The sequence below is a fragment of the Myripristis murdjan genome, chromosome 7 (assembly GCF_902150065.1).
Source record: "Myripristis murdjan chromosome 7, fMyrMur1.1, whole genome shotgun sequence".
NCBI lineage: Eukaryota > Metazoa > Chordata > Actinopteri > Holocentriformes > Holocentridae > Myripristis > Myripristis murdjan.
In genome coordinates, this window is record NC_043986.1 from 34,084,960 (window position 1) to 34,220,283 (window position 135,324).

At 40.3% G+C, this 135,324-nt stretch overlaps 1 protein-coding gene across 3 annotated transcripts; it reads right to left on the reverse strand.

Annotated features, from left to right (window-relative positions):
* Positions 1-1,679: 1,679 nt before the first annotated feature.
* On the reverse strand, positions 1,680-72,309 carry plch2a (phospholipase C, eta 2a). 3 transcript variants are annotated; one of them, XM_030055328.1, is made up of 23 exons: positions 71,965-72,309; positions 58,994-59,140; positions 53,013-53,256; positions 50,988-51,117; positions 41,732-41,902; positions 34,878-34,971; positions 33,225-33,428; positions 32,397-32,517; positions 27,881-28,052; positions 26,239-26,346; positions 23,017-23,172; positions 21,310-21,408; positions 20,084-20,184; positions 17,875-17,963; positions 17,125-17,307; positions 16,669-16,776; positions 16,119-16,243; positions 15,648-15,732; positions 14,474-14,620; positions 13,390-13,469; positions 8,642-9,023; positions 5,311-5,334; positions 4,317-4,449 (listed from the first exon to the last, which is right to left on the reverse strand). In XM_030055328.1, the coding sequence occupies exons 1-22, from the start codon at positions 72,164-72,166 to the stop codon at positions 5,321-5,323; spliced, it is 3,162 nt and encodes a 1,053-aa protein (XP_029911188.1). In that variant the 5' UTR covers positions 72,167-72,309; the 3' UTR covers positions 4,317-4,449; positions 5,311-5,320. The 3 variants fall into 3 exon arrangements, with proteins under 3 accessions (XP_029911187.1, XP_029911188.1, XP_029911189.1); XM_030055329.1 differs by having other exon boundaries at positions 4,354-4,449; positions 5,311-5,339; XM_030055327.1 differs by lacking the exon at positions 5,311-5,334 and having other exon boundaries at positions 1,680-4,449.
* Between the last annotated feature and the right edge of the window lie 63,015 nt (positions 72,310-135,324).

The window sequence follows — 135,324 nt, forward strand, 5'->3', positions numbered from 1 at the left end:
ACTATTAATTATATCACCTTATGAGCTACAAGCTCAAGGGATTTTACTTCAGAAACGTGTTTTTCAACAAAGCCTTCAAAAACAAGCAGTTTTGAAGGGAGGCACCGTATTCATTCTTAGTGACAAAAACATTCTCTTAGCTCCAAAGTGCTCAACAGGGCTCAAGGTTTTGGTTGAGGAGCCATGCCGTGCCAAATTGTCTAGATAAATACGGCTTTAAGAGGGAGTCGGCGGTGTTCCTGGAATCCTAATGAAGCCGTCTTTTGTGTCTGTGTGCTGGCAGGGGCCGAGTCTGTGGCAATAAAATGAGCATGTCGTGCTCCAGAAAGGCTCACAGAGCTGAGGAAGAGGCCTGGCAGCATCTGAAAGCTCACCAGAGGTGGCCATCAGCTGGGAAACCAGTCCTGACAATGCCCAGGGCCTTGATTGACAAGTCACTGAGCAGAAAAACAGAATAGTTGCACGTTTTTATGACAAGGGTTACACCGATATATGGAGCCAATACTGCCATCTTTAATAAAGAATAGAAATGGTCCAATCATTGTTGTCCAGCTTTGGTATCATTTTTGTATGATTAATCAGGACTACACCGAGTGCCTATGAAGAGCCCTTAAAGGGATAGTTAATCCATTTTTTCACCAAAATTTGGTATCATTTCCACCTCCCCCCTAGCTGCTGGATACTGGCTGGATGCTCCAAATGCCAACTGTTAGACTTTCCCCGGTTAACATTGCTAAAAGACAAGTACAGTGGTCCCTCGTTAATCGTGGGAGAAATCCGCGAAGTAGTCAGCTTTATTTTTTACAATTATTCTAGATGTTGCTGTAAATGATGATGCTGTAAAACCCTTCACTACACACTTTATACACTTTTCTCAGACAGGCATTATCATTTTCTCACTTTTCTCTCTTGTTTAAACACTCTCAAAGTTCAAACCTTCGTAGAAAAATAAGTCCAGTAAAAAAAAAAAAAAAAAAAAAAAAAAAGCATGCAAAATTGCACTAAAAAAAATCTGTGAAACTGCGAGGCCGCGAAAGGTGAACCACGTTATAGCGAGGGACAACTGTATAATGTTCTGGACTAACTTTCAGTTACAATTTTTAAAATTTTTTTTGGAAGACTGGCATGAAATATTTGAAAATAAAGCACAAGTATCAGTAGCTTAAATGCAAACTATCAGCATTGGCTTTCAAAAACCAACGTTGCTCAGACCATTACTATGAGTGGCTTCTATTCCGTACACAACAATTTGGGAGGTTTGCACAGCTTAGCCCACGGAGTCTAAGCAAATACTTGTGTAGCCTAAAAAAGTATGATCCTCAAACTAATGGTGGCAAAAGTGTTAGTGAAAAGATGTGTTTCTATACAACAACTGCCTGAGCTTGTCATCTATTGTGCAGACTTAAGTCTTTGTTCTGGAACATTCTCCCTTCCTGCAGGGGGTCTGGAGGTTTTGCCAGAGAGGTTGAGTGAGGTGATGGCTGGAAAACACAGCCCCAAGCAGAGTCCATAATTAGAGCAGCAAGCAGGCCTTGCCAAGACAAAGGCCAAGGGCTTTAACATGCCAATTTGTGTAAGGCTCCCTTTAAGTGGATGGCCAGTGTGTTTATAACTTGTCTTCATTTCAGTACTGAGACATTTATCAATTGATTAAGAGTAAATGAGACATGAAGCTTGCATTAATATTCATTTGAGATTTATTGAGGTCATAATTATACATGGTTTGAATTAAATAAGTCCCTAAATGCTGCACGAACTGGCATGGCAGTGCAAACAATACAGCAGAGTTACAAATAAACGTGCTTTGATACATATCATTACCATCTCGTTTGCCATGGATAATGAGAACTTGGGTTCAGACATGATGCTCTTGTGACCCCTGACCAAAGGCCAACCTAAAAAAAAGTTTGAAATATTAACAAATCTTCATATAAAAATCTTTGCAAAACAAATCCCTTTGGATAAATATTACAGAGCATAACAGACATGCAGTCAACTTAAAAAAAGGTTGGCAAGGTCTAATCTAATCTAAAACTACTCTGAAGTTCCTGATTGCGTAACATGCCACAGACACGGAAGGTAAGCACAAAGAATACTAAAAATTAAGACTTTTTGTCCTGCTTGTAGGAGTCCCTCCTGTCCCCCTCCTATTTTTTGCAGCATAGACATGAAATAAGCCTCTGTAGCATCCAACTGTAACATCAAAATGATATCATTTTCAAAATATTGCTAATGCTTGGCTGGGCTTCAGATGATAATTAAGTATTAAAGCCAGATATCATTTTTTCCCAATGCAGTTAAAACAAAATTATTACACTTCAAGTAAATAAAAAAATGAGATAATTTGAAAATCGGTCCTCTACTTGTGATCTATTGCTACCAGTTCCAAAAAATACTCAAACATAAGATCACAATCAAGATAAACAGCCATATGAAAACCCCTTGGGGAGTTTTTATCTTTTTTCTTTTCTTTTTTTACTAAATACATTCTGGCATTTGTACAACATTTGGTGCAAACAGATGACAGAGATGTAACAGATGCTTTTATAAGAATTCCTCTCCACTACTTTATTATGGTATTGGTTAGAATTTCTGAATTATATGTAACTAACACAGTGGAACACAGTTTTCTGGAAGATCTAGAAATATTCTGTGTTGTGAACCAGATTCTTCAAGTTTGAAGATATTCAACTTCCGTTAAAAAAAAAAAAAAAAAAGAAAAAAAAATCCCATTTGAGAAAAGCTGGATCATATTTAAACCAAGTTTCTAGCTGTGTCTCTCATGCTCAGTTCCAAGTCAGTCTGTCAGTTCTCAGAGCTTGAGCATGAAAAAGACTTCGTTGTTGTCAGGGTCCGGCGAGGACTGGGACTGTCTAGGGGAGGGGGACCCCAGAGAGGAGAGCTGACTCAGCAGGTCCAGGCTAGTGCAGGGACTCCGAGCAACACAACACGCCCCCTCAGGGTTCCCCCGCTCCTCAATGGGGCTACTGCCACTGCTAATGCTACCACTAAGGCTAATGCTTGCATTCCTGCTCTGGACCATGCTCTGTAGCCTCTGCCTTTCTTGGGCCTGCTTGGCCCTGTTTGCCACGTAGCGCACCCTGCTTTGGCTCCTGGAGGAGGTCCTTCGCATCAGGGGCTCTTCCAAAGCCTCCTCCTGGCACTCTCTGGGTCTGTTTTCAGGAGCAAAGTCACTGGCAGTCAAGGGCTCCACATCAGTCAGCCGCCGCAGCTGCTCTGTCAGATCACTGCGTGGCCGAGATTTCTGTGGGCTTCCCTTGTGCAGCAGGTCTCTGGTTGGCCTAACGATGAAGCTGCGGCTGATGCTGCGGTACTTACTCTCAAAGTTACAGGAAATGTCATCAGAGGTCAGATCCCCCAGGCTTTTGGACATGGAGGCCACAACGGAGGATTCTTTAGCTGCTGAGGAGGGTCTGTTAGCTGATGACTTCTTCAGCCCTTCCATGTAGAGGCGGCTCCAAGTGTGTCTCCTCTGGGTCAATCTGTTGGGTGAGTCATCGGCGTCTCCCTGGGGGGTCTGAAGGGGACGAGGCTGCAGCTCATCTTTTGGACACTCACCCTGCCGTAGATTGGGGTTGGACTTGCTTTTGCTGACCTGCACGGTGTCACAGGAGACTAAGGCAGAGCGACGGCAGTTGACCCAAGGAGGGTCAGAGGTGCTGCTGGTGAGGCTCTTCCTGACCAAGTTAGGCAGGGATAGATCGATGACAGTGTCACTGGAAGAGATGCTGGAGGAGGAGGACATACTGTCTCGGTGGCTGCCTGGCTCCAGCTTGCTCCACAGGCGGTCATTTGTGGTAGCGTCTGTGCAGACCTCTGGCACTGCTGATTGGCCTTTGCCAACTGATGCTAAAGCCACCCGAACATGTCCTTCGCTTTTTGTCCTCCTTACTGGTGTGTGACTGCTAAAAAGTGCTCTCCTAACATGAGCTGTCTGAGCTATCGGGACTACAGGAGGTTCAGTGCCAAGGACAACAGCAGGAGGCTCCACTTTATGATCACTTTTAGGCTCTGCAACATCATTTTTCCTATCTGTTGGAGTTTCCAGGGTGCGCTCCATGGGTGATCCAATGCTTTTGCGGTCCCAGGGGTCTTGACTGCGCTGTGATGAGATGGTTTTGGAGTCTGGCTCCTGAGGCGAAAGGGGGGTCAGAGATACTGAAGTGGTCCTGGGAAGAGAATGGGGTTTCTTAGGGTCTCCCCTCACTTTGACAGGAGTGCCTATCACCTCATTTGAAGGACAAGATGACAGGGGAGCTGTGATTATTGCTGTGGATGGTGAGTGCAGTGATGGAGTTGGGGAGTGATCTGAAGATGGGCCGTCTTCTGGAGTGAAGATGGAACGAATGAGGCGTCTGTTCCTGCTTTCTTCAGAAGTTGGTGCAAGCAATGGAAGAGGGGGAGCTGGCTTCTGTGCTGTGTAACAGTCTGTATAAAAGACAAAGAAAACAAGGCCACAGTAAACACACAGTATGTTGCGGTACTCCTCTCATGCAAAACAGTGAAATAAAAATAAAATACAAAAACAGAATAGAGCACCAAGACACATCAGTCCCTCATGCTGGTACTGTGCTCTCACCATAAAAATAAAAATAAAAATAAAAATAAAAATAAATCTCTCTTTGATCACAAATAAGGGAATGGTAACAGGCTCACTAGAACATCTGCAAACTTAGCTGTATTGCTGGTCAATGACCAAGAAGCCACTCTCATTACATAGGACCCCTCTAATTATTTCAGTTACTCCCATCAGGCCTGTATAAAGAAAAATGCCTAAAATATCAATAAGTGTCTTAAATAAAGATAGCTTAAATATTCTTTTAAACTTTCTCCATATTCAATTGTTGTTGTTTTCAACTGCTGTTTTGGTCATTATTTCCTATATTGTCTGACGAATGAGCCAGGTCAAGGAAGAAATATTTTTTGTCAATCAGCTGTGAATTATAAATTGACTTACAGTAAAAGACAAATCAAAACTCAAGTGAAACACAATGCAATAGTATATCAGTGATGTCATTCCCACTGCCCATAAGTCTTCCACACAGTGACCATCTTTGGCTGCTCATGTGAACAGAGAGAATAAACCACAGGTGCCAAGTTCTTATTCCTTTCACTGACGTCATTTCAAAGTAGTGCAGTTTCAGAATAAGAAAAAAGGGAACAGAATATAGAGTAGTTAAAACCTGGCTTCAGCAGAAAACAGAATTGTGACATATGGGTCATAACAGAAGCAGGCAGATGGAGAACAAGATGGGTAAAGGTAAGTATACAGCATGCATTTGACTCTACCTGGGTCTGGTCATCCCCTCAATTCTGCACTAGGAACAGAGAGAGCGTGCAAAAGGGACAGAGAGGAAAAGGAGTTTAGCACACTTGGAAAAGAGAGGGAGGAAGGCAGAAAGGAAAGCACTCACAAGACAAAGCATATTCAAAGTAGAACAGAGTTCCCACTAAAGAAATCATTTTCCAGGATCAGTCAAGGACATATTCAATTGACTTATGTACATGTTAGCTATTGCTCAGAGAAACTTCTCTTGGATGACTGGAGAGGGACATAGTGACCACATTCTTGAAATACACGATAAAACATTTGTGCGTTCCACAACATTTTTGTGTGTGAAAGTAAAAGTTTACACATCAACAACGTGCAAATGTGCTGACAACTTGCAAACAACTTGTTTACACACAAAAGCTGCGTCGATGAAAGCCTGGGTTTTGTGTGTTTTTGACCTGACTGGCCTTACATTCCCATGTGACGCTGCAGCACGCCAAAACATGACAGCTGGTTGTGCACGGGTGTTGAAACAGGACATCAGTGGCTACAACTGTGCAGCATGAGCTTCTGAATATGTGATGTGATCTAATTTTCCAGGATCCCACTAATCTTTCCAGGAAATTTATTCACTTTTCAAATTTTCACAGTAATTTCCATGCAAACTAGTCTATAGGGGTTTTCCTGGATGGGAACCCTGTGAGAAATATCAGATTTCTTTTCAGACTCATAAAGAAAAAGAAAAAACAAAACAAACAAACAAAAAAAAAACATTGCATTTACTTTACACTGAAAAGAGAGACATCTGAGACATCTGTTGTAACATGCATATATTTTAAATTAATCTCTTGAAATATACTTGAATTATATTTTCCCCAGAAAGCTGAACATGTGGTTGCTTGATGGCAAACAGATGATAAAATTAGAAAGACAAGGGGAGAGGGGATAGGTTATTATATATGGATAGGGGGGGCGATGCTTTTTCATGAAACCAACAGATGTGTCCTTGGTCATCATTCAAGAATTTCAAGTTATACTGCTTCTTTGGTGCAAGAGTGTTACTGATGGAGACTGTACCCAAGTATATAAAACCAAGCAAGATTCAAGATTTGAATTTAAGTTAGCACAACTCTGTGTAATCTACTATGCATAAGGCTATAGATGTACTTTCACATATTAAACAAGAAAAGATAACACAACAAATCCACTTTAATGACTCCATGAGACAAGAAACTGAAGCTCACTTCATCGTTCATGATCCTGATAAAAAGAACATATGGGCCTGAGTTATGTGACATCTACACATGAAGTGCTTCACAATGAGCTGGTGACAGTACTCATCAAAAACTCAATGGCTGTAGCTGAACAGCCAATTCTCCCTCTATTGGGGGAACCATAACAAAACAAAACAAAACACAAACACAAACAGTAGTGAGGCTGTATGCTTCTCAAAAAGACTTCAATCACCATACTTACTGCAATCATTCTGGTTTCTTTTAAAAATTCTACATTAATCTGTGCTAAATCTCTCAAAGAGTTTTCAAAGGGTCAGGTCTTACACTGGCCGCACACTCAGAGTAAACAGCTCTTTGTTGTCAAGTGTTGACAAGACGACTGCAGAAAAATGAACTACAGGCTATTGAGAAATGCATCTGCAATAAACCTGTTGGCTTGATTCTTTGAAAAATGTGTGTTGTCTCATAAGTTATTCAAAAGGTACTTAAAGTTGGGTACATTGCTTGAAAACTTGTAAGACTTTTCACTTCTGCTCTCACAACAAAATAGGACAAATCTTTTTCCAGACTGAATTTGTGTCACTTAAAAGCAATCACACCATAAAATACTAACAGTGCATAGTGGGGTGTGTAGGAGCAACTAGTGTTGGTTGATGAAATGGACTTGACAAGCGGAAAAATGTCATTTTAAGTGGGATACGACTGGGTCCTTATTTGAGGCTTACAGTTCTAAATGCTGCTTTGGTTTTATATGATATTAGTGCATCATGTATCTTCTATCAAGCAATCTAACAGGACAATATTGCTGTTAACTTGGGGTTATAAACTTACCAGTTTTCTCATCTGTCAAGCATGTGAGTGGGTTCAGGTATTTTTAAGGCAAAGGAATGCAAGCAAAACAACATAATTGAGATGTGAACTTTTCTTTATATCTTAAAAGCTTTAATATCTAGATCTAGTAATCTAGAAAAAACAAGCTTGAAATTGAGACTGAATTGAATTTGAACTACAAAAGATTAATGGGCAGAGAAATTATGGTTCTGGGTTTCATCTTAAATGATTGGGACTACATGGGATCACAAAGTGTGTGTTATCTGAAGAAACACAGGGACACATTCTACTACAGCGGTCTTATCTATATGAAGGCTAACTGGATGCAGCTATGGGTTGAATAAAGGCACCACTGTAGCCACTACAGCAAATACTGGGTGACTACTAGGCTGCATTTGATACATCTTACCAGAGAAGAACATGGGGGATTTGGAGCGCAGCTCCTCCATTTTCTGGGCAAAGAGGGCATTCATCTCCCGCTGAAGGGTGCCTACAGCCCTCTTTCGGCTGTCAAGGACAGAACGTGGAGGCAACATAGGTGGTGACTCAAGGCAGCTCAGGCTGCCAAAGCTGTCACAGCTGCTAGCATCACTGAGTGACAGACCACCATCATCATTACCATTTGTGAATGGGGCAAAGTCCATTGCACAAGTGGGTCCATAGTTGAGAGGTGCTGAGTGCTGCCAGCGCAGGTTGGTCCTGTAGTCTGGTGTGAGAGCTGCTGCTGGTGTTACAGTGTTGGACAAGTGTCTGCAAGGAATGCTGTAAGAGCGGGCATTCCTCTCTGATGGGTCAGGGAGCAGTTGGGTGTGGTGGGCACCCAAAGTTTGCCTTGTGTTGGATCTCAGAAAGGGGATGGGCTGGAAGAGTGGCTGGGGCAGATGTTTTAACTGGGCTTCTGGTTGAGACTTGAGGTGGGGTAAAGACTGCTGAGACTCTGGCTGGGCAGCTAGGAACATGGGTTTGTTTTTGGGCTGTGGCTGAGCCTGCCTGCTGGTTGTGGAGGAGAGGCTGGCTCTTTCCTGTTTCGCCCTGTTTTGTGTTTTGGACCCACCTCTTTGCCTTTCATCGAACCAACCCTTCCTTTCAGTCTCTGGACTCTCTTTGGAGCCAATCACACATGTGATACAGTTAGTGGACATCCCCACCCTGCCTGAGCTGTTGAGTGCTACACGGGCAAACACTGCCTGTTTCATGTCTTGGGAGTCCTGGAAATGGAACCGACTGGCCCGTTTCAGGGGCTCAGTCATAGGACAACGAGGAAGAAAGCGTGGGCTCTTACCTTTGCCTTTATCAGAGTGAAATGCCCCATTGGAATCAGGACAGTCCCAGGGGCCCATGGCTTGGTGGGGAGCCAGTGTATCCCCGTTGTGATGTTGTGGTGTTGTGGGCTGGTGGGAGGCAGCAGCACCGGGCTTGTCCTTGTCCTCGGACTCTCGATCCTCGCTAGCGCCCTCTGAGCTGTAGTCTTTGGTGTCGATAGCAATCTCTGGAACGCCCTTTGTGACTCTGGGCTGACCCTTGGTGGGTGCGCTGGCCGTGCGGCGCAGAAGGTGGGCGCCGAATGGGTGCTTACGGCTGTGCTGTGCAGCAGCATGGCTGTCCAGGGAAGCCTGCTTTGGGTTTCTGTGAAACAGCCCTTTTATGCCGCTGGCTGCCCTGGCCTGACAAAACACAAAACCCATAATGAAATGGTCAAAAGAACGAATGTTAAGAGAGCAACAGACTCTACATGCTCTATAAATCTCTTATTAAAGTCATACAACAAAATATAAAGAATTCCATTGATAATGTTTGCCATAATGCAGGTTATTACTGCATTACTGGAATAATAAATGGGCAGTTATTTTACGATGAACATGCTTTGAAAAACAATATTCAAATCTCTAACAACATCAATACTCATATATTTATTCAGTACATTATCTGCAGTTTCCGACATATAAACATAGCCTATCAATATACCAGAATGTCCCAACACAGTTACAGTAGTACTCAGGTGTAATCCACGCAGACTGACTTTGAACTCCATCTGGATTCAAGACGTTAGCCACTGTCAAATTATTAGACAGGTTGAGGGTCTAGGCATGCTGTATATTCTGTGATCCCATTAGTCAGTTATGAGTTAGCATGATGAAATTCTTTAAACACACAGGACTACTCGTAGCAGTTAATTAAGGATAGGTGGGTGTTTTAGACTGTGCAATATACAGTGAAGCCAACTATGGACAATGTAATATGTCATCTGTACTCATATACTGTAACTGAGAGGTGATTGGAAGTTCAAAATGTTCTCTATGCTTAAGAGACATTTTATATTTGGCATTGAAAAAGCATGAAAATATTAGCTTCACTGGTGTGACTACAGCATGTAGACTTTACAAATGCAAAAATGTGTGGACATGCCCTGTGCCGTTATACAATGCATGGTAAAGGGTAAAAAGTCACAATGGTTGGAACAATAATGAACATGATGAGAACTTTCAGTGACACTGATGACCATGAAACTCTCACTTTGATAACAAATGACTCCGGGCAAACATCAAAGGGAGATAATTCACCCATTTTGACAAAATTTGTGATTTCACTTCCCCCCTGGCTGTTATGTAGGCTCGTAGTGGTGCTTTCTTCCTCTCATTGATGCTGAGTGCTGGATGCTGAATACTGGATACCATTAGCCTCCTGCCACTGAGGTGGACTTAAACTGGGTATTTTTAAGAATGTCAACAGGAGTTAACATTCACAGTTAACAAAAAAAAAAAAAGGATGAATATCACTTTATAAGAGTTGCTTTCCAAAGCTAAAATGTATGACTACAAAGTGCACATGATTGGTAGTTTTCCTGAAATTACTTTTGCAACTGTTTCTCCTGTTACTAACATCTGGAAAGATCCAGTCAAGGAGCACCAGCCACCACAGAGACGGAGGTAGATTGCTTGAGGATTTTGAAGTACCTATGTTGTGGCTGGCTTCTTCTTTCTCTCCTCTCCCCTCTATCACATGTTTCACATACCTTTCAGGAACCAGCAGAGCTTATACCGCAGAAGGAAATATACCATTAAGGTGGACTTCCTTCTGGCTTACATTCTTAAAATTACCCCCCTTTACTTCACTCAAATTGTTGGATAACCAAAGTTTGATCATGTATAATAGAATTTGTACAGCCCAAAATAGCAAAAAAAAAAAAAAAAAAAAAAAAAAAAAAAAAAAAGATGTCTGTTTGATAAATACAAAAGTAAATGAATAAAAAATAATCAAAGTTGGAACTATTTTCTTGTGAGCTCTTTGTGTTGGTTGTCAGTTACAACAGTGGTTGGCAGGTACCTGAAAGTTATGTGACATGTGTGATAGAGAAAAGCAAAGGAAAACAAGCATGCCACAACATTATTTGCCAACTATCTTTTAATACTCTGGAGAAAGTTAAGTCATTTTTGTCCTCCAACATGCCTACATGTGTTCAACAAAGAAAGCAAACGATAGCAAACTCAAGCAAACCACTTCTGTCTCTGTGGTGGCTACCTGGATGAGAAACTACAAACAAGTCCAGCTGACCTCAATTCAACTCTACGTGGAAAACTGTGACCTGGATGACTGAGAACCTCCGCAGACATATGGAGCATCCAGCCAGTATCCAGCACTCAGTAACAATGAGAGGAAGAGAGCACCACTACTGTCCTACAGAACAGCTGGGGGAAAGTGAAACAACATCACAGTTTTCAAAATGTGTAAATTATTCCTTTAACAACAGAGAAATGGAAAGTGTTCTCATTCAACCGGTGAGAGAAGGAACTGGAACATACTATTCGATATCAAAAAGCTAGCAAGTCAGCATGTGAGTAACCTGATGTCATTTCAGAAAAAAATGTGAAGAAGTAGATCCAAATAGTCCCTCAGATGACAACTGTAGTGTAATGGTTTACGACATGTCTATGTATAAAATCAACAAGGCAGTGACAGTACACACAAAAAGACAAGACAACAAGAAAGACAAAGCAAGAAGAAAAAAATCTTAGTTTAGTGAAAAAAAAGAAGAAAAATGGGTCAAATGCTACAGAAAATGTCAGACAGGGAGCTGAACATACACTCATCAGCAAACTACCAGAATATAGGACTCAAAGCTGAGGCTGCCTTTGGCCTGTGAAACTAGACAGCTTAAAATGATCAAAATATTGCCTAATAACACTCAACTTCTGTTTGCAATAACAGGTCAACTGCTACGTTTTCCCAACAAAAAAGATTCTATTGTATTGTAAAACCCTAATCATTAAAAGTGCAAAAAAGTCAATAAATTAATAATAAATAATGGTGTTCCTGTGAAGTGGAATCAGCCTCTTCTGGGATTTTCCCCTGAGCAGCTGACATTCTCCACTGACCACTCTCCCACGGAAGGAAAAAAAATGCAATATGATAAAAAAAAAAAAAGGGGCAGAGATGAAAAGAGAGATAGATGTCCTCAAAGGCACTGGAACTGTATACCCCTGCAGTGCAGTATGTGCTGGGGAAAAACTCCTGAGATAAGGGAGAAAAAATGCACTCTGCGAAAAAACAAAAACAAAAAAAAACAAAAAAAAACAACAACAACAAAAAACCCCACCAGTGCATTTCACCAGCTCTCTCTTCTCCCTCCTCTGTCCAGCCCTTGAATGGTGCAGCTTAGCGACATTGGATCTACTTTGGGGGTCACAATGAAGATGCAGACAGGATCAAGCTTTCTTCACAACCATTTTTGCAACTCATGTGAGGCATGAGTTGGCTATTTATATCTGGGATGTTTGTAACTGGCTGACGAGAGGGTGTGTGTGGGGGAGGATCACTTAGGTGACAGAGAGGGTGGGGCGTGCGGCTCATGCAAGATGCCGATTGGGTCGCACTACACCTGAGTTCTGAGTGGCAGCTTCAGGGCTCCTAACAATTTTCTGCCTCTAAACGCAGCGTTTGGAAAAAGAAGGATCCACTGAAATCACAAACAGACAGAGGAAAAGACCAATAATCAGAGCGAAGGAGAATGACAGAGTAGAAGTTGGGGGTGGGTTGAGAAATAAGAGGAGGAGGCACACACACAATAACAGTTGAGTAAAGAGGGAGTAAAGAGCAAAGACAATGAGAACAACAGCAACATGGCTGGAAACACTTGAGTGCATTGAAATAAAATTTCTCAAAAGGTAGACACTCTTCTTTACAGAACATTAAAAGCATGTGTTGGCAGAGGAGATTTTGTTACTCATGACCTGTTTCTTTAAACAGATAAATAACTGCAGTAATACACACATGCTCATATACTCTTGATTGAAATCCACTGTGACCTCATTTTCATTTGGATGAAGTGGAATGAAAACAAAGTTGAACTGAACAGACCTGGGACGTTTTTTAGGTTAAAAAAATCCAGTGTGTTTTATACACGTTGTGCTAAAATGACTAAAAAGCATCTGAACCTAAAGGTTCACGACACTCTGAATTAACATAGCAGCAATTTCTGACTTCATTTCTTGTTTCAACATTTGTTCTTGACAGCTGGAAAACACAATTTTTCCAAGTCATGTCTTTTCCAGGTTTCACGTACTTGAGGTACCTGCATGATGCTGATGATTTTGTGATTCAGAACTTGTTTACATAGGTTCTCATTTTAGCTTCACAATGGCTGGCACAAATTAGTAGACCTGACAATACTGCGCACATGGAAATGTTTACAACTGCTGAGAGCAGCTGTTCTGATTTTTAAAGTAAATTGTTAAAGAAACCACGCATTAATCAGTACAACACACAATAAAAGAAATCACCTGGAGAGCTCGCACTGTTGAACATCATTTAAAAAGCAACATAGCCTTCAGGAACAGGCAGAGGTGGAGTGAAATGTCTATGCGGGTGTGGGCCTCTTAATTGAAGCAAATAATTCTTTCGGGTGGGTGGTGTGTGTGTGCATGCGGATTGAGATAACGTCAGAGCTGATCCACGCATCACTACTGTCTGTCCAAGCAGATCTTGATCAGACCATACTGACGTCAGGCAGCCAGTTCTCTCAGTAGCACGTACCTTACCAGTGATGTCATTCACAGCAACATGAACAAAGATCGAGGCCTCCTCCATACCTTCCAAGTACACGTGGCGATACCCTGCACACAAACACCACCAAAACAGCAGCATTATCAATGAGGAAAACAACACAGCGGACAGACAGATGGCTGTTCAACAGACTGCCACACTGTTTCAGACTACTGTAGCAATCAGCAGTGAAAGTGATGCTTGGTATTAATAGGTGCTAAAAGGGGTAGTTCACCCATTTTGAAAAATGTGAAATGATTTCACTTTCCCCCTTATTTCATTTCACCTCCAGCTGTCATGTACGGCAGTAGTGGTGTTATCTTCCTCTCATTGTTACTGAGTGCTGGATACTGGCTGGAGGCTCCAAATGTTAACTGTTAGCCTCCTGCCATGAAGCTGGACTTCCACCCAGCTAACATTATGAAAAATGAAATCAAATGAAATCCAAAGTTCCACATACCTTTCAGGCACCTGCCAGCTACCGTGGTCTGAGGACCAGCACATAGAGCTTAAAAAGCTTGACCGATTATAAGTTTGTGTTTTTTGGAAAAAAGCTGATTTATTTATTTATTTATTTTTAACCATTTCAGGCTATAAAAATGCTGCTACACATCATCAAACTTGCTTTACAAAAAATGTGTGTGGATGAAGGCAGTTATTTTTATGAATGTTAACCTGGGGAAAATGCCAGGAGGCTAACAGTTAGCATTTAGAGCATCCAGCCAGGGGGAGAGGATAGTACCACTGCTGTCCTACATAACAGCTACGGGGCAAGTGAAATGATATTACATTCTTCAAAATGGGTGAACTATCCCTCTTTAAACCTGCGTGAAACAGACATGGACAGATAAACATGGGACACTACATCTCAATTCAGGACAGTGGCCAAAGATGCATTTGATCAGATCTTACTCAGTGACACTTGAGTAGAGTGCTAAAAGGCTTGTAAAAAGAGCTTTCAGCAGTCAGCCCTGAGACATGATCCAGGGAGGTCATATTTGTGGTGGGTGCAGGGAGGAGGCGAATAAATAAGCACCATCTAAAAGCCTGCTACTGGTGCTTTACAGTGCCTTACCTGGCATCATGCTGTTGAAGGCGATAGTACGCTGGCCAATGAAGTCCTGGCCGATGGGGTCATGGTCCCACACTAAGAAACGCACCAGGGTCAGCTCCGGCATGTGGACGGTGAACACCAGAGTCTCCTCCCACATCGGGTTGAACCCTGTGGTGCGGATGGGATGGAGGGAGAAGAAGAGGGGCCAGAGGGTAAGGGAAGAGAGGGAAGAGAGAGGAAATGGAAAGAGACAGCAGGCAAGTGTGTGACAGAAATGAACAGAGAGAAGAGAGAATGAGGACAAGTTAGGTAAGGGGAGAGGGAGGAAGAATGATCGAGGTGGACAGAGTGTGGACAGTTCAGGGAAGAGCTGGAGTGTGAGCTCAGCAGTCATGAATAATTCAGGATGTGAGTGTGTGCAGCCGGAGAGGTGCTGCCTGTGCATGTTTCCCATGCTGAGCTCATCCATTATACATTAAAACGCATACAGACGGATAGCGTGTGTATACACACACACACACACACACACACACACAGTCCTATTCAACACATACATCACTGCAACGTCCACATACATACATTAATCACATGTCAGTCTAACAACACAACACAGTGCACTCTGCCACATGCACCATGAAGTCCTGGGTTGTTCAAAACACACAGCAAGGCACCAAGGAGTGGGAGGTTCAATTCCCATAGCAGTCATCTACCTATGTTTATTTGCTCAGTGTAGAGTAGGGCGCGCGTGCACGCGGGGGTGGGGGGGGGGGTGTTCTGTAATGTTATTGCAATTTGGGGGGATAATTTTCTTGTCATTTAAATTCAAATATGTACTTTTTCTTAAACTAATTTCCTGGTCATTTTCTTTGATGTTTTATTGATTTCATATGAATTTGCTCAGATTTCAAAGAGGTAAAGGTGCTAAGTGCAGTATTATCCCATAAATAAACCATTACTATATTAACACTGAGCAAGTAATATAACAATTGCAAATAGATGAGACCATCAGTGATAAGACTGGCAGCCTCCACTGTCTACCATTGCCATCGTGTGGCAGTGGTAGTGAGTGGAAGGAGACAAAGGGTGAGGGTGGGGGGAAACAAAACTTCCAACATGTTTATCCCCTTCATGCATAATAGCAGTGGCAGTGGTTTGATGGCATGCAGACAGCGGCTGAACTTCTCATTCAACTCACCGTTGTCGTCCACCACCCTGGTCTGCTCCTTGCAGCAGTCCACTGGCAGGCCGATGATCTCCACTTCCACAAAAGGATCAATAATCTGACAGACAGCATAACATTGTGCTAAGTCATCACTTAACGCTCTCCAGTTGCTCTGATGGGAAATTCAATTACAAAATCCTGGGCTGTAAACCACCATTCAGTGCAATGACTGTGTTAAATAAGTCAGAAAAAAGGTTTTCTGCTATATTTGTGGTAAGTGACCCGTTTGTAAAATTCAAATCAAACAAATTCCCTAACTTGTGTTTAGGCTAAAATCAGAAATACAATGAAGTGACAGGGTTAGTTTAGGAGTTAAAATATGTGAATAAATGAAGCCTCCAAAAGGTCCTCACAGGCAAAGAAATACAAAGATGTGTGTGTGTGTGTGTGTGTGTGTGTGTGTGTGTGTGTGTGTGTGTGTGTGTGTGTGTGTGTGTGTCCTACCTCTCCCCTGTCCCCTAACATTGAGTCTTTGGGTTTGGGCAGCTGCTGTCCACTAATGATCTTCAAGACCAATTGCTTCTTCATCTGCCCTGGCAGAGGGTCCTCCAGGTTGGGGTTAAACACACCTATGGTGAACAGAAAAGGACAAAAACATTCCATGGTTTGTTTACTCTCCTTTTCACACAACCTTGTATGGTTCACTGTCAAAATTAAGACCATCAGCAATGTGTCTGGAATGAAGCTGACAATAGATGTTATTTTGTGAAAAAATATGTCATCGTAGTGTATACCATGTAGACCATGACAAAAAAGAAACATTCAGACATCAAAATACTCAGTGCTTCCCTCAGAATTGTATTCTTACATGGTTAGGAAAGCCAGAGAAGAGTATTGTGGCAATTAAATACACTCAAATTCATGCCTTAGTTAACAGTGCTTGAGCTACAAAAATAGAGATGATCATCTTATCTCAGTGTTAAAATTGAAACTGAAGTCCACTCTCTCTGTTCAAATGACATGAATACATGCATGAGTTGTGGTATGAGCTGACCGTCACACATGCAGGCAGGTTTGAGAACGTAGCCACAGTTGCCGTTGCTGTAGAACTTGGCCCTGTTCAGCTGGAGGACGCGGCCTTCTGATTGGTAGTTCAATGCAACTGTGATGAAAAAAAAAAAAAAAGATCAAAAAGCTGAACTACTCCCTTTAAGTGGATTGTAGTGGGAACTGTGAGAAGAGGCTAAATGGTCAGAAATACAGCATGTTGAATGAGAAGAACATGTATCGCACCAAGTACTAAGTTCATGTAAGTGATTTTAAAGTGACCGGTAACAGCTTAAAAATACTAAATCATCATGTCTAAACCAAACTAAGCCAAATTAGTACTGTGATTTGGTGTGCTTATACCAGTTCCAATCTTAAACATGCCACCATTTTGAGCAAGCTGGGGAAGTGAAAGTGCCCTAATAAGAGTTAGAGCACGGTCGGCGTGTGGTGCACCATGTACCGAGCTGGCATCCTGTAGTCCAGAAGGGCTGCGGATTAAAGTTGGAAGAGTCCACGCGATAAGAGGAGGGGTAGATCCGAGAGAGCTGTCGCTGGTTGAAGTGGATGAAGGCGGCGGTTTTCTGCTGCATGATCTGGTGGGCCTTGGTCTCACTCAGTGACGACACCTGCCAGCTGCAATTTGCTGCAAGACGCAAAACAAAACCACTTTCACATCTGGACTTCTAGGTGGTTCTTTTTCTTCACTAACTACCAACATTAGGGCAGCAAGTTTCAGGATTTGCTATTCAATTAAACAGACAAACTGACTTATATGTGTATGTTAGATTTGACTACTTTCCTGCCAAAAAGTTTCAGGCTTAAAGTAGGGCTGTCAAGTGGCTCAAAGTTCAACATTGCATTCATTTTTTAATAATGATCCGAAAAATAATGACACGGGTTAACTTTGACGGCCACCGTTTTCCCCAAAATTTTAATCCTGGCTGGGTGGAAACATTTCTGAAAACAGTATTTAGACCATGGGCACATGGGCTGGCAGGCTGAGCAGGGCCTTAGTGTCTCAGGTTCTGATCAACTCCCAAAACTATATCTTCTCTGAAGAGGACAGCGCTTATTTCTAAAAAGACAATATTCACACACAGTGAAACTTGACTGTGAAGATAGTACCTGGTCACCAGTACACAACTGTTTGAATGAGGAAAGGTGACGGTGCTACAGACAGAACTCTATCCCAGTGAGAAGAGTGGCTCACCTTGTGCCTCGATATCATGGAGTCCCACAGAGCAGGTATATTTGACCAGGTCAGACAGAGCCCTGGACAGCTTCATAGTTTTCTTCTTCCTACAAGGTCAGCAAAAAGTCAAAACATCTACAAAAAGATTCAATTCAATTCAACCTTTATTTATTCTCGAATGGACATTGAGGTTACCCTCATTTTCATTGCCGTCGAGTTTACAAGTGCATTAAAACAAAATTACACATACATATAATAAGAAAATCATTTAAAACAAATACAATCAGAAACACAGTGTTCTGAGATTAAAGTCTTAAACTCTGCAAGAGAGGGGAGTGCTTGCATCTTCAGAGTGTGCTGGAGGGTGTTCCGCGAGTTTGGGGCATTATGGGAGAATGCAGTTTTACCAAGTTCAGTACAAGCTCGGGGAACTTTTAGGAGTAACAAGTCAGATGAACAGGTCATGTTAGTGCCAGAATTCCATTCTAAAAGGTTTGTGATGTATGATGGTAGTCTACCGAGCGGGGCTTTAAAGATGAATAAAAGCCAATGTCCTTTGCGCCTCTCTTCAAGGGAGGGCCAACCAACTTTCTTGTAGAGCAAGCAATGATGAGTGTCATATCTATCGCCAGTTATAAATCTAAAGGCAGAGTGATAAACAGTGTCCAGGGGCTTCAGAGTTGAAGCAGCAGCACGTTTGTAAATTACATCCCCATAATCCATGACAGACAAAAATATAGCTTCAACAATTGTTTTTCTTGAGAGTACTGGAAAACTAGATTTATTTCTGTACAGAAAGCCAATCTTTTGTTGCAACTTGGAGGCTAGTTCATTCACATGGAACCTGAATGAGAACTCCTCATCAAGCCAGATGCCTAGATATTTGTATTCTGTGACTGATATTTGTATTCTGTGATGTTTTGGGCTCTGGAAAACAACATGAATTTTGTCTTAGTTGCATTAAGAAGTAGTTTTTGCTGAAGAAACCCTTGGACGCCCAGATCTTGGTTTGTCTTCCAAGCTGTTGGTTCGTCTGTATTTCTGCAGAGTGTATCCAACTGCTGAAGGACTGCATCTGCACTTCCTGGCTATCTGGCGGCAGCAGTACCCTTCCTGGCTGAGAATCTTTATCTTCAGGCGTGTTTCCTGCGTTAGGTTCCTTGTTTTAGCCATTTTTGTGTCTGAAGAACTTTCAAATGTGCTGGTTTTATATGGACACGAAGCTTGGCAACAAAAATTGTGTCTTTTAATAAGAAGAACGACCTTCATCACTGGTACCAAAATACGATACGAGACGATACGATACGATATGATACGATGCTCGGACCTCGTCCACCTTGTTGTTGAGGGAGCGTAGGTTACTGAGGATGATGGCGGGGAGCGGTGGTTTTGTGTACCGGCGCCGCAGGCGGTTGCGAATCCCCCCTCTCTTTCCTCGCTTCCTACGTTTTGCTGGCCGTCTCAGCTCGGGTGGGATGTTGTCCAGAATCACCGGTGATAGACGGTGCTGGTTCGATAGCTCCAGGAGGAACTCCCGGCTGTAGTAAAGGCTCATTCCTGTTCCCAAGTCGGTTGTTGTTGTCGGTTGTTGCGTAGTTGTTGTGTGTGTGTCAGCTGGAGAAAGTGTCCTCCACAGGGCGCTGATCCCCACCAAAGTCAATATAATCCTTGGGTCGTTCATTTTTGCTCACATACAGTCATCATGCGATGACAAAGAAAGTCCAACACACAATAAAACAAACATAACAAAACAAGTGTAAATGGGTCTGCCAGGACGTGGTTCGCAGCTGGGCCGCGCACCGGAAGTAATGACCCCATACTCAAAATTTCTCATGTATATTTATGGAACCAATCAATTTGAAGTTTTTAATAGCTTTTTTAGGATTAGGATCTTACCTAAGAGTGATTCTTAATGCAATATTTCACAAATGCATGGGGTGTCCGAAAACTTTTTTCCACCACTGTATAATCTAGCAACAGAGGACAAGCAAAATCTCGGGCTCAGGTCATGTTCAGACACAAAAAAGGAATGCCTGTCGGGTTAGGGTCGGGTTCGGCTACTATGCTCTCAGGTTTGGGTCGGGTCCAGACAAAAACATGCACGATCTGCACTCTGCTATGGGAAGACTGCACAAGCACATGTCTCTGTTAGCCCTTTTTAGCTACTTGGGATTACCCAGAACTCTTTAAGACACTGGAAGAGTGTGTGTGTGTGTAAAATGCATACTTGCTGTGGTGTAAGGGGGCACGGGAGGCACTACTGGTGCTCTCTTGGTCTGTATCCGTGTCTTCAAAGCTGGATGTCTTCTTCAGCTTGGTTGTCTTTTTCTACAGCCAGTAACAGTTACTCAGTTAGTTCTCCAGAGACAGAAGAGCATGACAAGTGAGACACCTAGGACTGGTATCTGTGTGGGAGATCTTTTCATGTGTCACAGGCTTCGAGGGAAGGCCTGAGACCTTTGTTTTTGATGAGAAAATTGACAAAGTGAAAATGAAAAAGTATACATGTCCTTGTGGCTGCTGAGAAGCTATGTAATCTTCCTAAAATTACAGACCAAGAACTGAAACATGTTTTCAAAAAATGTTTTTTTTTTTTTTTTTTTTTTTTTTTTTTTTTTTTTTATAAGGCTGTTTCTTCAGTCATTTTCTCCGTCTATATGTTCCCAGTGGAATTTGGCTCGATTAATCTCTACTGCATAAACCATGCTGATGATGATAATAAGCTGCATGCTACCAGTTTAGCATACACTGTGAGTGATGGTAGGCAACATATTAGGAACAAATTAAGAAAACTGGTCTTTACAGGTGCACTACTATAGTTTTGATAGATATTTATTTACATCGTCAGAGCCTCCTACTATACACGAAACTCTAACACAAACATAAATAAGTAAGTAAGTAAGTAAATAAATAAATAAATAAATAAATGAATCCTCTGCACCTTTAAATAATAAATAGGTCTTTGTATTTTTTATTACATGGCCATGTGGTCATATATTATAAAAGAGCAATATCATTAATTTGTTGCAGTTGTATATATATTTGTATGTATAATTGTATTATTACTACAAACTCTCTCATCACCAACCACCCTCACTTTCTGTGGAGACAAAACAATTCTGTTGTTGATTCTGATCAAATTAACTCGTGACACCTTGTGCCAAAAAGTTAGCATTGTTTGGTTAGGGCAAACAGTCTGACTGGGCTAGTTTTCAAATAATTTAATTTAATTAAACTGTTAGCTCAGAGTGCCACAACCAATAATTGATAATGATTTTGCTGTCTATGATGTGATCACTTAACAGGACAATATCTCACACACACATTTGGTGTAAATTTTTAAAAACAAAAAATAAGAGGAGCTTCAAATGAAGGAAGAGAGCCAAACACTACTTCATATGACTGAGCAAGCTTAGAGAGCAAAGCTACGGGAACAGGAATGAACAGGCCAACCTTGCGCTTGGAGAAGCTACCCATGAAGGAACGGCTTGAGCGTTTGTTGCTGCTGGGGTTTGCCTCATCTGCTGTGTCCGTCCCATCATCACCTTTGCACTGGAAGCAGAAAAAAAACACTTGAAATCCTTTTTTTTTTTTTTTTTTAAGTAAAATTTGAGTGTTACTCATTCACATTCCCCTGATAACTTTTTCCAAGCCAATTCAGGGACTCACAAGGGATTTCACAAGGCTGTTTCTCTAAGCTAGGCTCACATCTAGGCTATTATCATCCTCTGAACATGACTGCAAAGGAATTAGAGGAAGAGGAGGAGACACATGAAAAGGAAGAGTAACCAATAGCAAGAACAGCTATACTACAGTGCTAATGTGTCAGGTTTGTTAAATGAGAACATACAAAACCACACAGACAAAGTAAAAAAAAAAAAAACTTTCTCTTAGGAGAGGCAGTCAAAGTCATGCAAGAAGAACTGACGCCATTTTTTTTGGCACAAAGCACTGACAATCTGAACTGCTCAAGCAGAAACATCTACAGAAACCTGAAATACTACATTTCATCGTCACTGTGCATTTCCATACAGATAATGACAGTTCACATCCAATGAGAAAAATCCGTACAGTGGAGAGCATCCAGAATGAGAATGCATGGAGTCAACCATAGATGGCAGTGCTGGTTCAGACATGAGCAGTGGCGCTCTGCTGGCTAGGCCTTGAATTCAGATCAGTGGTGAAGGAAGTGTTTATGAAGTGTACCTAATTTATACTCTTGGTTTAGTCATGCCGAAACCTTATGACAGAAATCCTCCTCGTTCCCCACATTTGTTCATTTCTGTGGTGTTTTTGCCAAATATTACAGTCAAAAAATGATATGTCCAGTACTGTTACATCTTTTCTCTTTGTTTTTCTGTGGTTGAAATTTGAGTTTCTGGAGGTGGCACTCTTCTCTTTATCTGTTCAGCCATAGTGGCTATGACTGTTCATGCTAACTACCCGCTTATTCTGTTTATGTCAAACAAACCGGGAAGGTACAATTCATCCACACCACATCATTTTTCCTGGGAAGGACTTTTCTGACACCAGGTGTTTAGAACAGCAAATGTAAAGTTTTTTGGTGAACCAGCCTTAGTCTTGATCACTATTATGATGACAATGGAAAACAGGCTGGAAGATATCATGGATTACTTAGTGCAAAACTGAACTTTGGAAGTGTTGGGTTGCATATTTCCCTGGATGTGAAATGAGTCAACATAGTGGTGAATTATCCGATATGGATGTTTGCTGCAGATGCTACCTGCAGGAGACACAGCATCTACATCCAAACAGGAAAATAACACTAAAAGAACCATTTAATTTCCTCAAAAACTGGATACTTAGTTTTTATATTGTCAAAATCCACTTTGTTCATGTTTGCTTACTGTATGTGCCAAAAGTGTTATTCTGAGACCTGCTGCACCGTACTATGGAAATGAATGAGGAGACACAAATACATTATTCTAGATTAGCAGCCCAGGGGAGCACAACTAATGAGGATATTTGGACTCATAATGCCCAGGTAACTATGCAACCTCAAAGTTTAATTTTACTTTAAATAAAAGGGACATGTGACCATGTGCTTGCAATGCAACATGAAAAGAGATGTGTTGTCTCCCCAGAGAGACAACAGAAAACTCAAATTATTGATTGAACAAGAAAAACATCCGTTCCTACTTTCAGGCCAGCCTTGTCTGAGGGCTTCCCAGCAGGGGGCAGGGCAGCAATAGTAAAGCTGTCTGGGTCCTCTCTGTCTCGGATCTTGGACTCCTTCATCAGGTTATCCAGCTTTTTCTTGGCCATACTTTCCACCTGCTTTCTGTTGGCTGAGGTCTGAACAAGGTAGGCAGTAAGAGTTACACAGAAAGAAAGGGAACGGGAAAAGGGAAAAAAGAGGGATGAAGATATGCATGTGGTCTAAGAAATGAGAGGAACTTTAGGACATTCAGTAGAACCTCAGCCATTCATTCATCTTCTCCATAAACAACTGAGTGATCCTGCCAAGGGAAACCATACAATTTTATGTATGGTATCAGAGTAATGTAATGTTGCAAAAAAGCAATTCAAGTTTTCAGTAAGATTCAAACATTTGTCAAATTGTCATATTTTACATGGGCCAAGTAACAGTTCTAGTCAATTTTGTTGCTTTAAGGACTACCATGAAAATTTGGGCTTCTGAGGTCCTACTGTGAAGACATATTTGGACAAACCTCTTTTTTAACCTGGTTAGACCAGGAGGGGAAAAAAACATAATGCAAGATCTTAAAAGAATGTAAGATCAGGTTGAGAGTAATGTGAGCTCAAGTTCCATGGAAAACAAAGATGAAGCATTACATTGTGTTTCACATAATAAATAACCTCTCAGACCATTTGATGGATGACATGATGGAGAATGACAGTGGGAAGTTATGTAAGAGAAGTGAAATGAAGATTTTCTGGATGAGATAGAGCCCAAAAGCACAAGCCACTAGGTGGCATTGTATATCCATATCTTAGATTGTGCACAGAATGAACAGCCAGCAAAATAATGGATAAAGACTGGATAAAGGGAGTATTCTCTGTAGGTAGGTGTATCAGAGCTAGGGTTAGCCCATGTATATTGACTATTTAATAAATATTGGCAATTTATTAAAAATGGATATGGTCTAGTCATGGCGTAGGGTGCAGATTGTTTTCTTATTTTTGCTGACCTGAACAATAGCACACTTGTCCTATAGTGTCTACAGGAGGTCATTAACCTGAATGGATTCAGTGCCACCTTTCAAGCACATTGCATGAAAATGTTTTCTGATATAGTTTCAAAGGTTTTCTCAAGCCTGTCGGGGGAACCCTATTGTTTTTCGTAGGATTCACCATCATCTTCATCTTCCATTTCTTCTTTTCTGCTCTAAAATTTTTGTACTTCAGAGACAACAGGCAAATTTGCTGGATAGGTATCTGATCTCCCCTACAAGTTGGGAGGGAAAAATTATCGGCCAGATGGTCACATAATTTTACATTTTAACTAATACATCCTGAATCATATGGTCCGAAGAAAATCTCTCCTCAGATTTTGCAACTCAAGATGAATTCATTGTACAAACAGTTTTTCCCTAGAATTTTTTATTTTATTTTATATAAAGCCTGTTTGCTATTTCTCTTGCAGCTTTGATCCTATTTCAAAAAACTGTGGACACAGATGATGCAATTTCTACATCATAACTATTACCCAGAGGTTTGAAAATCCAAACTTTTTAGCCATATTTAACAAATGAAATTGATGGCAAAGACAAGCAAACAGGCAGGGAGGCATTCTTTCCTTAACACTTGGTGCTTGAGCAACCAAACCTCAGACACAAATGTGGGATGAATCCCAATGTGTCACAGGCAATATTTGGTGACACAGCCATAGCACAGTAAAGCTGCATCTAAAATTGCTGAGGGTTGATATTACGTGAGGACTCTTAAACAAAAGTTTAAGACCAAAAAACATGACAAAAGCACATCAATTGATGGCTGACTCTACGCGGTTGTCATGATCAGCCAAAGTTGAACTCCATCTCCACCAAATTCTACACAGTATGACAGAGCTGCCTACACCATGCTTGTTTCACAGATTTTTTGATATTCATTTGACCTTGATGAAATAACAGTTGATGACAACAGTGTATAACATGAAAGGAATAATTTGCAAATGCTAAAATGCTAAATGAGAGTGACATGGTAAGGCTATAATATGCAACTAACTCAGACCAAATAAATCATTTATTGTAACACCTTGATTAATTATTTTTGTCTCAGATTCTATTCTCACTGTTCTCTCTATACTGCTTACAAGGGCCCCAAAAATGCATTAGGCCAAATTCAATCAGATGTAAAAGTACCAAAAGGAAGACAATTTAAAATTTTTCAAATGGCAATATGTCAGGTAACATTTCATCTGCAGAAGCAGGACTGTCAACCCATGTTCTGTTGTTGAAATGTAGAACTTTTCCATAATGATCAGTCAAACTTATATTCACACTGTGAAGTTATGTTTTCCCTGGGGTGGAATCCCACAGATGGCCGCTTGCAAGTATATTTATTCTTATTATCATTATGCTGGGTTTCAAGGAAGGGTCTAAGTAATTCCATGGTCTGAAGGCTGTTTTAGATGTCAAATTTGAAGATATTGAATGATGGCACAAAATATTGGCTTAATAAAAAAAAAAAAAAAAAAAAAAAAAAAAAAAAAAATCCATATTGGTTGAAACATAATTCTAACAACATGGGATCAGATCAAAAATGTTCACACCACAGACCTCTGATCTAACATCTTACAGAACATTTTTGAGTTTGAGTTTTTAGTTTGAGTTTTTATTCAGTCACACAAACAATAAATAACACATTTGTAACAGTGTCATCCAAAAAAGAAAACGTGACTGAAAAGGCACAGGCAGAAGCATAAGCTTATGTTAAGCCTGTCCTATGTTGGATTTAGCACTTTGAACAGAGTTTCACAAGCAGTATGACAGAGTACTGAACATGAATTGGATGAGAAATTCTAGCGAGGCTGACAATGAGCATGTTATACAGTACCTTCCACTTTTAAAGAGGTAAGCAACATTGAAAGGAGTAAGCGAGGGGACAGAAAGAGAGAACAGAGAGACAGCAAGAGAAAGATATACCAATACAGGAGATAAACAGAAGGAACAGAGCATTACAAAGACAAGATAGGAGAACAGGACCCCACTGATACTGACTTTCAAATGAAACATGACCAAGAGCAGAGAAATACATGCACACACGGAGATTAGCAAATTCACATTTTATCTGCAGGACGCCAGTTACAAAGAGACTAACTGCACCTTTGATAGGTAAGAGTAGGTAAACACCATGAACTGGAGGACACAACATCAAAAGAAAAGGAAGATTACGTACATCTCCATTCATCAGCTTGCAGTCATCCTCCATTTCATCTGCGCTGTCCTCATCTGACACATCTCCCTCCTCTGCGTTCTCGTCAATGTTGGGAGGCAGTTTCTTACCCTTGTGGAGAAAGTAAGAACATAAGAAAGAAAGAAATCAGTGTTCAGCAGAAAATAGGAACTTGTTCGCTTGGTTTTCCCACAAGCAGTTCAAGTGTGAAGGCAAGGTGTTCAAAGTGAACTTAATATTTAACTCCCTTTCCTTCCTTTTTGGCTTGTGACTGGCTTTGGCCAGCACTCCCTGTTTAACCCATAGAACTAGTAGGAGTTGAGAAGAATCCCATAGGAGCAGGCACCTCCAAGGCCCACTGACATAATAGTCATGGGTAATCCATCCTCAAACTTAGTGTTATTGGTCATATTAAGCAGGGACGCTGGTAATGTAGAAGCAAACTCGCTCAGTGGCAGATCTCAAGGGGGAGGAGTGGGGGACACAATGAAGAGACGTTACAAAGGATAGATGGGCTCAAAGTGACGGCAGTCGATACTGCAGCAATCACACTCAGACTGAAGTCATGGATTTTTCACTGAAGCTTAACAAGTGGGGCTGTTTGTCCAGTGGTTAGAAATCATTTTTAATCACTGTGTCAAGGGGGTGCCAACCTGCAGCAATGCTGTTTGGGTGACAATAGTCTGACACTGGCACCTGCACAGAGACTGCATCTGGATACCACAGATTGTCTAACTGCAGTGAGCAAGCCAATTGCTGGAGTGCAGACCATGGATATGACTGTGGTGCCTCACAGTGCTATAATGTTAGTGCCATTACAAACACACTGGAAATTGTACATAAACCTAGGAGTGCTCAAGTGGCGGCTAGCAATGGAGTCCTTGCTGTGCCAGGTATTGGCACCATGCCCTCTCATGAGTGAAAGCATCTGTTGTCAATAAACAGTCATTAACCTCAATACTTCACTGATGCTCAGTTCCTGCCAACAGAGGGGTGGTGCTGCTCATCAACTTGGTCTTGTGCTGCAGTTTGTTGAAGGCATGTGTAAGTTCCCTTTCATGTTGTACATTACAGTTTCTGCCACTAACCAAACAGAATATAGTAGCCATACGCTTTAATAGTAGCCATAGAAAATGTAAGGGCATATTCAGTGGAAAATAGATGGGGAAATGATGCTGCAGTCTCTGTAAAAAGCAGCATTGCCTGATTTGGTTAAGCAAGCAATACTCCTGTGTTTACAAATGTCTCAGAAGACTGATAATTAGCTGAGTCGGTTCACAGACTGTCAGCAGTGTTTGTACTGTACATGGTGCGCACTACAACTGGAACTGCTCCTGACCTGCAGCTATTAACATATTTGGACCAATTATCTGTGGTGAACTGGACTGAGAATAATGTGTTTTAGTGACAAAATGTCACTGTGCCAAATAACAGCCCTCAGTCAGCTATCGCTACACAGACACCCCATAAAGAGCCCGAACTTGTAGTTTGTTGAGAGATGTTAAACAATTTCTAATCTCACACTTAACATGAGACCAACATCTTTCTTTTTCTCTCACCAAGGAACTCAGGATCTATGAATTGTTAAACACAACTCGCACTCAAGCTCTACATGACTCACAGCATAACGCTGCCCTGGCATTACCTTGACGAGGATCCTGCCCTTAAGAGTTTGTGGTGACGGCAGGCGGTCAGACTCATGGGCCTTTATATTGGACAGGTCCAACTTGTCCCCCAGGATCTCTACCAGGTATTGGGCCATCTTCTTTTGCTGAGGAACACTGCAGTGGTTCTCTATGGACAGGATGACTGGGAAGCTGTAAGATGGTAGATAACGACACACAAGAGACTGAGTTTTAAGGCTGAAAAGTCGGGGTTCTTCCTGTTAGGCATCTGGCATCACTAAGCAGCCCCCAAGACAACCTTATGATCATGCTCCCTGGTAGGCTACAGCTGCCTAACACATTACCTATGTGGAAGAGCAGGGTGATACATTCATTTTGTGATATCAGCACAGATACCAGCTCGCATTTTGGATATTGCAATACAGCCTTATCCCGTGGCAAAAGTGATGCCTTTTTGTGGTTTTAAAGGCTGCAGGACAGGAAAGGGATGCAATGTTCTGAATTTATTCGACTATTTTGGCTATTCTATTATGTACTATCACTCTGTAACCTGTCACAGAATGCATAGTGTGTGTTCTCTCACACATGCACTAAAATCCCAAACCAAGATTTGTTGCTGAAACCATGTTAAGTTACAACCTTTTAGAATTTGCAAGTTTAGAGAAGTTTATTATAACAAAAAATAATAAATAATTACCAGCAAATTAGATAACAATAACAATGATAAAAAAAACTTTCAAAAAAAATCCTTCCTTCAATGAATTGAAAACAAATAAATCCAGTGAAACAGAAATGAAAATTGTAACCGCTCTGTCCTTAAGGCAATTAAAGGCAACACGCTACAACTTAGTGTTGTTGTCTTTCTGTAAAAATAAATTAACTAATTAAAATTAATTAAGTCTGATGAAAAGTGAAGTGAAAATTAAAACCATATTGTTGGAAATGTTGCCCTTACTTTGGTCCCATATTCATTCCAAAAATCAAACCCAAGGACAGAAAGAAAATCACAGAAAAATACAATGTTTCCTTTCATATCACCAATAGGCATCACGACATTTAATTTGGCATTATTGTGATTTTGAGAAGTGAAGACATTTCGACACTGAGCGAACTTTCTCCAGTGCAACCGGAACTGAAATTTCTTTCACAATGTACAGTGTATCTGATCTACATAATTATTCTTACAACTGATTTTCACGAAATCTCAAATATACATCGTAAATGTACTGTGCAACAACAAAACATGTAAAACTTATATATGTATAGAAAAGAAAGCAATGATATTATTTCAGCTCTTTTCTTTTAAATCTGTTTTGCCTTTTCACATCTTTAAGCCTAATATCAATCTAAATACACTTAAATACATTCATAGGAACAAGGCGAAAGACAAAATATTGTGTAGTGGAGCACCTTTCCTCTCTTAGGGGTGCAAAAGCTAGCCAGAGAACTTGACCAAGGACAGAAATGTGAAGCACTCTCTGGCAAGTAAAGAAGGCCTCTGAAGGGCCCACAAGTAAGCACAAGCTCCCCAGTGAAAAAATACGGAGCATAACGTTTTGGAGAGAGAATCTTTTTATCCCAGTCACATCCCTTTCAGCCCCGTGGAAGGCTGAAAGGGATGGAAGGATGTCCTGGAAAATAATATCATTCTTTGATGTTGAGTGCAGCCTTTCACCTTCTCTTTTCAGCCAATTATCTGTGGAATTAGGTGGCTGCAATTTTGCTTTAAGAAACACGCTGGCGTGCACATCCACACACAGCGAGTCTCCCCTCCTTTTGATTCTACTTGTGAGACAGGCTCTATAAATAGTGCTTTTCACAGCAACCCCCAGATTGTGTGCATATCGAAGGGATTATCACCTTCAGATGCAGCTTCTATGATGAGGTGGGTGTTTGTGTGTGTGATTTTGTCTGGATAGGTGTGTGTATGTTTTTATGTCTGTGTATCTGAATAGGTGTGTGTGTGTTGTGTGTCAAATTGATTAGTGAGGCCAGAGACACATGACAGAAAATTACACTGCTTCAAACAGGCTTGTAAAGGGAGGTACTACTCCTGTTTATTCACAGAAAGTCTCCTTGGTAATTTTCCATTTTCAGAACTCAGTATAGGTTTCAGATTTTAGGAACAGAAGAATTTTTAGAGCGTTTAACAGGTCATCACCTCAGTCAACCTGGCAAACCGGCACACTCCTCCTTACCTGCCTCTATGGAGCTGGCTGGAATCCAGCTGTAATGCTAGCATTGAGTTCATCCATTGGATTATTACCTAGCACAATGTCTGCAAGTCTTCTTATACTACACTGTTTTAGCTTCAGGAACTGTATCCATGCTCCATAATGCTACAGTCAACTTTCAATTTAGCCTTACACTGAAGATGTAATGTATGAGTGCCGAGCAGATGTGCCCTCAAATGTATTATAGTGGCTACATAGTGTGCAGCACATGTACAGTGCAGAGTTATGTGATAAGTCATAGACAAAATAATATGGCGAGCACTCATTTTGGGATTGGGTGGGGTCGTGTCTTCAGTTTTTGGACCCAGCACAGCTCTGAAACTTTTTCACCATGTTTGTGTAATATGGTTAAGTTAACATCTGCAGATTACAGTAGGCTGTGTAAGGCACTTGCACTGTTTCTAAACATCAAATGGTGTAACCCGAGGCATGTGACAGTTGGGGAGATGAGAGCATTATCTATTGCCAGACGAAGCCATGACAATGGGAAAGGAGTCCACACACAATAAGGATCAAATCACAAAAGCTATGTGGGCCTATAGCTATAATGTCAGTGCTATGGCTGTGTGATCATATTAAAATGACTTTGTATCCGCCCATTCCCACTCTTATGGAACCCCAGAGTTTTAAAACTAACAGCTGTCGGCTGCATATCCCAAAATCTCCATCTTAGAGGCTGGAATACACCAGAGCAGTGTGGACACTCAGCTCTTGCTTACAAACAAACTCTGGAGCAGTTTGCGATATGAATCTCAGATTCGATCCAACTGCAGGAAGCAGCATGTGTTTTGGGCTGAAGCAGCTCCTGTAGCTCACGTGCCCATTATGGACTCATAATTAAGACAGTTTTTGCACCTGTAGTCCATCTTACTGTAGTTGGAATCAGTGAAATAGTGGAGATTTTGTTGCACTATTCATTTGATTCAGTTTGATTTCACAGAGCAAAAAATTAAACAAACCAAAATGTATGAACAGAAGCCATGTGGGGCGTTCTGCCTGCTGATCAGTCAGGGGCAGAAAGGACATGTTTTTTTTTCCTCTGTCATTTTATTGTACAAACACAAACACATTTGGACAATCCACTATCCAATATGGGTATGGAGCGCCAGCAGCAGCTTGGGGATTTCTTTATTATTGCAGTGCTTGTTTGGTCTAAATACCATTACATTTCCTTGTTGCTCCACGTCAACCGTCGCTTCAACTGCTGGCTGCAAACACGACCAAGTTCCTTCTTTCTGTTATTAATTACAACTCTATGATGGACACCTGAGCTACAGCAGCTGCTTCAGCCCAAAAATCATGTTGCTTCTTGTAGCTGGGTTGAATCTTAGTCAGTTCACATTCACATTTGATTCGACTAGACTACAGATCTCTAATCAGCAAGAGTACAAGCTCAAATAGCTGAGCTCATATGACATTCAATCACCCTAAAGTGACTACCAATAATTATAAGAACACCTCTTCAGCCTGATTCACTGTATTATCAGAATATGGATTCAAATGAAAACAAATCAAACAAACAAATAAATTCAAATCTGTAATGCCTGAAACCAACAGATGGCTGAAGTTGTATTCCAACGCCTCATTTAACCCATTTTTCTCTGTAGGTGTAGAATCAGTGAGCATGTGCTATCTTGCTAACGTTTGGTGTCAGCACACAGTATATGCCCATACACTGCTGTGCCTGAATTTCCACATCGATTTTCCAAATTGATGAAAGATGGGTCGGTGAGCAAGCCCACTGAGTGTATAAATGAAGTGAGTGAACAAGTGAGAAAATAATAACACTAGCCATGTTGCTGTAAAACATACAAATTACTTGCAAATCAATAATTAAATGTTGCAAAATTAGAAAGAAAAAAGGAAGAAACACTGGATTAAGTTAGAGTTAACATCTGTTTTGGCCAATGAGGCATGGCGTCCTGTGTGTGAGAAAGATGATGTGACGTGTTTAGGAGCAACCAGTACCTGCACCTGATGATGTCATCTGCCATGACAGGCACTTTGTCTGAGTTCAAAGGTCAAACAACAACTGGTCATGTGATTAAAACCTATGTCCTGTTTTTATTTGGCAAATGCATTTCCATTGCAAATGATCACATTTGTTTTTTCTGAATAAAAAAAAAAACTTTGTTTTTGTGCTCACTTTGAGATTTTAATGAGGCTTTTTGAGATTTTACTGAGGCTTTGCCTTTTCCATCAAGCATTTTTATTCAGTAAGACAAAATGTGCATAATAAAATGGGTTGATGGGAACATTTACTGCCAGTGAAATCTATAACTCTGTGTCTGATCAAACTTACTCATTTTTGACGAAGGCATACTTGTTGATGGTCTCAATGACATCTTTGAAGAGGATCTTGGAGGTGAGGGTGTAGCCATGATGGACAATGGGCTCACCGTCCTGCCCGTCCCAGCAGTCCACTATGGACATGGAAAAGGGGGAAACATACCAGCATGAACAAAATTCTGAACAAAATTCAGTTAATTTCTCTTCATTTGTAATTTTGGCAGGTGATTTCTTTTGTCATTTTCTTGTCATTTTTATTTATACTTGTGCTTTTTTGTAATTTATGGTAAATATCTTGTACTTTGAATATCTAAATATAGTAGTCATGAATATAGTCTTTTTTTCCAAAAATCATCAAGTCACAAATGTATGAGAAAAAAATACATTAAAAATAGTTTCACTTCTACTGTGGGATTTAGTAAGAAGGTGACCTTAGCCCAGAGTCACAATATTCTCATCAGCATCTGGACTTTGAAGAGACATTGCCGTGACAATATTGTGATTCTGGGCTAAAATTGTTACTTAATCCCACTGCAAAGTAGAATTAGATGAGGTCATCAACTGCAGGCCTGATACACGGCGAGCAGCAGCATCTGTAGTGTGACGCTGATCAAACCGTGCAAAGTCAAGCCATATACTTCTTTTAAATAAGAGTATAAGAAAGATAAGTATAAGAAAAGGTAGGAGTTTTTCTCTCATAAATTCATGACTTTATAATCATAGAATTATCAAGTTTTTTCTCATAAATTGCGAGTCTCTTCTAGTAAATTCATGACTTTAATCTCGGCAATTCTATAACACTTATATACGAGTATGCTCAAGTCTGCATGTTTGTGCTAACCTTCCACACAACGGCAGCCAGCCTGCAGCACCCAGGCGTACATGTCCACCCTGGACTGTGACATGAGCTGGTCGCCCATCAGATAAGTGTTATGGGAGGAAGCAATGAAGTAGTTGCACAGTGGCTGGCTCATGTCCTGATGGACTTCGTAGTGCTCTGGGTTGAAAATGTCCCCTGCTGGGCTGCGCATGTAGTTGGTAAAACCTGGAACAAGAGGCGACACATTTCTATTTCCACTGGGATGGTGTCTAGTTTAATTTAATATATTCCCGTAGCTGGAGAGGAATTGCTTAAGAAAAGTGTGATCCTTATTTTCTTACTGATTGTTGAGTGCTCATGCATGTCTGCAGGTGTGTGTCACAGCAAATGTGTATTAACAGCTGAAATCTGTGTCAACTAGCCCAATAAGCCAAGGGACTATTGTAGCCTCAGTACAGGCACATTTTAACGTGACAACTGATCATAATGAAAGCCTTAGTGGGACAGACTTGAAGACCAGCCCTTGTTTTCAGAACTCTCAAAAGCTACTCGTATGGCCTTGGAGCTGGAAACTGGACACTGGATGGGCAGTATAGACATATTGGCAATAAGACCTACGATGTTTTGCAGAATAATATATTTTAATAATGAAGCAGAAGCAGGATTCACCCTGGTGTTTGTAGATACATTTGGTTGAACAAAATACTGTGCCTTTTATATCTAAATGAGCTCCTGCAAACCATGAATCAACAGCAACAAGGGACCTGGATTGCTAGCACTGCACACATCAATATATTACAATCAGTTAATAAGGACAAAGACAAAGACTGTTAAGTAAGAAACTATGGATTCTAAAAGGCAAAAATGAGAATCTAGATAATGGCAATTGACAATTTCAACAGGCATGTATGGGCCCGTCCAACAAAAATCAATTGCTAAAACAGCTAGAGAGGGACAGTTCACCCATTTAAAAAAATGTGGTATTATCTCACTTCCCCGCTAGCTTCCCTGCTGTCATGTGGTTGGCTTTAGGCCTGGTGGTTTGGGCTTTGGGCTTCTCCTTAACCAAGTGGTTTAATAAAACCACTTGGTTAAGGTTAGGGAAAGGCTAGGTTTAGGTGACAAAACCACTTGGTTAAGGTTAGAGAAAGGTTACATTCATGCACAAAACCTGGGTCAAAGTCCTGTGACTTACACAGCTGCAATCCACCCCGACCTGGTCGTTTCACAGACTCTCTCACTCTTCATTTTATTGTAGCATCCTCTGCATCCAGTAAAGCCAAAGGGTGCCTTTGGCTTCTAAAGGGTGCCTTTTGCATGCAATGCCGAATGGTGCATTTTGGCATTGGTATCGTGCAGAACGCTGTTACCAAGCTGCAGTATTTGATGCCCTGGGAGTGAGAATGGGTTGAAATAACAGCTACTGGGGAAGTGAGATATCAACTATCTGTCTCTTTAAAATTGAAAGGCAATTCCTTTAACAAGGAGTACATTATGTGGTTAGCACACGATGTACAAATTTTACAAAATTACATTAAAAATGCCATCTTAATCCTAAAATGGTAAAATAATCCAAATGTAAGGTGGTTCATTTTCAAGTGTCCAAGCATATAAATGTAGATCATGTGTGGTAAATGGGGCTGAGGCAATAAGGGTCCTTGAAAGAGCACTTACCATCAATACCCAGAACCCCATGCTTCTGGTTCTCAGAGCATGGCTCGAATTTGTTGATAATCTCCAGACAATGGTCCTTGGTCACCTTGGTCATCTACATACAACGATATAAAGTTATATAGTTCATCAAATATTGACAAACAAAACAATGTATGTTCCCTGAAGGAAGATTAAGCTTGTAGCCTCAAGATGGAAATCCTCATGGCATAATTCTACATCAGTGAGCGTTGGTGGGGATAAGTGAATGATAATCCCATTAGGAGGGCCTCCTGCATGCCACTTCATTTCCCATATCGGCTGTGAAACCCGACTGTCTGCTCGACAACTGGCCTTTTAAGCTGCCTGATTGGTCAATCAGATTCCCATTTGTGTCAGCCATTGCTAGGCTGAATGGGGGTGGGGCAGAAACAGGTCTCTCTCCTCAGCATGGGTCATTCCCTCACACTGTGTCAATGCATGTGTGCATGGGCTTAAATCATGTGAGAGAACAAGGCTATGGAGGCTGTACACTGGTAGAACCCGTTCACAGAAATTGTATTTTGATCAAAATCAGTGGCATCAATACTAACTCTATCTCGTTATGATACAGTCCAATTTTCAAGTCCTTATACGCCATTAATCCAGAATTATTCTGTGTGTTGTAATTTACTTTTTTGTTGTAGCCAATTTCCCTCAAACTACTGTGTCTATATCAATACATAAATACACCAACAAATAAGAAATAAGCATCACCACACAAGACAATGTTCTGAAATGCCAGGTGTAGCCACATTGCTTGTTTTTAACAGTTGTTTTAGGCTGTGTGTTTTTTTTCCTCAGAAGCCATCATCTTTTTTGACATGTAACCCTGAGGAAAGCGTACATTAAGAGCTCTAACCTGTCAAAAGCACCATTTTTTAGGGTCACTTGAGCACTTTTATATGTGTAGGTAAGAAGTGTTGCTTCCAGATGCTGCCACCTTCAGACAAAATTTACAGATTGACTCATCAGTGTTACCAGGTTCCCCTTTAGCATTGGGTTTAACTCTACGCCCAAAACACACCCATGATTAATTAAGAGACCAAGTACAACCCTTTTGAACTATGTGCCTGGTGCGGCAATGCTTTCTTCTACCGTTAAAATAACAAAAGTGGACTTGGACAAACCCTAGATGTACTTATGCCATGCACTTCAGACCATGCACTTAGATTGTTAAAATAGAGACAGTTAAAATGCAAGATTTTTTTCTTTTTAAATAACCTTTAATGAAAAATCATTGCACAAATATAGGGACAATGAACAACCCCACACCCTGTCACAACCAACACTACAATAAGGGTGGTTGTCACAATGTGTCTTTAACTGCCTTTCCACTGTTGTGATATTGCCAGCTAGGGCTGTCTTCGATGATGTTACACCAACGGCCTAAAGCCACAAGAACAAAAACCATTTGGTGTTTCTACTATCATGCCGATGGTCTTGCAATATGGCCTTAAAACCCACCTTTAGCATGCTGCCTCGCTGCAAATGTCACAACAACACAACACAACTCCAGTTAACATAACCAGACTTGTCAGACTCAGGCTGTAACTTAAAATAGCCATACTGGAACTACAGTTAACACCATCTAACAAACTAGAACACAAGTAGGCTAAGATGTGTTCTCATTAATCACTTTCGTTGTTATATAATAATATCCACCTCCCAGATTGTGAGCACAGCCCTCGTGCTCATTCGACCAATATTGTCGGCTTGTCATCCATAGTTCACTTATCCGTTGTTCTTCTGACATCTGTGCAGCTGCTACTTATCAATGCACCTGTCTCCCTGCCAAAAGCCAGGTAAGCCCAGCTTCTGACGCTTGGTCCATAGGTATTCCATGGGCTATTAGCACCTTGGAAACTGCTGCAGCATAGCCCCACTGAGGCGCAATTACAGACCAGAAGTGACAATGGACCCTTTGTGTTCACTGTTTATGATGTTATGGCACTAAGAAAGAAACACACAACTGTAAAATGTGTGACAACCACGCCCAGTCTGCCCTGCTCTTGGTAGCTCTTGTCCCTCAGAAAAAGATGGCGACACTTGAGAAAGAAAGAAAAAAAAAAGCTGTGTGTGAGCTTGGCGTTGGGGTGGATTTTCCCTTTAAATCCAGGAACAACTTCAAACTGCTATATAACGGAATATATATTTAGTACATACATGTTATGTGTTTTAGGTTGCAAAAAGGATTATTCTGGTCATGTCACTTAATTTGCTCTGCCTGCAACACTGTTTAATCTGGAGTGGTCTCTGTTCTCAGTTATAAAAGAGATACAATAAGTCATAAAGACTTCAAGTTTTGAGTTCTTACTTTATTTGAGGCATAAAGAAGCAGATACCAAGAAGGGCAGTAGTTAATGATGCCAGCAGAGACTACTCCGCTGCAACTTGGCATCTTTTAAACAAATCGCTTCATAAAATTGCCCCGCTGCTCTCCAGCAGCAAGAGGAAAAAGACTATCTAATTCAGACTGCTGGAACTAAACGTTGAATATAATTAGAGAAAAATACACCCCATCTGAACTGGGCTGACATCTAGCCATCTAAACACAGCCTTCTTTTTTTTTTTCTTAAATGTCTTTTCCTGCAGATGAAATACTCTGCTAGAGTTCAAATTAGCTGAAAAGGCCTGCATTTGGTGTGAAGAAAAGTGAGTCGTTTTGCTCATTAGCTAATTTTTCTCTTTCAGGCAGTGGTATCATTAGAGGGGAGATGTGCTTTGTCTAAAAGCGCTTACAACTCCATTTTAAGTGTTGTTGATGGTAGTAATGCTAATAGCCTCCTAGAGCCCTCACTGTCCACACTGCGCCACAGCTATTAAGCATCACTTCAGGGCCCCAGTGGTGAATCCATTAAGCATCTGGCATCCTTATCTTATTGGAAGTTGCACCTTATGGGTAATTCACTCTCATTTCATCAACAAGGCTATGAGATGGTGGTAAAAGCTGAAACTTCTTTCTAACTTCCATCCTTCCTCCTACCTGGACCCTAGGACCATAGTAAACACTATGCACTGCAGATCACTGGTGCCGCCCTCCTGGACATCCACAGCACCCTCATTTCACTTGGAAGTTGGACTAAATGTAGGTTAAGATGTTAAGATGTACAGATCTAAAGTATAGATATTCCCCCTCTAAACATAGACCATAAACTGGCCAACCTTATTCCTACATATAAGGCCATTTTTCAGTCACCAGATAGCAACAGGATGACAAAATGATGGAAGTAGGAGGTTCTCAGAGATGTCTTAGAAGTAAGAGTATTAGTAAGAGAGTGGGATTTTCTATATGATGCTATATGATTTGCTATATGATGTGCAAGGGGAGGATATTGTTGGAATTACACATGACAGACCTACATTATTTTTTTTTATAATTTAATAAATTTTTGTAATAAAACTGTATTATGATTCCTGCAGACCAACAACTCCTGGAATTAAATAACTAAAAAATTAAATAACTAAAAAAATCTTTTTTCTCTTTTTTTTTTTTTTTTTTTTTTTTTTTTTTTTTGAAGCCTTTGCAGACAATGTTGAGTGGGTTGAGGAAAATGATGGAGTACAATCAATGACCTGCAGCATGCACCCCATTCATCTCCAGTAAAATGGCTAGATGTGCTGCAGCTGTCCTTCCCATACCCAGCCCACAGACAGTGTTTTCTCAGAACGCCAGGCCATAAAAATCCTTTTTTAATAGCCAGGGATCAAATATCTATCTGCTTGAGGTTTCTGGTTAATATCTATCTATCTATCTATATCTATATCTATATCTATATCTATCTATCTATCTATCTATCTATATATATATCTATATCTATCTATATCTATATCTATATATCTATATCTATATCTATATATAGATAGATAGATATAGATATAGATATAGATATATACAGTACAGGCCAAAAGTTTGGACACACCTTCTCATTCAATGCGTTTTCTTTATTTTCATGACTATTTACATTGTAGATTCTCACTGAAGGAATCAAAACTATGAATGAACACATGTGGAGTTCTGTACTTAACAAAAAAAGGTGAAATAACTGAAAACATGTTTTATATTCTAGTTTCTTCAAAATAGCCACCCTTTGCTCTGATTACTGCTTTGCACACTCTTGGCATTCTCTCGATGAGCTTCAAGAGGTAGTCACCTGAAATGGTTTTCACTTCACAGGTGTGCCTTATCAGGGTTAATTAGTGGAATTTCTTGCTTTATCAATGGGGTTGGGACCATCAGTTGTGTTGTGAAGAAGTCAGGTTACTACACAGCCGGCAGCCCTATTGGACAACTGTTAAAATTCATATTATGGCAAGAACCAATCAGCTAACTAAAGAAAAACGAGTGGCCATCATTACTTTAAGAAATGAAGGTCAGTCAGTCCGGAAAATTGCAAAAACTTTAAATGTGTCCCCAAGTGGAGTCGCAAAAACCATCAAGCGCTACAACAAAACTGGCACACATGAGGACCGACCCAGGAAAGGAAGACCAAGAGTCACCTCTGCTTCTGAGGACAAGTTCATCCGAGTCACCAGCCTCAGAAATCGCAAGTTAACAGCAGCTCAGACCAGAGACCAGATAAATGCCACACAGAGTTCTAGCAGCAGACCCATCTCTAGAACAACTGTTAAGAGGAGACTGCGCCAATCAGGCCTTCATGGTCAAATAGCTGCTAGGAAACCACTGCTAAGGAGAGGCAACAAGCAGAAGAGATTTGCTTGGGCCAAGAAACACAAAGAATGGACATTAGACCAGTGGAAATCTGTGCTTTGGTCTGATGAGTCCAAATTTGAGATCTTTGGTTCCAACTGCCGTGTCTTTGTGAGACGCAGAAAAGGTGAACGGATGGATTCCACATGCCTGGTTCCCACTGTGAAGCATGGAGGAGGAGGTGTGATGGTGTGGGGGTGTTTTGCTGGTGACACTGTTGGGGATTTATTCAAAATTGAAGGCACACTGAACCATCATGGCTACCACAGCATCCTGCAGCGACATGCCATCCCATCCGGTTTGCGTTTAGTTGGACCATCATTTATTTTTCAACAGGACAATGCCCCCAAACACACCTCCAGGCTGTGTAAGGGCTATTTGACCAAGAAAGAGAGTGATGGAGTGCTGCGGCAGATGACCTGGCCTCCACAGTCACCGGACCTGAACCCAATGGAGATGGTTTGGGGTGAGCTGGACTGCAGAGTGAAGGCAAAGGGGCCAACAAGTGCTAAACACCTCTGGGAACTCCTTCAAGACTGTTGGAAAACCATTTCAGGTGACTACCTCTTGAAGCTCATCGAGAGAATGCCAAGAGTGTGCAAAGCAGTAATCAGAGCAAAGGGTGGCTATTTTGAAGAAACTAGAATATAAAACATGTTTTCAGTTATTTCACCTTTTTTTGTTAAGTACAGAACTCCACATGTGTTCATTCATAGTTTTGATTCCTTCAGTTAGAATCTACAATGTAAATAGTCATGAAAATAAAGAAAATGCATTGAATGAGAAGGTGTGTCCAAACTTTTGGCCTGTACTGTAGATATATATATACACTACTCACAAAAAGTTAGGGATATTCGGCTTTCGGGTGAAATTTCAGGATGAACCTAAAATGCATTATAACCTTTACAGGTGAACTTAATGTGACCTTCTGTAAACTTTTGAATGCACATGTCCAACTGTTCAATGTTTCAGTACTTTTTGCACAAGTTGCTCTTCTCTAACAAGGAGTTTAATGGCAAAATTCACATCAGGTGTTTGATGCTCCAGCTCATCGAGGTCGTATCATTAGGGAATGGCTGCTGGAGACTGGGGTACCTCAGATGGAGTGGCCTGCACTTTCTCCAGACCTGAATCCCATAGAAAACCTATGGGATCAGCTGAGTCGCCGTGTAGAGGCTCGGAGCTCTGTACCCCAGAACCTCAATGTCCTGAGGGCCGCCCTTCAAGAAGAGTGGGATGCCATGCCTCAGCAGACAATAAGTCGACTTGTGAACAGCATGAGACGTCGTTGTCAAGCTGTAATTGATGTTCAAGGGCACATGACAAGTTATTGACACTGACATTTTTTGTTGTGGTATATCCACCACTGTTGTTGGCTTTTGTTTCAAGAAACTGTTTGAGATGAGGAAATCACCAGTGCATGCTTCTACTTAAATGCCCTACTTTCATGATATAATATCACTGTAGCGTGAACTTTTTACATTTTCCATAAATTTCACCCAAAAGCCAAGTATCCCTAACTTTTTGTGAGTAGTGTATATATATCTATATATAGATATATATAGATATATATATAGATATATAGATATAGATATATAAAATCAAGGAGCAAAAATATGATTCACTTTCAACAACTGGCTAGCCTAATATGTTGATTGATTCTAGGCTACCTACTGTTGACAAGTAGAAATAACACTGGGTCTAAACTTCAGTAGGGTTGCATCTCATTTTTTTTTTTATGAATGTATGTCCTCCTATATATGTATGTAATATATAAGTAATTTTTCAGTGAAATGTAACAGTCATAAATGACAAACATGGAAAGAGCTATTATTAAGCATATTTAATAGACTAATAGAGTGCTGCTATCATAAGTCAGTATTTTTACTAATGATTTGACAATTTGTTGGGAGGCAGCTCTGTTTAAGGGGCAAAAGGTGGAGGGATGGAGAGGGTTTCATTATCACTGAGAAAACATCTGAAAATGAAAACATTAAGATACAGATCATCAGTTTCAGAGTTCGGGCCAGTAACTTTAACAAACCACAGTCCCAGACGGCTAGTGGAAAAACTGATCAGTACATCACCCACTGCAGAGCAACAGAGAAAATGAAAAGACAGTGTGTACCTTCTGCTCTGTCTCCAGGAAGCGGGCCAGGTCGTCCGTATCCAGGTGGTCTTTGTGGTTGCTATAGGTCAGCATGAGTAGGTACAGGTCCCTGCGGGTCGACATCATCTTGTAGAAGGAGCAGAACTCCTCGAAGCCCAAAGTCCCCTGATTCTCATCTGTGTCCGCCTCCTGCACACATCCACAAGTAACAGCTTTATCACAGAGATCCCCATCGTAGGCCCAATATAAAATCCCTCAATTTTTTTACGTGACCTAAAAATCAATTCAAGTCAAAAGTCTTATTTTCATTACAATTGGGCCAAGAGAAAACAATATGTAAAACAAGTTGCACAATCCATTTTTCTCCAGTCCTGTGAGTTTAACTTCAGTACAGTTCAGTACTTCATTCCCTTGTCAACACATCAGATAGGAAATTGTCTCAGTGCAGCTCACAACAGACCAACAAAAAAAAAAACATAGGAACAGTAATAGTAATTTAAAAACACATACATACACTAATGCGTTTGTCCCTCAGAAATTAAAGTGCTTAATTAAAATTAAAAATAAAAATAAAAATAAAAAAAGTGCTTAATAATGAAAGTGCTTGCTGTCTAATGCCTGCAACAGCCTTGAAAAGAGCAAGTGTGTCAGAGTTAAAAGGCTGAACAGCCTAAGGTTATGTGCAGGGCCTGAGACGGCTGCTTCTGCAGGTCACACTGTGGCATCTCCTTCCAGAGGGAAGGGGATGGGAAGATGAATTGCCAAGGTGAGAGGGGTCAGCAATCATTTTCCATGCTCTGTTCTCCACCCTCTCCACTGTCTGGCTGTTGATGACAGTTGGTGGAGAAGCCTCCTTAGCCCGCTGGAACTCCACTATGAGTTCTGCCTCACCATTCCAGCCCTTTCTTAGATCCTTTTTAGTGAGGTGGATAGGGAATCTTCAGAGGAAAATAAGAAGTCAACAGTAGAAGTCACACAGAAGTTGTTATGTGTCACAAGTCGTTGCTGCAATTTTTGGGTTGATACCATTTGTTACACTGATTTGGTGCAAAATTTAACCATTTTTTGTCCACCAAAAAATTTTAAAAAATGGTTAAAATCCCTCCAGAGTACCACATTAGGACACCGAGACCTTGAGGAACACCACACAAAAGATTCCTGCTGTGATTTGGTGTCGAAAAGTTGACATTTGAGAGTTCTGTAAGAATTTCATTTTCTGGCAATTGGATGGTGAGCATTCACTTCTGAAAATTGCTCAGAAACTCCCCATTATTGTCAAAATACCTGGAGAACCAGCCATCCTCTGAATGCCCTCTGTCTCCAGTTTGCGGCTGTAAAGTTTGATGAGGCTGTGATTATCCTAGAGGTCACTATAGGTCATTTTATACAGCAACGTCCAGTTTGAAAAAAATGGTCTCAATGAAATGACTACTACGGGGGCTAACATCAGACATGAATAAAACTGAATCCACAAGAGTCTCAGTTTTCCAGTTAAAGCCAATTGATGCAACTCCAAGTCTGTTTAGACTGTTTAATGTACCTTTTCAGAAAAGGCAAAAATAACACATTTGTACTGCATGCAAAAACCTGCATGGTTTATGGTCCAAGCTGCATCGGATTAGCATAAGGTGGGCATGCCTGCAAAGGGGAAAGCATGGTACCAATTTTCATTCAAATGTCTTTAGGTCAGATAGCCATGCTAGCTTTCCCTTACCAAAATTTAGCCGAACTTTGCAGCAATATTTAGGCCGCTAGATAACAACCTAGCATGACGTACTTAATGTCAGTCAAGCAATGTCATGTTTTTGTTTAAATCATTAGCCGTGTTTATTAGCGAGAGGTCTTCAGGGATTTGCTTCGATTAGGCGAGAGTTGTTCTTTCATGTCAGCTGGTACTGACCATGTTTCATGATGAAGACAGAAGATTTCAACAGTGGAGACAACTGATCAGTCATGTGAGTCAAATGTTCACTTTTGTGAAACTGAGGAAGTTTTTTCCAATTTGCCATTTCCATCAACCTTCTCTAATGCGATACTTTAAACACCTCAATGGCAGGAGGCTAACAGTTAACATTTGGCACTCAGTAACAATGAGAGGAAGATAGCACCACTAGTAGGAATCACCACTACCGGAAATGAAATAATATCAAAAAATTTTTAATATCCCTTTAAAAACCTTTATCATGCCTGGTAAGTCAACCAGCCGAGTTCAGTGGTGTGCATTCATAGACCATCCCGCAGTGTAACACTGTGCATCACAGAACAGACATGATGCTATACTGAAGTGACAGGTCTCTAATAATTCTAATTCTAGGTGCTTGGGGGGGCTTTAAAAATCAACCCAAACGGCTACATCTTGTCACTGTGTGCTGGGACAAGATTAACAAGTGCACTGCAGAGGATCACACCACGGTCCGTGTAATCCTTAGCTCAGTTTAGTGAAGCAGCCTTATTTATGGCCCGCTCCATATGCCATGCAGCACTCCAGGTGACTAGATGCTGTGACGTGTGGGATGACGTCTGTGCTGGTTGAGGCTGGCATCAGAGCAGCACAGCACATTCACACAAGTTGAAGCAAGATGTTCAAAACAGGTTATCATGCAGTAACTGTCATTCAGTTTTGATCTGATGGAACATTTGGATCACAGCAAGAGAATATGCTTTTTTTTTTCTGTATCTTCATAATTGTTATTAGTGATGGGCGATATGGACTAAAAATTTTATCACGATAATTTCTGGCATTTATTGCGATAACGATAAAAGTGACGATAAAAAATATAAAACAATTCAACTCCATCTTTTTGACTACAAATCTATCACCGCATTCAGTCTTGAGAACCCCACAAATACTGCTCAAAAATAATACTTACTGTAGTCAAATACGCTACTAAACTATACCAATTAAGTTTAAGTAGTACACCTGTACTGCATCCTTTGTAATCACCGCTTTTTTGCAAACTTTGCATATGACAGATGTTTGCTCCACGTCAGACTTACTGTAGCCAAACCAGTTCCAGATAATCGAGCTGGAGCCTCGTTTAGCAACGAGCTCTTCGCTATCAGCCCCGCCTTCCGCCATGCTTGTTATTGTGCTACATGCAGTGTTGCCAACTCCTCAGTAAGGAAAGTAGCTATTGGCTGTCCTAAAAGTCGCTAGAAGTCACCAAATGACGTCATCGCCTAATTTGCATAATTGGCAATTTGCACGTGATTGTAATGGACGCTGTAGGAGAGGAATAACGTCGTGGGAGAGACAAAAAGTAAGTAAAAAACATCCTAAATATGTTTTAGAACTACAAATTTTACGGGAAGGGCTGGATCAACACGAACGGCTTTGCGCATGCGCGATTCATCTGCTGCCTGGCCGCAGAGTGGTGGGTCTCCTCTCTGCTCCTCTCCTGACTGCAGCTGCCTGCGACTGCCGCGCGCAGCTCGAGGCTGTGACCACCTGTGAGGATTTTGGGGCGGGGGAGGGGCTCGCGGCAGCACCCGCTGCTCGCTGAGAACAGGAACTGCAGAGGAACGATACATGCTTTCATGTCAGTTTCCAAAATACAAGAAGTCTCCAGTAACACCAGGAAAAGTCGCTAGATTTGTTGCTAGTCGCTTTTGACAAAAAAAGTTGCCATGGGGAGTTGGAAAGTCGCCAGATTTAGCGAGAAAGTCGCCAAGTTGGCAACACTGGCTACACGTGTGAGCTGCCGGCTGCCAGCGGCGAGTGCGTTGCGCACGTAATTACGTCATCAACAGGAGTTTATCGTTATTATCGCGAGATGACATATTCTTACCGTGGGGAATTTTTTTGACGATATATCGCAAACGATAACATATCGCCCATCCCTAATTGTTATGTTAGATGGCTTGTCACACTAACAATCCCAGGGCCTGCATTGTAATTACAGTTTTTTCATATTTTTCATATTTTTGTAATTGCAATTTAATTGTTGTTTTTGAGAATAAATTCCTTACTTATCACACAGCTTCCTACACCACTGAATTGCTGGGGTGTGCTGCTCTGATCTAACCCTCTGTGTGAAGCTTTCAGGGTATTGAAAAGCTTTATTTAACTCTGAACAAAATGAACTTCATTATCATTATTATTACTAGTAGTTGTAGTATTTTTTTTTTTTTTTTTTTTTTTACATTTTTTTTTTTTTTAAATGAATTTTTAACAGCATTTTTACAGGCCAAAGTAGTGATTAATTAAAAATATATATATTTTTAAAATAAGTAATGGGATTTTTTCAGAAGATTAAATAAAACACTTTAAAAAGATCTATGAACTTTCCAACAGCAAGTTATCCCAAAATGTCACTGTTGTGTGATAAAATAGAAAATGTATGGAATGCCTGCCACATGTACATGCTGTAGGGCTTTGTACTTTTCAAAGACTGAGATGGCCAAGCCACTACATCTTTTTTTTTTATTTTTTCCCCACACATGAGCATGAAAACGTTCCAAACACTGAACTGTGGCGCACAATGTCTGCATTTTCATTTCAAAAACATACTGTTCTTCAAAATCCCTTGTTCAAATTTTCATGCACTAACACCCCCAGCCTTCCATCTCGCACCATCAAGATGTCTGCTGGACATTGGCGGTTTGTAGGAACATTTATGACTCAGAGTCATAAGACAAACACCTCATTTCACAAGGAAGGGCCACTAGCTTTGAGTACATGTCACTTGCTTCCCACTATGCTGAGACTGTGACACACAAGTGACAGGCACAGAGGCATGCAGATATGATTCAGATGACAGTTTCAGTAAATACACTAAGAGTTCATGGATGCACAACTGCTCTGACCAGACATCACTGTGTGTTGTGGCAGGTCATTAACTGATTCACACACAAAAAGTAACCATTCTTAAATAGTTCTTCAATGTTTCTTTTGTTCCACTAACAACCAAGCACTACTAAAGAACCACTTCATTTTGTGAATGTTTCTTCATTTTTTTTTTTTTTTTTTTTCTGGTGAGGATCCTCAAAGAACTTTTCTAATGGGTCTTTGAAGCACTTCTGGGGAATAACAGTGCCCCCCCCACCCCCCCAGTATCTAAATTTTGCTCCCCTAAAAACTGCAACTGTGACTGCAAAGGACTGTGAACTGCAACTGCAAATGAGACAAAAAAGGGCAAAGACAACCAAAAAGGACAGCTGGTCTCGAGTTCAAAAGTTCAAAGTTTTTTTTAGTGTCTGCCTTGAAAATCTGCTCTGAATGAAAATCGATGTGTCTGCATTTAAGAAATGAGAATTAATTGCTATTTCCATGCAACTTTTCAAAGTAAAGCACTCTGAACCATTTTCATTGAATTAGGGGTCCACAAAACCTTTTTTTTTTTCCTTCTTTTTTTTCAAAGCTTCTTTAGCAAACATTTTTGATTCAAGTTCTCAAGGAATCTATTTCTGGTTCCAAAAAGAACTTTTGTGGCTTATTTTTATGGCTCTATAAGGCACTTTTCAGCTGTTTAAAAATGGTTCTTTAATGGTCTGAAAGGTTCTTTATGGGAACAGAAATGGTCTTCCTATGATGTCACTCTGAAGAATCATTTTCATCTCCAGTTGGCATCTTTATTTTGTTCCATGAGTATAAAGACCAAATACTATACCGTCCTTACCCTCCTATGATTTTGACCTTTGACGAAAAGCAACGATCATGACCAACAGTGATGAGGTAAAATACTACCAAGACACCCCAAAGTTAGCCAGTTAAAGTGGATCTTTTTTTTTTTTTTTTTTTTTTTTTTTACTGTGAACTGAAGGAATTCTGTTCAGAAGCAAGAGAATCCTCTTATTCAGGACACATCTTAGCCCTAGGAGGTTAACATTAAGTAGAAGAAGCTCAGCTCTAGAAAGAAGTCTTTTTATTGGACAGAAAATATCAATATTGCCTTACTCATGCCCATTCATTATGCACAAGCCGTGGCACTTAAGCTGTAAGCATGCTAGTGCTTGGCACTTTAGCTCTGCAGCTAATGTAGATTAATTCATCAGTTAGAACTGCCATTCTCCCCTTTGTACCAAGCTTTCTCTCTATCTCTTGAAGTCTCAGCTGTGATAAATCATTGAGGCTCATGCTTGACTAGTTTCTTCCTTTGCTTTCATTTAGAGCTGCAGAAATACCTCCAGCTATCGCATTCAACCATCCAGAAAAAGACTGTGTCTGCTATGCACCATCAACATGCTGCATCGCTGCTCAGTACATCCAAGTGCAAGGAAATATCTTAGGGCCACATCTTGGAATTAATGCTCTGTACGTGGCTAGGCAGCCCTTGGAGGTCCTGCTATATGGGATGCTGAGTAATAAACTGGTGGAAAGTGGAAACACACTTCCCCTTTTTACTACTTAATGGGTAGGGTGTGGTAGGGGTTGGGGCTTCAAATGGCTGCATATGGATGTTTCCAAGAGCAGCAGCCAGGGACCCACAAGGGTCCCTGATCTGGGGGGCCCCAGTAAAACTTGGAATAGTAATAATTTAGTTTTATTATTCTTCAAAACACATTACTGACAGAATGTTTAAGAAAATGGGCAGTGGCAGTGTTAAAATTCAACGCAACAACAGAAACACCTCATATGAGACAGTGGGACTAAATCTTGTCCAGGGAGAGCCTGTGGGCTTATGTTTGCTAATTTGGTTTTCTATAAGATGAAAATGTTGAGAATCCCTGCAGTTGGGTTGGTCCCTGGCTGCCTGAGGGCTCATTGGGAAGCCAAAGGAAGGCAATCAGTAAGAATTTAAATCAAGATGAGATGATTTGCATGTGGGCTGAGATGGCCTGAGGAAGCATAATTGGATGGATAAAATTGAGAATTCTGGGCTTGCTTATATAATTGAGCCTTCCATTGAACTCAGAACTAGGATAAATCACTCTTCCTATACAGAAAGGTTCAAAAGAACACTAGTTAAGTTGCAAGTCCAAGTTGGGATTATGGAGAAGATCTGAAAGCTCAATTTGCCAAAATGCCCATATGACTGTCAAAGCAAAATTACAGACAACACAGTCAAAGATAAACAAACTAACTTTTTCCTGACTGGATTTTTACTTGGAAACAAATCAAACTTCCAGCTAGTGTCCTCTACAGTCTTTATGTTAAGGCAGTATCAATTTATGGCTGTATATTCTTTTTATTTGATGAACAAACCTTGAATTAGCAGCGAAGATGACTAGCTGTTCTTGAGTTATTGTGTTCACCATAAGAATCTGTATATCAGATATCAGTATAATCCCTGTCGGTGACAGTAGAATATTGAAGTTTGGGAGCAACAGTCAGTGTGCTCCCACTGGGCAAAGGGTCAGATCCAAAGATTCCTTTGGTATAAGCAGGTTAAGCCAAGAAAACAGCCTGCAGATTGTCAACACACAAGTCAGTCCTCATGCATGGCCGTATACACAAGCACACACACACACACACGGCTTGACTGGTTCCTGGTGTGTTTACCCTACATTACACCAGGGGCCATCTGTGTCCCAGCAGCACCATATGGGTGACCGTCAACAGGCCACTTGGCTTAGTATTAGCAAGCTGGCCAGCTCCTCCACAGGGCTGAAGCTAAGACAACACACCTAACATAGATACATGCTAATCTCTCTGTGCAAGGGAGTTTGCAGCTGAGCTACATAGAGAAAACCTGTAGCACTTGCAATCAGTCAAGATGTTTTTACTGGTCATTCCCAACTTGCCTTTGAGTGGATCCTGCAGTCTCAGACATTCTGAGCCCATTTAAGGCTGTCACACTCAGACATCTCACCCACAGTGAGGGATATCCACTTTTTTGCTGTAATGGTAATGTCTGCTGTTGCAAGCTGCTCCTCCAAATGCTGCCAACACAGGCTGAGCTCGACTCTGTCATTTTCACACTACTTTTTTGTGCCATGGGGAAATCACCTGTGCCCCAGGGGTGAAAATCTGAAACCCTTATTCCGAACAAGGCCAGATTCACCCCATGGTGAAAGTCTCCACCCCAGGCTGAGCATGAATGTGAAACTGCCTGTGTGCGTACCCTGGGGTTGCCCCAGGAGTCAAAATGCTTTTAGTGCGCATTAATGAGCTGTGAAGCACTATGTACAGATTATGAAGGCCGCTAATAAAATCTGGCCTGTTCTTACATTAGATTATTTTATATGGATTGCAGACCATGCTATCTCAAAGGGGAGGGCACCCCCACCCCATTATGATGCTGTAAAGAATGATGAATGTCACTCAGTACTCAAAAGAATAAAACTTTAACCCCATCATAATTAAGGACACACAGATACTGATAATGGTATTGGTATCAGGTTCATAATCCACAGATGGGACGTAGGACTGGTGTTAACAATCCATGTATACGTGATACGTGATAGATGAGTAGCTGATGGATGTAGTTTGTCTATAGTATTTCTGTGGGTAATCCACCACTATTGCCTCCACAACAGACTGTTAGCCTGGCTGTAGTTAGTGAACAAAGAGGTTTTCTTCTTGTTTGGCAGTGCCTTTCCAGATGCACTGTGCTGATTACAGTACTGTGCCACAGTGTTGTGTGCTGGTACTGCAGTCAAAAGAAGTTTTGTGTAATTTAACATAGCCTCATGTAACCAAGAACATAATATCAACAACAATAATAATGATGATGCTACTACTACTACTACTACTACTACTACTAATAATAATAATGATAATCAAGAAAAAAAGAGATCTGGTATTGGATCAGTATTGTTTATCAGCCTGTACTTAAAGCCCATGCATTGGAATTGGATCAGAAGCATTCTGTTCAACTGTTTATGTTTTTGTGAACATTGGACATCAAAACATTCAATTCAAGACAGGTATTTAAAAGTCTGTCATTAATTCTATGGTTTATTAGCCTTGGCATGAACCTGAGGGGTTGAATCCTTCCTCAGCTTCATCCTTAACATTAGCAAACACAGTGGTGTGCTTCCCATTTCAAACTACATCACCTGCCTTTTAAAGTTTGCATGCCTTCATAGAACACTTAAAACTAAACATGTTTTTGTTTAATTTTCAGGGGACATGTCTTGATTGAGGGAGAAATATTCTGAATTCACAGTTGCCATCCATTATGCGTAAAAAAAAAAAAAAATCCATAGCACCAAAACTATTCAACAACCAAAATACCTGAACAGTCATGACTTTCTTAGCCATCTCCCCCCATGTACTGCCCACTGAACATCCATCAGTTCTGTAGAATTCAAGTCCCTTCAGCATTAAAACAAGCTCTGATTTTGGCACTGCACATTGACTTAGTCAACAGTGATTGTTAAGTTTTGTTACCTTAAACATCTGTTTGACCTTCTGCCGGGGCAGGTTGACGTTGAGCTTGTGCAGGAGTTGCAGGACCTCGTTGATGCTCAGGCTGCCGTCGCCGTTCTTATCAGCTTCCGTGAATGTCTGTTTGAGCCACATAACGGCAGTGTGTTAAGGAAGAGTGACCATGAAGACGGAGGGCCCTTGATCTTCAGCATCGCTCCTGCTACTTGTTGAAGAGCTTACTTTTGGAGTGTCAATTCAATACATATTCTGACAGAAAACCACTGACTGCTTTCAACTGCCCTCCTTTCATAAGCCTATCACCAGAGTTAGATGCCTGCCTGGGGACTGAGAGGCTAGTCATGGCTTGTAACAAGATCACATAGTTGGTTAAATATACATTGTGGGGCTAGGCGATACAGACAAAATCAAATATCACAATATCAGTACTGTGACAATACTGTGGGGATGGCTACTGGCACATTCTTACGATATTTATACCAGGGATCGACCAATTATTGATCCTGGACAGTTATTGGGGCTGATATCTAGAATTTTTCAATAATCAGTAGCGCACTTTGGATTTACATGACAGCCAATATGAAAACCACTCAGACACTGCCTCTCTGTCTGAAAGACAGCTGAACAAAAGCAGGTCAATTAGGCAACATTTCTCATAACATGGTTGTAATTTTTCATTTTCACTGGATCTACATTTTAACTGGTTTTACAGAAAGTCAAAAGTTGTAGCACATTGCCCTTGCTTGCAGAAGGGTTACAATTTTTGTTTCATTTTTACTGGATTTGCTCAGTTTTTTTGATTGTGTGATTGAACACAAGAAATCTGACTTCGATCCAGCATCGGTGATATAATATGTAATTATAAGAATTTTAAATATAGTTTTTTGTTGTTTATTTTCAGGTATGTTTTTGCCAATTTTCTTTATTTTTTTTATATTTTATAATACTTTCTTTTGATTTTTTTTCAAAATATTACAATGTTAATTCAACATTTGTTAGTTTATGTTGGCATTTATAACACTGAAAATGCTGGCACTGCAATTTGCAAATTCATCACAAATGAATATTGTCCCTAAACATCAGTTATTGGTGTCCTTGATTACTAATAATCATATTAGCAATGAAAAATCAATATCGGTCGATCTCTAGTGTACATTTAAAACTTTTGCCAAACAATCATTATTAATGTAGATATGATAACGAACCAAGTTATCATATATCAATATGTGATAACATGTACATGTCATGTGTAAAAAGAAATTCAAGGGTATTTTGTGACAATATCCCAGTGGCACTACTGAGCAGAATCTGACTAAGGAATACTTTACTATCGTATCTACAACAGCATTACTGACTGACTACATCAAATAACATGCTTTGAGACAGTTGAACAGCCAGACTGGCTTGTTGGCTATGCATTAATTATTAATATGTACTTATGGGACCAATTTCTAATCCATGCATATGGCAGCAGCAGTGACAACTAAACACAGATCCTCATGCTGTTGGGGATAAACAAAGCATTTACTGCAATATCGTGCATCGTCAATGAGCTACATGATGAGTGATAGGTAAAGGAAAATTTCAGTGTGATCAATTTTGTTTTTTGTTTTACATTTTCTATTGCTGTGAAGTTCATTTTGGACACTGGGACACTTCTAACTGAGTAGTTAGTGTTTTTTTGTTTTTTGTTTTTCTACCATGTGACCCCAGGTTGGGGAGGGTTCCATAAGGAGCTGCCAAGCCACCTGAAAGAATTTTGTTTGTATGGGTTTCAATGCAGAGATGACGCATCCCATGATGGTCTACATTCTGTTTCAGCCCAAAAATGTCAGTAACAATGTAAGTCTTCAAATAGCTACACTGCTCAGTCTATATTTCTAGGATTAATGGAGTGTGTCTGTGTGTGTTTGTCGAAAAGGAGCGACACATAATACCTAAACTTCCTCCCTGCCTTTGCTCTCTCACCATCCACAGCCCAATTTAACCACTCCTGCCTTATTTCCTCATGTGATAGATCAAGGATATTGATCACGGGTGCGCTGTCTCTTGGCCAGGCTGTCCTCATCGCTGATGCCGGCCATCAGGTACTTGAGGCCGGTGATCCAGGTTCTCGCCTCCTCGCCGGTCCCTGACACCAGATCCAGGGACTCCATGTGCTCACCATAGTAGATGCTGAAGCAGCAGTTGGGGTCAAAGCTGCCCTCAGAATAACGCTGAAAAATCTCAGACTGCTTGCCCTCACACACCTCCCGGATGGAATCGATGGAGACTGGTGGAAGAAAAAGGCATGAAAGCAAATGCCATTTGATTGGCATTTTTCTACACAATCACAAAGTGTTTCACATCTTAAAACAAAAATAAAACTTCAATACATGATACAAAGGCATGACACAGTCATAGATTCAAGGGCATTGCTGAGAAGCAGCTACTGGCCTGTCTTTACACTTTAGATTGTGTACTACAAAGTTGAATTTGGCAGGAAACCTGAAGAACTGTTTTACAGCACAAAACAAGTTAGCTAGCACTACCTTGCTGAAAAGTGAAACAGTCAGGACAGCTTAATGGCTATCCTGAAGTGAGGAGAGTATCTTTTTAACACTTTAGAGAAGTTGTGTAATTTACTTCTCCAGCTTCCCTTAAGTTAGGATAGCAACATTTACTTAGGAAATGTTCATCTGTGACGACTATTTTCCTGAATGAGTGCCTACATCTATGCACACTGTATACATCTATGCACACGTTTTTTTGCACATTGTGTACTTAGATCTCTAGTGTCATATTTTATTCTTTATTTTTTTTATTTATTTAATCTCGTAATCTGTGGATACTGCTGAAAACTGTGAATTTCCTTTGGGATGAGTAAAGTATCTATCTATCTATCTATCTAACTATCTAACCATTACTACAATGGTTAGCGTGTATTTAAGATAGGATTTGCAAGTTAGCAGGTTTCTGTATATGTACCCAGCAGAAGAGGAAGAAGAGGATAGATGATGGGACTGTGAGTTGCAGGGTCAGAGAGGAGAGGGAACAGAAAACTGTATGGGTTTTAGGAGAAGATGAGAAGAAGAGCAGATGGGATGTTCATCAGGGCAAAAGAAATAAAAGAAATAAAAATTGAGACTAAAGGCCCGAGGCAAAAGATGGCTCTAGAAGCCTGAAGCGTTAAAAGCTAATCGGAAATGGGTATTAAAAAATATCTCAACAGACAAAAACTGCATTTATGACACCCCACCTATCATCATGCAGTCCTTTGCATTCTGCTTGTTTTTAGTTTTTCTCACCACTGGCACCACACAGAACTAGATGGCATTCAAGAGTGTGTGTCTCTGCCAACACTATGCGACTGTCAAGGCATGCCAGGTTCACGTATGAGGTTTTCAACAAAGTTAATTTCTTTCAGGCCCATTACCAATTAGCTGGATCAGAAGAAGCACACATTTTTGACTGTAAGTAAGATGGGACATGAGATATGCCTAATCCAATTCAAGCACCTTGCTGAAAAGTTGGCGAAGGCTGGGTTTGTTAGAAACCAGCCTATGCTGGTTCATCTGTTCTAATCTAGGACCAAATTAGATAACAGAGCAAAAGTTTGCAAGTAAATAATGTAATCTGCCATCTTGTAACTAACTGCTTCTTCTTCTTCCTTGTTAGTAGCTACTGTTTCACTTCCCATTTACTTCTACTGTGCAACGCCCACCATCAATGACACAATACTCCAAACTGGTGCAAATGCAGGCCAAAATCGCCATTTAGCACCTAGGTTCCAAGAATCCCAAACAGAACAGTTTGATAAGAACAGTTTGCTCAAGCATTATCTGTTGGAGGAGGCAAATCAGTGGTTCTGGGCATAGGGATAGTTTAACTGGAGAAGTCTTAAGACGAGGTTAAAAAAATACTTACAAAATGAGTAGTACCCATACTTACAAAATGAGTAGTACCCAGAGAGCTCGGTTTATTAAGACAAAATATTTATGTGATGGTGATGAAATTTTACAGGAAGTATTTTTTCTCAAGACAGTACATTATTCTGTTTCTTCTTCAACCCTGGAAGCTAAGTTAGACATTCCAATGACTCATTCATTCCCCAGGACATAGCGTCCACATACCACAAACATATTACAGCTGCAAAATAATTTTTTTGAGTAGTTATGGTTATCAACTTATGGTTATCAACTATTTTCAACATTTGGATCTTTCTTTTATTTTAAAATACACTTTTTATTCCTCTTCACAGGTATACCTACACACACACGCACGCACGCACGCACGCACGCACACACACAAACACACTAGAGTTTCTGTTTTACAGTCAGATAATCCATGCAAGGACAAACCATTATTTGCATACACACACTCATACATAATGCAGTGATGCAGTGATGCAGTCATTCATACTCCCTTATGACTGCATGCCAGCAAAATCCAAGCATACACACACACCGTTAACGGTTCGTAGCTTATGGTTTGGTGATTGGCTATACATATATTGTACTACTGGAAGTGTCAAAGGTGTGATATACAAGCTACTCAACATTCTGCTGCTGTGTTGTATATCATCTCATGTGACTGGCAGTATTCTCTACACATACTGCATAGATATAGGTGTATATGCCTTTTCCTGGCTTGGCCCCTTTATAAATCATGCAGGAGTACACACCTGGTATCTCGGAGCTCAAGATGATTGCAGAATCCATCATAAGAAGTTTCTTCAACTTACGAGGCATTTCCTAAAACTGTACTAAATAAAGATGCTCTTGAAAACTCCTGACAACTCGTATGTGGCTACTTGCATCTTATGAAATGTTGTTTGTTTAATTGCTGTTTAGTATTTTATGAACTGATAATATGTGCTGCAATTAGCAGATACTCATTGTCATCAAGATCGATTCATGGACCTTTCAGAACCATGGACAGTGACCTGATGAAGTAAAGCAGGTTATTATAAAATGCTATTTGCTGGATTTCATTTTTGCATTTTGTTTGTTGAGCCTCATCCTTGCAATCCTTTGTTGATGTTGAGCATGTAATTTTAGTTTACTGTCTTAACGTAACATGAACAGGAAAAACAAACTTGTGAAGGCGTCTCATACATACCATCATCACTGGTTTGCTCTCAGCAACTACACAGTGTAAAAGAAATTGTACAGGCTACATTTTGCTGAAACTGACACTGACATCCTGTGGTGTGGAGGTTGGTGACAAGAAAATAACTGTCATATCTGACACCCCCTTGAATCCTTATGAATCTTAATAAACACCATTATCTTGAGCTGCACCTTACCTACTCTACTAATGTCTAATTTACATGATGTGCTCCCCAGTAAAATTGCAACATCAAGAGCAAATGACTACATGACAACATGTCTACATGACTCTCATAATTTCAAGATGACAGGTTTGTGTTTTGGTTGCTGGCTTAGCCTGCATCCAGCCCTCATGAATCACCACGACCACAGGTTTGAATTACATGATGATTCCTGAGGTCTGGAACTGTTATCATTCCCGCAGGTAGATTTGACCGGAATTTGTGGGAGATGCCTGATTGACTGGTCAACAGATTGTCTGAAGATGCCTTCACTTCAGAGAAATAAAGAAACTTAGCAGCAGCTGTGAAGAGCTGTAATGTTACCAGCAGCAAGCAGCAAGCGAGATTTGGTCATTTCTTCTGTTTGAGAAATGTTGAGGTATCAACTAAACAATTAAAAGAGCAATTAAAACAAACAATTAGCCAGTCTATATGTTGCTGTTTTTGCAGCATGGCTACAGATGCTATCAGTTAACCTACTATGATTGGTTTAATACTGACCAATGGTCTTGGCCCGTAGAACAAGCGCTGACTTTGGTAAATCATCTCTGATAGACATTATAGAGTGGTTCTTGCTGTCTGGAAACTAGGCTATAACTGGCAGGCTTTCCAGGTCAGATTGTGGGTTTCTGCTTTGGCTGTTGGCTGGTTACAGTTCACTGATTCAGAGCAGCTTGTCTTCTGCTGGAACACAAAGTCTACCCAAACAGTCCATCACCACCTAATCAAAACGTCTTGAGTAAAGGCTGTCCCAGTAAGTGCTGTGTGATGAGCCTCTGGACTGAGCCTACTAACAGTTTGCCACACCAAGTGTGATAAAACATAACTAAGAGACTAACAGCCCTTTTATGTAGTGGCCAAAGACCAAAGTGGTTGCATGGTCCATCTGCACAAATGAGTTGAGTTAGTGGTATTGCCATGTTTGAATGCCCGTGTTGTTGGTAACTGGGCAAAATACTACATTTGTAGAGGTGGGAAGATGGTCATATCTGAGTCAGTTCTGTGTGCTTCAGACACTCTGTCCACGACCATACTTTTCTTTTCACTTTGATCATGACGGTGCAATTTGGCAGAAACAGGCTACATTTAATATGATTGAAACTGAATTGATAAAATTGATTTTTTCTTAGAGGAAACACTTGTCATCTTCCTTTGACACGAAAATCAATTATTATCCATATTTATTGAAATGGTTTAGGGAGTAGCAGCTCTTTATGGCAAGGGGACCAATTGCATGTACACAATGGTTAAAAAAATTCTGGGATCTGTCCCCGTTTTTACACAGATTGTTTTAATATACCTGTGGTTTATGAGAAACTCAACTGTTGTCCTGATACATCGTCAAACCAATCATGACCTTGTTTTAGTGTCTTAGTTTCCTGAGAGATATGAATTTTGGCCCCTGTAAAAGTTATTCTTCCATTCTACCACTGGAGTGCGCGAGTCTTTTTCAGGTTGTTGCTCGTGTGTGCAAAGACACTGGTTGGGCAGATTGACGTTTATGAATAATTGAGGCTACTTAAGAAGCTTATTAAGTCCAGGGCTACAGAGGAGGGAGAGCAACAGGAAACTGAACTCCTAAGCCCCCCTGAGACACCCAGCCTACTGGCTCAGCAGATATCCATTTGCCCTGCTAGACAATAAAACACTACCAGGAACTACTTGAGTTACTTCTTGCAGATGCTGGTATTTGCAGATGCTGGTTGTTTTGTTTGTCTGTTGGCATAATCATGCTAAAATCTGTTAAAACTGTGATTTTGGGAGCTGTTATTTATGAAGTCATCTCTAAATTTTATTAAAAACTGTTAAATTAATTAAGTCTAATTCATCCCACATGCAAATCACACAAACATTCCCACAGAGCATCCCTCAACCTGTAAAAATAAAACTATTTTGGGTTTTTCATTTAATCAGAAATTGAGTACACAGCACATAAAAACCTCTTGCGTTTTCATAAATGGTACTGTACACCAACACTGTCAATTGACAATGTCCAATCTTCGTGAGCAAAAGTATGTAAAAATTTGCTGTCTAGCAATTTTGCTGTCTTCATAAATGAAACTTGCAAAAGTTCAGACTACTACCTTGAAAACTGACTTTAAGAAATAAAATGTAATTGTTTTAGTTACTTATGCTACTTGTTTTACTTTCTGTGCTTACTTAGGCTAAGGACTTTTCTTACCGCACTGATTTGACATTGTTCATGACTGACTAATTATCTGATTCCTTCAGTTACGCTTCCTCCCTTTTTGCGAGGACTACAATGCAAACAAGGCAACTAAAAAAAATAAAACTAAAAATCCTCCCTCTCATACGCCATTTGCCAAATTTATCTTCTAAAAAGGGATTACTTTCAACATAAAATGTTATTATGAAAGTGTCTCTTGGTAATTCAGCCTAAAACAAGATGTTGAGAGGGAATATAACGCAGGAAGGATGGTTCAAAAGTGGATTCTACCCTGATTTCTATGGTGGACTACAGTGCAAACCCCAATCACCCTAACAGCAGCGGACAAAACCCTCAGAAGGCAGCAAAGAGGTGGGAAGATTTTGTCCCTGGTGTTGTGGATATTTTCACGCGTGCACAGATAAAACTACCAACCATGAGGCCTAAAACCCCTGGATATGCATCAAATTACAGAAACAAGACATTATGAAACTGATGCTTCCTGATGATTTCATGAGGGCAGCTACTCACTCTTGGCCTTTTCATTTTTACGCGAGGGCCTCCAGCGGATGCAGGACTTGTGCTCGTCCAGGAAGAAGTAGCGTACCAGGCCCTTGGAGCCACCGCGGAGCTTCACCATCTGGGTGCCTGTCTGCATGGAGCTCATACATTTCTCCACTGGAGGCAAGAAAACAGATCAGACAGAAGAAAGAAAAAAAGGTTGAAAAGTCATCAAAAACAACTGCTGTGAGCACGCTTAGATGGAAGAAGTGTGTGACAAACAGAAATGTGCATACATGTTTTCATTCAAGACATCAAGAGTGAGTGAGTGTTTGTGTTTCGTTCATCAGTCTGGGTTCCCGACCGGAGCTCATACAAAACACTTATTTTACCATTGATACAAACACATGCACACATAGTGATGCAAACTAAATGCATTGGATATGGCTGCCACTGTCGACATGGCTTTGCTTGTTTTGGGAGAGGAGGAGAAGGCAGGGGACAGCAAGAGGCAATTTCTACACACAAATCCTCTTAACAAGATCTCTATTTCACATGGTGAAGAAATAGGACAGAACAACAACAAGAAAAGTAATCAACACAAGATGGAGCTGGTTTTAGATGAGTAGACCCACTTTGTAGCCAAAGCTGAATACAGTGGCACTGCTCTGGAAAATGGAAACAAAAAAACAGCCAGAGAATAATACTCACCACCCACCAAATGTGGGTAAATCTTAGCATCGGATAGATTTTTGTCCCCACCAGACCAGACCGAGAGGCGGGTGCAATGAAATGCTTTTCAAGTACAAGTAATTACCATCTTTCTCTTGCCCCCTTTTGTTATCCCATTAGTTACACAGATTGCAAGCACATAACATTAAGAATGCTATGAACCCAATCCAAAGAGGTTGAATAAAACTTTCAAACTTTCAAATACATGGATATGCATATCCTGAAATTAAATGTTACCAACAATTAACACCTGTAGTCAAGTGCAGGAAATGATTTGAATCATTTCAAATGAAATTTGCAAAATGACCACGGCAGGACAAAACTGCTGGAATTCAAATTTGTGCTTGATATAAGAATGTTCAATTGGTTATAATCAAAGTTAGGGCTAGGTTCAGATGGCAAATGTGTCACTTACTAAATTCATGTGTGTTAAGTTTGAAAGAGCCGATCAGAAATGGTCTAAGTCTCCAGAAATCTTCAATCCTAGCACCTGGCTTCACATGGCTGTTCAGTTGTTCAGATACCACCCCACCCTCCCCCGCCCTCCATTTCACATGAATGGAACATACATCCAATATGTCTGGTCTGTGAGTAACAGAGACACACAGTGATTGCTCTTCCTAACCATTGATTTGGCGAGGCTGGAGTCTCAGTCTCACTCTCCGAGGTATCATTAATGTACTTCAGTCTCATGCTCCTGACCTCTCCTATTGGATTCCTGCTCTGGACTGTATCAGCAGGGTGCACAACTCCCTCGCACTGTCCTAGTTCACACAAAAAGGATTTTATTACATCGTGCCCTCCTGCATGTCCCTATGTAGTTTCCTCCAAATTCCAACAGTCTTTGCTACTACCAGTGGGCCAGGTCACACATCAGATCTTCCTGATAATCTCTTTGAGGGGCAAAAAGGAAAAAGGGTTAGTAGATGTCTGCTTCAGTGTTTCACCACTTACAACCGCTGTACAGGATTTTGGCTTCAGCACATTAAAGGTTTCAAACAGCCACAACACATCGCCAAGTGAGATGATCTCTGAACACTCAACTATTTAAAACAGGGTGATGGATACATGGCTTATGAACACATCTGAACAAAACTGCAGCTTGATTAAAGATTATGTAGATAACTTTGCAGAATGGGAGGAATTTCATCAATTTTTTTTAAAAACTCAAACCAGAGATACAGAATCAGCCCCTCGTCTAAGTCCCTCCCACTTTCATGCACCGATCGGATACACTGGTGGAATAGGAATTCGCGAGCTGGCTGCCTTCTCTGCTACTCTATAGCTACAGTGAGCCAAGCTAAGATTGATTAAGGAGGGGAAGCGAGTGGGCACAGAAGCAGTGCACGGTGCACGTGCATAAGATATAACTGGCAATGAGATAGCAATGCCTCCTGGAGGTGATTTTAACCCATGATAATACAGCCCCCGGGGCTAACCTGACACAGGTAGAAGATGTTGCGGGTTCATATTTCTTTTGACTCGCAAAACCATCCGGCCATTCTCAGCCAGTGTTTGACCAAACCAGGCATGGTTTAGGTGAGAAGCGGAATTGGAAAACAGAAATAATAGGACAGCATAGATCGTGTGTTGTGCACCAACACGCTAACAATCTAGCGATATGGTTACCAAGACACTTAATCATTTTTGCCATTTGTTTAGATCAGGTGCTGTGCTGTACGACATTTGTTTGATTAGACAGTTGGCTAATGATTGACAGATGGTTGATCTAATCACCTGCTTTTGTGAATGTTTGTTGCAGTTACTCCTTTTCCAAACAGTTTGAACCGAACGGCACTCAGACAAAATCAGAGGATGGCTGTCCTGGGCTTGATATGAGCAGCCTGAGAGACTGGATTTTTTTTCCTCGGTACTTTAAGTTTGACCTGGACCCTCAGTTTATAATGGAGATTTGTCAAAATTGTGAAGTAAAAACTTACCTACACGAGCTTTAAACATGAAAATGAGCTGACTTTTGACTTTAGTCACATGCAATGCTGTGAAGTAGCTGGTACAGCAACTGAACTGAGTGCAGCAGTACTGGCACTGAGCCAACAACAGACTGACTGACACAGAGAGGGCAACCATCCCTCAGCAGGATCAATACTAGAGCCGCCACAGTGCTTACGGGCAAACTCTTCACCAGAACATGGCAACTGATTACACGTGCAAATCAACACCATCACGGACCCACAAACAACAGCAACACATACTTGGTGGTGATAAAAAGAAAAAATACTTTCTCTCATGTGTAACTGCCATTAGTTTTATGATATTTAAATGAGCTAATCCACCAGAAATTAAGTGCTACCAGCAATATTTCTGATCATTTCAGTGCACTGTAGGAAAATGAATGCATGCATCATCCATGGAGAACTGAGCCTTGGAGCCTAGACTCTTCAACAAGACACACAACAAAAGCAACACACACAGCTGTAGCACAGCTTTACCTGGATTTCAAGGGAACATTCCATATTCTGAGGATGCAATGTTGTGCTGAAGGAATTTATATTTATACTGATTCATTTTTTAAGTTACTATCTTTTTTTTTTTTTTTTTTTTTTTTGGCTTAGAGTGACAGACAGGCAATTTATTGTATTTAAGATTATTTTTCAGGCATTTCTGCTTTGTTTGACAGTTACAGTAGAGAGTGACAGGAAAGGCAGGGCAGAGAGAGAGGTTGGCATGCAGCAAATGGTCTGGACCACATCTGAACCCAGGCTGCTGCAGCGCTCTGCACGGTGAGCCACCAGAGTGCCCCCTCTCAATTTACTGTTGATCCCATTCACACGCTTCACTCAATCCTCCTTACAAGCAGGTGAATTGTAATTATTTGGCACATGCTGGTGGCCGTGGAGCCTGAACCACTCTGTACTGCCAAAATGTAGAAAAATAAAACAGTAATACTCTGCGAGTGCAACCTTTTTGGACCATGGCTGACACTCAGCTTATAATGTTCTGCTTCTGTGGCTAACAAAATTCTCAGCATTCCTAAACCATAGAACTGATAATTGGCTGTGTAAAGCAAAACATTTCCCTGGGGACTATTTTCAGGCAGAGGGACAGTTTCACTCCACCCAGTTTCAAGTCATCAAAACACAACAGTGCTGCTGCTTTTAGGAAAACTAACGTGGGCAACTTCATTACAGTGATGGAATACTGGTATGAAGACAGTTTGCAGTCTCTGCAAAAATTCCAAATTCATTTTCATATCGTTGTGGAATGGAAACCAGTGGCTCTATAAAATGTAGGAAAAATGAGATCGAATTTCTAAAATATGACTGCTTGCTGGATTAGCATAAACATAAAGAATATACATTTTGTAGATATGACACTAAACATGCAAAATCACTGGTATGGCTCTTTTAGGAATCTGACAAATTAAAGGATAACGCAGCGAATACATCCAAGTATTTTGAAATAAGTAAGAACACCCTAGCGGATTGGTGATTGCGATGCCTAATGCCCAACTGATGTAATGGTGCTTGGTGTTACATACCCCAACCAGACACTAGTAAGTAATCCGTGAAATGAGTGGCTGGCCAGTTTGGCAGAAATAAAAACCTGCAGACTCTTGGCTGAATACCACTGCCCAACACCCAGCTATGTTCACTCCTCCTCCTCCTGTCCACATGAGCTCCAGAGTCTAAAACAACCATGTCAGTCCCCAGGCCAACATTAACATCTGCTGCTATCGCTGCCCGCACTGCTCTTCATGGAGGCAGACAAGCGCAGACCTAAAACAGCCTCTGACCCCGCTCGGCACCACAGGCTGCCGTCTGCAACCACTGTGTGTGCTCACTCTGCTCATAGTAAGGGACATTCCCATGACGGCCAACTCACTAGACTGAAATGAGAGCAGCAGACAGAGAGTGAAGTAAACAAAAGAGCAGTAAAACAAGCCCCTCTCCACCACGCGTCACGTTGCACACACACGTTTGAACCCACTAGTGCAGCGAGAGGCAAAGTCTGATCCAACTGCAACCATAGAGGCTTGTTGCAAAGTAGGCCACACTCTGGTTGTGGCTGCTTTGGACATAATGAGCTTGCGGAGGATGACTGCACTGAGATGAGGGTAAGGGGCATGTTATACCCACATTCCCATGCCAAGAGAAACCAGGTACAATATGCTTCCTCATATGATATGACCCCGGCCATAGAAGGAGATCTCCTCCTAATCAGCCCCACTGGAACATACGGTAGATCTCAATTTTAATTTTGGCGTGAATTTGTAGTCATTTTTTGTAATTTAATTTTAAAAAACATAGCAATAATAACTATAAATACTTGTCATGTAATTGGTTTTTACTGATTAATTTACTAATTATTTTTAAAACTTTTCCATTTTATTTATTTGTTTTTTTGCTAATTTGCTCATCATCTTTTTTGCCCCATTTTTTGAAAGAAATCAAGGGACTTAGCTCAGGTTTCAAAAGGTTAAACGCTTGTGAAAAGCACAAGAAATCATCCATCCACCACCACTGATCTGATGTTTACATATAGTTTTCTTGTATTTTTGATTCTTTTTTCTTTTTGTTTTTGTTTTTTTGTGTGTGTTTGTGTTGTAAATTTTCAACTTTTTCCCCCCTTTTTTTCCTCAAATTTTCTGGCTTTGTTTTTTTTTCTGTAGCAGACAGCAGTAGCCATCTGTCCCCTGAAAACAGGGACATGTGGTCCCCTAGCTTTAGTCTACTGCCACATGGTTTGTGGCAGTAGACTAAAATCAATTGTGGGGAAAGCATCAGAATGTACCTGCACAAGAATGATCAATTTCAATAAATCACTACAACCATGTGAAGCATTTGGACCACATAAACAAAAAAAAAAAAAAACAGAATTTAAATTTGATATCATGAAAGGATCAGTGGGAAATACATGACACAGACTAAACATCTCCACACACTCAGCAATACTTGTTGCAAAAAAAATGCAACTGGCTCTCTTCAGCATACTACAAAGATTAAAAATAGCCTATGGAAATCTGATGGAGCCTGAATAATGAAGGCTCTTATCATCAGTTAGCCAACAGTCCAGAGGGTGGACAGCTAGCATCAAGACTCAAAGAGGCTATACACTGCTACAGTGCTACAGCCCATGTTAGTCTTCCTATCAAATGTGCTTTATTATATCATGATGATGAAAATTGTGTTTAGATGACATTATTAAAAAGCAGAAAAGGGCCAAGTAGAGAACCTAAGGATGCTTTCACAGCAAGCAGTCTGCTTCCTCAGCCCGACTCAGGCGTACGGTTGTTACTTTGTTACAAACTTGTGTAAAGTAGATCAACATTTGTTAACAAATGACAGGCGATCAGGCAGCTTCTCTATTTACAGGATAGATATTTCACCTGGGTAACTCCGGTCCGGAAACAACAGCCGAGCAATAGTAAAACAATAAATGAACAATGCACTGGGATGGCAATCCTGGTATTCAAATGTTTTGATGTCCTTACCAAAAATGAAAAAATAAAAAATAGAAAATTGTCAAAAGTTTTTAAATGTACAGTTTTACAAATCCAGTAAAACTGAAATAAAACCCATCTGTCCTGCGCCAGGGATTTCAGACGGAGAGGCAGCGTCTGAGTGGTTTTCAGATTGGCCATCATGTAAATCAAAACTACAATGCTGATTATTGAAATTCTGAATATCGGCCCCAATAATTTGGTTGATCTCTCCTTGTTGCAACTTAGGTCTGACTGAATTATCACTTGGAACCAGCCCAGGTCCCAACTTTTCAAACATGTGTTTTCACCTCTTCAAATGAACCAAAATAAAACCAAATGAAATGGACAGAAAGCCCCTAAAGGAATGGAAAGAGTACAGAGGGAACAAGACGACAGAGGACGGAAACACGGTGGGAGCTGATGAGAAGGGAACGGAGAGGACAAAACGCAAGCATGGAAGAAAGGGAGGAAGGAAAAAGGGCAAAGGAAATGGGTGAGAGAAGGATAAAGAAAATAAAGAAGGGACATAACATAGTCCAGGGACACGCAACAGCGAATAAAACAGAAGAACAAAAAAGATTTGCTATGCATTATGGGTCCTGGTGGCAAAGCTGGGTTTATTTATTTAGTATCTATTTTCCAAAGAGATGATACGGAAAAACTTGCCGGGGACATAAAAAGAGAGAGTGAGAGACAAAAGGAGTCTGGGCCCGTTGCCATGGTAACAACATCAGGGTTAAAGAGAGTGCTGATGTGGAGAACAAGCCCATTGTGAAGGAACAGTGCATTAACCCTCTGAAACCCAGCAACCTGTGGGCGGGCATTTTTTGGGAGAGCACTGGCAGTCATTTTCATATACGCAGGCTACACACACACACACACACACACACACACACATACATACATACACACAAATACACACATACACATGCGTGCATAGACACATACATGTATATACAACAAAATTACCTGAAAATTTGTAAAGAAAGAGTAAAATAAAAAAGTACATTCTCATAAAATGCCACCCCAACATTATAAAACTGTTATGTTACCTTGTTGTTGCTATGGTATCAAACAAACAAACAGAGAATGAACAAAATATTTCCTTATTTTTATTTTTTTTTTTAAAGGAATAGAAACAAAGTGAATTCAGTTCAGAGAGTTAAATAAAACCTTTCCAAGTCAAGGCCCACCCGCAGGCTCCCATGTGTTTCAAAGGGTATCAATAGTAAAAGGGAAACAGTAGCTCAGATTGAAACTGCAGGCCTGATTATTGGAAGGCTACATTTGCCAAAAATAGAGACCTTCACAAGCAATAAGAAAGCCTGCTGTGGGCATGAATTTTCCAATTTTCCCCATCCAGAATAATCATATTAGAAAACTTTTGAGAACACACAAAATCAAACCTGTCAGCAAAAACATTCAGACGGGCCAAATGAAATAACACTCAGTAGATTCAATTTCTTTCTCTCTTTTTTCCATATTTGTCTGCAGAGGCTCCAGATAAGGGGAGATGGGAGGGAATTTTAATTTGCACTGAGTACTGATGTAGCACATTGCTAACCCCGACAGGAAAACTAATCAAATTACAGCGGCAGAAAAAAACACTCCTCAGTTACTGGTGGCCTCTCCACCTCCTGACCTAGTTACTGAATGGACTTTGAACCGACCGCCATGTGATGGAACGACCTCTATGGCTGGTCCAATACTGAACCAGCATTAGCTGTCCTGCTGGAGGCGGCAGCTGCTGTGGCCCGTTAACACGGCTCAAGCACAAAGCAGGCAACAGGTGACATGTCAGCTTTCCACCAGGGTTAATGCTGACCAAAAACTAGGACGAAAAATAATCAGCAATACACTTTTTCCATAATGAAAACAAAATGAAAACTACACAAAAATGAACCTTCTTCCGTACTCAAGTTAGTGTGTGTCTGACTGCAGCAGCTGTGTTTTCTTCCCTTAATTTATATGAGTATGAAAATGTTTTTTTTTTCTTTCTCACTCTTTTCTGCTATTATTTATAAAGAAACTGTATATTGTTGGTTTTGTAAATTAGTTCACAGAGTGAATTTGTGTCACATGACAAACCGAATGTTATTTTATTACGTAGAGTTGACCAGTTAGGACTTATCCACATGATGAAATTAATACTAAAAAAGAGCTAATGTTAAAGCAAGGGCATAGGGGTGGCCTGGTGGCTCACCCGGTAAGAGTGACAGCAGCGTCCTGGGTTCAAATCCAACCTCATCTGCTGCATGTCATCCCCTCTCTCTCCCCTGCCTTTCCTGTCTCTCTACTGTGAGTGTCAAATAAAGATGAAATGCCAAAAAAAAAAACTTTGCAGAATGTGCAGACCTACATCAAAAAGTCCATCCCACTAACTTTTTAGCTTTTTTCAAAATGATCATAATTATGGGTGGAGTTAGGCTAAGACCTGAGGGTGAGGTTCCATTTTAAGTAAATAAAAGCTAGATACAAACTACAGAAGCTACAAAGGAATAGTAGGGCCACTGTAGGGAGAAAAAATGATTCTTTACAAGAAAAAAAATCAGAAAAATACTTTGTATTTTACGTATCCTTCTTACACTCACACTATATGTTTATACTTTATAAACTTAAATAAAGCATAAATAAATAAACAAATATTATTTTCATCTGACCAGACCCAAGTCACAGCAATGTCTCTTCAGAGTCCACATGCTGATGAGAAGACTGTGATTCTGGGCTGAAATCACCAGGATTTCCCTCTTCCTAAATCCCACAGTAAAAGAAAACTAGTTTTCACAGTTTTTTCCCTCATAAATTTGTGAGTTTTTTTTTTCCCATCAGTTTTAGACTTTAATCTCAGAATTTGAGAATTTTTTTCTCAAAAACTGGTGACTTTATAATCTCACAGAGTACCCTCTTGAATCCCTGCAGTGGCCCTAGTACACCATCGTAAGGAGGTAAAATGAGGAATAAAGACCAATTTATATATCAAGGTCACTAACAAATAACTTAATGAAGAACTGACAGAGAAAAAATGATTCATAACAATTAAATTAAAACCTATTAGAGTTCACTAAAACAACTGATGTTTTTGCCAACACACTGGACTAAAACTAACAAAACTCAAGGCTAAAATGAGGCTGAAACTACGGTCATGGTGCATGAGGGTCACCTTAGTTTTAAGGCGGGGCGTCCTGCCAGGAGAGCAGTCTGAGCAAGAGCCCAGGAGGCGGAGTTACCTACACTCTCTGTGTGAGGGCACCAGGTTAAGCTCAAAGGGATTTCCTGGGCACCATATGTTACACACACACAAAAAAAAAAAAAAAAAAAAACACACACACACACACACACACACACACACACACACACACACACACACACACACACACACACACACACACACACACTCACTCACTCACAGGTGGCTCTATGGTACATATGGTCCATATCACTCACAATGAAGCAGCAAACCAATAATGAGGGCGACAGGACGGTAGTCTACAGATTAAAGAAGAAGGACCACCTGGGAAGTTGTGGATTCAATGGCTCAATGTAGGGCCCTGTCAACAACAATAATAATGATAATAATAAACTGCCATCCTCTGGTAGCTATTCCTAAGAATGGGGGCACTAATATTGAAAACACATCGTCATTTTTTAGTTTTTGAAGGTTCAACAACAATAATACAAAACAATAGCAAAATGCTTCACTTAAGTCAAAGTACTAGAAAATGAATGTGCACAAGTTAAGTTCAAGAGGGAGAGAGAGAGAGAGAAAGAGAGAGAGCACTATGAATAAAAGTGCATTTTGCAAAATAGATCACAATATTCAAGTACTTAAAAATGCTAAATGCCTGCTTTGCTTCTGAACTCTGAACTACAAACACCGCTGCAAGTACAGCTTACTTTGCATTTGCTTGCCTACTTAACCTCTCAACTGTGTTTCGGATTTGACACAAAATTAATGAAATAAATATGAAATTACCCCCAAAATTTGTAAATTCACTTGATTTCTTTAAAATAATAATAATGAAAAAAAAAAAACAATTGCTAATATTGTAGGGCTTTTCTTGTTCTCTAAATTTAAATTTTTGAAAGAAAGCAAGTGAATTTGCTCAGGTTTCAAAGGGTTACATGCTTGTGAAAGGCACTCCTTTCACACTTATTTCAACAGACAATAAAAAAAATCAAACGATACAATAGGGATGAGGGGCCATTGACAAGTGAGAGTGGGCAAATGGATGGATTCTAACAATTTATAGGTGGAATGAAGTACAAGGCACAGATGAGACAGGTTCAGGAAATGAGGAGGACATGCCCCCCCATCATCTGCGTCTGCTACACCTCTGCAAAAAAAAGTCTAGCCCTACTTGACAAATCTAACCAAGCTTACCCATGAAGCCAAGCCTCCACTTGGAGAAAGCCACAAGGCTGCTGCCTATCCAGAAGAACTCCTCCACCAGGTGAGACAGGGAGGCCTGCTGCGGGCCACTGCACTGGGCCAGCTCCATCTGGCTGTCCTTGTGGCTTCCTGACAAGAAAGCCCCTTTAGCCGGAGGTGCAGGCTTGTCTCCAGTAGTGGCGGTGGCGCCTGAACACATCAAGGCTGAGGACACAGGACTGAAGGGAAAAAAGGTGCTCATCACGAACGTGTTCGTTTAGAAGAACTGAGGGCGAAGATGTTTCCTTGAAGTCAAGAGGATGTAGTGAAATTTGATTTGAGGATGGATTCTGACTTCAGGCTAGTCGGTTATCCAAAATAGACACAAAAATAATTTGCTAATGCCCTTTTGGGCAACATGTTCTTTTTCTTGACGGCTTTGCCTCTGGTATTCCAGCTCTTTGAAAAATCTCACAGTGTAATAGTGTCACTCGCTGATGGCTGCCTTCCCACGCTCTCAAGAAGGCTCCAAAGACAAAATGCTCGTGTGCCTGCACAGATGATCCCTCTATTTCCAAATAATGTCAACAGTTGGTCAATAATCTTGTGCTCTCTTCTTGCTACAACAAAAACTACTCACTGTGTTTCCATCCACTCTTCAATATTTCTCAATCTCAAAGACCAAGAGATGCACCAGCATCTTTTCAAAGCTAGGATTTGTCTTCAGGCAGTGCAGTGACTTGTGTTTTTTTCCTGTCCCCTCACCAAGGTTCTTCAGTAGCATTGGCTTCTCACAAAAGAAGGGGAGAAAATGCGGGTGCATCGATGGAGAGCAGAAAAGAGATGTAAGCAGAGCACAGAAACGCAAGCCGTTAACCGCAACATGTGTTGGGCGGGCAGAAATCCTAAATCCCTAGGAAGCAGTAATCCTGGTCTAAGAGATTTGCTAAATGTGTGGAGGGAAAGAGAATGAGACAGACAAAATGAGAAAGGGGAAGGGAGGAAATAGTATGAGATATCCCTAATAAAGACATAACATTTTTTTTATTATGTGAGACCAATTAAAAAGTCTGTTTCATCTCAAAGTGTTTCCTCTGACAGCTATGGGCAAATATCAAAGGTGTGACATTCCCCCAACTGTCAGTCAGTCTTCATACAACCCCAGCTGAGCAGCACATGAAACACTCCTTTTATCATTTGCACATCCCTTGCTCAGCCTCTCTGGCTTCCCCGCTGAGGCAATGCAACATCATCATTATAATTGGACGCAGTACTCCAGTCTTTAAGAGAATTCACCTCCACAGACAGATAAGTGATCCTTTCCCATGAAAGTATTCAATTTATTGCATTCTGGTGCTTGACAATTTGCCTGTTGTCACTATGGCTTGACTGAGGTCCAAATAGCAAGACTCCAGGCACATGCACCTGCTACTCATGCTTAACTGGTATGTTGCCACAAGAGCATACCCTGTCTTCTTCGGAGTGCACTGTCCCAAAAAAAAAAAAAAAAATCTCAAATCATTCTCAATTTAAATTGCCCTCTAGTGAATTGTGAGTCAAATGGAATCACTGAAAAGAAAAGATTCACAAAAAGATTCACATCATTAGGTCAGACTCTCTCAGACTCTCACCAGCCCAAACCCAGCTGACTGGAGACAAGGTAACCTCCAAGAACATGACTTGAATCCAATGTTGCATTCACACTGTAACCCACGGTGATCACAATAAAACACACTCATCCAAACTTGTGTGGATGTCAATCACATCCCACTACATTCAAATTAGGGTTTGGACGGCCCATAGACAATCAGGCAAACTCAAATATCTCAGGAGGTGGACAACACTGACAAGGTGATACCAAATGCTTAATAACCCTCTGAAAAAAAAAAAAAAATTAAAAAATAAATAAATACAAGACACACACACACACACACACACACACACGTATTTATCTATCTATTTAGATAGATAGATAGATAGATAGATAGATAGATAGATAGATAGATAGATAGATAGATGGATGTGTTTTTGTAGGTTTTTTTTTTTTTTTTCCATAAAGAAATTAAGGGAATTTTGTTCAGAGGGGTGACTACGATGAGACCAAGTGTTTGACCTAAAATCAAGTATCTTGGTTCAAACCAGAGAACTCCAGGCCCTGACTGCCAATTTGGGTGTAAAACGAAGAGCCAGCTTTGTTCACGTAAATTTGTATACCAACAGGAACTCCCACATCTCACAATGTGAATGTGACCAGAAGGTCCAGCAGAGCTTCATAAAATGACATGAGTAGTCTTCTGTCACGGATGTAGCTACGTTGCCGGACATCAAAGAAAATAAACGAATCCTCCCGTAACGTATCATGGACACATGCATATCGGCACATTGGCCTGGCATGACAACAGTGGGAAAACAAAAGTTACGAGGGTCAAAACCGAAGAGGAACTGCTGCAAACTCACCATGCCCTCGAGGCTTTAGGAGTTTCTTCCCTCCTTTGTCGAAGAAACATTTCAGCACGCTGTTGTCAACCAGCAGGTGGAGGTTGACTTTGCTGTGGCGTTTACGCAACTTGGACCAAGTGGCGTAAATATGAACTTTGGAAGACTTTTCATTGAGATGCCACGGATGAGCAGGGACCTGGAAACTCCAATCGTGTGGCATAACACCTCCAGTTGGAAAAGAAGTCACAGTGAACTAGGCCTACTGCCGAGCATGCGAATTATCATCTGTACGTGACGAGAACACCGTCAACAGCACTGGCCTACAAAAAAAACTGCGTTCCACTGGACACACGAATTAACATGTTCGTCCCCAGTGTAAACATCTTCCGGTCATATGGCCGAACGTCTTCATCATCCAGGTTGGTGACGCACCTGCTCACACCTGTGCTGCGTTCAGGTGGAGCGAAGGAAACGCCCACCTCGGTGTTCACGTGCTGAATGTTGCAAACGTGTGTTTGCCTTTGCAAGCTAATGTCAGGCTTGAAAGGCATTCAAGTCTTATTGATCATCCTTTGAAACCTGAGCAAATAGCAGTTAGAATAAAGAAGGAACAAAAATGAGCAAAAATGCACCAGAAAATAATAATACTGCTACTACTACTACTACTACTGCTGCTGCTGCTGCTGCTGCTGCTAACAACAACAACAACAACAACAATAATAATAATAATAATAATAATAATAATAATAATAATAATAATAATAAATAGTACATAATTACAAGAAAACTGTATTTATAAATATCATTTTTGATAATGATCATAAAAGCATTTAAAAATTGCTAAAAACATTTGTAAAAGAAAAACTACAAGAAAATTACAAGGAACAAAAAAATAATTGATTTTGACCACAAGATGCCACTGTGGCCCAGAATGCGGATCCTGTAAGGTTGTAATTAGCAGCACTTGTGAGATCCTGTCACTGAACCAGATCTGTGACAGAGAGACACCACTATATACCATGCTAGCTCAAGGTAACGTCATAAGGGGAAACTTTGCACATTTACCTATAGTTATGCAGTCATTTAATCCTAATCAAGAGCACTATTGTTATAAGTCCTGTGACATTAGCCATGCATTTCGGCCCTCCATGGCACATTGTTGCTTACCCCTGCATCAGGCCAACATAAAACTTTTGTGTGGATGCGGGACATCAGTGAATGCTACAATGCTTGCCTTGGCTAATAGAAATACTCTGACTTGCTGTGAATCAAAGGCACTTGCTGATTCCCATTTCTATTTTGATGGTTTTAACACAATGACCTCACAAGACCTCAAATGCATCACTCAGCCAGTAAATGTGTGTTGGGTGTGAAAAGGCAGATAAAAGTTATAACAAATAGCAGCCAACATCTAGCCCATAGAAAACTTTTTGAGGTGGTATTCAATCAAGACTCACATTAAATTCAAATGGACGCCCATTAGGCCTAAAGGAAGTCACTAGAAAGTAGGCCAAAGCCCAGATGGATGATTTTACTGAATGAAATGTGTACTCACATTCAGTTGGCCAGCTCTATTTGTGCTAGTAATAACCTCCAGCCTCCAGAGTCATGCAATCAGTGAGGGGACAGAGGCATTTGACCATTAAAATGGACACATCAGTGACCTTCAAGCCCAATTACTGCATCCAGCTACAAGAATACTCCCCAAGCGATACTGGGATCTCAGCATTTCAGCCATGTAATTATTATTTCCCTTACAAGAAGGCCAAGACAAAAGAAGACATGTTTTCTGTTCATGTAGTGCCTATGTTAGGCTTACCAGGCTACAGTGATAGCCACGCCGCAACTAAGCATCAAAAACCCTAACCTATTGCCTTAACCTATTTGTAACTAGCTAGTTTCAGCATGTCTAAGGATTATTTTGGCACCCAATGTCCACTATAGAAAGCAAGAGGTATTTATAAAATAAGGTAACCAGATTTCGGAGAGCAAATACAGGGACAATTGTGATTTCAAATATTAAACACAATAGACATATTCCAGAATCTGACAGAAATTACATGCCCTCTTAAATGCTTGTGAAAGGCTTTCACAAGTATTCTGATGATGTCTCTGAAAATATCTAAATGTCATGTGCACAGTGGTGCAGAAGACATTAGATATCTAGATATTTTCTATCTGGTGAGATGCTGCAGCTATAAAAAAAAAAAAAAAAAAAAAATGGTATCATGGCTTTGAGCATTTCACTCAATAGAAGTGTGATGTAGCTTGAATAAAGTGTTGCAAGCAGCATATACATAATATGGATGTGACACTTTCCTACAATATGGAAAATAATACTAACTCTGAAGCCACCTGAGGGTGAAGTTAAGGAAAAATCAGAGTTCAAAGGGTTAATTGAAATGTTGTGGCCTGTTAATATTCTCCAGAGTTATAGCTGGCATGCCACCAAAGGGAGAGAAAAACTCTGATAACACCATCTACCACTGATAACATTAATTAGCTAATGACTTGGGACAACTTTGTCAGGTGTTACAAGCTAATGTTAGAAAATGTGTAAGAAAGCTGAGCCTAACTTGCAAATGGAGTCAACCACATTCCACTCCATTACTACTACTACTCCACCACCACCGTCTGGACAATAAAATTGCAAGGACCCACCGAGACACAATATAAAGTCAATGGAGAGCTATTGCTATGGAGTCTTTCAGCACCATGGACAGAGCAACCCCCATCTGTACTGAGTTAGTCTGGATGGATCCCATTGCCCTTACAATGCCTTCACTACCTCCTCCTTTCGTTTGTGACTTGGAAACTGATTTTGACGTCACTGTCAGCTTATACCCGCATCCGTTAAAAAGTCAACTGATTGCCAGCTGTTTTATATTAACATTCAACAAAGGAGAAATTTAGACATTACATTAATGGGATGTAGACCATCTTGTTTTCTCTTCCAAGCTTTTTCTACAAATCTTGCAAAATATTTTAAATTCATTATGGATCTGACTGTTCCATAACGAATCTTACATCAATGTGTCCCTAATATAAATGCATATTGAATTGTGTTTAGTGTACAGTATGACATAATTTTTATTATAGGACAATGATATAATTTGCACTTTGAATATACCAGGCATTGTAGAGCTTCATAATTGGCTATTGGATAGACGTTTTTTATAGATTGTGTAATGATGACAATATAAGGAAACAACTGTCCCCATTCTGTTTACTTCTGCTTCTTTCTCTCACTCCTCTCTTCCTTTCCTCCCTTCCTTTCCTCCTGTCCCTCAAGTTACTTCCTGGTGGGAGAGAAGTAGTAGTGAGTGAGGAAGGGAAATGAGCAGTAGGAAAGACAAACGGAATGCAGGCAACATGTCTTGCTGCTTGTCTCTTTCTACTTCTGTCACAATGTTAAGAAGCAACCGAGCCTTCCAGATTTGGATTTGACTGTTAATTTTATTGCCAGGGCTGAGTTAAGTATTCAGTTTTGAGCTTGGTACTTGGTTTTGTCCATGTATGCATTGTGTATTTGGATTAGGATTATCCACACTAGCTTTTATCTTTGTGAGCATGTCTCACCATCTCTAGCAACCACAAATACAAACAACATGATCAAAATGGGTGGGCCACATAGATGTTCAGCTATTTTCAGTTTACATTAGTGGTGACACACAATATACACTCAGTGGCCACTTTATTAGGTCCACCTGTACAATCTAATGCAGTTCAGGTCAACAGCTCTGCCATAAATTCTACCTTTTAACAAAGTTTTTCTTGTTCAGTTTTTGTTGACATTGTGGAGAAATTGTGGAGAAATGTAAATTTCATTCTATGTTTATTACCGAGTTTGCAGAGGTCTTGTACTGAACTACATTATATTTAATTTAATCTTATTTAATTTTTGTCCTCCCTATTTATAAACATGAGAAGCACACAATATCAGAAACATCTCTCAATAAAATGCAGTCCAGTACAACAGCAGCAGTAACTATGAGCTCAATGCCAAACATAGAAGTGAATGAACACCTCTTTTACTGACAAAAAGAAAACCTGAGCGTTATGGGCATCATAAAAGTAAACGTAATGGCAGAATAGTTGGATTTGATTGTATTAGATTGTAAAGTGCACACTGAGTGTATATGATAGCAATATAGTTTCTCAACATTTGGTTTGTCCACCATTTGCCTTAAACACAACTTGCACTTTGCAGATTCCGAGAACCCACTTTATTTGTTTGGGCCAAAATGCTATGTTCCCACATTTCTGTATCTGTAGTTTCTGTGTCTCACATCAAATACAACTGCATCCTCATGCAATTTTACTGGCCCAGGGTAAAGAAATCTGGTGGACTCCTACTGAGTGTCGGAATTTCATGCTCGTGATCCTAATCCCCACCTAGCAGTGCAAATTTGTAGCTAAGAGGCAGAGCCATTAAAAATATTGGAATGAATTTGTGGTTTCAGTGATAAGTAAAGGAAGCCTGTGCAATGAAAGATAACCCAAATATACCATACTGAAGGGGCAGAGAGTCCCTGTACCAGAAGTCCAGCACTCATTTTCTTCTAATCCCTTGTCTAATCCAATGTCTGGAAAGTCCAATCTACTTTCCAGACATTGGACCCCATGAACCCCCAGTTCACTCAGCATCAGAATTTAGCAGACCTTGTGGGCCGAGACTGTCTTCTCTGATCTGCTTTGGCCAGTCAACCAACATGAGATTACCACTGAGCCAGGATAAAGGCTGTGGCTCCACCCATGTTGCATACCTGAAGCCAAATTAGAAGCAATCAAAAGCAAAGTAAAAAAGAGGTAAGGTATTTGTCCCTGCACGTGTCATCACTTGTTTTGTCATTTAGTGTTCACTTCCTGCAACATAACATCCAATTCAAGCCTTTATTATTATTTAATATTGGTGAATGAGGCCCTATATTTATATTGATTAAACACTGTGTGTTTAAACATCAGATCACTGATGCTGGATTGGTGTCAGATTTTGTGTTTAAATGCTTGGTAAAGGTACATTTATCCCTTTTAAACCTGAGAAAATTCACTTCTTTCAAAAATATGGGAGAAAAGGTGATGAGCAAACTGACAAGAACTGACCTGAAAATTAGAAAGAAAAAAAGTAAAAAGTTACAAGAAAATGACCCCAAAAAGGCAATGAAAGTTTTAAGAAATTACCATAAAACTACCAGAAATTTAGCAAAAATTAATCAGAAAATTAGCAAAAAAACTTAAAAAATAAAACTTTTCAAAATAAACGCTCACCCAAGTGTCAAGAAAGTATTACCCATTCCAGCATGAATATGAAATTGTCATGCATATTATGCCTGCACTATATTCATGAAGAGAATGTCTGGAAATATTTCCAGTTAAAGATGATTGGATGTGTCCTTAAAAACAGTCGCTCCGTGTAATTGTTTGACACAGATTTGGTCTGATTTAGGGATCCATTACCGATCAAATCCCTTCTGATGGACTTGTAAGCTACACATCAAATCAGTAGAGAAAAGACACCATGAAATGTTATGACAGAATGTAATTTTCAGGGCAGCCTTCAAGGTGATGCTCTGTTACCCCTGCAAATCATCTCAAATTTGATGCCACTGATATACAGAAAAATCAAAGTGACATTCTTTTGACAGTTACCATGAGAGATTACTCCAAAAAGCAGCCAGCACTGTCCTAGATATAATTAGGATGAAACCAGGCAAAACTTCACTTCATAAACAATTCCAGACTAGGATGAAATCATGCCCAGAGAAAGACATGCTAATGGTCAGATGGGATTTATGTTGGAAAAATAAATACTCCGTCTCAAAAGTCCCTGAGGGGAAAAGGGAGGAGAGAGCAATACATGGAGAGAGAAAGATAAACTGTGTTTTCTTTATCAGACAGTGGAGGAGAGAGGGAGAAAAATAGAGAAAGGGAGATCATCTTCCTTAGTAAAAGGGTAACCAGTAATCCACCAATTATTTGTTGGAGCAGTGGACATTTTTATGTGTATCATTGCTATCGCAAATAACTGTGCAAGCGTGCAGGGCTAGGTTCCATATAAAGTGACTTGCAGCAAGTGTCTGACTCGCTGAGGTGAGAGGTTTTGCAGTGCAGTCTGGAGCATGGACAGGCGTCTTGTGCTGCTGGAGGACAATTGAGGATTGTTGGACCAGTTTTTGGCCAACTATTAACCGCTTTTATTACCACTTTTAGCAAGCAGCCACAGCACAACATAGCAGTTCTCAAGCTAGTGTGACACACTTTACAACCCCACATAGTGTCATCACCATAGCAACTAACCACAATCACCATTTTATGCTGTACCAGCCAAATGACGAGGGCAAACTGTTCAGTGACCGTTTTACTCCATTCAAGTTCTGCTCTACCACTCTACAGTTTTTTTACATAACAGCTAATAAGAATTTTCAAAATGGGTGAACTATCCCACTGACAACCAGTACAGTATTGATCAATTCAACAATAAATATGTAATCAATAATATTGCATAATATCTGTCATTTCAGAGGCAGACAACAGTGACTGGCTGATATCTGATTTTTGATAAAAAGCCAATAATGGCTACACGTACTGATCTAATCCTATCCCAAATAGCACCTCCCTGTTCATTATTGACATGTTGCTGTATGCCACAACCATTAGTGAGTAGTAGTGAAAGGGGGTTTTGTGCCGTGGGAGGGTCAGCCTTTCCCTTTAGCTTATGAATAAATGCTGTCAATAAGTCACATATTTGAGCGTGAATACAGTGTGGAGGAACTCAGCGTAGGGAGGTGGACGAAGGAGAAGCACCACCAGTTGGTGAAGCCTTCTGGCAGAGCAGCCTCGCTCTACAGCCCCCTGGTGACTGATGTTGTGCTCAAACAGGCAGATGCCTGACTTTTATAAGGTTGTTCATGTCAAAGACAGCTGGAATTAAGTGTGAAAATTGTTTACCAATGGAGACAAAGGAGTAATCAATGTGCTGCTACATTCCACTGTGTACTTTTTTATAATTTACCAACGAAGGCAATCACTTATGATGGCTCAAAATGAGATTACTGTAAAACATTTTCACTTGACCGATTATGTGGCACAATCTTAGTGGGAGAAAGAGGCACAGGTGCAGAAATGTGTAGTTTTCACACAATGCACAGTATTCCAGCGGTGACCTTATTCTTTAAACTGACTTACAGATTTCTGTCAACTCAAAAGGGTGGTAAGCCCGTGGTCAACTGAGCTTGAATGAGTTTGCCCAAAACTATTACATTTGTGAGTAAGGGCTAATACTGTCCGATCACAGATATTGTTCGTTTTTTTCAATAATTCCATTTCCATTAAAAGTCAAAATATCCTGTTTTCCTCCTCTATCAAGCCCTATGGTATGGGAATCTTTAAGCAGTTAAACTTCGAAGACAGATGGCAAATTCAGAGCAGAGTGGAGAAGCTGCTTGGTAAAAACAGCACTTGGAAACCTCCAACCTCATGTATCCCCTCCTCTGTCTTGTTTAAGATTTGATCTGGGAGCAGGACAAACAGCAGGCCAAGCACAAAAGATCCGTGCTGCACGATGTTTGGCTTGATCTTGTGAACACCTATGGTTCACATACACACATATACTCATTACACTTCCCCTAGCCAAAATTGAATTGTATAAAAACAACAAATGAAACTTCTTCTGTGGCCTACACTGCAAAACTATGAGAGAGAGAGAGAGAGAGAGAGAGAGAGAGAGAGAGAGAGAGAGACGGTAACACACATTTTAATAGCAGAACTGTTTAAAGTGGCATTAATCCACATGAAATTTCCCTGTCAGGACAGGCCTTCCAAACTTATTTAACACATGGGGCAAACATCTCCTCTCATCTCCCTCTTTCTCTCTGGATTCTTTTCCCTCTTTTTTCTTCACTTCCAACAGCAGAATCAAGTAAGGAAGCAACATATTTACTATCCAATTATAGAAGGAGGAAGAAAAAGAAGTGGGAGGCAGAGCTCAAACGACTCTCCTCCTTCATTTACACTTCAACTTTCTTAAGCAGTCTAAAATGCCTCTCTTTGGAGTGTTTAGTCGACGTAGAAGCCAAGGTTAAAAATAATTTTATCTGTGCCTGGAGCTTCCCAAAGCAATCAGAGGATATTGGCTGTTTGAACGATCACAAAAATAAATAAATAAATAAATACAAAAAAAAAAAATAAATAAAATCCTGCATTTATCCACTTGGAGGAAAAATAACAACAAAGGCATCAAGTATGCAAGGAAAAGCAGCTCCTCTATACTTTTAAAGTCATGTCTTTCTAGTTGGTTTAGTGAATTGCTATTTGATGCATTTGGTTCAGGTCATTTGCTAACGATGAGTCCCGCTGGATGAAAGAGCAGGACCCTGGTGTGGACTTACCACATCATCTGAGTCTGCCAGATGGCACAGTGGCACCATAGATGCCAAAGCCTACAGCCTAGCTCTGTGTGTGTGTGTGTGTGGGGGGGGGTGATAACCCCTGCAATGTGTGTGTGTGTGTGTGTGTGTGTGTGTGTGTAGGCGTGTGTGTGTGTTTGTGTGTATAGTCGATACGAAAGATTAGCTGTGGCAGAATCCCACAAAAAACCTGCTCTCTCTCTCACACCCTCTCTCTCTCTCTTTCTTTCTCTCTCTCTCTCTCTCTCTCACACACACACACACACACACACACTATTTCTCATTAAAATCCTGTTCTCCATCCAGTGAGTGCCTTCACTACTGACAGCACACACACACACACAAACACACACACACACACAGAACTTCAAGTCCAAGCTCAATCCCTATCCATATTCTGCTGGTTCCACTAAATTAGTAAGGTAAACTGGAGGTAAGATAGACAGTGCAAGCCTCACACTGGCGCAGATAAATTCAATTAGACTATAAATACAAGAGCAATGCTTCTGAACACTGGGAGACTGTTGAAAATGTCTAAAGGGAAAAGCACAAAATCCCCATTCACTCACTAATACTCACTAATGGTTGTGGTGTACAGCAGTAGACTTGTAATGAGCAAACAGGCAGTATCATCTGCCTCTGATATAATGGATATCATGATGTTTGACTGATTACATATTTATTTTTGAACTGACCAATTCTGCACTGTTGCACTGCACCACCACCACCACCACCACCCCTCCACCCACATCTTGCTCTCATTGTTACTGAGTGCTGGATACTGGCTAATGCTAACTGTTAGCATCTTACCATTCAGGTAGACTAACATTCCGCTAACAGTCTTAAATAGAACTCCCTTGTACCCAAAAATATCAGTGTCGGCCAGCAAATGCTTAAAGATCCTGATAGATCCAGGAGCCATACTTTTACAAAGTAAAATACATATCCAAGCTCTGTATTCTGAATCTTATTCCGGCTGTGATAGTCACATTGTAAAAGAACACAATTGTCTTTACATGGGTGAAAAGTGAAAAGAAAGATCAAAAAGGAAAGTTTCAAAAGATATATCAAAGATTCCCCTTGGGGTGGGATGGGGTGTCCAGCCACAGAGCATTTTCTCAGAAGGAGAGGACAGTGGACAGAGATGAGGGATGGGGGACGGAACAAGGCAGGCAGGAGGTGGAAGAAGACACAGAGAGGTGTAGAAAGAAATGCTTCTACTGTATACTCAACAATTCAAATCCATATTTTTACTTTTTTATTTTATCAGTTTTGTTCGGTGCACAGTGCCCCCTCCGTCTCACCTCCTCTGCCTGCCTTACTTTTATTTTTAGAGCTTTCCCTCCAGTCTTGCACCTGCAAAAAGCTGTCACTGCTGTATTCAAATCAACCTCACTTTGGGAGGTGAGATGATAAAACTCAACAGCACTCGTTACAGGGTCCAATTATATCTTGACTCCGATAATAATGAATAAATCATTTTTGACCTGACAAAGAGAGTGAGAGTGTTCACTTTCTGTTGTTTTTTTTTTCCCAGGAACCATTCAACATTTCAGTTCAAACAAAACCATGGCAGATATCCTGAATCATTATCATAAACCAGAGAAATGGACTGAATTACAATTTTATTCATATTTTTCTGCTTCAGAAACAACATTCTGCCAGCAAAATTTTCAAGACTAAGCTTCTCAAGGTAGGATTTTTACTGCTGCTGTGCCAGTTTGGGTTGCAAATGTCTGTGACAGTGGTAAGCACAAGTCGGTATGCATAATCTTGCACTGCCAAGAGTCTCCAAGGATGACAATGCCGTGAAATTTATTAAGCCTTTGAAACCAGGGCAAATTCACCTGATTTTTTCTTTCAAAAACCAAAATAAAAAAAATAAATAAATAAAGGGAAAAGGGTGACAATAAAATTAAAACAAGCAAGAAAGAACCAAAAAAGTGTCCACACACATGCACACACAGACACACACACACACACACACACACACACACACACACACACATACACATGTAAAACAAACAAACAAAAAAAAAACATAAAATAACCAAAAATGCCAGCAAAAATGTTTAAAGAAAAAGAAACAAAGTGAATTTCAGTCCAAGGGTTAAACTACTCCTTTCTAAATAAAAGCCACAGACTCTTGGGTTTCACAGAATTAATAAGTACAGTAAGCTGATCCTATAATTGATGCAAGACAGCAGAGGAGTAAAGTAAAATGTGACTGGTGCTCTTGTTGGCTGCCTGATGACACACAAGATCAAAAGACAAAGCGGCTGGGCTAGCAATGGGAGTTTCAGTGGCACCAGTGCTAAAACCAAACTCCATGGCAACTAGTTTAGGGTTGTTGGCACAGCACTGCAGCAGCCTTGGTGCTCATGCTCTGGCATGCCTCTCACTAGTAATGTCCACTGAGCTCAAATTCTGGAAACAACATTCACTCCGGTCAGTTAGCACTTTGAATTATTGAGAAAACACACTGGCGATAGTTCTGTGGGTTGTTGTCAAAGAGTTGAAAGTTATCCTGTTTTCTTTTGATGCAGGCTAAACGAGTTGACTCAGATTAAATCAACTTTGGCGAGGAAGCAGTAGCCTTGATCTCATTGCCAAGAAGGTGGCACTATTACTCCATTTAGTTTTGGTCCAGGCCTTCAATCACGTGATCTAAGCGATACACAGCAGCGCAGCATGAGCCACTACATTTTGGTCATGTCATAGGGAAGCTGTTAACCACCGTTGGTGGACGTGTGCCCTGCCAGGTTCATCTTTACAAACAGTTCAAAGGGATAGTTGGACTTCCCCTCAGCAGACATTCTTAAAAATAGCTGCCTTAATCCACTCAAACTGTTAAATAAGCAAAGAATTTGATGATGTGGAGCAAAATCTTGCAGCCCAACATGGCCTAACAATACATAAATAAATAAATAAATAAATAATCAAAAGTAGAACTACCTTCTTGTGCAGTGACGCTGTCAGTGCTGGTCGCCAGTTACAACAGTGGCAACAGTGTGTGACAGAGGAGGATGGAGGAAAAGAAGAAGCTAGCCAAGAAGCTCTACACAACATAACTAGCCAACATAGTTTAACAATAGCAAACTCAAGCTATATCAGGGCTCTAAACTGGATACTGGCAAGATGGCGGCGCGCTCGGACGCAGCAGCTCACGGCTCTCCCATTCAGTGTGTGCATTCTGATTCTGATTCTGATAAAGTCTCCCACATTGGGCATGAGACACACACATTTCAACCCGTTCACACACTCACACGCCACACCTTGTGTTTCTCACGCAGAGAAATGACCAGGATAACGCCCACCGAGCTGCGCCGCTATTTTCTATAACAGTGGAACAGAGTAGGAACAGAGTTCCGGGTAGAGTTCAGAAGGCCCTGCCATGCATCAGCCAATCAAATAAAAAGAATATAGCCACCGAACAGCCAGTCAGAAAATAGCATTGCTGTATCCGGGTAAGATTTAGATATTCCCGCTACAACAACGTTACATTCTGATTCCAACGATACATTGATTCGCGTGCTCACTTTTTTCTGTAGCTTTTTCGCGTGAAATAGCTACAGAAGACGTCAATTGACACATTTATGCAGACCCCCCACCCACTACTACTACTATCAAATTACGTCAAAATGGGTAAACTATCCCTTTAAACATGACTGAACACTGAACAAGAGTGCCAAATGGCCACCCTGCATTCACAGAGACAAATCTATTTGATCCCCTTCAGAAAAAGATAAGCAGTAGGCTTGCCTGACATTTGGCAACAATTGACAGAGGGATGGCCTCGCCAGAGCACCAATGAGCCACAGTCATTCAATAAAGCCATTTCAGAATCACTGAATTAGTTTGGTGCTCAGTCCACACAAACTTGCATGTTATGCATCAGAGTTATTGTGCATGGAAAGAGAATAGATTAATAAAGCTAGTTTAATTCCCATTTGCATCTTAATCAGCAACAGAAGTGCTCTGAATGTGCCTCTTATCAGCCATCTGCAGTGACTAAAGGCTGGCTAATGACTCATGTGGAAATACACAGGGTGATTTAAAGATCTGCAGCCAAAATGTGAACCTGAAATTTGGGGGAAAAAGAGAGAGAGAGTGTGAGAGGATGGCGGAGCGATGCTTCAGCCCAGGACTGGCTGAGCAAGGAGGAACAGGACATGACAGTCAGCTGCACTGAGATTGTTTTCTCGCCCCAAGCAGCAGAACACAATGAAGCCAGGGCTGACAAGGAAATTTAATGGTATATAGCCTAAATAAGCACCACTATAATGAAGAAATGCCAAAGCTGCTGCTGGCACTCTATGCCCATGGTGGATACTGGATTGGGGGAACATGTTTGCAGCCTACAATGAAGTGAGTGAGAGAGAGAGAGAGAGAGAGAGAGGGAAAAAAACATCTTGAAGTCAACATTTCCTTTCTCTGCCTTTCAACCCAGTGATATCTATCTGACCCTAACCCAGGGAGCAGGCTGACAGCTCCCACATGGCTTCAGTTCATACATTTTGGTTCGTCTGAATTCTTTGCCTTGTGAAATCAAGCAACAAAATATTCCACTGATTCAAACCACAGCAAACGGACTACAGGTGTGAAAACAGCCTTAAATTGAATTTGGTCTTTTTTTTTTTCCTTTCAGGGGAGCGCGCAACAATCTCCCAGACTCTGCAGTATCTCACTTTTCTCTGATGCAGGGACATTTATCACAGCCTAGCTTTGATGAATAGCTCCATTCTCAGGGAGCAACATGATCCAATAACAGCCTGAACATCAGCTGACAATAATTCCAAAATAATAAAAAAGTTAACGTCCTCATAGATGATCAATCTTCCCAAACATTTCAAAGAAGCAGCAGGGTTATGGCATTATGGTTATGGTTGCAACTGAGTGGATTCTTCAGCTCTAAAGAGACTGTTGTAAGAAGTTACAGAGGCTGCATAATTATGAATTCATCCTCAAGTATGGATTGAGGTTTTTATTGACTCGCTTAAAAATGCCCCTGTTCACTCAGCTTTTCAGCTTTTATTGTCATCATTGGGTGGAGAAAACATGAAAGTGGGAGAATATGAAGTCCGTCCTGTGTAGCGAGAGGCCTGTTGGTTGATCCTGACTCTGTTTTGGAGAGATTCGAGGTAATGGAGCTTTCACATGTTCTGTGTTGGAACTTTTGGTATAGTGGTTGTAACATACAGTCCAAGATGGTGGCCTGTTTGTGCATGTGCAGGAGGCATCAGCTAGTCAGCACAGACCGGGTGCTGACACTTCCCTCCTCCATGCTCAATGTGTTCCACTGCAACTGACATGGATGCCCACAAGAAGACAGAAAACATTGATCTATCAACAGCAAATTACTCACTAGCCAGAGTCAATGACGATAGCTATCCTTGACTGCTAATGTTAGCTTGGCTAGCTACAGCTAGTAATCTACATTGTTACTGCTGCTGCTTTCAAATAAAAAGTTTAGGCAACAAAATGGAAAGTGCACACAGCCTTGGTCGCACAAAGGTCTCGCTGGAAGCAGGACTTGAACTTTGCACTCCTGCCATCCATCCTGACCACGTCTCCATCCGCCGTGTCTCATACTGACAGCAAAGGTTACGTCTGGATTCTTATGGATTCCTTTTGTGCAGTATCACATGCTGAAGGCTGCCTTCGGTGTCGGTGTCAGGTGGTAAAGAGGGATGACCAAGCTGTGGGATTTGATGACCTGGGAATGAAAATTGTCTGGTAATTCTGACTTGAGTTCTGACTTCACTATTGTTTGCACTTTTCAGCGAAGGAAGTTGGATTTATCCTTTTCCAAGTTTAACAGAAAGCTCCTCTACCTAAAGAGTGAAGGTGATCCGGTCAGAACAATTTCAATTTGTTAGGATATAAATACACATTTCTCCCCTTTGTTTATCTATCTATCTATCTATCTATCTATCTATTTAACCAATGTAACATTATATCAGAAGATGTGAGGGCTTTAATCTTATGTGGAGTTAATGGTGTCAGAATGGACTTTCTCACATCACCTCAACTACTACAAGCCTCCAAATTGTAGGTTTGTACCCATTGACAGTACAGCTGGCCATGAATAATGTGCTAACATATTGTTTCAGGATTAGTAAGGCCTGCCGTTATTTCAACAAGGTTATCCTGCAAGAGGGAACACCCACCCAGCCCAGCTGGAATGCATTAAGCCCTAAACACTCCTCTAAAGGTTGGGAAAGTATTGTTAGAAATGATCTACTTATTAATTATTGTCATCAATTAACTGTTTATGTCAGCCTGTTCCTCAGGGAGGTAAAGGCTGATATGAATTCCTGCCTCCAATATCAGCTATCCAGGGATTGGAGAGAAGTAAACAAGTCACATTACAGAGAAAACAGCTGCGGCATAGCGTGCCTGTCATGTCATTGCAGCGTGTGCGTAGCTGGGAATAGCTGGTCATTATGAGATGTTTCCCTGTGGTTTGATAGCGTTCAGGCGCTCAGAGAGTAATGAGCAATTTCACTTCACCAACGCGTCAATCAATTTAGAAGTCTTTATCAGCAAGTGTTGCTGTCTGCCATCATCAGGCAGTGGAGGCTGCGGCTCCAATGACAAAATAAATGCTGTGAGATTAGGCTTGCAGAGGGATCATGGTATTTGAAAGTGGCAGATGGAATTTGTTTTTCACAGGAAATCAAAACAATTTGAAGCTCTTTGTCATTGTTGTGGCTGCAGAGATTTTTCATGTTTAATAACCATTTCTCCTCAGACTGAAAGCGTCTCAGCAGAGGATCTTGACGCCGTGCTTTCTGAGACTGAAAAATAACCTTGATTTTCTTGTTATTCACAATGCTGTGCTGTATAGGCCTGGCGCCGAACCCATGCGAGATCATGCAAGCATGCGTATTGTTTGAACTCCCACTCGTGCCTGACAACTTTGTACCGACTCTTGAGCTCGATAAAAAAAAAATTCCATGAGGGAGATTTGGAAGAGCGATATGTGCTCTGGTTAAATCCTGCTGAAGCCCACTCATTTCTCATATGCAAACACACTAACACACGTTCTCCAACACACACTGACAATAATTCTAATGGTTTCACAAGCCCTCCAAGCAAAAACTGTATATCCCACATAATGGCTACAAAGATGCCTTTATCACCGTCATCTTGAGGCAACACTCTCCATCAGGGGTTTTCAAAGTGGGATCTGGAGACCCCAAGGGCTCCTTGAGGTGCCTCAAGGGGGTCCTCAGCAAAATGAGCAGGAGTTTAAAAGCTTGTGAGAGGTGTCTAAATGCAGCCCTTTCACAAGCATTTAAACACAACAAGCATCACTTATCTGGCCTTTAAATATCTTGTTTAATCATTAGAAATTTAGTTTTCCCGTAATTTAATTTTTTTTCTGATCATTTTCTTATATTTTTTTCTAATTTATTTCTAATTTAAATTATCAACTTTTTCCCATGTTGTCTCCCAAAAAAATCAAGTGATTTTTCAAGGAAAAAAGGTGAATTTTCAAATTAGCAAAAGAAAGAAAGAAAGAAAGAAAGAAAGAAAGAAAAACAATGAAACAAGAAACAACACAAAACATAATAATAAGTAGCAGAAGAAGAAGAAGAAGAAGAAGAAGAAGAACAAAAGTACCAGAAAATTTGATGAAAAGAACTCAAAAATGAGAAAAGATTAAGAAAATTAAAATTGTGAGAAAACTATATAACTTTTAAAATTATTTTTTTAAACAGCAGATCAGTAGTGCTGGATCAGCGTCATATTTACTTTGTTTAAATATATATATATATATATATATACACTACTCACAAAAAGTTAGGGATATTCGGCTTTCGGGTGAAATTTCAGGATGAAGCTAAAATGCATTCTAACCTTTACAGGTGAACTTAATGTGACCTTCTGTAAACTTTTGAATGCACATGTCCAACTGTTCAATGTTTCAGTACTTTTTGCACAAGTTGCTGTTCTCTAACAAGGAGTTTAACGGCAAAATTCACATCAGGTGTTTGATGCTCCAGCTCATCGAGGTCGTATCATTAGGGAACGGCTGCTGGAGACTGGGGTACCTCAAATGGAGTGGCCTGCACTTTCTCCAGACCTGAATCCCATAGAAAACCTATGGGATCAGCTGAGTCGCCATGTAGAGGCTTGGAGCTCTGTACCCCAGAACCTCAATGAATTGTTTGAGATGAGGAAATCACCAGTGTATGCTTCTACTTAAATGCCCTACTTTCATGATATAATATCACTGTAGCATGAACTTTTTACATTTTCCATAAATTTCACCCAAAAGCCAAATATCCCTAACTTTTTGTGAATAGTGTATATACACCTGGGGGTATATATAACCTGGGGAACCCCAACATGAAAAAGTTTGTGAAGCCCTGCTCAAAATGATCAGCATACATCAGGTTAGGGTTTTAGAGCCAAAGCTGGCATTTCATGTGCTCACACTGTGTGATCCTGTGTGATCCTGTGTGATCCTGCGTGATCCGGTCACCAAGCCACGAGCAGGTGCCTTGTTGGCTCCTGCATGCCGTTCTAGCTGGTGACAGTTGCCTCTGACAGTTTGCTTGAAAGCTCTGATCGTCACTCTCAAGGCATTCTCTCCCTCTCTCTCCCTCTCTCTCCCTCTCTCTCTCTATCTCTCTCTCTCACACACACACACACACACGTAGTGCTGCTGCCCCAGTGGATCACTTGAACCAAAAGTACAGGGAGAAGGTGTTTTTTGTTCAAAATGAGTGAAACGTTTCGCTCTAGGCTCCTGTTGCTCTACTTGGATGACTTTGTTGCCGAGCTTCCAATTGAAAATATGGTGAAACTGCAGACTCTCACCTACAGGGTGCCTTGAATGAACTGTTTTGGGGCTTTCAGAGGCTGTATGTAACACTACGCACAGGTGCAGTGAGAAAAAAGGCACTGATGTGTCTGCAACTGTGAGAGAGCCTGATTTCTGATGTGTCAGAAACTCATCCGAATGTCCGACGGCCAGTCATGAGCTGCTGACAGCTCCTCTCTCTCCCCGTACACTGCACCAAAAACAACACCTGACAAAGCTGACATTCAGTCTGACTCTAAAATGAGTTGTACAGCTCAAATATCAGGGCAGAAAAAGATTCAAATTATAATGTATGCCCAGCTTAACGGTTTGCATATGGAACATCCAGCCAGTATCCAGCGCTCAGTAACAATGAGAGGAAGAGAGCACCACTACTGTCCTACAGAACAGCTGGGGGGGGGAGTGAAATAATATCACATTTTTCAAAACGGGTGAACTATCCCTTTAAACAAAGTTGCACAGTGGAGCAAAGCTGGCTTACAAGGTTAAAAAGATTGAACACTGCACTAAATAACTAGCTTTATTTTAACAATGCTCCTCTAGGGGTGTTTTGAGGAAATCTCTCAGTCCAGAAACAGACTTGATCACAAAACTGTTTGAAGACATTTTGACAGTTTGAAAAGCTACAACGAGCACTGGACTTGTCTTGTGGGCGATGCACACTCGTTGGTGTCTCTTTAAATGCGTGGCGAGATTAATCAAGCACAGCTCAGAAGAAAACAGAAAACAGAAAAGAAACATCTGTGGAGATTTCAGCTGATTTCTGTTCACAGAAACTGTGAGAATAATCAGAATGCTTTAGCAGTTAACAGTTACCTGAGAGAGGAAGGTCTGTCATCTTGACATCCACCTTTTCCACACCTAAAGAGTTCCTCTCTATCCTGAGCTGTCCTTGTTCCTTTGGTCAAACTCTTAGATGTAGATGGCAGTTTGATCATTTCCTGCAGCAGCATCTCTTATCAAAGACAGTGAAGGCCTCACAGCGCTGCCCCTGTGCTGGTCGCTGTCTGCCACAAGCCCCTGCTCAAAGGAAAGTCTTCATAATGGCTTTGTGCTATTCCTTCATTGTCACCCCATTCGCCCAGCCACACCAAAGACCCTAAAGACGTCTGATATTCTACTGGCATTCTTCTCACATAGCCGCTAATGAAACACTGGGGTGTGTGGAGGCTTAGAGAATGATTACACCCTGGAATTAACCGAGCCCTGCCTGCTCAGCGAGGCGAGACCCATCCACTGCCACCGGATTAACGTTCCCTCTCATTTTCCTCACAGAAACCCATGAATGCAGCAATAACCATGATACCTTTTACTGTGATTTTAATGGATTGCCAAAGATTTAGATGATGGAGTTCAATTTTTTTGAAGTTTGTCCATATGTGTGTGTGAATACTGCGACTGTCAAAGTTTCTGAACCAAACACTACATTGCATAACAACTTTTAGACTTATAGCCAGTGTGAGTCTACATCAGCGTCACATGACTGCTAACGTTTGTACTTTAGCTACTTCAGCCTTGTTAGCATCGTTAGCCATTAAAACTGCTTGGTGAGGTTAAGGTTAGGAAAAGGTCGCGTGACCATATTTTGAACTGCCCAAACTGGGACACTTAGGTGCTGCACGTTTATGGACATGTACATGTATGTGTTTCTGTGTGCACCACAGGCGTTTTCATCAGGGTGAGGGACAATTATTTCAAGCACACCAAGCGCACCTTTCAGCCCCATGCACAGCTCAGCAGAACATAAATAGTTTTGTCTCCCAAAAGCCACCAAAACTTACAGTATTTTAAAACTCTATAATAATACTAGTAAACACAAAACTCATGTGTTGCGCTGGTATAATGTAAAATATATAGGGGAGAGTGGGGTAATTTGTGCCAAGGGGCAAGTGCCACCCCTGGTATCTAGAAAACCATAGAAGAAGTTGGTCATGTGACCACATAAGTTTTATTTTGTTCTGGGTATGTGTTCATGTGGCGCTAGGCCTTGTTATAGAAAAGTGGCCTGTGATCTTGTTAAAATAATAAATAAATGTTAAATAAATAATTTTGTATTGAATTTGTTTTGCTTTTATATAGCATTATCATTTGTGAGATTAAAATGATCTGTTTTACTTCAATTATCAATGGCACAATTTACCCCAGTGTATTCTCTCTAATGGCACAATTTAGTGCAAAGTTGTGCCACAAAACCACTTTTTTTTCTAAAGCTATATTTCTCAAACAGTTTATATAAGATCCAAAGTGATTGTTCCCAGGAATGCACAACATCCTAAACTATATGTGCTATTTTAGTTGGAGGCATTACTGTAATCCCCTCGCTTTAAAGGCACTTTAAGTAAAAATTGGCACTATTTACCCCACTCTCCCCTACTGATTGTCAGATTTTAAAACAAAACACAAGGTATTTGTTAGTGTGCACAAGCGCAGGCTGCCGGCTAAATGGCTGTGTGACACATTCTCTGCAGGCTATTTCTGCAACTGTTTGGACTGTGGCATCATTACAATCAGCAGAAAACACTCAACATTTTTGATGTATAATCTGAAAAAATGCTGGAACTAAGACACCCATGAAGTGCTTTTTAGAGCGGGACATTTCTGTGGGGATCTGCTAAAAAAATCTGTGTTGAGCATGATGTCACTGGCTTCTGAGGGTCGTAGTGTGAAAAGTAGAGGCCAGATTGCTTGCTAATATGAGTATGTTTGGTTCAAATTACAGGCATAAATAGTGAAAAACCAGGACAGTTTTTGACATTTTAGTGTTTTACAGATATTTGTCAGGACTTGGGACACTCAGTTTGAACAATCCTGGACACAGCGGGATGTCCAGTCACCGTAGGAAAAGCTCTTGGTTAAAGGCAGAATGAGTAAGATTTTCCTAAAAAAACAATGTATAGATTCATACAAAAATAATCCTCTCCATCATCACTTATAAACCACTAGCGGTGTGTGTCTGCAGAGACCCTGCCTGGATTTTCTTGTTTTGCTGAGCTCGGGGCTCTTCTGGATGTCAGCCCTTGGGCAGTGGGTGTGAAGCTCCCAGCCAATCACAGCACACAGTGCCAGATCAATAGCACGAAATCGAATAAGAAGCTACAAAAATCGTGGACGTGAAACGCCAAGCAGACGAGTCCACAACGAGAGTGAATGTGGGGTCGGCTTTCACCCGCTGGTGAACGTTGAAGGAGAGGATGAGGATGAAGAGCGACGGCACGCTGGCCTGTTTTCTGTTGGACAGGGAGGGGCTGCCAGCTGCCAGCAGTTAGCTTAGCCAGGGAGGAGGGGCCAGCTTTGAATGTTGTGTTTACAAACCCCATGTGCTGCTTGACATGGGACTGCAGACACAAAGCCCATCCACCAGCCCGCCTGCCTCCTAATGCAGCATTTTTTGCTCACTTTATAGAGTAACAACATTTGAAAACATGACATTTCAACATTTTTCCCGGGTGACTGGGCTGCATGAGCTACAAGTTGTGGGTACAAAGCCACTGACGTCAGCTGATGACTGATTAGCAGGGCAGTGCGAGTAGGAGGTGACAGCGAGCTGCAGCCAGTGTCCTTTGGAACTCAAGTGACAAAGAACCCTGTTCACGTCAGTGTGTGTGTGTGTGTGTGTGTGTGTGTGTGTGAGTGAGTGAGTGAGTGAGTGAGTAAGAAAAAAAGTCAAATTAACAACAAATGATAGGGCCATCAAATGTTTCTTCATTCTCATTCTTTAGTTTTCTTGGTGTCATTCAAGAGTTTTCTTAACATTCCATGGCAGCATGAATGAAATATGAAAATGTAATTTTTTAACTCAAGGCCAACCTTTTTAGTCTTACTTTTAAAATAAAGCAAATGTATTCATTCATTTATTTATTTTGATTTATTTATTTCACCCCTTGGCTTTTCCTTTTATATTTTGAATGTATTTCTTTTGTTATACCTCATCCTTTTATTCTTGGTTTTACTCTCCTCTATACCTCCCCTCCTTTTTGCCTTTTTGCTTTTTACTATTTTAGCTTGGTAGCTTCAGCTTTTATTTACTTTTTATCTACTTTTTACAGTTTTGCGAATTTAAGCTTTTATCCACTCTTTGTGGTCTAAATCTTGCCCCTGGTGTTTCCTGGGCTCTAATTGACGAGATCTATTCTTGCGTTTTCTCTGTGTTTCTATGTTCTGTTTCATTTTGTGAGGCACTTTTCATCACATTTGTTACTGTGAAACGTTCTGCAGAAAATTAAGTCTGAATGATTAACTGATTGAATGCTGCTTCAGAGATTTCACCACCCTAACTAAAAGGAAATCTGGACACTGAACACATATTTGGGATTTTTTTTTTTTTTTTTGCTGTGACAGTGGATTTATAGATACAACATGTTGGCACAAAACATCATTTACTGACATCTTCAATCCAAAAATATCAGCATCAACCTACAAAAACCCGTATCAGTATAACCTTAGTGTGACCCTTCTGCGAGTGTTTGTGTGTTTGCTGTGTCTGGTTTCAAATGTGACAGTGAGGAAGAGAGGACAGCAGGACATAAGTGTGCAGGACAGGGCCGCCGGTGAAGGCTGTCACTGCGTCTTGCTGCTAAACGCCCATCAGTGCTCGTGCTTCATGACCCAACGTCTAATGTGACATTTTCACAACGGCAATATGGAGTGAACATACACACTAACTCGCACGTTTGTTAACATGCATGACTACACACACACACACATACACAACTCACACACACACATGCACAACTCACACTACAGTTCATGGGGATTTTGACGGCCATAATAATCCACCAGAATAACAGTAGATTCCTGGCAATCATCATCATCGTCATCGTCGTCGACATCATTATCATATCTACACAGATATTTGTGCTGAATCTGAATCAAAAGGTTTCATTTGTCAGTTCAGGTTCAGGACTTCTGCTCGACATGAACGCTTTAAAACCCAGGAGCCCGTGGACAGTCTTTTAGTTGAATTTTTAGGGGGGACTTTTCTGGTAAATTTCCTGAATCTTTTTGAAATTATTTATTTATTCAACTATTTAATTACTTTGGTGTTCGCTTTCCAGTAATGTTTTATTATTTTTCTGGCACTTTTTGGCAAAATTTCATTCTTTTAAATTCCAAATTTCTTCTAATTGTCAGGTCTGACATCAATGCAACATTGACTTGATGTTAATTTAAAAATAGCTATCTCTCTGTCTCTATGTCCCTCTGTCTCTCTCTCTCTATAAATATAGTATGTTCCAATAATTACTAATTTGCTAATCCCCTTTTCCTCTTGTTTCATAGAGAAATCAAGTAGATTTGCTTGGCTTCAAAGGGTTAAATGTAACATATTCCAATTTGTTGGATGTTTTCCCCAAGGCGCTTTACGGTAATATTTTTAGCATGGGTGCCCCCTGTGGGAATTGAACCCTTAACCCTGGCAGCATTAGTCAATGTCATGCTGTGTTAGTGTCATTACCAATATGAAAGACTGATGTGATAATATTACATCCATGAATACTTCAATGATAAAATCAACTTGTGGCCTTTGTGTTTCAGGTTGACATTCTAACAGGGCAGGAATATGCTCATGAAATTCATTGAACTGTGAGTATGAACTTGATGTAGACCAGTCGCAGTTTGCACTGGCCGATCATTCAGTCCAGTCAGTGCTGTTGTCCTCTGACGTAATATATTTGGTTTGATTAGATATTTATTATTGAATTGGTTAAGTAGTAATTCTGTGAGATTTTTAATGGAATGGAATGGAATGTCTTTATTGTCATTGCAACGAGCACAACGAAATTGAAAGGCGCAGTCCTCCTGTGGCAAAAGAAATGTTTAAAGGGGTAGTTCACCAATTAAAAAAAAAAAAAAAAAACTATTATTTCACTTCCCCCCAGCTGTTCTATAGGACAGTAGTAGGCGCTCTCGTCCTCTCATTGTTACTGAGTGCTGGATACTGGCTGGATGCTCCAAATGCTAACTGTTAGCCTCTTGCCACTGAGGTGGACTTCCCCCCAGCTAACACAACAAAAACTGCCTTAGACTAGAGACTACCAAGACTGCTACTACCAAGACTACCAAGTGCAAACAGATGATCGTTTTGCTCAAATGACTCTTTTTAACTGCATTTTTCCTGTTATCTACATCCAGAAAGATGCAGCAACTTCTGCACTTCCTGTCTCACTCCGCTCAACAGAAGCAGCAGCCACCACAGAGCCAGAAGTAACTTGAGCTTGGTATCTTTTGTTTTCTTCACTGAAGTAGCTGGGATGTGCTAATTATGTTGAGGCTGGTGCTTTTTTCCCTCTGCTCCCTGTATAGCACACATTTCTGAGGACCCCAGAGCTTGGACCCCACAAGAAAATAATTTTACCACTGATAATTGTTTCTTTTTTTTTTTTTTTTTTTTTTTTTTTTAAACAGTCAACCGTTTTTATGCTATTTTGTGCTGTAAAAATTCTGCTACACATAATCAAACTTGGACTTTGTTTATTTAACAATTTGAATGGATTATAGTGACTATTTTTAGTATCCAGTCCTGTGGAATGTTAAGAGGAAGATGGCATCACTACTGTCTTACATAACAGTTACTAAGGAAGTGAAATAATATCACATTTTTCAAAATGGGTTAATTATCCCTTTAAAAGTTTCTTTTCCACAGTTTGCAATTCTGCTATTTGAAAGTCTCATTCCTTGTCTCTCAGCATGTATCCTCGCTCTTCAATTCATATTTCATGATGACGCTTTCAGATCAGTTCACAATGTGTTCTTTTCAATAATTTGGCGGTTGCATTAAGGAGGGCTTCCTCATGTAGTGACCCAAACTAAAAGCCTGCTCTCATCCACTATGAAATGGGAAGAGAGAGGATGAGATGAAGAAAGACAAAACATGCTTTTATTCTCAACAGAAAAACATGAAGTAATGGAGATGCTGTTGGGTTATGGATGACGTTTGTCCTCTCTCTCTTTGTTTGGCTCAGTGTCGCAGTCAGGTATAATGGCAAAGTCAGAGAGCTAGAAGCAGGCCTTTATATTGGCCTTTTATTCATTTAAATACTGGATGCTGGTCTGGACCTGAAGGACCTGCATGTCTTTGAGCTGTTTGATGAAACCCATGCAAGCACATACAAACTGCACACAGAAAGGATCAAAAGAAGCAGGGTCAAGATTTCAATATTCTGTAAATTTATTCTACAGTTAAAGGCAGTAATGGATCCCAGATTTCCCCTAAAACACATTCACATGGACAAACATACTGTTTCGACATATGACCTCACCTCCTGTTTCAGATGTGAGTTTTACTGGTATTTGGAAACTTCGGTCACGTGACTGGTGTCTTATCCATGTGGCAAACATGGTGGCAAAACCAAACGCTTTAAAACTGGCCGAAAATCTCAGACCAGTGATGCACATGTAAACAAATGCGTGGATTTGCCAGCAAAAGAGAAAAGACGGGACGTACGCTGACCGTAAAAATCAAATCTTTGGTCTTGAATGTTGCATATTTAGATAATTGTATAGTATTTTAGATGACTTGTTTGTCAGAGCTCTCATTCAAGTTTTAAGCATCTCCACCACAGAGGGCTTTTATTTTTGAAAGTGGATACTTGATCACATGATCACTGAGCAAAACAGGAAAGTTTACATCTGTTGACATCTCTAAGGGCCGTTTCCCTAGACAGAGGGCTAGTGACAGACTAAAATGGCCTTTTAAAGTAAACAACCCCAATTTACTTTCTGGTTCATTGATTGAAATAGTTCTAGATTCATCTTATTCTTGATTTAAACGATCAGATTTCCAGGTCAATGTCCAAGGCAACAGGTTTAATTGTCATGCAGAAACTGCACCTATCCTCTCTTCCACACAGGTCTGGGCTTTTCTACATCCAGTCCAGCTTCTATGACCATCACCAGATTTTGAAATTAAAGTAATAATCTACAACCCTTTCAATAAATGTCAATTTTGATATTCTTTATCTCTAATTGATACCACACAATGGTGATTCAACCTATAACCAGTTCATGAAGACTGTAACCTTTGCTCATCTAAACTCCCCTGAGGGAAGGGCTTTTTTTCAATGGAAAATTCCTGCATAAGCGATGTGTTTTATGGAAGCAACAATAGTGGACTGTCTGTAAGAAATGTGAGACAGAAGAAGAAACATAAGTGACAGTCTGCACGGAGAGTTTTTATTATTGTGCAGAGCTACACTCAGTGCAAAATACCAAAGCAATGACCACTTCTCATAGAAGGTGGCACCCAAATCAAAGAACCATGGCTCTGGTGGATTATCACCTTATATTAAGTTTAATCAAGGAGTCCAGCAGTAACTCATCTGAAGTCAAGATATGTTTTTTTCAAGTCACTTTTTAAGCCATGATGAACGATTCAAGATTACATCCCACCCCTAAATGTAAATGTTATTTCAAAATGGCCCAAAATATTTACAACTCGCAACTAATAAAAAATACTGGTACTGATCATGAAAAGCCAAACCCAAACTCAGACAGCTGAAAGATGACTCCAAGCTCCTGTGCAGTCAGTGATCCTGAAATGGCACACTTTTCTAATGTCCCTGTCACATCTATGGCAGCAGATTCCCCAGACACTGACAGGTGATTCAGCTTGTGCCCCTAGGCCTGTTGGCAAAACGCCTCTCCTCCATCCAAAATGTCATAATCAGTAGTGTCAAAAAAGCCTCATCCTGCAACCTGATCCATATTAAACAGACTGGAAAATTACATCCATGCCAGCTGGGAAAGACCCCTGACTGACTTGTAGCATGAAAGGCACCACTCATCAAACAGTGTGCCCATCCTGTGGTTTGTCAGTGCACTATGACACTTAATATTCTCCCTGTAATTCATAATGCAATCTACAGTTGGAACTATGGCTGTATGTAGTGCTAAGGTAGTTAAACAATCAATGGAATGGTGTGCTGGGAGGGAGGGGGTTATCAGACAATTGTATTGGAAGTATATTTTCACAGATGTGCCTATAACTAGTCGATATTCCTGCAGGCGAGCTGCTTAATGGCCTCTGGAAGGTGTAATGGTAAGTGCTCCTCTATTTGCTCCTCATTAATCCAGAGGGGGTCAAGGGTTCGGTTCAGCAGCAACATGAGGTCACACCAGCTGATTCATCTTTAGCCAGACTACCACTTACTAATATTGTGTCATCTGCTTCGCTTACAAGCCATAAGTAGCAATTGTTTTACTATTCAATAGTCACTTGAACAATTGTTTTTAAAAGGTTTCATAGTACATGTGGGCAGTGTTTGTATATGGCCACACCCTAGCGACAAAAATTGGAAAATCTGCGATTAAGATACAAATATGTGCTAAATGTGCTGTTTACTAGCTGTGAAATAAACGGCTAATTAAAAACAACAGTGAACTGGCACGTTTCCCAGAGTCAGTAATGTAGCACAGGTGCCTCACGCGAATGGGTTGCCACGGCAACCACGGTGACATTGCATCACTGTTTGAGTGCTCAGTGTGCGTGGCTGTGCGCTGTTACCAGACAACTGACAAAAAATTAAGCGAACAAGCTTATCTTTAGTTTTTTTTTTTTTTTTTTTTTGTTTTTTAAACAAAAAAGTTCATCACTGGATGTTTCTTTCGGGCTTTTATAACATGTTATGGTTCAGCAATGAAAACCACTTGGTTAAGCTTAAGGAAAGGTTAGGTTTAGATATAAAACCAATCCATATGTGATGTGTGTATGTGTACGTCATATGTGATGTGATGTGATGTGATGTGTATGTGTGTATATGTAATAAATTGCAATACATGTTACTGCAATCCTCCAATCCTCAGCATATTGCAAAATGTTTAAAATGATAATATGGTATTGTGAGAGATAGATAGATAGATAGATAGATTTTTATTTGTTTCACATACTTTTTTTTGCTAATTTTCTGTTTTGTTTTTTTTTTTGTTTGTTTGTTTGTTTTTGTTTTTTTGTGCTAATTTCCTGGTAATTTCCTTGTCAGTTTTTGAGACTTTTTTTCTTTTTTTTTTTTTTTACTGATGTTCTTCGTAATTTTTTGCTTCTATTTTGTTTCTGAAAGAAATTAAGTGAATTCGGTCAGGTTTCAGAGGATTAACATTTCACTGGTACCCTCCCCATTTTCCAGGGTAGGAAAGCCTCTGAAACAGCATTTACACGGCAGGACGGAAACACAGGATGATGGTCCGGTGTATTTTTTGCACTGTAAGCATGCTGAAATGTCCCAATATAATCATTTTTAATGAAAGACCAATATCAGTCTCGCATGTTGGCAAAGAGATACTGTGTATCAGTCAGTGTTAGGAGGTGTTAAACCAGCGAGCACCACTGCCAGCCATCGTGCTCACACGTGGAGCAAGGAGGATTTGCTTTAGCTTCCCGTTGTATGACTTTAGAAAACGCTGATTAGCGTTTGGCACTACTTCTGCGGCTGCTCTGCTCCTGCGAGGTGATCCAACACTAATGACTCGCTCTATGGTTACTGGGGCTTGGGGGAATGCGAGTGAGAGCGAAGGGAGGGGGAGGAGAGTAGGAGGGAAGCAGAGGAGTTGGTAAGCCCTGATGGGGAGTTGTCAAAAATAGATGACATAATTTCCCTTTCTTTTCCTTTCATTTCCCCTCACTTCTCTCTCCTCTCGGTATCTCTTCTTTCCCATCCTCCCCTATTCCTCTGTCACCATCGCTGAAGCCGAAATGGGACTGTGCTCTGGCAGGAGCTTGTTAGTGCGCCTCCTCCCAGGTGATCACCTTTAAAGAAGGGCTGGGCTGCCTTGACTACCAGATGATAATGAACAGCTTGAGACCCACAATGGGGGAACAAAAGGGTGTTTATTTCCAAGATGAGCGTACAAAACTCCACACTTCAGTCAGCACACGACCCAGCTGAACATTTCAGCTGCTTTTTGAAAGATCTATCCGCAAGCGCCACACAAAGCAGCGGATACCCACATTCACATGAGCCACAACTAACAAAGCAAAGGTGGGGGCGGAGGTCTTTTTTTCTGTCTGCCAAAAACTGAGTGAACAGAAGCACATTGCTGGGAGAGGGGGGGGGGGAAAGAAGGCAGGAGTCAGCCGAGCAGGATTCAAACTGGCTCTGAATTGACTATGAGGAGGAAAGTGAGAGGACGGAGGAGAGTTGGGCGGTTCAGCAAATGTCCAAACTACTCTTTTACTCTTCAGCACCCCTCCTCCCCTCGTCTCTGAGCACAAGGAGCCTGTCATCCTGCACTGGCCCACCTCCTTGACCTGCATGCAAGTGTGAATTCCGGGCAGCTGCTTCTTACCTTGCTCTGGGCTCAGGCTTCGAATATTGCTGGAGTCGTCCATTGGTGTATTCCCAGAGAGAGGCACAGAGAGATCTCCATGTGCTGCTAAAACAGGGATGGAGGGGCTGGCTTCACCCTAACTACTATGCAGGGGGCTGCTGCTGTCAGGCAGATGGACTCGGGCATGCCTCGCCCCATGGGTGTCATCATCCGAGGTGTGAGAGAAAAGCATGGAGGGGGGGGGGGACTTACCTACACTTTCCTTTTCTATTTTATCTCTTGCACTCTCTCTCCTCTCTCTACTATACTGGTACCCCTCCTCTCTCTTCTCTCTTTGTCTTCATGCTAACCCATCCTCTCTCTCTCTCTCCCTCTCTCTGGTATCAGGCAATCTGGCGAGCAGCAGCTAAGACAATAGTGTGGTCTACTACACTTCTCTCTCTTCTGCCTGTGTACTGTACAGACTAGAGGGGGTGCCTGGAGAGCCCAGGGAGCGTGCTCAGTGCAGTCAACCACTCACGGTTCTTGTGCAAGAGGGGGAGCGCTCGGTTCGAAAACGGATCACCTGGGAGAACAAGAGCTATTAGATTGAGGAGGGGGGGACACGGAAGGAGGATGAAGACGGGAGGGGGGGGATGAGAGAGGGTGGAGACGGGGAGGGGGAGCGGAGCAACCCAGGAAAGGAAATGAACGGAATACATCTGCTGAGATAAAGGGAAGAGCGCGCTGAGGAAAGACAGAAGGGAGAGAGGGGGAGAGGAGAGGCGCAAAGGAGGCAAGGTGGCTGTGATTTGCAGGCAACGGAGAGCAGCTTCTGGCGCACATGTTTTATTCAGCGTGGATGGAAGCGCTGAGAGGACCAGCTCGGTATGGCTGGGTTCATCCCGCCAGTCAGGCGAGAAGCAAGGGAGAGGCTAGAGAGAAGACAGAAGGCAGGGATGGAGGGATAGAGATGAAGTTCTTTGCACTTCTCTGATCTCGGTGTGATCTGGGAGAAGAGCTCCTCAACCCCTGGCACACCGCAAAAAAAAATCTCCATCTTAACCAGTCATGTCATCTCACATCCAGTGTTGAAATCTTGTTTTTCTTCAAACAAGGTAAACAATCTGCCGGTGGGATGAGATAACCCCACTGTTTTTCCCCAATGCTTATCAACTTGTTTCCAGCATTTTCTTGAATCAGGTGTCATTTTCTTGATCTTAGTGGGCTGATCTGCCTCATTCTGCCTTGTTTCAACATATTTGTACTTCTTCCCAAAAAAATAAAAAATAAAAAATTGAAGTGCTTTTGAAACAAGAGGGATTATCTCATCCCACACATCCTGTTTTTTGTACCTTGTTTGAAGAATAACAAGTAACGTGTTGTAGGAAAACATACTGGTCCTTTGTACTATATTTCAGCTCTACCAAAGTTCACTTAACTTAAGTTTAAGTAATAGGGAGGGTGTCTATCTATCGATCGATCTATCTATCTGTCTGTCTGTCTATGCATGTATCTGTGTTAGAGACTGTACTATGTGCTTGGAAATGCAGCCTGTATTTCCATTCCCTCACATGACACCTCAGATCACACCAGATCAGATGCTTTGTCAGTCAGCGGTGTCACTGCTGTGAAAGGAGCCGATGAATTAGCAGATTTGTAAAGGCACCCTTAACTCTCTGCCAGGAGTGATTGAGGAGGTTACTGTGATGTTATTTCAAGTCATGGCACATCACCATTTTCAGCAACTTTCAGCTGTTGCATTAATAATACATAATCGGAATTGTCTCAGCTCATGCATTTTTTATGAGATAGGGTCCTGTACAAAAAAAAAAAAAAAAAATACAAAGAAGCCAGAGAACTCTGCTTTTTTGTACATGGACCTTCAAAGGCCTGATGCTGCTCTTCACCTCTGGAGTTGCGTTTGGTTCATTTATTAACATTATTGTGCCACAGTTCCTGCTGCTTGGACAAGGTTTGGACAAAATACAGTGCGGTGATTCAGCATGGCAGGAGAGCCAAGGCTATGGGCAGCCCAGCAGCATGGGAACAGTCTATAAGGAATAGCTCTAATGGTCTCTTTAGAGAGCAGTGGGGCCGGGAAATCACCAATAAGAGTAGGAGGACAGGGAGCTTGGAGGGGGGAGGGTCAGAAGATGGTGAGCCATAGGGGAATGTTTAACAACTTTGGTTGGGGGCTGGGATAATATTGATAAGTGTAATCTGTACTGTTCAGTATTCAGGTCTGCAAGACATATATTCTCCAAAATATAGCCCTGGCTGGAGAAGGAATGGCTGTTTTATAACAACTTCTCCCCTGAGTGACACTGCACTGTCTTTCTATCACACACACAGCACACTGTCACTTCCCAGTCACCTGAAACTGAAAGCAGCTGTGATGGAAAGCAAGGCGTGTGCCACAGGCAGCTGTTAAACCACGGGCAAAGGTGGCACTGGATAGATTCCACAGCTACTGATCACACAAGCCAACTAAGTGACAGCCAGCTTGATCGGTAAAATCCCTGTCACCTTGCATTAGCCATCTGAAAATAACACTTAAAAAAAAAAAAAAAAATTCTGATAGAAGTTAAAAATATAATATCTGAAACAGGGCTGGGCAATCTACCGCATCATTTCAGTGCTGCGACATGAGACGAGATGGACATGGCTCTCTGTAGGTCATGCAAATGATCTGCAAATATATATAATGGCTTTCATCACATTCCTATATTCTTCTATATTTGTATAGATTGCATGTTGAAAAAAGTAGAATTTAAAGCAGAGCTGTTACATTGAACTGCATTAGACTGGACAGGTGGACCTAATAAATGGACCCTGAGTGTGTACATCTACATGTAAATATAAATTGTATTTGTTTTTTTCTAATTTTATGTCTACACTCACCCGTAGGCGGTTCTAGGGGGTGGCAGGTGAAAAATGCCTTGCCACCCTAGTTGCCACCCCAATTTCAGACAATTTATTTATTTATTTTTTAATTGTGGCTGTTCGGAAACTCGCTGTTATGAGACTCAAATGTCCGAGTGCGAGTAAATGCAGCAAAAGATGACACTCCCACTATTTAAGGGGTTAATAAATAAATAAATAAATAAATATTTCTAATGCCACCTTTTGGTTTTCTATTCAATGCTTTACTCATGTACCACAATAATAGAATGTTTTTGAGTTAAAATATCCTCATTTGGGGGTTTTCCAAGCAAATACTGATATATGTGATCGTTTGGTATTAAATCAGCATATATATTTCTGCCACCCCTTAAAGTCTCCATGCCACCCTCTTGCCACCCCATGAATATTTGTCTAGATCCGCCCCTGCACTCACCCCCTGTTTTTGGGTCCTAAATCTGTCTCTTTTAGATTAGAAAGCAACTTGTGATGACTCTTGTTTCTCTTGTAAAAGGTCATCTGTTCCATCTTGTCATTATGTAGCCATTCAGCTGCTTATCTCATGAGCACTTAGAAATGCAGAGGTTTAGCACGACCTACTGTGGAGCAGAGAGCAAGAGAACAGAAGTGTTTGAGAACACACACTGGTTTCCAGTGCTGCAAGAGACCCAAAGGCCACGACAACACTCTGCAGCCTGATAAGAAACTCTTGGACACCCCAGACAAGCTGTTCAGACTGCCAGAACCTTTTAAGTGACCCCGAGGAAGAGGAGACCATGCTTTTGTGGTGGGCAGAAAAAATACAAAATGTGCGAATAAATGCCTCTGCTGGTAGCTACTGTATATTTCCATCCATGCATCAAGCAAATTTTAAGCAAAGATTTGAAATACTGCAAGATGAATAATGAAATTAATGAAATAAAATCAAATATAAAAAAAAAAAAATGATTACAAAGTTAGATATACTTGCACGCACCTGAATAAAGGAATCAGTTTGAAAATCCCTTTCTACCACTATTGCTCTCTAAATTTGTACATCTTTATTCACCTCAGGCAGGCACAAAATCCTTTTGGCAATGTTAAGGAAACTATATTGAAATGTTCTCTTTGCATTGAGCTTTTGGATTTGATGTGTCTTAATTTGCATAAAGATAATCAGATGGAATGCGATGGATGTTTTCATCTGTCAGAAAAGGAAAAAATTAATATGTTCCAGCAAACTGGATTTTGCATGTTACGACAGGGGATGGGCGAGAGAGGCGAGGTCAATAACCTTGGTCGGCTGAGCTGAGGGGCCAGCTGCAGCCTTTGTGCTGTTCTTATTAAATGTACGGATATGGCTGTTTGTTTGTGTGTGTGTGTGTGTGTGTGTGTGTGTGTGTGTGTGTGTGTGTGTACCAGATGCTCTGGTGCCCTGAGGCGAATGGAGGAAGGAAAAGAGCATTCTCTAAACCATCCAGGGTTGGATTCAGGGTCATGGGGCACAAACACAAAAGCTTGCATCCAGGGAATCATGCCAGTAGATTTAATTCATAGTGAAAGAGATACAAAATGGACAATGATACACACACACACACACACACACACACACACACACACACAAACATGCACATGCAGTGGCAGAAATGGTTGGACAAGACTGAAGTAAGAAAGAAGCTGTGCATTGTGTGAAGTCATCTTGGAAGCAAGTACATATCCCGTTTTAAAAATATAATTTCCAGCACATACCACAGTTAAAAAAAAAAAAAGCCTCCTGTTTGTCTTTATAAAAATCTGTGGGGGGTTGATTGGGCTGTTGATCATTACCAAAATAATGAGATTTTTGGCCTTCAAAACTCGTTTGGCTCATTCTCTGTTGTGGAACACTCTCAAACCCTCCCACCTGCTGGCATTTTCAAGGGGGCAACTGTTCTCTATCGTGTAAATGTGACTTTTATTTAAGTCCGTTGCAGGCCACTATGACTGTTCCTACTGCAACGGCAACTAATGTTTGATAAAAGTCATGACTAATAAGGAAATAACTACACCTGAGTGCTTGCGTGTGGCTACTTGTTTGATATGGTTGCTCTATCTGGATTCTTCGATAATGTGGACAGCTAATATTGCACATATCCAAATCTCCATTTTCCAAGCATATTAAGTGCATTTCTACAATATTTGTCTACCTTTCCTGTTTTTTACAGTTCACATCTGCACACCTAGACCTTTCATGCATGGTGTCAATAAGAACTTGTTCTTAATGATTTGCCTGGTTAAATAAAGGTTAAATAAATAAATAAATAAAAGTGTCCACTGCAGTGGACAAATATTTCAAAGCCAGTTTAACAATCTAAAATGTGTAAATGTGTAAAATGTGTTGTAAGTCCAAACCACCCCTGTGTGAACTCCCCACAGCCTGCTTACATTTCCATAGGATCATTGTTTTTGTGTCTTCTCTTGAACAATGACATCATCAATTCAAAATGGCAGAGGGATAGAGAGATACCTAGTGTATCTTGGGAATATTTGATATTTAGCCTAATATTTAATCAAGAAAAAAAACATATCTGTTTTTCAGATTAATGAGATGTAAGGCATAACTCTATCCAGATTTTGATAACACATTTACTGTCATCTTTTTTATTTGTTTATTTACTTTTGTGGTCTGCAGCTGAAAAATCATCTGTACACTGTAGTGACATTATGGATTATTTTCTCTATTGGGTTTTTACATGCATTTAGCCACTGGTGTATTATCTATGCAATAAATGTGGTTTATATGAAATAATTATTCAGTTTTCACTTGGATATGTGAATTAATAGCCTTTTCAACACACATACCAAAATGTCCATTATGGACACCCTCTGAACATGTCTGCATAAACAAAGACACATCAATGCTTGCACACAAATGTACACCTTCCATCAGCTCTCACATATGGCTGGATCAGTGCAACAGCTGATTACAACCTTTACTGAGCAAATGTCAGTTTTCAGAAAGACACCATAAGTAATGCATAGAAATGCCCTCGGCAGAACCAATCATTCCTGAAACCATATATCAACTACTGTATGCTGTGTTCTTACTTAATATTGATTATATATGTTATTATGATATTATATAATATCTTTTATGTATTATATAATATCTTGCTGTATGTAATGTTTTTTATAAACTGCTACACAACTAGTCTCCTCTCTTTTTCTTCCTCTATTTCTTACTTATTATCATTATTATTATTATCATTAATATTATCGTTATTATTATTCATCCATTCATGTGTGCATGTGGGGGGAAGGCAGTTTTCCAACCGAGGAAAACTGGTCAGCAGTCTCGACAGAATGTGACCCGGGGCCTTGTAGAACAAACCATTCCTCCATATGTGTATGCAAGTATGTATGGTAGGCTATTACCCCCAGATAAGTGGCTGATAAGCAGAGCTGTCAAATTAATTTCATGCATGATGTGCCAGAAATTCGACAGTTGCTCTTTCCTTTCTAATATGGTTTGACAGCTAGCTAAGCAAATGGTGCCTGTGACTGCGTGGCCTGTGTAAAGCACATATGGGCTGCTGTCATTAGATGGGATGAGCATTTGTAACTATTTCTCACGTCCACTTCTGTCTTCTCTGAGTTCATGTTGTGTAAATGACCGCAGGAGTGAGAGGAGTTTCTCTGTAAGCCATTTGCCTCTGTCCAGCTTAAATACAGTTTGCGTATTTCACAGGCGCTGGGCTGTACACACCTGGACATGATATGAGTCCACATGGTGGTGAAATGTCCTGATTAGCTGCTCCATGCTACCGGAATACAGTGGTCCCTCGTTTATCACGGGAGTTACGTTCTAAAAATAACCTGCAATAGGCGAAATCCGCGAAGTAGTCAGCTTTATTTTTTACAATTATTCTAGATGTTTTAAGGCTGTAAAACCCCTCACTACACACTTTATACACTTTTCTCAGACAGGCATTAACATTTTCTCACTTTTCTCTCTTGTTTAAACTCTCAAAGTTCAAACCTTCGTAGAAAAATAAGTCCAGTATTATAGAATGAACGCATTCTGTACTGTACAGGAGACACGGCACGGAGGAGATTGACTGACAATGGTCTACAGTCCCTTAGCCAATCAGGACGCAGAACACAATGCGCTGTAAAAAAAAAAAAAAAAGCATGCAAAATTGCACAAAAAAAAATCCGCGAAACTGCGAGGCCACAAAAGGTGAACCGCGTTATAGCGAGGGACAACTGTACTGTGTTTGTGTCTCTCAATTCTCTTCTCTTCAAAATAACCCTTGGAGCACACAAATGAATGCAATCAAAGTGGATTATGCCACTGTATACATTTTTTCTATTTTTTGAGGAAAATAAACAGCTCTGTCCTTGTTATTTTCTAATAATAAAATTCTAATTTTCTAATTTAGTCTCAGATTTTAGACTTTAGACTTCACTGTCCCCAAGAGTAAATTGCTTTCCACAGCACTTTATACATCAGACAACATCACATACTACAGCACACAATAACAACCTACAATGGCAGACAGCAACACACACTCAGGTCCGTTCAAAGAGGCTTCTTGTTGAGTTTAAAGTGGCTATGGCTGTGGGGATCAGACTCTTCTCAAAGCGAGCCTCTCTCCACCTTAGTGTTCTGTCAAGTCCAACCCAAATAGGCACACTGGTTGTTTGTTCCAGTCAACAGGAGTGTTTCTTTCATTAGTAGCACATACGACCCACAGGAATGTCTCTGATATGACCCAAAGGACCGTATTCTCAGCAGGCTAGCCACTACAAACGTTTGGTTCAAGGCAGAATGAGAAGATTTTCCTAAAAAACAATGTACTGATTCAAAAATAATCCCTCTCATTTATGACTTGTGAGCCACTAGAAGTGTGTTTTGGTGTGTGTATCTGCGGAGACCCTGCACTCTGCCTGGATTTTCTTGTTTTGCTGAGCTCGGGACTCTTCTGGGCGTCTGCCTTTGGGCAGTGAATGTGTAGCTCCCAGCCAATCACAGTGCAGCATGGTGCCTTATCAATAGCACAATAATAGGAAGCTACAAAAATCGCAGAAGCCGAAAAAAGTAACACCAAGCAGACAAAGCTCGTTCCACAACAGTGGAGCGGGTGTTGGCCTGCGTTCTGTTGCACAGGCATGTGGGAAATATTTTTTTTCCTAGGTTGGTGACCAGGTTTATTTCATCACTGTCCTAGGAAATGAAAACTTGCTGTTGGAGGTTACAAGGTAGGAGGAGCCAGCTTTGAATTCTGTGTTTACAAACTGCAACTGGCAAATCCTACTCATTCTGCCTTTAAGGTTGGAAAAGGTTATTGTTATGATTAGTGAAAGGTTTGTCATAATGGTTAATATTAGGAAAAAGTTAGGGTTTGAGCTCAGGTCGGCTGAGTGATACGTGTGTTAATTGACCCATCCCTCACTACACCGGCCTCTTTACACAGACAGTGTCACTCCCTTAATACTACACCACAGTGTTACTTACAGGACCACTGGAGGTCATGTAACCTCATAACATAATTATAGGTCGCAATACGCTGCTGTACAAAAGACCTATGGGGTTGTTTTGGGGGTTCTGTGCCTGTCTCTGAAGGACAGTGGGGTAACACTGCAAAAAGTCAAAATCTTACCAAGATTATTTGTCTTATTTCAAGTAAAAATGTCTTATTTCTAGTCAAAATATCTCATTACACTTAAAACAAGACATGATCAGCTCAGAAATAACTTGTCTTTAGACAATTTTCACTTGTTTCAAGTGAAAATTTACTTGAAACAAGAAACAAATTTTGCCAATGGAACAAGCAAATTTTTACTAGTGACACAAGTGAACAAGTAAAAATTAGCTTGTTCCATTGGCAGAATTTGTTTCTTGTTTCAAGCAAATTTTAACTTGAAACAAGTGAAAATTGTCTAAAAACAAGCTATTTCTGAGGTGATCATGTCTTATTTTAAGTGTAATGAGATATTTTGACTAGAAATAAGACATTTTTACTTGAAATAAGACAAATAATCTTGGTAAGATTTTGACTTTTTGCAGTGTGGTGGTTCACTGGGTGTGTGATGTTTACTCACATTTTTAAGGAAGCAGTTCAACTTATATTTTCAAGCTAAGTGGACAAATGTTTGTTTACAAAATGGACAATGATACACATAGAATCCTTGGAGCTTGTGGGTGACTGATGTCTTCGGTGTCTCCTTTTTTTGGGTTTCACTGGTGTGCCGGTCAAAGCTGACTCTATTGTCCCATCTTGGGTAACGAAACCATTTCAACTGTTTGGTTATTGATGAGAACAGAGCGCTGAGGTGAATGGGGGCCATTTTTATAAATTTGCACTATATTAAAATCCATCATGCAGCTGGACACACTGGTTTTCTCCGAGGAGTAATGCTGCAGGAAGGCGTGCTGCTGACTTCATACAGGTGTGTGGGCATTAACAGACATGGCTTGTAATAGCAGCAGCTTAGTAGAAATCATCTATTATGTGCCTATCATGTGCCCACCTCTGCATCTATCACGCATTAATACTACAGCACCCACTGCAACCTATTCAGCCTGTTCTAACTGAATAACTGAATAGTCATGTGTTCCCACAAAACGTCTTCTTCAAACTAGTTATGATTCATTTTTTCACTATTCTATTTTCAACAAAGCAAAATTCCAATTTTCCCTGATATGTCTTCTGAGGGCGCAGCAATAGCATAGCAAAGACGTACAGTTGGATTCAGTCTGTGTGGTAAAAAAAAACGGAAATTTGACAGTGGTTGTGTCTGCACATAGACAATCTTAGACCACAATGCTTTGCAAATGAAGCATTTGCCACTGGCAGTTATCTGCATATATGTCCATTGTAAAGCCACAGTGTTTTGACAATCTCTTTATCTTATTGTGCCTTGTCCTCTGGAGAAAACCCATCATTTTCTTCACAGTGAAAATGTGTATCATCGACAGCGTCAGCTACTGCCTGACTCAACACAGCTGAATGGGGCTGCTCACCGCCTACAGTGACAGTTAACCCTAAAACAATATTTGACCCATAAAAAAATCTTGACCCTAAGAATGTAGGTCACACAGTTTTTAATCATCAGAGTCCATGTAAGAAGCATGTCTGGCAGAACACGTCCCGTTCACTGGTCGGTCTTCAGGGGGGTGGAAGGCATACATGGGTGTACTTGGCTGAGGTGTGTAGCATGAGGCGTTACGGTTATCTAAGTGTTTACAATTCTACCTTAATCTACCTTAAAAAAAAACAAAAAAAAAAAAAAACAGAAGGAACAACCAAAATCTTACAAACTAATAAAAAATACGAATTCTTGATTTTTTTTTTTTTTTTTTACACTTTTTTTCATTTATTGAAAAGACATGAAAATTAACCATGTTGTGAAGCTGCAAAGCCATAGTGTTACCATGCACTTTAAGCATTCAGCAATCTACCAATCTATGTATGTCTCATTGATTAGTGCCATGAGCTATGTGGTCCTTTGACTGCCATCCTTGTCGGGCTGAATATAAAGCGCTGACATGACACACTGATCGATGTGCATGCTCAAAATGTGGTGTATAAAAAAGTATATGTATATATCAGGATGTCAGGGAAAAATCAATGGCCATGACAAGACCATATCAGCGTGTTGACAGTGCGAGCTGCAGCTGTGAAGAGGCAGCACTAGCCTGAAGGTTGCATGTGCTTGTGACTGGAAAGACATTAGGGGAAATGTCAGTGGAGGAAGTGGATGATTAGAATGATAATGGTTTGTGTTCCCTTTCCTGGCCTTGGACTGAATAAGATGAAACATGAGCATCATTCATATGTCAGTGTGAACCAGGGTTTGACTGATACGGGGCTCTGAAAGCGGAGGCCACTACCAACATTGCATGCTAATATTGAGTGTCTTTATATGTTAGTGAAATACATTGATGTCAGGGAATTTGAGATATCGAGGTGTGTGTGTTTTAAATGTTTGTGGATATGTTTGGCACTGTGCACTGTTGTACACTAACTGTGTTCTCTCAAATGCCCAAGACAAAGTCCTCTCACGAGAGAGACAGTAAGGGTTTATTTTAACTCCTCTATCTCTCTAATAATGTTGAACAATTGAAAAATCCACCAGGACTGAATTTTATTTTTGTCAGATGAAGAAAGCCCCAGAAATAGCAGTTGGATATCTTGGGACATTAAGATGCAATTCCAAACAAGGGTATTCCTACTGCTGCTCCTGCTAACAATACTGTAAGTTATGCATACTTTTATGGAATCTGATCAAAGTGACTCATTATAATCAGTACTAGTTAAGGCTCACCCTCTGAACAAAATTCACTCTATTTATTTTTGTTCAAAATTTATAAGGGGGATTTTAAAAATAATTTCCTTGTAAACATTTACAATTTGGAAATGTTATGATAATTTTCTTGTATTTTTTAACAAATGTTTGGGGTAATTTTGCAGTATTATTAAGGGAATTTTATTTTAAATATAATTACAATAATTATAACTAATTTCCTTGAATTGTTTTTTTTTTTTTTTTTTTTTTTTTTTTTTTAACTAATTTCCTGGTCACGTTTTACTAATTTTCTAGGACTTTTATTCTTATTCTTATTATTTCTGGTAATTTTATTGTAAATGATTATTAATTTATGCAAATTTCCCAGCCCTTCCTTGCTAATTTGCTATTTCTTACTAAACCCCCATGTTTTTGAAGGAAAACAAATGAATTTGCTCAGGGTTAGGGGTTAAGGGTTAAGGGCTTCCCCTCAGCAACCAGTGTAGAACTGATCAATTGGACAATATGTAATCAATCAATCAGCACTATATCCATCATATCAGAGGTGGACCACTGTGCCCTCTAGTGTGCATAGGCCTCCCCCCAGCTGATTGGATTGCTGTAGGAAGCACAGTGTGTCATCAGCCAGTGGTGTATAGTGGACAGCTGGGGCATTCAATTCAGGCTACTCAACGTTCCTCCTCAGCAAAAGTCCAAGCCGCCTTGTTACTTGTCTTGTGATTTGTGTGCCTGTATGGATGTAGTATTGAGGTCCTATATGTGTCTAGGCGTGTGTAAATCCCTTTCCCAGCCATTCTCACATTAGACAGTGTAAAAGTAAGTAAAACTAAATAAGCAAGTCTAAGCAAATATGAAAATGAGTTTCTTTTAAAAGTGCAGATGAAAATAAAACAGTGCTCGCTTCAGTCCTCAGCTGAACAAGACTGTGTCTTCATCCTGAGCATTTATCAGTCAGTCTACCAGGAACATAAAGCAACGGAGGTACCATTAGAACAAAAACACAGCAGCTTTTGAACAAATGTGAATGCATCTTTAACACATCTTTGGCCTTTTTCCTGTAACATTTGCTTCTCTGGCTCACTGAAAACAAGTGCCTCCTGCTCTACAGACTTTCACAGGCCAATAGGGATATTTTTTGGATTGAAGGGGCTGATAGACAGCTATTTTGCACTGTTATGTGACAAAAAAGACCATTTTCATGCCAAAAATGTCCAAAAATCATGTGTAAAAAGGATATAATTAAGCATTCAGTGTTTATTTGGCATAAAATAGCCTCAGAAATTGGAAACATAGAACACTAAGACTCAACTGAAACTCAGGCTAATACTACCACCAGTACTACTGCTACTACTACTGCTACTAGTACTACTGGGAATTTCCCAGTTTGGGATCAATAAAGTATACCTATCTATCTATCTATCTATCTATCTATCTATCTATCTATCATCATCTATCATCTATCATGCCACTAGTACTGCTACTAATGAGATACATCTTATAGTCTTGTATAGCTGTGTGCAATTATTATCTCAGAATCTGCTTAGAAATAAGAAACTACATTGTATCCTTCATGTCTGAGGTGCAGCGGCTGTCTGAAATCTTGTTTCTAAGAGAAGGTTCAAGGGCAGAAATTAGTCTATGCCACATCTTCTATAGATGCAATCTGTGAAAATCAGCCTCTCGCCTCACTGGCTTGTTACACAGATGTGGAACATTGCATTACATTGGGGGAAAGTTCTCAAAGTGCAAGCATGGCCAAACACACACACACACACACACACACACACACAGCCTGGCAGTGGCTCTTGATCATGCATGTGATTTCACCTAAAGGTAATTCTAGAGGAAATAATGAATGTGTTCTCTTTAGGGAGAGGCTTTATCGTTTGACTGTGTCCCAGATTGGCCTCCTCTCTGAATGACTGCGTTATTCTTTGGGATTTTCTGATGTAACTCACATTTGACACCTCCACCACATGCCCTACATCCCCCCTCAGGCTTATGCAGAAGGTAAAAACATGCTCTTTGACCTTGTGAACGAGCCACAGCACTAAACATGACAACATTTTAAAGATGCGTGGGCACGGGCAACTACAAGATCAAATAGTTCCTCATCATTTCCCAAATAGTTGGGACTCTTTTTTTCCCCATGTTGCTTTAATTATTTAATAATTACTTCAAAAACTGAAGGCAGTTCTGGTGTATACTATGTATCTGTGTGTCTTTGGCTGTGTGAAAAATTAGTTGAAATGATTTGAAAGCTGAAGATCAACCTATAAAGTAGGACACATACTCAGGGCAACATCTATATTTACACACTCTCTCTCTCCAAAGTAACTCTCGTCAGTAACTACAGGGGATACTTGGCATTTTGAATTTTGTTGGGGGGGAGAAACAGGTCACTTGGGGTTTAGTGGTTCAATGATGAATACTTCTGTTACATGGACAGACAGACAGAAAGACAGACAGACAGACAGACAGACAGATAGACAGATGCCTTTAATCATGCAAAAACAGAAAACATGAGATAAAGTCTTTTTAATTTTAAACCATCAGTTGTTAAAAAGGCCAAATGGGCTTTGCTATTCCACCATGGAATGGAATGCACCTGAAAATTTTGAGAATTTGCTGAGGTCCCAAAATGTATATCATGTTGGGGTTGACCGTGTTATAGAGATATTAAATAGTTTGCCTCCTTTCATTGATGCAAATGCTTGAGATATCTATTGGCATTTTGGAGCCATAATATAATCATTTGGCTTCAAAACACTTGTTCCATGCAGTTTGAAATCATTTTATTGTTATCATTTTTGCCCTTTCTGGAAATGGGCCATCTAGATTGCCTTGTTTTATGTTGACAACTCAAATTTCACCTTTTCAAATACATATATAATAACAAATTTTTAATTTTTGGGTAAACTATACCTTTAAATATATTTTAAGTTCCACCTTGTCTTGAGTATAATATGAGTTTTGATATGCTTTATTGTCTCTGGAGGACATTTGTAGAACACACTTAGAGTGCAGTAAGGGTTCAGCTGAGATGGCCTGGTGAGGTCTGAATACTGATGCTGACATTTTTGAACTGGAGTTTGCCAGTGGCCAGTTTTCATAATCTGTAAATATAAGCAGTTGCATGACCAGAAAATTCAAGAAATTACAAGCATTCAGTCTTTTTGTCTGAATGCTATTCTTGGCAGGATGGATACATCTCTGAAATAGCATTTAGACCGTTATGGAACACAATGCTCTAATGTGTAGAACAAACAGATCAGCAAATAGCTCCCACACAGGATCTTAACTGTTTGCTGCTGTGTAATGTTCAAGTCACAAGGCTCTTCATCAGACTTCTGGTTTCTGCAGAGTTGTCATGTGAGTTGGCCCATAGTGCAACACCAAAAATGCATGTTACATGACATATGTTACACTTGGTCAAAGCAATAATAAACCATATCCCTTACAAAAATGCCATTTACCCATGTGAAAATTTGAATTTCACACAAATTTACCAATTTCATGTGTGAAACATTTTCACATGTGAAAAGAAAATAATGTCACATGTGAAGTTTTCACATGTGAAAAGAAAACAGACTTCTGGTTACCACAGAGAGTCCCCATGTTAAATATCCATAGTGCAACACCAAAAATGTGACATAACATAACATATATTACACTTTGTCAAAGCAACAATAAAGTATATATTCATGCATCTTTATGTGGTCTGTGATCAAAAGCCATGTGATCAAAATGTCTCATATGAAACATGTGTCATTGTTAACTGACTGCTGGTTATTGGCTGGATGCTCCAAAAGCTAACTGTTAGCCTCCTGCCACTCAGGTGGACTTCCCCCCCAGCTAACAATCTGAAAAATAACCATAGAGTTTGATGATGTGTAGCAGAATTTTACAGCCTGAAAAGTGTCCTACATGACAGTTGGTGAGGGATGTGACACAAAATCGAATTTTTCAAAATGAGTGAACTACCCCTTTAGTAATTCGTTTGCCAAAAAATGCAATTGTTATCTGAGAACATACATACATGATATGTATGTATGTATATGCTATCTCAGGGTCTCTCAGCTTTGAAATGTAGGCTGAGTGTTCACATTGCTTGGCATCAGCACAACATGATGAAAGCAGTGTGGGGTCATGACCCTCACACAGCCCACAGACCCACTTTCACACGTCTGCCTCTCTGCTCTCTAATCACATCAGCCAAAACAGCAGAGCTGTTCAGTAAGCCAGGAATTAGCCCTCAACTGCACAATTAACTTTTATTACATTTTATTCCAATTAACTTCAAAATTAAAATGAACTTTTATTTTATTATTATTTTTTTTTAATTATGCAGGAGAACAACTTCAGCTATACTTTATTTTTTTTTAGAACATCCGTCACCCTCCAGTGAGAGCTGAATTTGCTCTCCCTTCCTAGTTTTTCACACGTGTTGGTTGCAATGCCTGGGAGCAACAGTTGTGTTTTACAGTCAAAACAGTGGCTCTCTTATCTGAGCAGCTGTATGTAGGGGTGTGTGCGTGTGTGTGCGTGTGTGCATGTGTGCTGTGTGTAAAATGAGACAGTCCCTGAGTATTTGGAGGTGTGGTCTAATTGGAACCATGGGGATGAGGAGCTACACAAACACACATGCACACATGCTTACTTTTTTCACTGTTTTATAAGAAGGTGTGTGTGTGTGTGTGTATGTGTGTGTGTGTGTGTGTGTGTGTGTGTGTGTGTGTGTGTGTGAGAGAGAGAGAGAGAGAGAGAGAGAGAGAGAGAGAGAGAGAGAGATAGTGTAGGATAGTGTAGTGAGGCATGAGGACAAATCCCTTGTGTTCTGATGCCTTGCACCTTGCCTTTTACCCCAGTTCTGTCAAGGAAGGTGTGATGTGTGTGTGAGTGTGTGTGTGTGTGAGAGAGAGAGAGGGAGAGAGAGAGAGAGAGAGAGAGAGAGAGAGAGGCTGAAGTGGGAATAGTGAATCTTGTGGACATGCCTTGACAAAAATAGAGTTGGCTGCTGTACTCCAGTCGTTACAGTCAGTTACTGACCTCTCTTGCTCTCTCCTATATATTTTTATTTTTAAATATGAACAATATTTGAAGAAAACTTCTAAATAGTACACCTAAGACATCACAAGCCATAACACCACAGAGGGCACAGCAAGAAGTGCACACAAGTAGGAGTGCTGCATGATAGTATAGGTGAACTTGCTGACATTGTGTGTGGCTCTGTCTTGGCACACTGCAAAAACTCAACATCTATCTATCTATCTATCTATCTATCTATCTATCTATCTATCTATCTATCTATCTATCTATCTATCATCTATGTACCTACCTATCTATCTACAACAACAAGGCAAAAAATCTGCTGGAGGGATGAGATCCTTCATGTTTCCCATGCAGTTTCACTTGTTTCGGGATTTTTTTCCCTGTTGCTTCTACACTGCAGAAATCCCATTTGATCTCATATTCAGTCTTAAAAATTTTGTTTTTCTTAAAAAAAAAAAAAAAAAAATCTGCTAGTGCAGTTTCACGTATTAACACTGGATATGAGGTCACATGACTCTTTAAGAGGGAGATTTTTTGCAGTAAAGGTACTGTTATTTCTGTCCAAGAAATAAAAGCATTCTCAATTACGCCTTGGTATTTATTTGAAAACATTAAATGGTCTGATAGGAACACTTCTTTAATAGAGGTTTTGAAATAGTCGGGACATGAACTGTGAAATACAGAGATAAGATTGGCTCTGAGCTCAGATCGGTCAGGAACGGCATAAATCAAATGACAGGTTCTTATAAGAGGACCAAGAAAAGGATTACACACAGTGGTTTTAGGACTAACTGAACACCAAAAAGGTCAACAGACGAAAAAGCATCATCTAAACCATTAATTTAAATTATAGACAGTGTTGTTACAAATATATGTTAATTACTTAGCTTTGATACATTTTATGTCATTTTATGTCTATTTTAAAAGCTTTTAAGGACTTTAAGGACCATACCAGTGATTCTGGATGACCTGTTTACTACAATTTCACAAAGATTTCACAATGTATAATGAAAATCCCTCCATTTTTAAATGTGATTTAATGTGAAATGTGATATTTGGTTGAAACTGACACCTTATAATGTTCTAATTCTATAGCTAACAAAGTTGTCAAAAGTCATGAACCACACAACTGATCATTGTCTGTGTAAAGCAAATGTTTCCCTACTATTCCCCACTATTTTTATTTTATTATTATTCTTATTATTATTGGTTTCGCTGGCAGAGGGACTGTTTCACTCCGTCCAATCTCAACTCATCAAAACACAAACCAATGTGGACGACTTTCTTACAGTGATGGAATACTGGTGTGAAGAAAGTTTGAAGGCTCTGAAGGTTCATTTTCATATCATAGTGGAATGAATGGAAACCAAAGGCTGGAGGAAAGGGAAAAAATTACATCAGCTTGTAGTTTGCACATGTAATTATTATGCTAAACATACAGAACCGCTGGTATAGTCTTTCAACCCAGCTATGCTTTTCGAAATTTTGTGTGTGTGTGTGTGTGTGTGTGTGTGTGTGTGTGTGTGTGTGTGTGTGTGTGTGTGACAGTCATTCTCCAGGATCATGCTTGGCTGACCAAGTGGTTCCTCTGTCATGATGGAGTGAATTCTACAGAGATAGACTTTGGCCCAGTCAAAACCTCCTCAACCTGCTCCATATGACTGAAGGCCACACTTTGTGTATGTGTATAAAAATGTCTGACTACTGAAAATTACAATAAAAAATAATTCCTATTGAAAGAAAGGCCCTATGGTCTCCAGGTGCACAGAGTGCTGCAGTCGAGGCTGTGCTGTTATCATTCCAGTGGTTTACTGTAATTTTGATGTGCAGAGAACATCAGGCCCATTGGGCAGATCAGGCAGATCAGACACAGCGCCCAGGGCTGCGCCTGCCTCAGTGTACAATCCCACCACATATAATCAAAAGCCCTCTATTTTGATTTACTTGGGACTAAAGGGCCTTTCAGCAACATGGGGCAAAAGGCCATGTGCAAATTAACAAAAAATGACCTGATAATTACTAAGAATAACTAACATTAGTACAAATTAAAAAATAAAAGATCACCAGAAAATTCTAAAATTAAATAAATAAATAAATAAAGAACAGAAAATTAGCCCAAAATTAATAACACATTAGCAACTCTCTCTCTCTCTCTCTCTCTCTCTCTCTCTCTCCCTCTCCCTCTCAATCTTGAATCAGACCTGATCTGACCTGATTTGCTGCATGTCATCCCCTCTCTCTGCCCTGTCTTTCCTGTGTCTCTCCATTGTGACTGTCTAATAAAGCAGAAATACTTTTAAATGGTATAGCTGAAGGTCAGCTCAGTGATGCTGGACTGACATCAGATTTCTTTTTGTTTAAATGCTTTTGAGACAGCCTGAAGTTGCACTCAGTTGCCTTTCGCAAACACTTCAAGAGAGATCCTGGTCCTGACCTCTAGATGGAGTGAAGCCATGTAACATGGGTGGTCAAATACCCCTGGAGCCCACATCCCTCAGTAAAACATGAAAATAATCTCAAGATAGGACGGCATTGAAAAAAGTCTCTTAGTCAATGAGTGACATTAAAAGACAATCTCATGGTCTGTAGAAGCAGATGTAGTCCACTTCAGACCAAGACCATAACATTTCTCTTTCCACCTGAAGTGGAACCAAATAATAAGATGGTGAAAGAAGAAAAGCTGGAGAAAGACAAGCTAGCAGATGCAGATGTTTTTGATACTGATATTTTGTGGAAGCTGCTGATAGCTGATATTTTATACCAATATAAAATTTCTTCGACCCAAAAAAATTTAAATAAAAAAAAAATACAAGCGGTATTTTTTTTTTTTTTTAATGCAATGCATTTTAAGCATTTTGTTCTTGGCAGTGTGGAATAGCCTCTGATACCCTCTGATACAGCATTTCAGTCATCATGGGACCCTCCAGCTCCACTGAAAGCCATTCTAATGAAACAGCTGGAGGCAGGTTTCATTACAGACTGTCACCCCTACAGCTGCTGTGTGCTACATTACACTTCAAGGTAGACTGATATATTGACTTTGGGTCAGGGAGGAGCCTCCGTCATAACAGAGGTGGATGACATGAGAGGTGGATTTGTAACGAAAGGCCAGTATTCGTCTATACATTTTCTTATCCTTATTTTCTCTCTCCCTAATTTCACCTTTATTTACCAAGGTTAGTCCTATTAAGATTCAAATCTCTTTTACAAGAGAGACCTGGTCAAGAAGGGCAGCAGTACGTAAAGTTTAGACACAGCAACACAGAAAAAGCCACTTTCCAAGGCCATCCAACCAATCCTCACACCTACTCTTCAAATAGGTGCCTTAAGCCCTTAAGGAAGGATTCCATGTGATTTCATTATTCTTGGTGTGCCACGACACACAGCAGTTTTGCTGATGTGATCATTTATCCATTGCCTTCACTGTATTAGAATGAATCAAAAATGTATTGGAATATGGTTTCCATCGTCAGAGATTCATATCCAAGAGAAACAGGCAAGCATAATGATGTGGTCACATCTGAATTCAGTCCACAGATATTCTTCACACATCACAGTGAATCCGGATGTGACATGACGTGCAGGCGGACACAAACGTGTGAGTCGCAGTGGCGGCAGCAGCACTGCCTGACATTTCAATAGAAATGATTCAGTGCTGTATCATATCTTCCTGTCGCCCAGCTGACGGCGAGCCGGGCTGCTTGACGATCAAGATCATCATCTTGGAGTGTTGGACCAGGTAGTGGGATACAAAATCAAAGACGCCTCTGTTGTTTTGACCATCACAGGATATGCAAATTTACATATTTGATGTGTGTGGAAAACACAACAAATCTTCATGTGTTAAGTGCTAATATGACCACCCAATAGCATGTAAAAAGGCAGCTGTGATTTGTATAGGTGTAACTGAATGCACCACCAACTAAAATGACAGTAGGAACACAAAATGTGTGTGCGGAGGGTTAATTTGTCTCATAATTTGAGGAGTAGTCACTTTCTTGTTGTTTTTTTCTTAATTTTATAGTAATTTTGTAGTAAATTAACTTTAAATATATAATGATAATAATTATAAATATAGTTTTCTTGTAATAACTATCAATTTTTGCTAATTTTCTGGGGGGGCATCTATTTGCTCGGTACTTGGATCTTAATTTTAATTGAGCATCTAGTCTTTTATGTTTTTAAGCTTTTGTTTTGTTTTGTTTTTGTTAATTTTCTAGGGCAGTTTGTTTTGGTTTCAGTTTTATGGCAATAAATGTTAATTTCTTAATTTTATGACAATTTTATGAGGTAATTTGGTGGTAATATGGTAATTTCTTGTCATTTAATTCTGAATATATGACGCTTTTAAAAGAAATCAACTAACCTAGTATTTGCTCAGGTTATCAGAGGGTTTAATTTTACACTCTGTTCATTAGTTTTGTTTTTCTTTCCTTTTTACACCCACTGGGTGCACTGTAAAATAAAATACTTTTGTATTTCACACTGCTCATTTCTTCACTAAATATTATATAACTGATGTAATACTATAGCATGTTATGGGCCTTACCAGCCCACAATTTATAGAAAGAAAAAAAAACTGACCTGAACCCTCAGTCTTCATCCTCAACGGAGCCACAAACAAGCTTCAGCATCTAGCAAGCAGCCAGCTTAGAAGGCATTACAAGTGGTTACGTTCACGGCTTAAGTGCAAAAACTGAGCTGTCAAAACAGGTAATTGGCTGTAATTGCATTACTATTGATTGTAAAAAGCAGTCAATTGGCTTTTGCCTTGGGGTGAGTGGCAAAAATCAAGTTATGTCAACAAGACTGCCTTGCTGCTTGACCAGGTTGTGCAGCTTGTATGCCTGTCCCCAATCTTTATGCCTCCCCAATTTTCTATGTGCTCTTTTATGCTCAGGTGTTTGTTTTGAGAATACAATGCCAGTTAACTCTGGAAATATTATCGGCAAAGAATTGAAAAAAAATCTTTAAAACATCTTCAGGTACGTCTCTCTGAAGGCAGAACAGTGGCCACCAGAGGTAAAAGGAAAAAGTTATGTGACTTAACATTCGATAGCTAACAACTATTGTTATTTTAGTATGCCGCATTTCACATCTATAAGTCAGTCTGACCCAATCACATGGCTTCAGGCTCAGATTATTTCATTATTCCTGAAGGTTTGAGAGGGTTGGGTTCTGTGCTGTAGTGGGCAGCCTAAACCAACCTGAACCTGACATTGAACTTGCCGTGGATGCAGACTAGAGTGTGGATCAGGCTGCGTAATTTTGTCTGAACCTGAAAGCATAGTAACCAAGCCCGACCTGAACCCGACAGGCATTCTTTTTTTGTGTCTGAACCCGACCCACACCCGAGATTCTTCTTGTCCTCCATCGCCAGGCAACATTTACCACCTGAAATAACCTACATGTTGCCTTCAGCGTCATCACGCAAACTCCATCACTGTACAGGAAGCTGCACAGAACAGACAGTAGGTTCATCATAATTTCTACATCTTTGTCAGAGCCTGGCCCAAGCCTCGGGCCAGGTATGCAAACTCTAGTGGGGACTCCAATGTCGTGTCTGATTCTGCCCATCAGATTAGAGTACAGATGTGTTCGGCAGAATCAGGTAGGATATTTTTTTCTGTTGGAAAAGTGATGGTCTGGCTGAGACCAGAATTTAAGACAGAGGATGTCAGGTTAGTAGGGGGGCCCTCAATCTGTCCTGAGACACATGTCTGTTTACACCTCAAATGCAATGTGGACAGAAGCACCCAGGGCCACCTCCATATTTGGCCTGAGTGACTGGATCTCAAGATGCATTAAAGACACACTGGGTGCTGTTCACACCTGTATTTGTTGTCAACTGTGATCGGCTCATGCAGGGCAAAAGTTAATACCAAGTGGAAAGAGGGCTTAATTTTTCACAAATTTAGGCACTTGTGTGCATATGCAATATCATGTAATACCAAGGTTAATAAAGCAATGTACTATAATGTAAAATAATGCTGTAAAGAATATAAAATCATCATAAAGGTTCTGTTGCCCAAAGCTCATGGCTGTCATCAGAAACCAGCAATAATAATAATCACTGAGCCTCCCCCAGTGTATTTCCCATATTTGCCATAGCCAGCATGTGCAGAATCATCACATTAACTGAGACTAAAGGCAAGGGCTGTGGCTGTAGCTGCTACTGGAGGTGGTCTGTTCCTCTGGGCTCACATAAAGGCACTCCTATTAATGGTAATTGCTCAGTTTGTACCCCAGCCAGCAGTAATCTATGGGAGCAGTTATCAGCCTGGAGCCCATCAGCACTACACACTCTCTCTCTCTCTACATCTTTTTTTGTGTGCATATGTTTTCAGTTAGCTGCAGCCCTTAGAAAATGGAGACACAATGGTATTATGTGTTGTATGTGTGTGTATGTCTGTGTGGACATGAAGTAGGCATAATGATGGCAGTGTTACATCCAGTATGTGGGAATCATGGAAATAATTAATTACATTTCTTTTTTTTTCTTCTTCTTTTTTTTAAAGTCAGTCACTTAACTAGTTATATTTTGCTACATCATGCCCCCCAAACATTACACAGGAAATAAAATGTAGCTCCTCTATTGACATCACATTGGACATTGCATCTACAAAAAAAACATGAAGGGCCATACCAGTGATTTTACATGTTTAGCGTAATGTCTACAAAATGTATAAGCTTCATGTTTCTGTTAATCTTTTCCCAAAGCAAGCAGTCGTAATTTTTTCTACTTTTTATCCAGCCATTGGTTTCCATTCATTCCACTATGATATGACAATGAGCTTTCAGAGACTTCAAACTTTCTTCACACCACCCCGTAGAGTTTTCTTTGTAAGGACAAAATAATTAAAAAAAACTTGATGTTTTACCTTGACAGTTTCGGCGTAAAACATCAAACAACATTTTACCTTGACATCAAGTTTTTTAATTTTGTCCTTAAAAAGAAAACTCGACGGGAATTTACTCAGGACATAATGAACGTACACTACTTATTTCTTCACACCAATACTCCATCACTGTATTAAAGTTGTCCACATTAGTTTTCCTAAAAGCAGCCGCACTGCTGTGTTGATGACTGATGACTTGAAATTGGGTGGAGTGAAACGGTCCCTCCACTGGAAAATAGTCCCTGGAGAAATGTTAGCTTTATAGACAATTATCAGTTCTGTGGTTTATGAATGTTGAGGACTTTGTTTGAAAATGGAGGGATTTTGATGAAATGTTGTGAAAACTTTCGTTCCCCCGCATGATTTATAAAATGGTTTGCTGACATGTAAAATGTGGATAAATTGTAACAGGCCAAACATTAAAATCACTGGTCCCCATAAGTATAGTAAAACCAATGTGTGTGTGTGTGTGTGTGTGTGTGTGTGTGTGTGTGTGTGTGTGTGTGTGTGTGTGTGAGTGTGTCGTTGTGTGTTTGCCTTGTCAGTGCCACAAGTCAGACATCATTGCAATCACTGCAGGAGGCCACATGATATTTTTTAGCTGGATCATATCCTATAGCCATTCGCTGACCTGACTTGCACTTTTGATTTAATTGTCTTAATCTTTATCTTTTTATAGTCTTACAGTTTCATCATTTTTCTCCACTGTTTGGCTGTGCACAGGAAGCCCTGCTCTCCCAAAAGCAATTCCAATTGAATTTTTAAATACTTTTTTTTTTTTTTCATTTCTAACAATTGATCTATAATACTTTATTATAGATGTATCATATTTTTTAAGTCAGTCAAAAATCATCACATTGCCACAGTGATGTGATGACCACCAGGCGGTTTAACCGTACTCTTTGAGACTCATTATGTCAGTGTCTGACACTTTTTCCAGGGTTTTCCCCCCGTGGGCAGCAGGCGGCTCTCTTTTGTTTGGCCTGTGGAAGAAAAGCTGGCTCCTCCGGCTGCTGTGACGAGACTTTTTTTTCCCATTGTGTCCTGCTGATGTTTTAAAGGAATTATTTAAAATGAAAATGCCAGCCACCACAGTGGCTCGTAGGAGTGATGGTCTTACACACCACTACCAAATTCTACTCACAATTCGCGGGTGGGCAGGTGTTAATGTCAAGCCCCAATCACATGTTTCAAAATCTTAATGTACTCCACATCATCTACAAACACATGTGATGTCACAAGTTCACTTCTGGCTGTTCGTTTTTGCACTGCATAGGGAAAATCATATGGAACAATGCCTGTTTGGTACTGTGTGTGTGTGTGTGTGTGTGTGTGTGTGTGTGTGTGTGTGTGTGGGAAGCCTGCTGACTTCCGTTGTTCTGTGAAGATTGATCACAGTCATTTGAATTATGTTGCAGTGCTCATTAGCTGCTTAATTTGCTTTCTTAGCTCAGTTAATGGGAACAGATTAGCAGCTGATTCCACAATGGGCTTCGACAGTGTCCTACTAATTATTAACCACTGCAGATAAGGTTGAATGGATGTGTGCACGTGTCTGAGTGTGTGTGTGTGTGTGTGTGTGTGTGTGTGTGTGTGTGTGTGTGTGTGTGTGCAGACGAGGTAATAAGGCATACGAAGAGAAAAAGCAACTAAAAAACAGAGTGTGCAGTCCAGTGCAAGTGTTGCAGGAAATTCAATTAAAGGGAAAGGAGGATGATCAAATTAACACACCTCCTAGTCCAATGAAAGCCTTTTTAGTATTGCAGACCTAAGTAATAAAAAAACAGTTACTGTTAATTGGAACATAACATTCCACTTTCACTACAGCTGGGGGTCTCTAATTTGTGCTTATTTAAACTTTCAAAAACCAGAGCTTATAAATATTCATACATATAAATGGAAATTAGGTTCAAACAAAATTTCTACAAGAACATCAAATTTTATTCGGAACAATGAGTATTTTGAAAAGCTTCTCTTTCAGTGATGACTGATTACAGCACATCAAGGCCCTAAAATTGTACAAGCAGAAAGCCAGCAAAATGATCCAGGTCACATCCTTTTCTGTCTTCAAACTTTCACTTCCCAGAAGGCAATCTCTCCTCAAAGCCACACTGATAGCTGCTTTGTTAGAGAATCACAGCGTGGATTAATTCACATGCTATAAATGAGTACTATTTGAGTGTTGTGTGTGTGTGTGTGTGTGTGTGTGTGTGTGTGTGTGTGTGTGTAGGTGTAATGTGTTTGTGAGGTATTCCGCTTGTATAGCTTTAGTCAAGCAGATCAAAGGGATGCCTGACAGGCCCTGGAAGACAGCAGCACACACAAATACACACATACACACATACACACACACACACACTAGCATTTCTTTCCCATTGTTGCAATGAATGGGACATAGTTCGCTGGTGGTCTTGCAGGCAACCAGCCCATTACATGAGCAGCATGAACAATGCCTAATGAAGAGCGCTGACCTTCTGACCCCAGTGTCCTGCCCACATCACAGTGATGCAGGCAGGACGTCCCAACAGGTGACCTACAGCTCAGCTATTGGAATGGCCTGCTTTTTCCTCATGGCCTTTGCTGTTCAGAGCCAGATTGAGCTGAGCCATGTACAACTGCAGCCAAACAACAGAGTTGTAATGCTAATACCTCTCCTGTTCTTCTTACATTCTGTAGTCTGATGATGCAAGCTTCTGTATTAGAACATATTTTATTGAAAATAACAATCCATCACAGTTTTACATAACTAAATATCTGATTTACCTATAACCAGGCCATGAAAGCTTTTATAATGACCTTTCCATTGATTGAGATCCATTAGATCTCAATCAATGGAAAGGTAACCACTGTCCATGCCTTGTTTCTAGAATGTGTGATGCTATGTGTGTGAATGTTGACTGGGCGTGTATCTAATGCAACAGACCTAAATAACAAGACAGAGAAAGTACATCTGGCTCCTGCTGTGTCTGTCCTCTGCTTAGCAGCCAAGCTTCCCTGAACTATGTAATACATTGGATAATGCAAGAAACATTGAACTATACGGCCAATTGTATCAAGCTGTTGTGGCTAAACTCCGGTAGCCTAAGTAGCATAAATGGCCCATATATTTTAAAGAGTGAAACAAAATCCCTGTGGAACTTTGAGCTCCTTTAGTTTCACATGTCTTCCAGTGAGAACTTGAAAAATGAAAAATGTTTGTGTAATATGCAGAGCTGGTTTGCCTGGATTTGCTCCATAATCCAAAGTTTTCAAAATGGCCGCCAGGTGAATCAGGTCAGTATTCAAGCTTATCTGGACTAATGCCATATTCATGTCGCATACCTCAAGCACCATCTTCCAACGTGGAAACATCACCATCCAACTTGTAATTACTACCTGGGATCTTGTATTTTTCTGAAAGCTCCAATATATCCAAGCAGGAGATAAATAACACGAAAATACTGGAAAATGGATCCTGCTGAATGCTGTTTTCATCATGCATGCTTTTTTAAACCAACAAACCTGCTTGTCATAAAACTTAGCATATTTTGCTAAATTAGGGGTTTAACAGTGCTATCTTTTGATTGACTTGAAGAGTTGTAACATTTACTTTCCTGTTCACAATTTACTTTCCAACTGACCTGAACCCTTGCACGTTGTATTGACCTCCTCTTTCGAGTCAAATGTGGCACAGAAACCTGATGAGGTATGAAGCCCTGTGGCTCTCAAGAAGCAAGGTGTTTTACATCTCTGGTTTGCGGGGAATGAATAAAAGAAGACCTCGACAACGGCCTGCTCCTAAAACATTCACGACAGAGGAGATTCAACTTACAGCGCACTCTCCAAGCCACTTGTCTTAGTGATACGCTCCATCTGGCTGAGCCTCTGCACGCCCACAATGCCCTCTATGTTTGGAAACTACATTAAGAGCCCTGCCTGCAAAGTGTGTGTGACAGATGTGCTCAACTGGGATTCACCTGTAATCAAAGGTTGTTGGATCCTTACAGCTCTAAAGTATAAGCATTAATTAAATAATTAAAAATACTCAAAGCCAAAATGCTGTTGTTTTATGGCTGCAGCATTACTTCAAATACAAAACATGTACATGTCTTGTGCATCATTTTATTCACATTTTCCTGAAATTCAGCAGCATATGTTTGAAATCTTTAGAAACCTTGGGATCCCCACTAGAATTTAAAATAAAGTCCTGTGAGTTTGAAAGGAGCTTGGCTGCACAGCAGTGTCCAACTCGTCAGTGGGTCTGGCAGGGGGTTAACTTGAGCTGAGCTCTGGCAAATTTCAGTGGTAGTAATTAAATATTCAATACAGAGTGCTGATGACAAGAACAGAATAAATATTGTTATAAAATACTGAGTAACCGGAGGTCACTCGTCACTGAGAGGCATTTTGCATTCAGCACTTTCTCTGCACTCCATTCAAAGCTGAATTCATTCTCTCTTACCTTGGCCACTGCTTGAAAAGAAGCCAATTCAAATGGCAAAAAATGCATTTCAAGATAGGTACAAGTTTACACATGTAGCTACATCATACAGTGTCTCTGCATTAGACTAGCAATATCGTGACCTTTGAATCTCTCAGAGTCAGAACTGAGAATAGTGTGTTAATATGTGTTTCCTCCCTCTGCATGAAAATTGATTCAACCAGTTTTTTCAATATCCACCATATTCCCCAATCCACCAATTCCCTAGGTTTTGCTTAGCAAGGGCTATTGCCATGTTTATTATTTGATAACTTTGTATGTTGTGTTATTGTGATATGTGCATACATTCCCTTAGGAATCCTTGAATAATTCACTCATCTATTTATTGCTGTGGCTCAAAATCGTGGTTCTCAGGTGGAGACAGTGAAGATTCTTTAGTGCTTAGGAGACTGCAGATTCCCCTGTTGGAAACACATTACATTCATTTGACTGCACAGGCCCGTTTCACAAAACACATGCAACATAGTCAGGTATTGCTGTGATAGCTGGCTGCACAAAACCTCAAACCGATAAAGTATTTAGCAACACAGCCAAAAGCCAAAACTCGGGGCATATGGCTTGATTAAAATAAGTTCAGGATTATGTGAAATTTAATCTACCCATAAGAGGAATAGGTCTTTGTGTTTTGTTATTTTGGTATTGATGAAATGGATAGGCATTTCTGTGAGTTAAACAAAACCGAAAATCAAATGCATTTTGCTTTTATTTTGTCCTTTGTATTGTGATTTGAGGAAGTGTTTGTTTCAGACTATTAGGGAAGATCTTTTTCAATGGAAGACTCATGAAATAATATGCTGTTAATTGTTTCATTTTCTTGTCTGATAGTATTTTAATGGAATTGATCGAATTTTTGGACATGAAGTTGTATGAAATCCCTGCAGCGTAGTGCATGTAAAGGATTTTTCTTACTTAAGGTGCCCCCTAGGCAAAGTCCTGGCCTCCTGAAGTATTGAAATAGGCACTTCCAGCTAGTTTGGTGGGGTCACAAAAATAAAAAGTTTTGCTTCTCAAAACAACATGCATTCAAAATAGTAATACATTTCTGTCACAAAACCCGGGAAAAAAGTCAGGCTTCAAAATCACTCTGCAGAATTTTTTTAGGTAGTGATCTTCATCTCAGCCAACCATCCTGATGCATGCTGAAGGTCACCTCCAAGGTCACCATACCGGACATCCTAATCAGCTAATCTCTGCATGTCATTAGGACATAGTGGGCTAGATTTCTCAAAGATATAACATTGTGTAATTGCATCGAATCTACAAGATGATTTTCTGTAGCCAAGCCTAATGTTTACCCAGGGCTACTGTGATGAGTGTAATGAGTGTAATCTATTGCACTGATTATTTATTGTCAGGAGGTGGGGGATCAGCAAACAGTATATTTAATTCATTATTAATAGCAACAGACAATTTATTTAAGTTAGCTAGTATTTGAGAGACGTCCTCTTCTATAGCCAGAGTGGCTACAGAAGTGGGTACAGGGATAACATCTTTTTTTTTTTTTTTTTCCAAAATTGGTGAACTATCCCTTTAAAAGTGAGCCAGCTCTGTGAGACTGAAAAGCCATGGTTAAGCCCAAGCAGGTTTTTCCTAAGCTGAAAGATCAGCAAAAGACAAGTGAAAAAAAATGAACTATAGAAAATCTGTAACTTTTCTGCAGCCAGATGTAGTTACTATTTTAGAACATTCACAGTAAAGTGATGTACATTTGTGAACTGCTACATTTCACGCATCTCTCTGTCTCTGCTCTTTTTCTATTTTCTCATAACACAGTGCTGACAGGGAACTAAATGTTCTCGTTTGTAGTGGCATAAACAGATGACAGATTTACATAATATGCCAGCAGAGAAGATGCTTATTAAAATGATGTGTGCTGTGAAAATAACATCCTGATGAAGACATGTTAGGTTATTAGGATAGGAGTTTGATTAATGTTTCCCTTACACACAGTAGAGAGCCATTACACACATTAAGAGCAGTAAAGTTTCTTTGCATACACATTACTGTTGCAACCCCTTTAGCATTAAAGGGAAGACCATCTGCTAAGTAGATGCTCTGTTCACAGTTTTCACCAGTAACACACTGAAGGCATTCAAAAACTTGGGTGTTTATAAAAATAAATAAAAAAAAAACTCTTTAGCATCAACCCTAAAATCAATGAATAAATAAAACAAAAAGTAAGAAAATACTGCACATTTCTGAAACCTAACTAACTGCCTTAAATAAGTTGGTAACAAAATGTACTTAAAAGGTGAATTTTGGAGATTTTATTTAAAATGCTGAAGAAGTTTTTATAAATTTCCAAAAGAAATACCAATAAAAAATTCTCACAAGGAAAGTACCCATGATATTTACAAAGTAAGTACTAAGTCACTGCATCACTAAATACAGTAGAATCTACAATGACACTACATAACAAAATACCACTGTTAGGAAAGCACCCAAATAGATTAGTAATGGGTGCTAATGTATTAACCACTTTTTACATGAAACTGTGTAGTTATTAGAGAGATGCCCAGGTAAACAGAATAGAAACTACCAAATAATAATAATATAAATTGTTCCCTTCTCCAGTGATCCTATTCATAGCAGAGGATTTCTCTCCAAGAAAAGGAGCTGAACTATAATATCAATATGAATCAGACATTGTATCCACACCCTGTGAACCTGTTTTTTTTCCCGCACAGAAAATCCAATCAAAGCTTTTATCTGACCTTATTTCTTTAGAAGTGAGCATAGAGGTCTCACTTGCCAACCCTCCCCACGCTCCGTCACACTTTAACCAGCCGAAAAAAAGTGAATAAGCAGCCCACTACTTTCCTTACCACTAAACTGGAATAAGATTTGCCATTTTAATGACCACTCTGTCATACCTAAGGGTACAGTGGGCGAGCCAACTATGCTGACAGTACTTTTTATAAACAAGTTAGACTTCCTCTTTACATCCCACTCTGTAATACCCCTCTTACAGCACCCACACTGGGGCTCAGCTAATTGGCCGTCCTCTGCTCTGTTCATAAGCCGCTGCTGCCATCAAAAGCTAACCAACAGGCCCCATTACTCAGCAGAAAAAGAGGAGGCAAAGAGAGACCCAAAAGGATATTTTACTTCTGTAGAAAATTTTCTACAGAAGAACTTTGAACCACAGTAGAGCTCTATATGTGTTCTTGACTGACCAACCACAAAAGTTCTGGGAACCTTTTGGTCCCTGTCACTTTCTTACTTTCATTTTGAAAACTTAAAAATTCACTAAATGGATAATCCTTGTAAGGTGCATGGTGGATATTGTAGATTGTGGATGTGCACATCTAACCTGGTGCTGGTGCAGGATAAAAGAGAGATAAACTGATAAATGTACCATATCAGCACAACAGCATGCTGCTTCGAATCATTTACTGTGAGTAACACATGCATTGTACATTTCAAATCACTAAGTGCCATTATATACATCACAAAGGTGATGCGGATACACAAGGGTATAGTGCATGTATGTATTCATGTGGATAAGGGTATATAACTTGTATTTCAATCCACCCTAAAAGTTTTTTTTTTTTTAGAAAGATAGAAAAATGTATAGAAAAACATAGAAAAATGCATAAGTAACATGATTATTAGAATCACAGCTCAACAGTTCAATGGCCATAATACGGTCCTCAGACAAGGAAGAGAACAATCCACAACCCTATGCATGTCAAGTCCACTTATCAAATATCCACTCAAAGAAACTAAGTAGACCACAACGCTCAATCACTGCATCAATATGCAGAAAAAATGTCCATATTTCAAGACATTGTCAAATATTTTGAGTATAAAGGAAATCAAGGTCATAGCTTAATTTTTTTATCATAAAAAAATAGTTCCTGCTTGAAGAGGGCACCAGATATAAATTCAGTAAAGCTCAGACAACCCAGTCACCAGAATAAAAAGTTTACATTGTACATCTCTTCAATCCAACAAATACGTTGATATGTCAATGTTTCTGAACCAAAAACACAATGCATATCAACATTTAGGGCCCTCTCTTCCACCCAGCTCAAAGCGGCTCCAAGAGTGACACCAAGTGTCTTTTCTAGTGTCCGAGCGGCTCACTTGTCATTTTCACGTTGTGGAGACAACACATTCTCTTGTGTCCATCTGAGCACCCATGGATGTGTTGCTCTTAAAATAACACAAGGAAATCAATGAAAGAAGTCATTGTAATTAATAAATACATTAATTAAAATAATGATTCAATTACTATAATTTTTATAATAGTGTTAACAATAATGATCAAGTTTCATCAAAACCTGTTCAGTGGTGTCAGGTCCAACTAGGTGAAACCGGGTACAACAGAGGAACAACAACAGTGAGTGGATGGCAGATCTATGGTGCTGCTGATTTCACTGCAGAGGAGATACTGCTGACACACTGTCTGCCAGAGGCCTTGACTGATGACGTTCCCCGTTAATGGAGACTATGCTGTCAATCCAATTCATCACTGCATGATCCTGCAGCCTGTACTTATTGAGTGATGCCTCCTTTCAGACAAGGTCTACCTTTGCATGGGAGTGTTGAAATGCGTGGCCTAATCTATACTCCGTAAAACAAGAATGATGGATTTGTCAGTGTCACAGTTTATAAAGAAACCATAACGGCAGCCAAAATCGAAGCGAGGCGAGAGTTCTCCATGTCAAGACAAATCAATCACCCCTCAACAGGCCTTTGATGCTGACAAACGTACTTGCTCTTGGTTTGGAGGATGTATTTGTGTGGCGTCTGGAGGTTTAGCAGTACAGTGTCAACACTTGGCAGTTATAGAGAGTTTGATTTTATCTGCTAATTTCAAGTGGTATGGACAAAACCTTCTCCTTTAGGAAGCTAATTTCAATACAAGGTGAAATGTAGTGACTATCAGTATCTCAGAGTTAAGGGTCTAACTGCTTCTATTCAGATTTGATGAGCGACACAAAAACATTTTCGGCTCCAAAGCCCTTCTCAGTGTGGAGCAAACAGTTTCAGTTTCACAGAGGATCAGTCCAGGTACAGGTGAAAACCATCAACAACCAGTTAGCCTACACCAAAATGTCATCAGACAAGCACTGTTCCCTCCGTAGTAAGAGTATGCACTTTATATTCTTTTATTTTATATTCATTTTATACCCTTTTTATCGACAGCACCTTATGCAGATGATGCCTGTACGTTGCCTGTGCGGTGGCCGTAGGCTAACATATACATGCTGGCACTGTCATTTCTGTATATTGTACAATATGTGTATATTCACTGCCACTGTCTTTTTGTATAAGACATTGTGTATTGTTGTGTGTGTTGTGCAGTGTGGTGTATGCAGCTGTTTATCAGCACCTGCGCAAGGAGCTCAAGACAAATTTCCTGTAAGGACAATAAAGTTTATATGATTGATTTGATTTGATTGACAAGAAGTGTAAGTTCAGAGCATTTACATCTTTACATCTAGCTGTCACAACGAAGATAAGAAAAAAGGAAAAATAATGATGAAAAATTAAATACATTAGCATGATGAAAAATGAAATGAGATCAACAAAATAAATATTGAAAATAAATGACCAAAAAAACATCATGCTTAAAACTACTAATACATAAATAAATAAATATCTTTCAAATTTTTCAAAATTGAATATTTTTGTCCATCAACCTAGGAAATCACCGCTAAGCATCAGGTTCTGCCTGATGCATTTTGTGTATTTTAGTCATTTGTTTTCAATATTTGTTTGCATTGATTTTATTTTATTTCATTTTTATTTTATTTTTCATCATTTTTTTCCCTTTTAGTCCTATTTTTGGTTCATTTTCAGAGGGATAAAAGATGTAAATTCTCTGTAAATGTAAACTCACACTTTCAGTGTAGGTTAACTAACTGTTGAAGACTTTCTTCTCTACTTGCCTGATCCGCCCTTAAATGGAGGAGCACTAGAGTTGTTCCAGTATCTTCAAATCTTCAAACTGATTATCAGTATCAAAATGATAATGACATAACTTTTAACATCATATGTATATGCATTTTCACAGTCCTTCGGCAGGCATAAACTTCTGTACTTTGTACTGTCTTTGTTGGACATGTTAAGCTGCAGACAGTTGATCACTCAAAGCCTGACGGGCCTTATGTTGCTTATTAACAGAGCTGACTGATTCAGACATCTGGACATCTTTTAACAAGCTGAAAATCAAGCGAGAACACATTAGGATTGACGTGTGCAAGTGAAGAAATGCCGATGTAATCCCAAGAGGTCTCAGCTGTCAGTCAAAATCTCATCTGCTCTGTTTCCCTTTCTGTACATTATGCTCCATGGTTTATGATTGTTAACCTTTTGAAAGTCAGCAGCTTTTGATGTGGAACAAAATTCACAAAATTCACTTTATTTTTTGTAAACATATACATTTATTCTTACATACATACACACACACACACATTTATATTATATAACCTAACCATTTTTGTGTAGATACATGCATATTATTAAAGTTTTGCAAAAAAGTTTTGCAAATGCACAGTGCCAATGCGCAGAGATTTTTTTTTCTAATCACTTCCTAAATTAATTAACTCTCCCGTCTATTTTAATTGTTGACATGTGGCAAATGACGTCAAATGAAAAACTGTCTCATGGTTTGATGGTGTTATGCTTCCATAATTCAGTGTATTTCCACCTGAAATGGGATGCTGCATCAGAACAAACATGGAAAGTGACTCAGTGCTTTGTGCATAATCCTAAAACACAACTGTGCTATTTATTACCATAAAAAGCTTAATCTCACCTATAGAATAAAATGTCGGGTAATGTGTAATGTGCCAAAAATACATACTTGCTCATAAATCACTGCCACAGGAACACAACAGTGATGTCTAACTAACCACACTGTCATTCACATTAGTTGAGAGGTGTGAAGATGGTGGTGGTGGTGGTGGTGGTGTTGAGAGAGAGAGAGAGTGAGAGAGAGAGAGAGAGAGAGAGAGAAATCTGTTATGATATTACTGGTTGGAATTTTTGTGTTCACCTACTTTTCATCATATAAACAGTAAAAATTACACCCACATTGATATGAAATATCAGAAAATATTTTGTATATTTCTGGTGACTTTTTCTTCGGTGAGTATACATTATGCAGTGGGTAACTGAGCTTATTTCACTGTAACTAAGGTCGTGTCGCTACAGGCCTCATCATTCAAAATAATGAAGAAAAAAGCCAGTAACATAGGTCAGGGGCTCCCATTTTCTCCATGCTAGGACCTGCATGTACACGTACTATTTATGTCAAGACCCAACAATTAGTTTGTAAGG

What these genes read in the sequence shown, in the direction of transcription:
- plch2a (XM_030055327.1), bottom strand. Translation starts at nt 72,166, where the DNA reads ATGCCACACGATTGGAGTTTCCAGGTCCCTGCTCATCCGTGGCATCTC. An exon ending in GCAAGCTGATGAATGGAGAT is followed by an intron (nt 23,173 to 26,238) that starts GTACGTAATCTT and finishes TACCTTGTTCAG; the next exon opens with ACCTCAGCCAACAGAAAGCA. An exon ending in CAGGGTGGTGGACGACAACG is followed by an intron (nt 14,621 to 15,647) that starts GTGAGTTGAATG and finishes TCCGCACCACAG; the next exon opens with GGTTCAACCCGATGTGGGAG.